Source organism: Eucyclogobius newberryi, unplaced genomic scaffold (assembly GCF_026437365.1).
Source record: "Eucyclogobius newberryi isolate DKJ021-1_F unplaced genomic scaffold, fEucNew1.0.hap1 SCAF_14, whole genome shotgun sequence".
NCBI lineage: Eukaryota > Metazoa > Chordata > Actinopteri > Gobiiformes > Gobiidae > Eucyclogobius > Eucyclogobius newberryi.
In genome coordinates, this window is record NW_027315768.1 from 4951620 (window position 1) to 5095798 (window position 144179).

A 144179-nucleotide genomic window follows, 5' to 3' on the forward strand; every position below is an offset into this window, starting at 1 on the left:
TTTTTTGCATTGTGGGATTTATAGAATTTTTAATGCCCTGAAGTTTGTCATTAAAGAATAATGCAAACTCATTACACTTGGATGTGGAAATGAGTTCTAACGGCAGCTGAGCTGGAGGGTTTGTTAATCTGTTTACTGTGGCAAACAGGACACGCGAGTTGTTACTGCAGCTTCCAATTATTTCAGAAAAATATCTTTCCCTAGTTCTACATAAGATTAGGTTGTACATGTTCAGCTTTTCTTTGTAAATCTCTTTTTGAACCTGGAGCTTTGACTTGCGCTATTTCCGTTCGGCCCTGCGGCACTCCCTTTTCTGTGCCCTGACCGAATCATCATTTCTCCACGGCGCCTTCTGCTTATTTTTAACCATTTTAGCCTTTATAGGGGCGATGGTGTCCAGAACATTCAAAACACTAGATGTAACAGAGTTCAACAAATCATTTACATTAGAACATGAGACATTTTCAAAGTTTATCATTTCCATAAACAGTGCACCTGTGCCATCACTTATGTGTCTCCTCTGAACAACTGCAGGACCAACCGGAGGTTGGGGAGAAACAGACAGGTCAAAGAAGACACAGAAATGATCAGACAGAGCAACATCGATCACATTAACATTTGAAATATTTACCCCCTTTGTAATTATGAGATCTAGAGTGTGTCCTTTGCTGTGGGTGGGGCCTCTCACATGCTGAGTAAGACTGAAGGTTTCAAGGACAGCATCAAGCTCTTTAGCGTTTCTGTCACAAACATTATCAACATGCACGTTGAAATCACCTGTAATGACCAAACCATCAAAGTCTGTGCATATGACTGAAAGCATCTCAGTAAAATCATCAATAAAACTTTGGCAGTGCTGGGGAGGCTTGTATAAAACAATGAAGAGAATGGATGGAGACCGTTTTAGCTCCATTTTAAAGGATACATACTCAAATGATGAAAACACCCCAAAAGACAACCTGCGGGTAATTATTTCATCTCTAAAGACAGCACAGACTCCACCCCCTTTTTTGTTTTCTCGTGTTTCAGATTCAAACTTAAAGTTGGGTGGAGCAGATTCTATCAGAACTACATTTCCTGTGTTTTTGTCAAGCCATGTTTCAGTTAAAAACATAAAATCAAGATTATAAGAAGAAATAAAATTATTAATTAAGAGAGATTTGTTACATAAGGATCTGACATTTAGCACAGCAAGTTTCAGACTAGTTTCAGTGGGACTGGGCTTTATCTTTTCACAGGGAATATGAATCACATTTCTCAGATTGGGCCTGATTCGCATTTTGTTTTTCCATCTGTGTGATGATGTGACTACAGAAATAGCACTAGGGGGGGCTCTTTTTACATAGGGCCCCAGGTTGGTTTGATTTTTAATGTGACAATAGGTTGTCGTCACTGGGTGGGCTCGAACCACCAACCTCCCAGTTAGCAGACGAGTGCGCTGGCCAATTGCGCCACAGAGACATCCAGCCCAGTCAATAAAATATTTGCGACTCGACAAGCCGCAACATCTTTTTTTTTTTTTAAGCGAGCCAGCAATATTCGAAAGTTCAGCCCCTGTCCAATCAACTGTGTTTAATGGAGAGCGAGGGCATCAATCTTTCTACCTTTGAGCTAAATCCCCTGTACCAATGTAGCTATAAAAAAAACTGGAAGTCTTTCAATCAATCGACTCTCACCAATTTATTGCGCACTCAATATACTGCAGTTAATCTGGATATTGAGGAAAAATTGCAAGATAATGTTATTTGACATAATGCCGATGTATTTGCTTACTTTTTCAAGCACACTTGGCAATAAACCTCGTTCAGCAGTGCCTTTTATCAGATAGTAAAGCGCGCAGACTTTCCATTGTAAAAAACAAAAATGTTCCCTCACCATTAGGGACTGGTAGGACTGCAACCCACAACCTTTGAAAGCCCTTGCAACTAACGCCTAGAAGTCCAATGCGCTATACATTGCGCCACAGAGCCCATACATCCTTGCGTGATGCTCATTTCCACAAACGCAAAACACAGTTTTCATCCAAAATGGGTCTACGTCAGTCATTCCTTGCCAACAAACTGAGAATCAAAAAGTGAAAAGAGTGCAGTTAATCTGTGTGTGCAGGGATACTTTTCCATCTCTTATTCCAATTTGTAACAGCAGCGCATTTTCTGTCATTGTAAATAATTTGCACGCCTGAATGGACAACTGTAACCCTCTCCATAGCCCAGTATACATTATATCTCAACAGGAACATCCATCTCCGTGACAATAAAACAGCAGAACCTTGGCCCATCTTCAAAGGACTCTTAGCCGCACACCTCCGACACCTCCACATGGCAGCAGAGCACCGGTTCATCACCCACCTCGTCCCCCACAACACCCTGATCCACCTTATACCCTCTGGAAACCTGGACATCATCTTCTGACCCCGGCATCACCCCCCCAACCACGGCATCACCCCCCATCACTGAAGAAAGTTTGAAGAATGATTGTGTGTTTGATTTTCTGTAATTTTTTGTCTCTTCTCCCCCTGCCCTTGTGTATCCCATTCCCTTGCACTTGTGTGTGATGTTTGTCTGTACAAGTATGTAAATATATGTAAATACTTGTAAGATGTTTTTGATAATAAAAGATAAAAAAAAATAAAATAATGGACAACTGAGTAGTAGTAGTAGGTTTGAGATGGGCCGGTAATTATTTAGCACTGTGGCATCAAGACTGCTCTTCTTTAAGAGAGGCTTAATGACCGCAGTTTTAAGGCTCTTGGGAATATTCCAGATCCAAGCAACATGTTGACTTTCTGAGTGATTGGAGCCAACAGACTGCTCACCGTAGACTTTAAAAATCTAGTAGGCAATGCATAAAGGCAGCATGTAGTGGAACTCAGACTTGTGGTGATCTCTTGGACAGTTTTGTCAGCCACAAATGCAAAATGGGTTAACCCTTTAAGCGCCAAAGTCGCAGAAATGCAACTTTACCGTACAAGGAAATTAATGAAATAATAGTAGAAAATGAATCACTTCAGTCAGTGGTCGGTTCGGTGCAACTTCCTCTTATTAGCCAGGTATGATCTAGGGCAGATCCGGTAAGGAAAAAAATGGCTGGAGGAAGTACATGTGGCATGCAATTTACAGCAGATTCTGACTCTGAAGGGTATTATCTCCCCGAGAGTGACGATGGATTTCCAAGTGGAGATGAAGGGACTTCGAAACAACGGACAGGTGCAAAGGACAGACGGAGGCGAGGAACCAGTGGAACCAGTGGCTGCAGTAAAACTTGCCCGGTGGATGAGAGCTGGGACATGCTGAGAGAGGTCGAGGTATTTGAGGCATGGATCAAACCTTTTGAAGACCCAGTTGGCTACACAGGAGAGATGGATCTGACGGATGCTAATCCATTTGATATTCTGTCACTCTTTCTGACCGATCAGTTTTGGACTTTCATTACTGATGAGACAAATAGATATGCACATCAGTGTATGGCACCTATGATTCTGAAGCCACATTCAAGATTTCTTGAGTGGTATGATGTATCAGTCACCGAAATGAAAGCTTTCTTCGCTTTGCATCTCTCCATGGGCCTTGTTGAGAAACCTGAAATCGAGGATTACTGGGGAACATTTTGGCTTACACAAACGCCTGGATTTGGAAATGTAATGTCAAGAAACAGATTTGAAATCATTCTTTCGTTCTTTCATTTTGTCAACAATAATGATTATGTGAGAACAGGCGAGCCCGGGCACGATAAACTGTTCAAAGTCCGCCCAATAATAGATTTGATTATTCCCAAATTTGCAGCAGTTTACAGTCCAATCAAGGAGCTTTCTTTAGATGAAATGACAATAGCTTTCAAGGGGAGATCTTCACTAAAATGTTACTCTCCGAATAAACCTGACAAATATGGCTATAGAGTGTATGCCCTGAGTGAAAGCTGTTCAGGGTATGTTTTGCGCTGGTCAATGCACACTGGACAGTACAAAAATAATGCAAGCAACATCAGTGCAACACACGCAGTTGTCCGTGAGTTGGTTTCTCCCTTTACGGGCAAAGGACACGAGATTTACATGGACAGTTACTATACCTCGCCTGTAATTGCAAATGAATTAGCAGATTTGGAAACTGGACTGTGTGGGACGGTAAGGATTACCAGGTTGGGGATGCCAAAATGCCTTGGTAAAAGTGTCTTACAGCTGAAAAAAGGAGATGACCCAGTTTTTTGCAGAAAGGGAAAACTCCTGGCTTGTGCTTGGCACGATACTAAACGTCTCACCATGTTGTCCACAGTCCATGGAAATGATTGTGTTCAGAGGAGGATCCGGTCCAAGACAGATGACACTGGCTTCCGTGACATCAAAAGACCTGTATGTGTCGACCAGTACAACGCCTACATGGGTGGAGTGGACACTGCTGACCAGAGGATGAAGACATACCTCTTTCCACACAGGTCCCGGAAATGGTATCATCGCATATTCAATGCCATTATAAGCATAAGTATTGTCAACTCACACATCATATACACCAAATCCACTCCAGGCACACACAAACCTTTAAAGGTTTACATTCAGAACATTATTGATGCATTACTGGCTGATCACTCCAAAAAACAAGAAAGGCGCTCAAGACCGGAGGGTGAAATGCCACAGAGACTCACAGAGCGTCATTGGCTTTGTCAAGCAGAGGGACGTCCAGACTGCGCCGTGTGCTCTGACCGCTCTCGTACCAAAGGCAGGCGGCAAACAAAGTACAGGTGCCGTCAGTGTGGCGTTGGCCTCTGTGCGGTTCCATGCAACGAGAGATACCATACGCTAAAAAACTTTAAATGCTGTCATTTGGATATGTAAAAGTGCAGGGTACCTTGACCCTGGATGGACATCTTTTCTGGGATGGCTCTCTCCTTTCTTCACTGCTTTCTCCACAACCTGCCTGGCACCAATGATGGATGTATAAGTTGGAAAAATAAAAAAAATGAAAAAAAATACATAATAAATACCGTGTTTGTCATCATTTGGTCAGAACTTGTAATCAGGGCCCGAGTTTGAAGATGTGAGCAAAAGGGGTGAAAATGGGTTAAAATGTGAAAAAACACCAAAATGAGCAAAATGAAATAATCCCCCATCATCAGTGCACTGTTTGCCCCCAGAAAAGCACTCCCCTGGGGCCTGGAGGTGATCTGACCACCAGAGTATAGTACCATATACCCCTGCTGTCCTTAGAAAAAAAAACGAAATAGTACACTATACCCGAGGGACTCTGTCGTTTTTCCGAGCCGTAGTATGAAGTTGTGAGCAAAAGGGGTGAAAATGGGTTAAAATGTGAAAAAACACCAAAATGAGCAAAATGAAATAATCCCCCATCATCAGTGCACTGTTTGCCCCCAGAAAAGCACTCCCCTGGGGCCTGGAGGTGATCTGACCACCAGAGTATAGTACCATATACCCCTGCTGTACTTAGAAAAAAAAACGAAATAGTACACTATGCCCGAAGGGACTCTGTCGTTTTTCGGCAATAGTACACTATACCCCGTTGGACTCTGTCGTTTTTTGGGCTCGTGGGAATAAGCGTTCAGCTCAAGAATCCCGGGCTAAATCACGCTGCTCCCGAGAAATTCTTACGCTGCTCTCACGCGGAATGTGCAAAATGGTAATGCTGGGAGGGAGGGGCGGGCGGTTTTTGAGAATGACGTTTTTCGCAATCGAAACAGGTACATTTCCTGGTTGTGCGGCTACCGGGCAAGGAGCTCGTTTGACGGGCACACGAGAACCGCGATCGATGGGCCCCGTTCTGGTTTTATCCAGCTTCCAAGGCTCCTTCACAGCCGTAATGTCAAGTCATGGTTCGGAGGTGCGGAGGTGAGCGTCGGATCACGGAGCCTCTGAATGGAGCACCGCGCTCCCGCGCTCCTCCGCGCTCTAAGTGCCGCTCAGACCCGGCATGAGAGGGTCTATTTTCGGCTTGATTTTACCAGACTCCCGGGCACTTCCAGAAGCTTCCTGTTTGCTCTGATTGCTCGGGGCAGAGCACAGTGTCACGCTGACCACGGGCTGTACGCGGAGGTGACCCGCTCCGTGATCTTAGCGCCGCCCAGACCCAGGGCCATCCACCCCGCACACGGCCAGACTTTGCCCGGCCAGGGAGCACCTTCTGCGGGTCGGAGGCTCCGGGTCGGAGCCCTTGGAGCCTGGAGCCCTCACCGGGCCCCGAACTCGGCTGCCGGAGGCAGTGCAGTGCCTCATGGATAAAGGGCACCCAGCCGGTCTCGGACTCGCGTGAGGCGGAGCAGGGATCATCCATGAATCAACCATGAAAATGGTACAAATCATGGTTCTATGTATACCAGACAAGGAGCTTGGTCTATTGGCACTCAAGACCCGCCATCGTAGGGCCCCGTTCTGGTTTTATCCAGCTTCGAAGGCTCCTGCGCACTGCGGGTTTGTTTACATTTTGCGGCTGTGGTTTGCTCCGGCTAACCTCACGCCGGACATGTTGGAAGCGAGGCCGAGACAGAGGTCCCACCAGGCGCGGGGCGTCAGTCTGACTGGCTTCCCCCGCGCCTGGCCCCTTGTCTCCGGAGATGGGACCGTCACTCACCCCCGCACTGAAGGACGCGCGGCTTGAAGGATGATGGCTGCGCTTAGCCCCTGTGCCAGGGGCTCTGAGCCAGTCCCCTTCAGCCTCAACGCGTCCGGTGGAAACACAGTCCGGGTCCATTGTCACTCACCCCTGCGCAGAAGGACGCGCGGCTTGGAGGATGATGGCTGCGCTTAGCCCCTGGCACAGGGGCTCTGCACCAGTCCCCTTCAGCCTCAACGCGTCCGGTGGAACAACAGTCCAGGCCCTCTGTCACTCACCCCCGCACTGAAGGACGCGCGGCTTGAAGGATGATGGCTGTGCTTAGCCCCTGTGCCAGGGGCTCTGAGCCAGTCCCCTTCAGCCTCAACGCGTCCGGTGGGAACACAGTCCGGGTCCACTGTCACTCACCCCTGCGCAGAAGGACGCGCGGCTTGGAGGATGATGGCTGCGCTTAGCCCCTGGCACAGGGGCTCTGCACCAGTCCCCTTCAGCCTCAACGCGTCCGGTGGAACAACAGTCCAGGCCCACTGTCACTCACCCCCGCACTGAAGGACGCGCGGCTTGAAGGATGATGGCTGTGCTTAGCCCCTGTGCCAGGGGCTCTGAGCCAGTCCCCGTCAGCCTCAACGCGTCCGGTGGGAACACAGTCCGGGTCCACTGTCACTCACCCCTGCGCAGAAGGACGCGCGGCTTGGAGGATGATGGCTGCGCTTAGCCCCTGGCACAGGGGCTCTGCACCAGTCCCCTTCAGCCTCAACGCGTCCGGTGGAACAACAGTCCAGGCCCACTGTCACTCACCCCCGCACTGAAGGACGCGCGGCTTGGAGGATGATGGCTGCGCTTAGCCCCTGTTACAGGGGCTCTGCGCCAGTCTCCTTTAGCCTCAACACGTCCGATGGAACCACAGTCCGGGCCCACTGTCACTCACCCCCGCGTAGCAGGAGGCGCGGCTTGAAGGATGATGGCTGCGCTTAGCCCCTGGGCCCAAGGGCTCTGCGCCAGTCCCCTTCAGCCTCAACGTGTCCGATGGCTCTGCGCGGGGCGGGGGGCAGGGCCGGCGCATATTTTTGGTCCGACTCCGGTCCCTTCCTCGTCTCTGAGTTTGTCAAATGCAGCGCCTGTCCAGGGCTCACTTTGCTATCAACTGGCTGGTCACCGCCATCGTAGGGCCCCGTTCTGGTTTCATCCAGCTTCGAAGGCTCCTGCGCACTGCAGGGTTGTAGGCATTTGTGGTCCTGATTTGCGCTGGCTCACCCTCACGCTGGACACAGCGCCAGATGATATATTTGGTCCGACTCCGGTCCCTTCCTCGTCTCTGAGTTTGTCAAATGCAGCGCCTGTCCAGGGCTCACTTTGCTATCAACTGGCTGGTCACCGCCATCGTAGGGCCCCGTTCTGGTTTCATCCAGCTTCGAAGGCTCCTGCGCACTGCGGGGTTGTAGGCATTTGTGGTCCTGATTTGCGCTGGCTCACCCTCACGCTGGACACAGCGCCAGATGATATATTTGGTCCGACTCCGGTCCCTTCCTCGTCTCTGAGTTTGTCAAATGCAGCGCCTGTCCAGGGCTCACTTTGCTATCAACTGGCTGGTCACCGCCATCGTAGGGCCCCGTTCTGGTTTCATCCAGCTTCGAAGGCTCCTGCGCACTGCGGGGTTGTAGGCATTTGTGGTCCTGATTTGCGCTGGCTCACCCTCACGCTGGACACAGCGCCAGATGATATATTTGGTCCGACTCCGGTCCCTTCCTCGTCTCTGAGTTTGTCAAATGCGGCGCCTGTCCAGGGCTCACTTTGCTATCAACTGGCTGGTCACCGCCATCGGAGGGCCCCGTTCTGGTTTCATCCAGCTTCGAAGGCTCCTGCGCACTGCGGGGTTGTAGGCATTTGTGGTCCAGAGGCCCGGCTCTAAATTAAACCTGTTACCCTAGTAGGCCGGCCTCCGGGTCCCCCTCTCTTCTTCGGTTATGGAGTACATTGGGCGCGGGGGCAGCCAGTGGAGGGCAAGGGCCCTGCCTCCAAGTGTGGTGTAGGGGACAGGGGAGCCAGGGCCTTGGGGTCCTGGTGCTTTTTATCTTTTAAAGTGGCTCAGAGTACCAAGGGCACGGACTTCAAGAGGGCTGCACCAAGGGTGTGTAGCTCGTGTGGGGGTGCTTAAGTGTGGGTACCCGGGGACGAAAGGTGGGCCGGGGCCGGCGCGAGCCTCTGTGGTGAGTGCTGGGCCGTTCCCTTGGTACTCCAGTCAGAGTACCAAGGGCACGGACTTCCATGGTATAGTACCAAGGGCACGGACCTCCAGGGGGCTGAACCAAGGGTGTGTAGCCGGTGTGGGGGTGCTTAAGTGTGGGTACCCGGGGACGAAGGGAGAGCCTGGTCCCCGGTGGTCATCCCCGGAGTCGCAGAGCCTGCAACCCGGGGAAGAGTGGCCCGTCCCCAGACTGAGTTTGGGGGAATGCTGGGTGGCTCTGGAGGTGCTCCGTGGGTTCCAGGGGGTGCTCAGCGGAGGCCATGCCCGGCCAGAGTGGCGCTTCCCCGGGCAGAGTCTGGGGAGAGTGGGGGGTGGCTCTGGAGGGTCTCCGGGGGCTCCAGGGGCTCCAGGGGGTGCTCGGCGGAGGCCATGCCCAGCCAGAGTGGCCCTTCCCCGGGGTGAGTCTGGAGGAGTGGGTGGTGGCTCTGGAGGGGCTCCAGGGGTTCCAGGGGTGCTCAGTGGGGGCCATGCCCAGCCAGAGTGGCCCTTCCCCGGGGTGAGTCTGGAGGAGTGGGGGGTGGCTCTGGAGGGGCTCCAGGGGTTCCAGGGGGTGCTCGGCGGAGGCCATGCCCAGCCAGAGTGGCCCTTCCCCGGGGTGAGTCTGGAGGAGTGGGGGGTGGCTCTGGAGGGGCTCCAGGGGTTCCAGGGGGTGCTCGGCGGAGGCCATGCCCAGCCAGAGTGGCCCTTCCCCGGGCAGAATGGGGGGTGGCTCTGGAGGTGCTCCGGGGGCTCCAGGGGTTCCAGGGGGTGCTCAGTGGGGGCCATGCCCAGCCAGAGTGGCCCTTCCCCGGGCAAAGTCTGGCCGTGTGCGGGGTGGATGATCCCTGCTCCGCCTCACGCGAGTTCGAGACCGGCTGGGTGCCCTTTTATCCATGAGGCACTGCACTGCCTCCGGCAGCCGAGTTCGGGGCCCGGTGAGGGCTCCAGGCTCCAGGGGCTCCGACCCGGAGCCTCCGACCCGCAGAAGGTGCTCCCTGGCCGGGCAAAGTCTGGCCGTGTGCGGGGTGGATGATCCCTGCTCCGCCGCACGTGAGTTCGAGACCGGCTGGGTGCCCTTTTATCCATGAGGCACTGCACTGCCTCCGGCAGCCGAGTTCGGGGCCCGGTGAGGGCTCCAGGCTCCAGGGGCTCCGACCCGGAGCCTCCGACCCGCAGAAGGTGCTCCCAGGCCGGGCAAAGTCTGGCCGTGTGCGGGGTGGATGATCCCTGCTCCGCCTCACGCGAGTTCGAGACCGGCTGGGTGCCCTTTTATCCATGAGGAACTGCACTGCACTACAAACCTACTCAATACCATACTATCACTGCATTATAATATGACAAGGTGACAGTTCGCAATGGATTTATTGAGTTTTTTAAGCTTGTGGATGCAATTTTGATTTTTGAATATCCATTAGCCAAAGAGTAGGAGATATCATTTATACTGCTCAAAGCCCAAAAACAACTTATGAATGTCACTGTAGTTGACAATGCTTTTCATACACCCCAGATGGGCCTTGAACCCACAATCCCTGGCTTAGGAGGCCAGTGCCTTATCCATTAGGCCACTGGGGCTCCAATTTAACAGATGTAACATATTTAAGCGAAGTTCTCTAAAAAATATCGCACTGCAATCTGGCAATTGTAAAGAAAACAGGATTGCCTGGAGATGCTGGGGATTAAACCCTGGACCTCATACATGCAAAGCATGCGCTCTACCACTGAGCTACATCCCCTTGATTACAGATGCCATAGTAGTCTGTATAGGATGGTCAAAAGCAATGTGCTACTAGATTCAAAGGTAATGTGGAAAGGGGAGCTTGCACTGAAGATCGGCTTCCATCATCCAACACATTACTGACTAGCTTGATAAATTCTGATTAAAATCCCCTTCAATGCAAGTAAAAATGTCCTAGCAGAGCATGGCTTCAGTCCATTGACCTCTGGGTTATGGGCCCAGCACGCTTCCGCTGCACCACTCTGCTGAATGCTTACAATGATGGGACTCGAAAGATAAAAATAAAAAAAATTGGACAACTGAGTAGTAGTAGTAGGTTTGAGATGGGCCGGTAATTATTTAGCACTGTGGCATCAAGACTGCTCTTCTTTAAGAGAGGCTTAATGACCGCAGTTTTAAGGCTCTTGGGAATATTCCAGATCCAAGCAACATGTTGACTTTTTGAGTGATTGGAGCCAACAGACTGCTCACCGTAGACTTTAAAAATCTAGTAGGCAATGCATAAAGGCAGCATGTAGTGGAACTCAGACTTGTGGTGATCTCTTGGACAGTTTTGTCAGCCACAAATGCAAAATGGGTTAACTCCAGTTGTCTAGCTGGCTGCGTGCTTGTTATCTGCAAATAATGGTATTTTTAATGTTCTGAACTGAGTCTTGCAAAGAAGACTGCAAACTCATTGCACCTGGAGAAATACAGAAACCATCAGACAAAGTAACATTTACCACACTGTAATTTGAAATGTTAACCCGCTTTGTCATTAGCAGGTCCAGAGTGTGCCCTTTACCCTTGGTGGGGCCACTCAGGTGCTGAGTAAGACCAAAGCTTCTGAGGACAGCGCCAAGCTCTTTAGAAGAAGACGAGGTTGAGCGGGGCGTGAAGGAAGGAAGGAACAGTCACTCACGTACGGGAAACTCCTACCAAGCAGTGGCCAGCCTATAGCACACTGGGATTCTGTGGTAATTGAACCAAGTTTAGCAGTTCCTTTCATCAGTTAATAACACAAGCAGGCTTTCCTATTTACCAATGTAGATAACAGGGGTTACAACAGTGACTCTGGTGGGTCTCGAACTCACAGCCTTTGAATGCCTTTGCAACTTTTGTCTGATTCCCCTTTTTCACAAAAGCAAAACAGTCATCTGAAAACGGTCTACATCAATCATTCCTTACCATCAAACTGAGAAACAAGGAGTGAAAAGAGTGCATTTACTCTGTTTATTCAGGGATACTGTTCAATCTATAATTGCAAAATAGCTCTTTCGGGTGATATGTTTTTCTGTACATGTAAACAACTGATTTGCTTGAAAGGCTATCATGAAGGCACTGCTGGGATTTACTAGACAGGCACTTTGACCAACTAAGCCACAGCGCCTCTAAAATGTTACTCCAACCTGTTTCAGGTAGATATTCAGCAAACAATGTTACCTCGTGGATTTTGCCTGCGATAGCTCTTCCAAAATAGCTTGTCGTCCCTGAGTAGGCTCTAACCACCAACCTCCCGGTTAATAGACGAGTGCGCTGGCCAATTGCGCCACAGAGACATCCAGCCCAGTTGACAAAATATTTGCGACTCGGGAAGCCGCAACATCTTTTTTTTTTTGAAAGCGAGCCAGCAACATTCGAAAGTTCAGCCCCTGTCCAATCAACTGTGTTTAATGGAGAGCGAGGGCATCAATCTTTCTACCTTTGAGCTAAATCCCCTGTACCAATGTAGCTACAAAAAAAACTGGAAGTCTTTCAATCAATCGACTCTCGCCAATTTATTGCGCACTCAATATATTGCAGTTAATCTGGATATTGAGGAAAAATTGCAAGATAATGTTATTTGACATAATGCCGATGTATTTGCTTACTTTTTCAAGCACACTTGGCAATAAACCTCGTTCAGCAGTGCCTTTTATCAGATAGTAAAGCGCGCAGACTTTCCATTGTAAAAAACAAAACTGTTCTCTCACTATTAGCGACTCTAACCCACAACCTTTGAAAGCCCTTGCAACTAATGCCTAGAAGTCCAATGCACTATCCATTGCGCCACAGAGCCCATACATCCTTGAGTGATGCTCATTTCCACAAACGCAAAACACGGTTTTCATCCAAAATGGGTCTACGTCAGTCATTCCTTGCCAACAAACTGAGAATCAAAAAGTGAAAAGAGTGCAGTTAATCTGTGTGTGCAGGGATACTTTTCCATCTCTTATTCCAATTTGTAACAGCAGCGCATTTTCTGTTATTGTAAATAATTTGCACGCCTGAATGGACAACTGTAACCCTCTCCATAGCCCGGTATACATTATATCTCAACAGGAACATCCATCTCCGTGACAATAAAGCAGCAGAACCTTGGCCCATCTTCAAAGGACTCTTGGCCGCACACCTCCGACACCTCCACATGGCAGCAGAGCACCGGTTCATCACCCACCTCGTCCCCCACAACACCCTGATCCACCTTATACCCTCTGGAAACCTGGACATCATCTTCTGATCCCGGCATCACCCCCCCAACCACGGCATCACCCCCCATCACTGAAGAAAGTTTGAAGAATGATTGTGTGTTTGATTTTCTGTAATTTTTTGTCTCTTCTCCCCCTGCCCTTGTGTATTACCATTCCCTTGCACTTGTGTGTGATGTTTGTCTGTACAATTATGTAAATATATGTAAATACTTGTAAGATGTTTTTGATAATAAAAGATAAAAAAAAAAAAATAATGGACAACTGAGTAGTAGTAGAAGGTTTGAGATGGGCCGGTAATTATTTAGCACTGTGGCATCAAGACTGCTCTTCTTTAAGAGAGGCTTAATGACCGCAGTTTTAAGGCTCTTGGGAATATTCCAGATCCAAGCAACATGTTGACTTTTTGAGTGATTGGAGCCAACAGACTGCTCACCGTAGACTTTAAAAATCTAGTAGGCAATGCATAAAGGCAGCATGTAGTGGAACTCAGACTTGTGGTGATCTCTTGGACAGTTTTGTCAGCCAAAAATGCAAAATGGGTTAACTCCAGTTGTCTAGCTGGCTGCGTGCTTGTTATCTGCAAATAATGGTATTTTTAATGTTCTGAACTGAGTCTTGCAAAGAAGACTGCAAACTCAATGCACCTAGAGAAATACAGAAACCATCAGACAAAGTAACATTTACCACACTGTAATTTGAAATATTAACCCGCTTTGTCATTAGCAGGTCCAGAGTGTGCCCTTTGCCCTTGGTGGGGCCACTCAGGTGCGGAGTAAGACCAAAGCTTCTGAGGACAGCGCCAAGCTCTTTAGAAGAAGACGAGGTTGAGCGGGGCGTGAAGGAAGGAAGGAACAGTCACTCACGTACGGGAAACTCCTACCAAGCAGTGGCCAGCCTATAGCACACTGGGATTCTGTGGTAATTGAACCAAGTTTAGCAGTTCCTTTCATCAGTTAATAACACAAGCAGGCTTTCCTATTTACCAATGTAGATAACAGGGGTTACAACAGTGACTCTGGTGGGTCTCGAACTCACAGCCTTTGAATGCCTTTGCAACTTTTGTCTGATTCCCCTTTTTCACAAAAGCAAAACAGTCATCCGAAAACGGTCTGCATCAATCATTCCTTACCAACAAACTGAGAAACAAGGAGTGAAAAGAGTGCATTTACTCTGTTTATTCAGGGATACTTTTTAATCTCTAATTGCAAAATAGCTCTTTCGGGTGATATGATTTTCTGTACATGTAAACAACTGATTTGCTTGAAAGGCTATCATGAAGACACTGCTGGGATTTACTAGACAGGCACTTTGACCAACTAAGCCACAGCGCCTCTAAAATGTTACTCCAACCTGTTTCAGGTAGATATTCAGCAAACAATGTTACCTCGTGGATTTTGCCTGCGATAGCTCTTCCAAAATAGCTTGTCGTCCCTGAGTAGGCTCTAACCACCAACCTCCCGGTCAACAGCCGAGCGCGCTGGCCAATTGCGCCACAGAGACATCCAGCCCAGTTGACAAAATATTTGCGACTCGGGAAGCCGCAACATCTTTTTTTTTTTTAAAGCGAGCCAGCAACATTCGAAAGTTCAGCCCCTGTCCAATCAACTGTGTTTAATGGAGAGCGAGGGCATCAATCTTTCTACCTTTGAGCTAAATCCCCTGTACCAATGTAGCTATAAAAAAAATGGAAGTCTTTCAATCAATCGACTCTCACCAATTTATTGCGCACTCAATATACTGCAGTTAACCTGGATATTGAGGAAAAATTGCAAGATAATGTTATTTGACATAATGCCGATGTATTTGCTTACTTTTTCAAGCACACTTGGCAATAAACCTCGTTCAGCAGTGCCTTTTATCAGATAGTAAAGCGCGCAGACTTTTCATTGTAAAAAACAAAACTGTTCTCTCACTATTAGCGACTCTAACCCACAACCTTTGAAAGCCCTTGCAACTAATGCCTAGAAGTCCAATGCGCTATCCATTGCGCCACAGAGCCCATACATCCTTGAGTGATGCTCATTTCCACAAACGCAAAACACGGTTTTCATCCAAAATGGGTGTACGTCAGTCATTCCTTGCCAACAAACTGAGAATCAAAAAGTGAAAAGAGTGCAGTTAATCTGTGTGTGCAGGGATACTTTTCCATCTCTTATTCCAATTTGTAACAGCAGCGCATTTTCTGTCATTGTAAATAATTTGCACGCCTGAATGGACAACTGTAACCCTCTCCATAGCCCGGTATACATTATATCTCAACAGGAACATCCATCTCCGTGACAATAAAACAGCAGAACCTTGGCCCATCTTCAAAGGACTCTTGGCCGCACACCTCCGACACCTCCACATGGCAGCAGAGCACCGGTTCATCACCCACCTCATCCCCCACAACACCCTGATCCACCTTATACCCTCTGGAAACCTGGACATCATCTTCTGACCCCGGCATCACCACGGCATCCACGGCATCACCCCCCATCACTGAAGAAAGTTTGAAGAATGATTGTGTGTTTGATTTTCTGTAATTTTTTGTCTCTTCTCCCCCTGCCCTTGTGTATCCCATTCCCTTGCACTTGTGTGTGATGTTTGTCTGTACAATTATGTAAATATATGTAAATACTTGTAAGATGTTTTTGATAATAAAAGATAAAAAAAATAAAATAATGGACAACTGAGTAGTAGTAGTAGGTTTGAGATGGGCCGGTAATTATTTAGCACTGTGGCATCAAGACTGCTCTTCTTTAAGAGAGGCTTAATGACCGCAGTTTTAAGGCTCTTGGGAATATTCCAGATCCAAGCAACATGTTGACTTTTTGAGTGATTGGAGCCAACAGACTGCTCACCGTAGACTTTAAAAATCTAGTAGGCAATGCATAAAGGCAGCATGTAGTGGAACTCAGACTTGTGGTGATCTCTTGGACAGTTTTGTCAGCCAAAAATGCAAAATGGGTTAACTCCAGTTGTCTAGCTGGCTGCGTGCTTGTTATCTGCAAATAATGGTATTTTTAATGTTCTGAACTGAGTCTTGCAAAGAAGACTGCAAACTCATTGCACCTGGAGAAATAAAGAAACCATCAGACAAAGTAACATTTACCACACTGTAATTTGAAATGTTAACCCACTTTGTCATTAGCAGGTCCAGAGTGTGCCCTTTGCCCTTGGTGGGGCCACTCAGGTGCTGAGTAAGACCAAAGCTTCTGAGGACAGCGCCAAGCTCTTTAGAAGAAGACGAGGTTGAGCGGGGCGTGAAGGAAGGAAGGAACAGTCACTCACGTACGGGAAACTCCTACCAAGCAGTGGCCAGCCTATAGCACACTGGGATTCTGTGGTAATTGAACCAAGTTTAGCAGTTCCTTTCATCAGTTAATAACACAAGCAGGCTTTCCTATTTACCAATGTAGATAACAGGGGTTACAACAGTGACTCTGGTGGGTCTCAAACTCACAGCCTTTGAATGCCTTTGCAACTTTTGTCTGATTCCCCTTTTTCACAAAAGCAAAACAGTCATCCGAAAACGGTCAACATCAATCATTCCTTACCATCAAACTGAGAAACAAGGAGTGAAAAGAGTGCATTTACTCTGTTTATTCAGGGATACTGTTCAATCTATAATTGCAAAATAGCTCTTTCGGGTGATATGTTTTTCTGTACATGTAAACAACTGATTTGCTTGAAAGGCTATCATGAAGGCACTGCTGGGATTTACTAGACAGGCACTTTGACCAACTAAGCCACAGCGCCTCTAAAATGTTACTCCAACCTGTTTCAGGTAGATATTCAGCAAACAATGTTACCTCGTGGATTTTGCCTGCGATAGCTCTTCCAAAATAGCTTGTCGTCCCTGGGTGGGCTCAAACCTCCAACCTCCCGGTCAACAGCCGAGCGCACTGGCCAATTGCGCCACAGAGACATCCAGCCCAGTTGACAAAATATTTGCGACTCGACAAGCCGCAACATCTTTTTTTTTTTGAAAGCGAGCCAGCAACATTCGAAAGTTCAGCCCCTGTCCAATCAACTGTGTTTAATGGAGAGCGAGGGCATCAATCTTTCTACCTTTGAGCTAAATCCCCTGTACCAATGTAGCTACAAAAAAAACTGGAAGTCTTTCAATCAATCGACTCTCGCCAATTTATTGCGCACTCAATATATTGCAGTTAATCTGGATATTGAGGAAAAATTGCAAGATAATGTTATTTGACATAATGCCGATGTATTTGCTTACTTTTTCAAGCACACTTGGCAATAAACCTCGTTCAGCAGTGCCTTTTATCAGATAGTAAAGCGCGCAGACTTTCCATTGTAAAAAACAAAACTGTTCTCTCACTATTAGCGACTCTAACCCACAACCTTTGAAAGCCCTTGCAACTAATGCCTAGAAGTCCAATGCACTATCCATTGCGCCACAGAGCCCATACATCCTTGAGTGATGCTCATTTCCACAAACGCAAAACACGGTTTTCATCCAAAATGGGTCTACGTCAGTCATTCCTTGCCAACAAACTGAGAATCAAAAAGTGAAAAGAGTGCAGTTAATCTGTGTGTGCAGGGATACTTTTCCATCTCTTATTCCAATTTGTAACAGCAGCGCATTTTCTGTTATTGTAAATAATTTGCACGCCTGAATGGACAACTGTAACCCTCTCCATAGCCCAGTATATATTATATCTCAACAGGAACATCCATCTCCGTGACAATAAAACAGCAGAACCTTGGCCCATCTTCAAAGGACTCTTGGCCGCACACCTCCGACACCTCCACATGGCAGCAGAGCACCGGTTCATCACCCACCTCGTCCCCCACAACACCCTGATCCACCTTATACCCTCTGGAAACCTGGACATCATCTTCTGATCCCGGCATCACCCCCCCAACCACGGCATCACCCCCCATCACTGAAGAAAGTTTGAAGAATGATTGTGTGTTTGATTTTCTGTAATTTTTTGTCTCTTCTCCCCCTGCCCTTGTGTATCCCATTCCCTTGCACTTGTGTGTGATGTTTGTCTGTACAATTATGTAAATATATGTAAATACTTGTAAGATGTTTTTGATAATAAAAGATAAAAAAAATAAAATAATGGACAACTGAGTAGTAGTAGAAGGTTTGAGATGGGCCGGTAATTATTTAGCACTGTGGCATCAAGACTGCTCTTCTTTAAGAGAGGCTTAATGACCGCAGTTTTAAGGCTCTTGGGAATATTCCAGATCCAAGCAACATGTTGACTTTTTGAGTGATTGGAGCCAACAGACTGCTCACCGTAGACTTTAAAAATCTAGTAGGCAATGCATAAAGGCAGCATGTAGTGGAACTCAGACTTGTGGTGATCTCTTGGACAGTTTTGTCAGCCAAAAATGCAAAATGGGTTAACTCCAGTTGTCTAGCTGGCTGCGTGCTTGTTATCTGCAAATAATGGTATTTTTAATGTTCTGAACTGAGTCTTGCAAAGAAGACTGCAAACTCAATGCACCTAGAGAAATACAGAAACCATCAGACAAAGTAACATTTACCACACTGTAATTTGAAATATTAACCCGCTTTGTCATTAGCAGGTCCAGAGTGTGCCCTTTGCCCTTGGTGGGGCCACTCAGGTGCGGAGTAAGACCAAAGCTTCTGAGGACAGCGCCAAGCTCTTTAGAAGAAGACGAGGTTGAGCGGGGCGTGAAGGAAGGAAGGAACAGTCACTCACGTACGGGAAACTCCTACCAAGCAGTGGCCAGCCTATAGCACACTGGGATTCTGTGGTAATTGAACCAAGTTTAGCAGTTCCTTTCATCAGTTAATAACACAAGCAGGCTTTCCTATTTACCAATGTAGATAACAGGGGTTACAACAGTGACTCTGGTGGGTCTCGAACTCACAGCCTTTGAATGCCTTTGCAACTTTTGTCTGATTCCCCTTTTTCACAAAAGCAAAACAGTCATCCGAAAACGGTCTGCATCAATCATTCCTTACCAACAAACTGAGAAACAAGGAGTGAAAAGAGTGCATTTACTCTGTTTATTCAGGGATACTTTTTAATCTCTAATTGCAAAATAGCTCTTTCGGGTGATATGATTTTCTGTACATGTAAACAACTGATTTGCTTGAAAGGCTATCATGAAGACACTGCTGGGATTTACTAGACAGGCACTTTGACCAACTAAGCCACAGCGCCTCTAAAATGTTACTCCAACCTGTTTCAGGTAGATATTCAGCAAACAATGTTACCTCGTGGATTTTGCCTGCGATAGCTCTTCCAAAATAGCTTGTCGTCCCTGAGTAGGCTCTAACCACCAACCTCCCGGTTAATAGACGAGTGCGCTGGCCAATTGCGCCACAGAGACATCCAGCCCAGTTGACAAAATATTTGCGACTCGGGAAGCCGCAACATCTTTTTTTTTTTTAAAGCGAGCCAGCAACATTCGAAAGTTCAGCCCCTGTCCAATCAACTGTGTTTAATGGAGAGCGAGGGCATCAATCTTTCTACCTTTGAGCTAAATCCCCTGTACCAATGTAGCTATAAAAAAAATGGAAGTCTTTCAATCAATCGACTCTCACCAATTTATTGCGCACTCAATATACTGCAGTTAATCTGGATATTGAGGAAAAATTGCAAGATAATGTTATTTGACATAATGCCGATGTATTTGCTTACTTTTTCAAGCACACTTGGCAATAAACCTCGTTCAGCAGTGCCTTTTATCAGATAGTAAAGCGCGCAGACTTTTCATTGTAAAAAACAAAACTGTTCTCTCACTATTAGCGACTCTAACCCACAACCTTTGAAAGCCCTTGCAACTAATGCCTAGAAGTCCAATGCGCTATCCATTGCGCCACAGAGCCCATACATCCTTGAGTGATGCTCATTTCCACAAACGCAAAACACGGTTTTCATCCAAAATGGGTGTACGTCAGTCATTCCTTGCCAACAAACTGAGAATCAAAAAGTGAAAAGAGTGCAGTTAATCTGTGTGTGCAGGGATACTTTTCCATCTCTTATTCCAATTTGTAACAGCAGCGCATTTTCTGTCATTGTAAATAATTTGCACGCCTGAATGGACAACTGTAACCCTCTCCATAGCCCGGTATACATTATATCTCAACAGGAACATCCATCTCCGTGACAATAAAACAGCAGAACCTTGGCCCATCTTCAAAGGACTCTTGGCCGCACACCTCCGACACCTCCACATGGCAGCAGAGCACCGGTTCATCACCCACCTCATCCCCCACAACACCCTGATCCACCTTATACCCTCTGGAAACCTGGACATCATCTTCTGACCCCGGCATCACCACGGCATCACCCCCCATCACTGAAGAAAGTTTGAAGAATGATTGTGTGTTTGATTTTCTGTAATTTTTTGTCTCTTCTCCCCCTGCCCTTGTGTATCCCATTCCCTTGCACTTGTGTGTGATGTTTGTCTGTACAATTATGTAAATATATGTAAATACTTGTAAGATGTTTTTGATAATAAAAGATAAAAAAAATAAAATAATGGACAACTGAGTAGTAGTAGTAGGTTTGAGATGGGCCGGTAATTATTTAGCACTGTGGCATCAAGACTGCTCTTCTTTAAGAGAGGCTTAATGACCGCAGTTTTAAGGCTCTTGGGAATATTCCAGATCCAAGCAACATGTTGACTTTTTGAGTGATTGGAGCCAACAGACTGCTCACCGTAGACTTTAAAAATCTAGTAGGCAATGCATAAAGGCAGCATGTAGTGGAACTCAGACTTGTGGTGATCTCTTGGACAGTTTTGTCAGCCACAAATGCAAAATGGGTTAACTCCAGTTGTCTAGCTGGCTGCGTGCTTGTTATCTGCAAATAATGGTATTTTTAATGTTCTGAACTGAGTCTTGCGAAGATGACTGCAAACTCATTGCACCTGGAGAAATACAGAAACCATCAGACAAAGTAACATTTACCACACTGTAATTTGAAATGTTAACCCGCTTTGTCATTAGCAGGTCCAGAGTGTGCCCTTTACCCTTGGTGGGACCACTCAGGTGCTGAGTAAGACCAAAGCTTCTGAGGACAGCGCCAAGCTCTTTAGAAGAAGACGAGGTTGAGCGGGGCGTGAAGGAAGGAAGGAACAGTCACTCACGTACGGGAAACTCCTACCAAGCAGTGGCCAGCCTATAGCACACTGGGATTCTGTGGTAATTGAACCAAGTTTAGCAGTTCCTTTCATCAGTTAATAACACAAGCAGGCTTTCCTATTTACCAATGTAGATAACAGGGGTTACAACAGTGACTCTGGTGGGTCTCAAACTCACAGCCTTTGAATGCCTTTGCAACTTTTGTCTGATTCCCCTTTTAAACAAAAGCAAAACAGTCATCCGAAAACGGTCAACATCAATCATTCCTTACCATCAAACTGAGAAACAAGGAGTGAAAAGAGTGCATTTACTCTGTTTATTCAGGGATACTGTTCAATCTATAATTGCAAAATAGCTCTTTCGGGTGATATGTTTTTCTGTACATGTAAACAACTGATTTGCTTGAAAGGCTATCATGAAGGCACTGCTGGGATTTACTAGACAGGCACTTTGACCAACTAAGCCACAGCGCCTCTAAAATGTTACTCCAACCTGTTTCAGGTAGATATTCAGCAAACAACGTTACCTCGTGGATTTTGCCTGCGATAGCTCTTCCAAAATAGCTTGTCGTCCCTGGGTGGGCTCAAACCTCCAACCTCCCGGTCAACAGCCGAGCGCACTGGCCAATTGCGCCACAGAGACATCCAGCCCAGTTGACAAAATATTTGCGACTCGACAAGCCGCAACATCTTTTTTTTTTTGAAAGCGAGCCAGCAACATTCGAAAGTTCAGCCCCTGTCCAATCAACTGTGTTTAATGGAGAGCGAGGGCATCAATCTTTCTACCTTTGAGCTAAATCCCCTGTACCAATGTAGCTACAAAAAAAACTGGAAGTCTTTCAATCAATCGACTCTCGCCAATTTATTGCGCACTCAATATATTGCAGTTAATCTGGATATTGAGGAAAAATTGCAAGATAATGTTATTTGACATAATGCCGATGTATTTGCTTACTTTTTCAAGCACACTTGGCAATAAACCTCGTTCAGCAGTGCCTTTTATCAGATAGTAAAGCGCGCAGACTTTCCATTGTAAAAAACAAAACTGTTCTCTCACTATTAGCGACTCTAACCCACAACCTTTGAAAGCCCTTGCAACTAATGCCTAGAAGTCCAATGCACTATCCATTGCGCCACAGAGCCCATACATCCTTGAGTGATGCTCATTTCCACAAACGCAAAACACGGTTTTCATCCAAAATGGGTCTACGTCAGTCATTCCTTGCCAACAAACTGAGAATCAAAAAGTGAAAAGAGTGCAGTTAATCTGTGTGTGCAGGGATACTTTTCCATCTCTTATTCCAATTTGTAACAGCAGCGCATTTTCTGTTATTGTAAATAATTTGCACGCCTGAATGGACAACTGTAACCCTCTCCATAGCCCGGTATACATTATATCTCAACAGGAACATCCATCTCCGTGACAATAAAGCAGCAGAACCTTGGCCCATCTTCAAAGGACTCTTAGCCGCACACCTCCGACACCTCCACATGGCAGCAGAGCACCGGTTCATCACCCACCTCGTCCCCCACAACACCCTGATCCACCTTATACCCTCTGGAAACCTGGACATCATCTTCTGACCCCGGCATCACCACGGCATCACCCCCCATCACTGAAGAAAGTTTGAAGAATGATTGTGTGTTTGATTTTCTGTAATTTTTTGTCTCTTCTCCCCCTGCCCTTGTGTATCCCATTCCCTTGCACTTGTGTGTGATGTTTGTCTGTACAATTATGTAAATATATGTAAATACTTGTAAGATGTTTTTGATAATAAAAGATAAAAAAAATAAAATAATGGACAACTGAGTAGTAGTAGTAGGTTTGAGATGGGCCGGTAATTATTTAGCACTGTGGCATCAAGACTGCTCTTCTTTAAGAGAGGCTTAATGACCGCAGTTTTAAGGCTCTTGGGAATATTCCAGATCCAAGCAACATGTTGACTTTTTGAGTGATTGGAGCCAACAGACTGCTCACCGTAGACTTTAAAAATCTAGTAGGCAATGCATAAAGGCAGCATGTAGTGGAACTCAGACTTGTGGTGATCTCTTGGACAGTTTTGTCAGCCAAAAATGCAAAATGGGTTAACTCCAGTTGTCTAGCTGGCTGCGTGCTTGTTATCTGCAAATAATGGTATTTTTAATGTTCTGAACTGAGTCTTGCAAAGAAGACTGCAAACTCATTGCACCTGGAGAAATAAAGAAACCATCAGACAAAGTAACATTTACCACACTGTAATTTGAAATGTTAACCCACTTTGTCATTAGCAGGTCCAGAGTGTGCCCTTTGCCCTTGGTGGGGCCACTCAGGTGCTGAGTAAGACCAAAGCTTCTGAGGACAGCGCCAAGCTCTTTAGAAGAAGACGAGGTTGAGCGGGGCGTGAAGGAAGGAAGGAACAGTCACTCACGTACGGGAAACTCCTACCAAGCAGTGGCCAGCCTATAGCACACTGGGATTCTGTGGTAATTGAACCAAGTTTAGCAGTTCCTTTCATCAGTTAATAACACAAGCAGGCTTTCCTATTTACCAATGTAGATAACAGGGGTTACAACAGTGACTCTGGTGGGTCTCAAACTCACAGCCTTTGAATGCCTTTGCAACTTTTGTCTGATTCCCCTTTTTCACAAAAGCAAAACAGTCATCCGAAAACGGTCAACATCAATCATTCCTTACCATCAAACTGAGAAACAAGGAGTGAAAAGAGTGCATTTACTCTGTTTATTCAGGGATACTGTTCAATCTATAATTGCAAAATAGCTCTTTCGGGTGATATGTTTTTCTGTACATGTAAACAACTGATTTGCTTGAAAGGCTATCATGAAGGCACTGCTGGGATTTACTAGACAGGCACTTTGACCAACTAAGCCACAGCGCCTCTAAAATGTTACTCCAACCTGTTTCAGGTAGATATTCAGCAAACAATGTTACCTCGTGGATTTTGCCTGCGATAGCTCTTCCAAAATAGCTTGTCGTCCCTGGGTGGGCTCAAACCTCCAACCTCCCGGTCAACAGCCGAGCGCACTGGCCAATTGCGCCACAGAGACATCCAGCCCAGTTGACAAAATATTTGCGACTCGGGAAGCCGCAACATCTTTTTTTTTTTTAAAGCGAGCCAGCAACATTCGAAAGTTCAGCCCCTGTCCAATCAACTGTGTTTAATGGAGAGCGAGGGCATCAATCTTTCTACCTTTGAGCTAAATCCCCTGTACCAATGTAGCTATAAAAAAAATGGAAGTCTTTCAATCAATCGACTCTCACCAATTTATTGCGCACTCAATATACTGCAGTTAATCTGGATATTGAGGAAAAATTGCAAGATAATGTTATTTGACATAATGCCGATGTATTTGCTTACTTTTTCAAGCACACTTGGCAATAAACCTCGTTCAGCAGTGCCTTTTATCAGATAGTAAAGCGCGCAGACTTTTCATTGTAAAAAACAAAACTGTTCTCTCACTATTAGCGACTCTAACCCACAACCTTTGAAAGCCCTTGCAACTAATGCCTAGAAGTCCAATGCGCTATCCATTGCGCCACAGAGCCCATACATCCTTGAGTGATGCTCATTTCCACAAACGCAAAACACGGTTTTCATCCAAAATGGGTGTACGTCAGTCATTCCTTGCCAACAAACTGAGAATCAAAAAGTGAAAAGAGTGCAGTTAATCTGTGTGTGCAGGGATACTTTTCCATCTCTTATTCCAATTTGTAACAGCAGCGCATTTTCTGTCATTGTAAATAATTTGCACGCCTGAATGGACAACTGTAACCCTCTCCATAGCCCGGTATACATTATATCTCAACAGGAACATCCATCTCCGTGACAATAAAACAGCAGAACCTTGGCCCATCTTCAAAGGACTCTTGGCCGCACACCTCCGACACCTCCACATGGCAGCAGAGCACCGGTTCATCACCCACCTCATCCCCCACAACACCCTGATCCACCTTATACCCTCTGGAAACCTGGACATCATCTTCTGACCCCGGCATCACCACGGCATCACCCCCCATCACTGAAGAAAGTTTGAAGAATGATTGTGTGTTTGATTTTCTGTAACTTTTTGTCTCTTCTCCCCCTGCCCTTGTGTATCCCATTCCCTTGCACTTGTGTGTGATGTTTGTCTGTACAATTATGTAAATATATGTAAATACTTGTAAGATGTTTTTGATAATAAAAGATAAAAAAAATAAAATAATGGACAACTGAGTAGTAGTAGTAGGTTTGAGATGGGCCGGTAATTATTTAGCACTGTGGCATCAAGACTGCTCTTCTTTAAGAGAGGCTTAATGACCGCAGTTTTAAGGCTCTTGGGAATATTCCAGATCCAAGCAACATGTTGACTTTTTGAGTGATTGGAGCCAACAGACTGCTCACCGTAGACTTTAAAAATCTAGTAGGCAATGCATAAAGGCAGCATGTAGTGGAACTCAGACTTGTGGTGATCTCTTGGACAGTTTTGTCAGCCACAAATGCAAAATGGGTTAACTCCAGTTGTCTAGCTGGCTGCGTGCTTGTTATCTGCAAATAATGGTATTTTTAATGTTCTGAACTGAGTCTTGCGAAGATGACTGCAAACTCATTGCACCTGGAGAAATACAGAAACCATCAGACAAAGTAACATTTACCACACTGTAATTTGAAATGTTAACCCGCTTTGTCATTAGCAGGTCCAGAGTGTGCCCTTTACCCTTGGTGGGGCCACTCAGGTGCTGAGTAAGACCAAAGCTTCTGAGGACAGCGCCAAGCTCTTTAGAAGAAGACGAGGTTGAGCGGGGCGTGAAGGAAGGAAGGAACAGTCACTCACGTACGGGAAACTCCTACCAAGCAGTGGCCAGCCTATAGCACACTGGGATTCTGTGGTAATTGAACCAAGTTTAGCAGTTCCTTTCATCAGTTAATAACACAAGCAGGCTTTCCTATTTACCAATGTAGATAACAGGGGTTACAACAGTGACTCTGGTGGGTCTCGAACTCACAGCCTTTGAATGCCTTTGCAACTTTTGTCTGATTCCCCTTTTTCACAAAAGCAAAACAGTCATCTGAAAACGGTCTACATCAATCATTCCTTACCATCAAACTGAGAAACAAGGAGTGAAAAGAGTGCATTTACTCTGTTTATTCAGGGATACTGTTCAATCTATAATTGCAAAATAGCTCTTTCGGGTGATATGTTTTTCTGTACATGTAAACAACTGATTTGCTTGAAAGGCTATCATGAAGGCACTGCTGGGATTTACTAGACAGGCACTTTGACCAACTAAGCCACAGCGCCTCTAAAATGTTACTCCAACCTGTTTCAGGTAGATATTCAGCAAACAATGTTACCTCGTGGATTTTGCCTGCGATAGCTCTTCCAAAATAGCTTGTCGTCCCTGAGTAGGCTCTAACCACCAACCTCCCGGTTAATAGACGAGTGCGCTGGCCAATTGCGCCACAGAGACATCCAGCCCAGTTGACAAAATATTTGCGACTCGGGAAGCCGCAACATCTTTTTTTTTTTTAAAGCGAGCCAGCAACATTCGAAAGTTCAGCCCCTGTCCAATCAACTGTGTTTAATGGAGAGCGAGGGCATCAATCTTTCTACCTTTGAGCTAAATCCCCTGTACCAATGTAGCTATAAAAAAAACTGGAAGTCTTTCAATCAATTGACTCTCACCAATTTATTGCGCACTCAATATACTGCAGTTAATCTGGATATTGAGGAAAAATTGCAAGATAATGTTATTTGACATAATGCCGATGTATTTGCTTACTTTTTCAAGCACACTTGGCAATAAACCTCGTTCAGCAGTGCCTTTTATCAGATAGTAAAGCGCGCAGACTTTTCATTGTAAAAAACAAAACTGTTCTCTCACTATTAGCGACTCTAACCCACAACCTTTGAAAGCCCTTGCAACTAATGCCTAGAAGTCCAATGCGCTATCCATTGCGCCACAGAGCCCATACATCCTTGAGTGATGCTCATTTCCACAAACGCAAAACACGGTTTTCATCCAAAATGGGTGTACGTCAGTCATTCCTTGCCAACAAACTGAGAATCAAAAAGTGAAAAGAGTGCAGTTAATCTGTGTGTGCAGGGATACTTTTCCATCTCTTATTCCAATTTGTAACAGCAGCGCATTTTCTGTCATTGTAAATAATTTGCACGCCTGAATGGACAACTGTAACCCTCTCCATAGCCCGGTATACATTATATCTCAACAGGAACATCCATCTCCGTGACAATAAAACAGCAGAACCTTGGCCCATCTTCAAAGGACTCTTGGCCGCACACCTCCGACACCTCCACATGGCAGCAGAGCACCGGTTCATCACCCACCTCATCCCCCACAACACCCTGATCCACCTTATACCCTCTGGAAACCTGGACATCATCTTCTGACCCCGGCATCACCACGGCATCACCCCCCATCACTGAAGAAAGTTTGAAGAACGATTGTGTGTTTGATTTTCTGTAATTTTTTGTCTCTTCTCCCCCTGCCCTTGTGTATCCCATTCCCTTGCACTTGTGTGTGATGTTTGTCTGTACAATTATGTAAATATATGTAAATACTTGTAAGATGTTTTTGATAATAAAAGATAAAAAAAATAAAATAATGGACAACTGAGTAGTAGTAGTAGGTTTGAGATGGGCCGGTAATTATTTAGCACTGTGGCATCAAGACTGCTCTTCTTTAAGAGAGGCTTAATGACCGCAGTTTTAAGGCTCTTGGGAATATTCCAGATCCAAGCAACATGTTGACTTTTTGAGTGATTGGAGCCAACAGACTGCTCACCGTAGACTTTAAAAATCTAGTAGGCAATGCATAAAGGCAGCATGTAGTGGAACTCAGACTTGTGGTGATCTCTTGGACAGTTTTGTCAGCCAAAAATGCAAAATGGGTTAACTCCAGTTGTCTAGCTGGCTGCGTGCTTGTTATCTGCAAATAATGGTATTTTTAATGTTCTGAACTGAGTCTTGCAAAGAAGACTGCAAACTCATTGCACCTGGAGAAATAAAGAAACCATCAGACAAAGTAACATTTACCACACTGTAATTTGAAATGTTAACCCACTTTGTCATTAGCAGGTCCAGAGTGTGCCCTTTGCCCTTGGTGGGGCCACTCAGGTGCTGAGTAAGACCAAAGCTTCTGAGGACAGCGCCAAGCTCTTTAGAAGAAGACGAGGTTGAGCGGGGCGTGAAGGAAGGAAGGAACAGTCACTCACGTACGGGAAACTCCTACCAAGCAGTGGCCAGCCTATAGCACACTGGGATTCTGTGGTAATTGAACCAAGTTTAGCAGTTCCTTTCATCAGTTAATAACACAAGCAGGCTTTCCTATTTACCAATGTAGATAACAGGGGTTACAACAGTGACTCTGGTGGGTCTCAAACTCACAGCCTTTGAATGCCTTTGCAACTTTTGTCTGATTCCCCTTTTAAACAAAAGCAAAACAGTCATCCGAAAACGGTCAACATCAATCATTCCTTACCATCAAACTGAGAAACAAGGAGTGAAAAGAGTGCATTTACTCTGTTTATTCAGGGATACTGTTCAATCTATAATTGCAAAATAGCTCTTTCGGGTGATATGTTTTTCTGTACATGTAAACAACTGATTTGCTTGAAAGGCTATCATGAAGGCACTGCTGGGATTTACTAGACAGGCACTTTGACCAACTAAGCCACAGCGCCTCTAAAATGTTACTCCAACCTGTTTCAGGTAGATATTCAGCAAACAACGTTACCTCGTGGATTTTGCCTGCGATAGCTCTTCCAAAATAGCTTGTCGTCCCTGGGTGGGCTCAAACCTCCAACCTCCCGGTCAACAGCCGAGCGCACTGGCCAATTGCGCCACAGAGACATCCAGCCCAGTTGACAAAATATTTGCGACTCGACAAGCCGCAACATCTTTTTTTTTTTGAAAGCGAGCCAGCAACATTCGAAAGTTCAGCCCCTGTCCAATCAACTGTGTTTAATGGAGAGCGAGGGCATCAATCTTTCTACCTTTGAGCTAAATCCCCTGTACCAATGTAGCTACAAAAAAAACTGGAAGTCTTTCAATCAATCGACTCTCGCCAATTTATTGCGCACTCAATATATTGCAGTTAATCTGGATATTGAGGAAAAATTGCAAGATAATGTTATTTGACATAATGCCGATGTATTTGCTTACTTTTTCAAGCACACTTGGCAATAAACCTCGTTCAGCAGTGCCTTTTATCAGATAGTAAAGCGCGCAGACTTTCCATTGTAAAAAACAAAACTGTTCTCTCACTATTAGCGACTCTAACCCACAACCTTTGAAAGCCCTTGCAACTAATGCCTAGAAGTCCAATGCACTATCCATTGCGCCACAGAGCCCATACATCCTTGAGTGATGCTCATTTCCACAAACGCAAAACACGGTTTTCATCCAAAATGGGTCTACGTCAGTCATTCCTTGCCAACAAACTGAGAATCAAAAAGTGAAAAGAGTGCAGTTAATCTGTGTGTGCAGGGATACTTTTCCATCTCTTATTCCAATTTGTAACAGCAGCGCATTTTCTGTTATTGTAAATAATTTGCACGCCTGAATGGACAACTGTAACCCTCTCCATAGCCCGGTATACATTATATCTCAACAGGAACATCCATCTCCGTGACAATAAAGCAGCAGAACCTTGGCCCATCTTCAAAGGACTCTTAGCCGCACACCTCCGACACCTCCACATGGCAGCAGAGCACCGGTTCATCACCCACCTCGTCCCCCACAACACCCTGATCCACCTTATACCCTCTGGAAACCTGGACATCATCTTCTGACCCCGGCATCACCACGGCATCACCCCCCATCACTGAAGAAAGTTTGAAGAATGATTGTGTGTTTGATTTTCTGTAATTTTTTGTCTCTTCTCCCCCTGCCCTTGTGTATCCCATTCCCTTGCACTTGTGTGTGATGTTTGTCTGTACAATTATGTAAATATATGTAAATACTTGTAAGATGTTTTTGATAATAAAAGATAAAAAAAATAAAATAATGGACAACTGAGTAGTAGTAGTAGGTTTGAGATGGGCCGGTAATTATTTAGCACTGTGGCATCAAGACTGCTCTTCTTTAAGAGAGGCTTAATGACCGCAGTTTTAAGGCTCTTGGGAATATTCCAGATCCAAGCAACATGTTGACTTTTTGAGTGATTGGAGCCAACAGACTGCTCACCGTAGACTTTAAAAATCTAGTAGGCAATGCATAAAGGCAGCATGTAGTGGAACTCAGACTTGTGGTGATCTCTTGGACAGTTTTGTCAGCCAAAAATGCAAAATGGGTTAACTCCAGTTGTCTAGCTGGCTGCGTGCTTGTTATCTGCAAATAATGGTATTTTTAATGTTCTGAACTGAGTCTTGCAAAGAAGACTGCAAACTCATTGCACCTGGAGAAATAAAGAAACCATCAGACAAAGTAACATTTACCACACTGTAATTTGAAATGTTAACCCACTTTGTCATTAGCAGGTCCAGAGTGTGCCCTTTGCCCTTGGTGGGGCCACTCAGGTGCTGAGTAAGACCAAAGCTTCTGAGGACAGCGCCAAGCTCTTTAGAAGAAGACGAGGTTGAGCGGGGCGTGAAGGAAGGAAGGAACAGTCACTCACGTACGGGAAACTCCTACCAAGCAGTGGCCAGCCTATAGCACACTGGGATTCTGTGGTAATTGAACCAAGTTTAGCAGTTCCTTTCATCAGTTAATAACACAAGCAGGCTTTCCTATTTACCAATGTAGATAACAGGGGTTACAACAGTGACTCTGGTGGGTCTCAAACTCACAGCCTTTGAATGCCTTTGCAACTTTTGTCTGATTCCCCTTTTTCACAAAAGCAAAACAGTCATCCGAAAACGGTCAACATCAATCATTCCTTACCATCAAACTGAGAAACAAGGAGTGAAAAGAGTGCATTTACTCTGTTTATTCAGGGATACTGTTCAATCTATAATTGCAAAATAGCTCTTTCGGGTGATATGTTTTTCTGTACATGTAAACAACTGATTTGCTTGAAAGGCTATCATGAAGGCACTGCTGGGATTTACTAGACAGGCACTTTGACCAACTAAGCCACAGCGCCTCTAAAATGTTACTCCAACCTGTTTCAGGTAGATATTCAGCAAACAATGTTACCTCGTGGATTTTGCCTGCGATAGCTCTTCCAAAATAGCTTGTCGTCCCTGGGTGGGCTCAAACCTCCAACCTCCCGGTCAACAGCCGAGCGCACTGGCCAATTGCGCCACAGAGACATCCAGCCCAGTTGACAAAATATTTGCGACTCGACAAGCCGCAACATCTTTTTTTTTTTGAAAGCGAGCCAGCAACATTCGAAAGTTCAGCCCCTGTCCAATCAACTGTGTTTAATGGAGAGCGAGGGCATCAATCTTTCTACCTTTGAGCTAAATCCCCTGTACCAATGTAGCTACAAAAAAAACTGGAAGTCTTTCAATCAATCGACTCTCGCCAATTTATTGCGCACTCAATATATTGCAGTTAATCTGGATATTGAGGAAAAATTGCAAGATAATGTTATTTGACATAATGCCGATGTATTTGCTTACTTTTTCAAGCACACTTGGCAATAAACCTCGTTCAGCAGTGCCTTTTATCAGATAGTAAAGCGCGCAGACTTTCCATTGTAAAAAACAAAACTGTTCTCTCACTATTAGCGACTCTAACCCACAACCTTTGAAAGCCCTTGCAACTAATGCCTAGAAGTCCAATGCACTATCCATTGCGCCACAGAGCCCATACATCCTTGAGTGATGCTCATTTCCACAAACGCAAAACACGGTTTTCATCCAAAATGGGTGTACGTCAGTCATTCCTTGCCAACAAACTGAGAATCAAAAAGTGAAAAGAGTGCAGTTAATCTGTGTGTGCAGGGATACTTTTCCATCTCTTATTCCAATTTGTAACAGCAGCGCATTTTCTGTCATTGTAAATAATTTGCACGCCTGAATGGACAACTGTAACCCTCTCCATAGCCCGGTATACATTATATCTCAACAGGAACATCCATCTCCGTGACAATAAAGCAGCAGAACCTTGGCCCATCTTCAAAGGACTCTTAGCCGCACACCTCCGACACCTCCACATGGCAGCAGAGCACCGGTTCATCACCCACCTCGTCCCCCACAACACCCTGATCCACCTTATACCCTCTGGAAACCTGGACATCATCTTCTGATCCCGGCATCACCCCCCCAACCACGGCATCACCCCCCATCACTGAAGAAAGTTTGAAGAATGATTGTGTGTTTGATTTTCTGTAATTTTTTGTCTCTTCTCCCCCTGCCCTTGTGTATCCCATTCCCTTGCACTTGTGTGTGATGTTTGTCTGTACAATTATGTAAATATATGTAAATACTTGTAAGATGTTTTTGATAATAAAAGATAAAAAAAATAAAATAATGGACGACTGAGTAGTAGTAGTAGGTTTGAGATGGGCCGGTAATTATTTAGCACTGTGGCATCAAGACTGCTCTTCTTTAAGAGAGGCTTAATGACCGCAGTTTTAAGGCTCTTGGGAATATTCCAGATCCAAGCAACATGTTGACTTTTTGAGTGATTGGAGCCAACAGACTGCTCACCGTAGACTTTAAAAATCTGGTAGACAATGCATAAAGGCAGCATGTAGTGGAACTCAGACTTGTGGTGATCTCTTGGACAGTTTTGTCAGCCAAAAATGCAAAATGGGTTAACTCCAGTTGTCTAGCTGGCTGCGTGCTTGTTATCTGCAAATAATGGTATTTTTAATGTTCTGAACTGAGTCTTGCAAAGAAGACTGCAAACTCATTGCACCTGGAGAAATACAGAAACCATCAGACAAAGTAACATTTACCACACTGTAATTTGAAATATTAACCCGCTTTGTCATTAGCAGGTCCAGAGTGTGCCCTTTGCCCTTGGTGGGGCCACTCAGGTGCGGAGTAAGACCAAAGCTTCTGAGGACAGCGCCAAGCTCTTTAGAAGAAGACGAGGTTGAGCGGGGCGTGAAGGAAGGAAGGAACAGTCACTCACGTACGGGAAACTCCTACCAAGCAGTGGCCAGCCTATAGCACACTGGGATTCTGTGGTAATTGAACCAAGTTTAGCAGTTCCTTTCATCAGTTAATAACACAAGCAGGCTTTCCTATTTACCAATGTAGATAACAGGGGTTACAACAGTGACTCTGGTGGGTCTCGAACTCACAGCCTTTGAATGCCTTTGCAACTTTTGTCTGATTCCCCTTTTTCACAAAAGCAAAACAGTCATCCGAAAACGGTCTGCATCAATCATTCCTTACCAACAAACTGAGAAACAAGGAGTGAAAAGAGTGCATTTACTCTGTTTATTCAGGGATACTTTTTAATCTCTAATTGCAAAATAGCTCTTTCGGGTGATATGATTTTCTGTACATGTAAACAACTGATTTGCTTGAAAGGCTATCATGAAGACACTGTTGCGATTTGAACCCAGGATCTCCTGTTTACTAGACAGGCACTTTGATCAACTAAGCCACAGGACCTGGAAAATAATGCCGATATTAAGATCAAAGTTGAAAAACTTTACTCAGCATCATGCCGCCCAAAAAGATGAAAAGTCAGTCTAAACCTGACGGAGAAGAGGAGGAAGTCGTGACTCAACACATGGAAGAGCGAGACGCGCTAAAGACCAAGGAATTGGCATCTTTGATAGGCGCTATCATCAAAGAGGAGATGAGTGTGGTGGTAAACCAACTTAATACCATCAAGGATGACATCTCTGCTCACACCCAAAAGATGACTGAAGTAGATAAAACTGTGCTGATCATGGATGAGCGCATTACAAAGTTGGAGACGGTGTGCGAGGAGTTGAGCAGAGCCAATTTGGAGCTGTGTGAAGCCAATGTGGAGTTAAAGGAGAAAACGGATGGACTAGAAATGCAGTCGTAAACACAATGTCCGCGTATTTGGCCTGCCGAAAGACAGTGAAAAGGGAAACCCAACAAGCTACATGTCCAAGATGTTCAAGGAACTATTTCATGAGAAACTGCAGTCGGAGCCAGATGTGGAAATAGCGCATCGGATCGGGCCTGCGGGAAAGTCGGACAGAGCGATGATTGTGCGCCTGAACAAGAGAACAACAAGAGAGGAGATCATAAACATCGCGAAGAAGGAGAAGGTGCTTCAAATTCGTGGACTGAAGCTGAAGATTTTCCCGGACCTGACCACAGAGATGGCGAAAAAACGTGCCAGCTTTCGGGAGATCAGGGCCAAATTGCGCGACGCTGATGTGAGACATGGATCATTCATCCAGCCACGCTGATCATTACATTCAAAGGTGAGACTAAAAAGTTCACAGATGTCTGTGAGGCTGACAAGTTTGTCAAGACTGTAATCCAGCCAGAGAAAAGTAACTCTGGGTGAGCGTGATGAGACATGAACTAAGTACAAATGGAAGGACATAATAATAAATGAGACAATTAAGCCTATGGAGGCAATATAACTTTCCGTTTTTGTTTTAGGAAGAACCCAAACGCTTATTGAAATGGAAAAGAGCAAGCGTATCTCAGCCATTTTTTGTTTGTTTTAATTCATTACATGGTGGAGATATTTGTGAGTGTGTGTGGGGTTGAACGTTGTTTGTTTTGGATGTCACGAAGGCCCAATGTACAATTAAAAGCAAAATTATGATAAAAACCTTTGATCAAATTGATGTTGGATAAAAGAGGATTTAAAATAGCTCATTTAAATGTGTGCAGTTTAAGAAATAAGGTTAATGATGTTTTGAATTTGATACAGGATTATAATTTACAGGTAGTAGCGTTATCAGAAACACATTTAGATTCAACAATAAATAGCAACGTAGTAGGTATAGATGGATATAATATGTATAGATTAGACAGAAATTTACATGGTGGAGGAGTAGCCTGTTATGTACAAAACCATATTCCGGTCAAAGTTAGAAATGATCTCAATATTGAGGGAGTAGAAGTCATGTGGTTACAGTTACTGTAGAGGCTAATCCTAGTTCTTTGTTCCTTCGTTTTAACCACTTCGGAAAATAATGACTGCATGAGCCTGTTTTACGCGTAGGACCACTGGTGTAGTCGCAGCACGGTAAAACGACCGTGTTGCTCCAGCCATCTCTCTTTATTAACAGTCTTACAACAAAACTTCTTCACCTGTTTTACATGACAGGTAACAGTAGTGCGCCCCCAAGCGTCCAGGACATGCACACACATGCAAACTTCTTTTAAATAAAACACAAATGAGTTATTATGAATAACATAAAATTAAGAATGTAAAATATCAAACCATATAAAATGGCGCTTACAGTTACAATGACCTCATTTGAAGCCTCTGCTGATTGGCTGTTGTTATAGACCACCTAATGCTACAATAATGTATCTAGATCAAATCTGTGAAATGCTAGATAAGGCATGGGATAATGAAAAGGAAATGTATTTCTTAGGAGATTTAAATATAGACTGGAAATCTAATGGTTGTGGCTTGAAAAGTAAATTATGTTCATGTGCCAATACTTGTAATTTATCACAACTAGTCAGTAAATACACCAGAGTAAATATGAAAGCAGATGGTACGTAATTCTGTGTCTCTAATTGATTTGATCTTCACAAATGTGCCAGAGTTATGCTCAGAGGCTGTTTCTGTTACAGTGGGTTGTAGTGACCACAACTTAACTGCAGTTATAAGAAAAACAAAGGTCCCTAAAGCGGGACAAACATTTAAATGTAAAAGATCGTTTAAAAACTTTAAGTGTAGTTGGAGATGTAATCGCTAACTTAGATTCGGGAGCAGGACCACGCCTCAACCTCTTACCTCCCCAGCAACCACACCTCCACTCTTTAACCACGCCTCTTATTACCCAGAAGGCCTATATATGCAAAGGCCAATCCCAGCATCTCTTGTTGTCTCTGCTCTCTCGACCCCACCCTCCCACCCCATGTCTCTATATCATCGTCACCTTAACACATAACCATCCATGGAGGGGGGGTTCTGAATCGGCTGGGCTGATTACCCGAGACAGAGCCCCCATCCTGAGTCTCTACCCAGCCATCTCATCGATCTCTCTCTCATCTCATCGATCCCCCTCTCATCTCATCGATCTCTCTCTCATCTCATCGATCTCTCTCTCATCTCATCGATCTCTCTCTCATCTCATCGATCTCTCTCTCATCTCATCGATCTCTCTCATCTCATCGATCTCTCTCATCTCATCGAGCTCTCTCATCGATCTCTCTCATCGAGCTCCCTCATCGATCCCCCTCATCGATCCCCCTCATATCGATCTCTCTCATATCGATCTCTCTCATATCGATCCCTCTCATATCGATCTCTCTCATATCGATCTCTCTCATATCGATCTCTCTTATATCGATCTCTCATCGACCCATCATGACTTATCAATAGACATTCTTTCGTATTTCATTGTTGTGGCGTGGTCCTTGCTAGTGAATGAGAACGATTATGTTGAAGATGTACGAAACATAGATTGGTCAGAAATAACACAAGAACAAGATCCTTGTAGAGCTGTGGGTGTTTTTAATACTTTAATGACACAGGTTATGGATAAACATGCCCCTATAAGAAAGCGAGCTGTAAGAAATATCTCCGCACCATGGGTTGACCAAGAACTCAAAGAATATATGAAGCAAAGGGACAAAGCCAAAAAGGAAGCAATTGATACTAATATCGTGGAATTATGGAACAAATATCGAAACTTAAGAAATTATGTGACCAAATTGAACAGAAGTAAAAGATGTTCATATTATAAAGGTAAAATTAAAGATGCAGCATGTGATAATGCTAAAGTTTGGGGAACATTAAATGTAATACTGGGAAAGAATAAAAAAAATCAACAAATACATTTTTGGAATCAAACTGGGTTTATTTAACCAAACCAGGTGAAATTGCCAACTATTTGAGTACATTTTTTAAAGATAAAATTCAAAAATTGAGAAATGCCATGGAAACTGGACCAAAGGTAAATATATCTTATGAATTAATAAGACAACATATCATGTGGACCAAAAAATGTAAATTCAAATTTGATACAGTCACGGAAAATAATGTCAAAAACTTATTACAGAAAAGCAAGGATAAACCAGCTGGTATCGATCATTTAGAAACAAAATTATTAAAGCTGGTGGCAGATTTAATCGCTTTACCGGTTTCTCACATCATTAATTTAAGTCTAACGGAATGTGTCTTTCCTTCTCAATGGAAGACCGCAAAAATAATTCCTCTCACAAAAAATAATAAAGAACCATTATCAGGTAAAAAACAGCAGACCAATTAGTTTGTTACCAGTATTAAGCAAAATTATGGAAAAAGTAGCACATGATCAAATTCAAAATTATTTCTCAGAAAATGGGTTAAATACCATCTATCAACATGCAGATCAAATGGGTCACTCCACAACAACTGCTCTTACTCAGATCACAGATCTGCAAGAAATTGATCAAACAAATCTAATAGGGACAATATTCCTAGATTTGAGTGCAGCCTTTGATGTTTTAGACCACAATATTTTATTTAACAAATTGACCTGTTATGGATTTGAGTCATCAGCTTTAAAGTGGACTGAAAGTTATTTAAATAATCGAGATTATAGAGTCTACTTTAATGGCAGCTATTCTGACGTTGAGGGGATGGGTTGTGGAGTTCCCCAGGGCAGTTGTCTTGGCCCGCTTTTATTTTCTATTTTCAGCAATGACTTTTCATCTATATTAAAACATGCAACCATGGCCATATATGCAGATGACACTACATTATACGCCTCTGCACCAACAGCAGACAAGCTTAGTAACATCTTACAGGAGGAGTTGAATGCAGTAGTTCAGTGGATCCAACATAATAAATTAGTAATCAATATTGAAAAAACTAAATGTATGTTAATTGGGTCACAACACATGTTAAAAACAATACCTACACTACACTTAACCGCTGGAGCGACTGTAGTTGAACAAGTGGAAGAAACTAAATTATTGGGTGTAACTTTAGATTCTAAATTAACATGGAACAGTCATATAAACAATGTATTGAGGAATATGGGGCGGAGTATGGGCATGATCAAACACTGTAGGAAATGTATTCCAAAATGGTTAATCAAACAATTAATTCAGTCCTTAACACTTTCTCAGTTAGATTATGCATCTGTTATTTGGTCAAACACATGTGAAAATAAATTATACAGGTTGCTAGTAGCACAGAACAAAGCGGCACGAATCGTCTTGCCCATACAGAACAAATGTAATAACAATGCACAACGAATTAGCCTGGTTGAAGGTCAAAAGCAGACTGAAGTACTGTTTATTAACATTTATTAGACATGTCATTATAACCAAAATTCCAGCAGTAATTTATGATAAACTGACTTTTTTCTCAGATACTCACAATTATGAAACTCGACAAAGTAGAAATATAAGCTGTGTGCTGCCAGTTTGCAGAACCATTAAAATGCAGTGCACTGTTGTTTATCGGGTCATGGTAACATGGTTGCATGGAATGCATTGCCTGTGTTTTTGTTGCTTGAATATAACAAAAAGTTATTTCAAAATAAGTTAAAGCTTTTGCTTTTTACACAATAATGCGCTTCAGGGATGGAGTTAAGATCTGATTACTAATTATGGGAATGATAGTGGTAGTATAACTAATAATAATATTATATAATTGTTATTTTTCTTGTTTTGTTTTAGTGAATGAGCTATTTACTGCTGTTTTCTTTTTCACTCTGTATGTATATGTATGTGTATGTATATGTTTCTGTGAGTGTATTTATATATATGTATATGCTGTATGTATGTAGGTAGATATATATAATACCTTTGGCTTTCGTGTGTGTGTGTGTGTGTGTGTGAGGTATGTGTGCGTTTGTTTAGAGGTGTGAGTGTGTGTGTGTGTGGGTGTGTGGTATATAAAGAAATGTATGTAATGAATTTGAGGATACCCCAGGAAGAATAGCAACTGGTTTGCAGGAGCTAATGGAGATCTTAATAAACTAAACTAAACTAAACTGAACCAATGTTACCTTGTGGATTTTGCCTGCGAAAGCTCTTCCAAAAAAGGCTGTCGTCCCTGGGTGGGCTCTAACCACCGAGCCGAGCGCACTGGCCAATTGCGCCACAGAGACATTGGCCCAGTCAATATATATATTTGCGACTCGACAAGCCGCAATATCTTTTCTTTTTTTTTAAAGCGAGTCAGCAACATTCGAAAGTTCAGCCCCTGTCCAATCAACTGTGTTTAATGGAGAGCGAGGGCATCAATCTTTCTACCTTTGAGCTAAATCCCCTGTACCAATGTAGCTATAAAAAAAACTGGAAGTCTTTCAATCAATCGACTCTCACCAATTTATTGCGGACTGAATATACTGCAGTTGATCTGGATATTGAGGAAAAATTGCAAGATAATGTTATTTGACATAATGCCGATGTATTTGCTTATTTTTTCAAGCACTCTTGGCAATTGAACCTCGTTCAGCAGTGCCTTTTATCAGATAGTAAAGCGCGCAGACTTTCCATTGTAAAAAACAAATAAGTTCTCTCAACATTAGAGACTCTGGTGGAACTCAAACCAACATTTTCAATGCCCTTGCAACTAATGCCTAGAAGTCCAATGCTCTATCCATTGCGCCACAGAGGCCATACATCCTTGCGTGATGCTCATTTCCACAAACGCAAAACACGGTTTTCATCCAAAATGGTCTACGTCAGTCATTCCTTGCCAACAAACTGAGAATCAAAAAGTGAAAAGAGTGCAGTTAATCTGTGTGTGCAGGGATACTTTTCCATCTCTTATTCCAATTTGTAACAGCAGCGCATTTTCTGTCATTGTAAATAATTTGCACGCCTGAATGGACAACTAAGTAGTAGTAGGTTTGAGATGGGCCGGTAATTATTTAGCACTGTGGCATCAAGACTGCTCTTCTTTAAGAGAGGCTTAATGACCGCAGTTTTAAGGCTCTTGGGAATATTCCAGATCCAAGCAACATGTTGACTTTTTGAGTGATTGGAGCCAACAGACTGCTCACCATAGACTTTAAAAATCTAGTAGGCAATGCATAAAGGCAGCATGTAGTGGAACTCAGACTTGAGTTATCCCTGTGGTAACTTTTCTGACACCTCCTGCTTGAAACCCAAAAAGTCAGAAGGATCTTGAGGCCCCCGTTTTGACGGTCTGTATTCATACTGAAAATCAAGATCAAGCGAGCTTTTGCCCTTCTGCTCCACGGGAGGTTTCTGTCCTCCCTGAGCTTGCCTTAGGACACTTGCGTTACTGTTTGACAGGTGTACCGCCCCAGTCAAACTCCCCACCTGCCACTGTCCCCGGAGAGGGTCACGCTGGGCGCGTCCAGAGTGGCCCTTCCCCGCCTCAGATCGGCAGAGTGCGGGGTGAGCAAAAGGGGAGAAAAAGGGTCAAAATGAGAAAAAAAAAAAAAATGAGCAAAATGAAATAATTCCCCATCATCACAGCACCTTTTACCCCCAGAAAAGCACTCCCCTGGGACCTGGAGGTGAAATGACTCCCTTTCCAGAGTACACTATACCTCTGTGGAACTTAGAGAAAAAAAATGGAGCTTGAAATCCAGAGTACCATATACCTCTGTTGGACTTGGAAAAAGTCCAGTGCCCAAGTTTGAACATGTGAGCAAAAGGGGAGAAAACGGGTTAAAATAAGAAAAAGCACATAAATGAGTAAAATGAAATAATTCCCCATCACCACAGCAACTTATACCCCCAGAAAAGCACTCCCCCGCATGTGGCCGCAGGTGTGTGGCCTCTCTTTATCAGGAGGTCCCGCCCGGTGGGCAGGTCCTACTCAGATTCGGATTCGGACTCAGAGTCGGATAAATATCTGAGTTCCCAGACTCAATTTGCAGATTGAGAATGACTCTTGGGAGTCAAAACGTTTTTTTTTCTTCTAAAAACCAAGTCCAGATGACTACAACTGAATGTTTTTCTACAATGGAACACTCCTGCACAAATGAGAGATTACACTGACATGTTTCTAAGATTTTTGGCAAAAATGGGAAGACTGTTCCAGATTTTAGCTGCATAAAACATGCAGATTCCCCAAGTTTAGTCCTGACTCTGGCACCAGCAGGAGGCCGGTCCATGTTTACTCCTGACTCTGGCACCAGCAGGAGGCCGGTCCATGTTTAGTCCTGACTCTGGGAGTTCGAGATGGTTCATATGGCACTAACATGTCTGAGATGTACTTTGGTGCTAGGTCATGGAGAGACTTGTACACAAGCAGAGCTGCTTTAAAGTCTCTTCTCTGAGCCACAGGGGGCAGTGCAGAGACCTGAGAACAGGACTAATGTGATGGTACTTCCTGGTTCTAGTCAGGACCCGAGCAGCAGCGTTCTGGATGTACTGCAGCTGTTTTACAGCTCGTTTGGAGAGACCAGTGAGCGGCCGTTACAGTCTAATCTACTGGAGACAAACACATGGATAAAGTCTCTCCAAGTCTGGTTTAGACATATAATATATATTTTAGATTTTGGCAATGTTTTTAAATGGTAAAAAGCTGTTGATGTTATTGATTATTACCCCCCAAATTTCTAACTTGATTTGTAGGATTTACAGCAAGACCACTAACACTTTCTCTTTGTTCAGTCTCTTCAGTCTTGTCTGAGCTCAGCTGGCAAAAGTTGTTTTGCATCCACACACTGATCTGTTTGATGCAGTGAATCAGCAACATGTAGAGGTTGAACAGAAGTGTTCCCAGGATTGACCACTGGGGCACCCCACAGGTCAGGGGCATGAGGCAGTTACCAATTTCAACAAAGTACTTCCTGTCTTCCAGATAAGATGTCTTTCCAAATTACTCTTTTTGTTATTTGACAACTTCTCATTCCAAAGCAAACATGCAGGCATCCTTCAATCCTTCAGTATTGACAATGAAAGCAAATTATTCGGTCCATTTTTCATTGAATCCTCTGTTCTCATCAATTTTCTGTCGTTCCGGTTTGTTCTCACGTGCGCCGCGCTGAAACGTGCGTCGCAGGCTATGACGCAAATCTTCGTTGACAGAAATGTTGAAATTTCATTTTTTTAATAAAATTATATATTATAATATTATACATTTTTAAAGCATTGGAAAACATTGTCATCCGGCATTCATAGAACCATAGTTAAATTTGTAGCTATCGGTTTAAGACATGGCACTGTAATATTGCAATCAGGTTGTCAAAAAAAACTAAAATGTATACTAAAATTTACAGACGCGTAAGCGCGTTCCAATGGTGCTTAAATCAGCCAGTATCACACAGTAACGTGATACTGAAGATAAAAACAATGAAAAGTCGGACTACGTCATTGCTACAGAAGAAAAAAAGCCCAAAAGTGGTAAAATTGACTCTAAATTAATCAAATATTGATACTGAAATCTGACACAGCTCTATTTGATAAAACATGCTATAAACCTGTAGCTTAGACCTTTGCTGGATTATTTTATTAGATTTAAGCTTTCTCTCAGATCTTTGTTTTGGGAAATTTGCAAATATAATAAAAAATCTTCCATGCAGGTCTCATTTACATTTACCATTAGTATGTCACATTGTTGAAGTTTGTGTGTCAATTCAATTTCAATTCAATTCAATTTATTTTTGTAACGCCCCAAATCACAACAGCAGTTTCCTCGGAGGGCGAAAAACGGATTAAACAATGTTCATAGGGACTTGGCGATGTCCCTTCCTTCTCGGCTAGGAAAAAGTACAAAACCTCCTTGGGAAAAAAGTAGAAACCTGGAGGAGTTCCACAGTGAAGGAGAGAACCGACTCCTTCAGACGGACGTGAGACAGACAGTGGAGCTGGAGCCACTCAGGGGGAGAACCAGTTCTTCCAGGCAGATGAAGAACCGTCCATATGTAGAATGTAGAAAATGACTCAATATTGTAGCGTTCTAACTTGCTTGTCGGGAAGTTTTTTGGGGGGGTGGTCTTGGTTGTATGACGGGGAACTTGAGTTGTTGGGAAAAACCCATTTTGCTGATTGGACTTGAGGTTGTTGTCGTTCCAAATTAAAGCCTAACACAAGCAAACCTGTTTCTCACAACTTTTTCACGCGCTACTCGTCACAATATTATCATTTTTTTATTAACTGTGCACAAGCCCTATTGAAATCTAATATCTTTGTAGTTTTTGTAGTTCAATCTTTTACCCGCTACAGTAATAGTAACTCTGACCCTAAGTTGATCAGTTAAAGAATACATAGTACAAAGATGACACAAGTCTTACATATATAAAATAGAGCTTTATATTTACACGTATGGTACAATATTTTCACAAATAATTGTAAAGCTGTGTAGGGCTGGTGTCTTCTAAGTGTCCTCAGGTTAGGCTGGCCTTAAGTCAAAAGACTTCCTACTCCCCAGACACTTCCTCCAACTGCTCCGGGGGGATCCCGAGGCATTCCCAGGCCAGCCGAGAGACAGCGTGTTCTGGGTCTTCCCCGGGGCCTCTTCCCAGTGGGACATGCCCGGAACACCTCCCCAGGAGGTACATTTTTTTATCATAAAGCCAATCTCAGCTATTCACAAAAAAAACTTTCCAAGTTTGTGTGGCCTTGGGACGTGGCAAAAGGTAAGGAAACTACTTTCGCTTTCTCTGCAACTTTTCCTGTTTCATTTAACTTTTCTTCTCCTACGCAGCGTTTTAACCTCTCTTCACATAATGTGTTGGGTTTGGACAATGTTAGATCAGTATTATCCACAGCAAAATATCAGACTTCAAACTAAATATGTGGTTTAGTTTCGATTTGCGTTTTGCAGTCTTGAGTCTGTGTTCACTCTTGTCCAATCATCTCACTCTGGTGTGTAGCTCCTCCTTTGCTTAAGCAATCCAGCGGCCAAAACAAACCTTTTAGAAGTTAGACCTCACAGGGTCCACTTCTGATCACTTAAATGGGTGGTTTCTGTTCAATTAAGACTGTGGAAGAACTTTTGGAACATACCAATCCGGTCCAAAGTGAAGCAGTTGAAACAAGCCTCTAGTCTGCTCCTAGTGGGATCAGACGGTTACACGCAGCAGGAACACGACTACACACTTCTCCACACGTCGTATTGGCATCTTTGAGGTTCCCACCAAGACGTCTCAATCATAATTCCCGGGTTTACATGCACTTTGGAAAATTGTGAGTATCCTGCTCAGAACGTCCTCCTGGGTAAGAAGTGTGCACAGGGCATGTTAGGGCCAACTCTCGTGCCCCTCTTGACCTCCCCTCGGTGGGACAGGCCCAAGTAAAGTCCAGGGAAGCGCTCGGAGGAGTACGTGTTGTAATGGTTCTCCTGCAGATTCTCTTTTAGGTGACACTCGTCCGTGAACCTCTCCTGGAGACGACACAAAAGTACATCAGCTAATTCATATATGCACACTCTCCTGTTTCTGTTGTTTACTGTTTTTCTTTGACTTTATTACATTGGGTTTCAGAATGGTGAGAAATTAGGACCATTTCCATAGTGATAAACAATTTCAAACTACATTTGACAAGTAGTAATGTAATTATGATTGAGGGCAGGATCGGTCCCCAAAAAGCATGTAAGAGAGGTCTCACCGCTGCGTAGACCTGCCCTGTCCCGTTCATGCACAGGTACAGTTTACTCTTCTCTCCCTGGATGCCCACCACGCCCTGCCTCAGGGAGAACACCTTTAGCCAGCCTGCAACTCAAGCACAACCACAGCGCAGGGTTAACACAATGCATTGTATGAGGATGGCCAAACGGGATACCCACACATTAATCAACAATCAAACTAGAATAGAAACTAAATAGTATTAGAATGGTGTCAATATTGTATCTCACTGATCCTCATTGCACTTACGTCATATGTATATGTCATATGTATATGTATACATATGTATATGTCATATGTATATGTCATATGTATATGTCATATGTATATGTCATATGTATATGTATATGTCATATGTATATGTCATATGTATATGTCATATGTATATGTCTACATATGTATATGTCATATGTATACATATGTATATGTCATATGTATATGTCATATGTATATGTCATATGTATATGTATACATATGTATATGTCATATGTATATGTCATATGTATATGTCATATGTATATGTCATATGTATATGTATACATATGTATATGTCATATGTATATGTCATATGTATACATATGTATATGTCATATGTATATGTATACATATGTATATGTCATATGTATATGTCATATGTATACATATGTATATGTCATATGTATATGTATACATATGTATATGTCATATGTATATGTCATATGTATATGTCATATGTATATGTCATATGTATATGTCATATGTATACATATGTATATGTCATATGTATATGTCATATGTATATGTCATATGTATATGTCATATGTATATGTCATATGTATACATATGTATATGTCATATGTATATGTATACATATGTATATGTTACATGTCCCGTTTTCTGTCTACATTAACCTGCCAATGGGACTACAGATGAACATGAGCCTAAATGGCTTATTCTGGCACATTTACATGTTGAACTAACACATGTTCATTCATTCGCACTGTCCCATATAAAGAAAATAAACATACACATAAACATTTAACACAAATATAAATGCAAGCCTTTTGTTTTTGCTCCCATTTGTCATGAGCTGATCTCAAAGACATAAAACAGTTTCTCTAGACATTAAAGATCAATTTTCTCTCAAATATTCTCACAAAACTGTCTAAATCAGTTAGTGAGCACCTCACAGCTGTGGCAGCATGAATATTGCACAGGTGAATACTGCCTCAGCTGCCCCCAACATTCAGTCTCCTTTTTGTAGCCAGCCTAAGGCACACCTGTGTAATATTCATGGTGTCTCATCAGCATCGTGTGTGTGTGAGTGTGTGCGTGTGTGAGTGTGTGTGTGCTGTGTGTTATAGCCTGAATTCGTTGGTGTCTCTTTGATCTGATGGGCCAGTTTCAGGTCTTTATCCTCCTGTTCTCTCTCATTTTGAAAAGGGACAACAGAGACTTTCTAATTGAACCTGAAATACGTTGTGTTATGGGAAGTAAAACATTTGAACTTTTAACCAAACCTTTGGTGAATCTGAGATTCTTCCGTGTTGATAGTCTTTTGTGCAATAGTTGCTTGTGTAATGCTGCTTACAGCCCAAACACTGAAGTAAAACATGAACACCTCCACCATCACAGACAATGTTTGTGTAACATTACAATTGTTATAAACAAAAGCAATATTTGATTTGAACATATATGTAGGTCAATATCAATAATCTTGAAAATAAATAGTACTTTACACTGAATGTTGCAGTACGCTTTGAGCTGGAGGGAGAGTCATGTATATATATATGTATATATGTATATGTATATGTATATGTATATGTAACGTGTCCAGAACATCTGCCATCACTGGAAACGTACGTTAGCTTTGAAAATAAGCTCAAGCATCAGTCCATCTGCAGCTCTGACGTGTAGAGTCTTGGATCACGGCTCCTGGACAGATATGACAGGTAGTTTTGTTCTGATTATGCTTGTTTTTGCACTTATCTCCTCCAAAACAGATCGAAGTGAGTGGCTTTAATAGGTTGTGTTCACTTCACACACACCATGCCCATTGTTTTAAATGGAGCTGGAGAATTCAACGGTAGGATTAGAATTTAACTGTGAAATTGCAGATTGTTGTCCTGGTTTATGGTTTATACATCTGTAATTACTGGGCCTGTCCATGTAACTGTAACCTACAATTTAAGGTGAAACTTACACTATCTACTCTATAAAAAGTGCTGCAATTATTAATATTAGGCTTTGTTGTGAGTTGAAACAAGAAATATGTTGTCCACGTCATTATTAATTGTAGCAGTGAGTGAAAAAATAGTGTGTAATTTTCTCCTTTGAACTCAAAATGCATCTAAAATGTGAAGGAGCTGCTACAGTCTAAAAAATAAAGTCTGCAACTCTGCTAAACATTTAGTTTGTATCTGACATCTAAAAATGAAAACAGACTAAACGATTATAGAAAACCAGGTAAACAACAAAACACTTTGAGTTGAAGTGTCCTTTATCTCCCCCAACCCTTAGTTTAGCTAAGATCTGCAGAAGTCGGAGTAAAAACAGAGAAACTACTTTCAATTTCCATTTCAGTGTATAAAGTTAATTTGAGCAAAACAAAAGCTTGCATTCCTCCTGAAATCCTGTCATCATCAGATCTGAATTTGAACGTAATCCTGGCTCACGAGTTGGACTCACAGGACGGGTCAGGACGGTGGACCCCACGGACCGCTCCTCCAGACAGGACCTGCAGGTGGAAGCCCATCCCCACGCGGCAGTACAGCAGCTTCCTGTGGAGGGCGCCACTGCTCCACAACAAGACCGGAGGATCTGAAAAAGCAAAGAACAGTGTGTGGTCAGATCAGTGGTGTGTGTGGTCAGATCAGTGGTGTGTGGTCAGATCAGTGGTGTGTGGTCAGATCAGTGGTGTGTGGTCAGATCAGTGGTGTGTGGTCAGATCAGTGCTGTGTGGTCAGATCAGTGGTGTGTGTGGTCAGATCAGTGGTGTGTGGTCAGATCAGTGGTGTGTGTGGTCAGATCAGTGGTGTGTGTGGTCAGATCAGTGGTGTGTGGTCAGATCAGTGGTGTGTGGTCAGATCAGTGGTGTGTGGTCAGATCAGTGGTGTGTGTGGTCAGATCAGTGGTGTGTGTGGTCAGATCAGTGGTGTGTGGTCAGATCAGTGGTGTGTGGTCAGATCAGTGGTGTGTGGTCAGATCAGTGGTGTGTGTGGTCAGATCAGTGGTGTGTGTGGTCAGATCAGTGGTGTGTGGTCAGATCAGTGGTGTGTGGTCAGATCAGTGGTGTGTGGTCAGATCAGTGGTGTGTGTGGTCAGATCAGTGGTGTGTGGTCAGATCAGTGGTGTGTGTGGTCAGATCAGTGCTGTGTGGTCAGATCAGTGGTGTGTGGTCAGATCAGTGCTGTGTGGTCAGATCAGTGGTGTGTGGTCAGATCAGTGCTGTGTGGTCAGATCAGTGGTGTGTGGTCAGGGCGATCAAGGCAAGCAGTGACTGACCAATCGAATCCAAATAAGCTAGCTTTGCTTTTCCTTCTGCTGCTGTGTTCAGAGGCCCGTTCATGCTCCGCTCTCTAACATGAGCTTTTAGAGCCTGAGCGGACAGCAGCTTCTGTTAGAGCTCTGCACATGTGTCCCAGCATCCCGTGTCCTCAGACACATGTCCCAGCATCCCGTGTCCTCAGACACATGTCCCAGCATCCCGTGTCCTCAGACACATGTCCCAGCATCCCGTGTCCTCAGACACATGTCCCAGCATCCCGTGTCCTCAGACACATGTCCCAGCATCCCGTGTCCTCAGACACATGTCCCAGCATCCCGTGTCCTCAGACAAATGTCCCAGCATCCCGTGTCCTCAGACAAATGTCCCAGCATCCCATGTCCTCAGAAAAATGTCCCAGCATCCCGTGTCCTCAGACAAATGTCCCAGCATCCCGTGTCCTCAGACACATGTCCCAGCATCCCGTGTCCTCAGACACATGTCCCAGCATCCCGTGTCCTCAGACACATGTCCCAGCATCCCGTGTCCTCAGACACATGTCCCAGCATCCCGTGTCCTCAGACACATGTCCCAGCATCCCGTGTCCTCAGACAAATGTCCCAGCATCCCGTGTCCTCAGACAAATGTCCCAGCATCCCATGTCCTCAGACAAATGTCCCAGCATCCTGTGTCCTCAGACAAATGTCCCAGCATCCCGTGTCCTCAGACACATGTCCCATTATCCCGTGTCCTTAGACAAATGTCCCATTATCCCATGTCCTTTGACAAATGTCCCAGCATCCCGTGTCCTCAGACAAATGTCCCAGCATCCCGTGTCCTCAGACAAATGTCCCAGCATCCCGTGTCCTCAGACAAATGTCCCAGCATCCCGTGTCCTCAGACAAATGTCCCAGCATCCCGTGTCCTCAGACAAATGTCCCAGCATCCCGTGTCCTCAGACAAATGTCCCAGCATCCCGTGTCCTCAGACAAATGTCCCAGCATCCTGTGTCCTCAGACAAATGTCCCAGCATCCTGTGTCCTTCCAGAGTGCAGATCCGTTCAAGTGAATTCACTGTTGCCGTAGTTTAAAACAAAAATTGCAAAATGGCTGAGGAATGAAAACCATAGGTCCCAGCTTTGTGAACAATTGTAAAAAAATGTTTATTCTCTTTTGGACTTTATATAAATGAACATGGTGAGTCAGTGAAGAAAGTTTATTTTCACCAGACAAGTCTAAACAATTTATTCAACATTTTTATTTAAATGTTTTTTGTCATTACCATTTCTACAAATGGTAGAATGGTTCTTCTGTACATTATCGATCTGATTAAACCGTACGCTCCCTCTCGCTCACTAAGGTCCTTAGACCAGGAACTGTTGGTTCCTCGCACCCGTTGTGGGACCAAAGGAGACAGATCCTTCCAGACTGTTCCAGACTCTGGAACGATCTTCCGTTCTCCCTACGGTCACTGGACTCAGTTACTGCTTTTAAGGGTCAGCTTAAAACCTTTTTATTGAGTCAAGCCTTTTAAATGCACTTGTTTTACGGACTGATTTTACTGTATATTGTTGTATATGTATTGTTCACTGTAAGTTTTTTGTGTTTTTATTGTTTTATTCTGTGTTTTGTGAAGCACTTTGTGACCTCTGTCTGTGAAAGGTGCTGTAGAAATAAAATGTACTTACTACTTACTTACTTACAAATGTCTATCTCAAAAAAGTAAAACCAATAGAAACTTCAAATATATTTCTCTCTGGTTTGTAAAGGTTTGAAATCTTTAGACAGTTTTTACAGTTTTGAAAGATAAAGCATTGGCATTTCAGCAGATGGGGAAATGGGTCAAAACAGAGCTCTTGCTCCTGCAGCTACAGTATAATCAGACTATCCCAGCATGCACCACCAGCATGCACCACCAGCACCGCCAGCATGCACCGCCAGCGTGCGCCGCCAGCATGCACCGCCAGCGTGCACCGCCAGCGTGCACCGCCAGCGTGCACCGCCAGCACCACCAGCATGCACCACCACCAGCGTGCACCACCAGCGCACACCACCAGCACCACCAGCGCGCACCACCAGCGCGCACCACCAGCCCCACCAGCGCGCACCACCAGCCCCACCAGCGCGCACCACCAGCACCACCAGCGTGCACCACCAGCGCGCACCACCAGCGCGCACCACCAGCACCACCAGCGTGCACCACCAGCGTGCACCACCAGCATGCACCACACACTGGTGCTGGTGGTGGAGGTGAAGGATTCACATCATTTGTAATGAACAAAATTGGGGATTTACATATGGCCGAGGGCAAAAGAAAGACAGAACATTTTATTATTAGTAGTATTAATTGTAGTATTAAGTATTATTTGGAGAATTATTCAACTTTGTCTCATATTGGAGATTGGCCTCTTACACTCAACAGGGTTTGAAGAGAAACGATCCCAATGCATTATTCACCGTCTAAAACGTTGACTATGAAACATTCAGATCACAAACAAACACGTTTTCACTATTTTATCAAAATCCAATTTTAACTGTCAATATCAGTAAACGTTATATGTACAAAGCTTTTATAATAACGTCTATTTCTCAGAAACATCTCCAGACACTTGATATTAGAGGCTGTATCTAATCTCTACAAATCAACACGGAAAGGGCAGTTAATGTTTTATCTGACTAGTTAGGTTTTTTCATATTAGGCATTTTAGTCATTTAAATGATTAAACAAGATCTTATTTTAAATACATTGTTAAAAGTTGTTGTTTGAAGTGTAAGGGTTGTATAAATTGTATAACATAACTTAACATAAATATTTTATAACGCCTAAGTGGCTTTTAGACTCTGGTTACTTTGAAGATATGCTAAATTAGTAATGAAAATATACAGTATATAAAAGAAAACAGTGAATAGAGATACAAAAAATAGAAAAATGTGCATCGTAATCTACAAAATAAAGGCATAAAGTTATATTTCTGTTCTTGTGCTTAATTTTACACTCTGTTCACGTTTTGTGTGACACTTGAACCTCAAAACAGACATTTACAGGCCCATTTCAGCACGTTTAATCATTTGAATGCTTCTCTACACAAAACTCTACCAGATCACTTTTGACAAAATACATTTTAAATATTTTCCACGCAGATTCTCAAATTGACTGAAATCTGTTAAAAATCATTCATTTACAATATTGCTCAGTCTTCTTTTAAAGGTGAATGATCTTTAAAGGTGAATGATCCTGAAAAGGCTTCCAATGTGTAACTGTTACCAAAAATGTTCATTCTATTCCAATATTTGTCAAAAAAAAAAAAAAAAAAATTGGGTGGTAGAGAAAAAGAAAAAATCTTACCTCTCCTGGCTAAAACCTCTCTTAGATGCTGGTCCAACAATCCTTTGAACTTCACCTCGAGTCTTGTATCAACTTCCTGTTTCCGGGCGCCCACTGACCAATCACACGCTCTCAATCCAGACAGCAGTAATAGCAGTATTCGAAACAAATCCATAATATCCCGAGTTTACACTGCACATCTCCTGCTTGTATGGGAATAATCCAGGTTTAAGAAACAGTTGATCTACACTTTATGTCAGGTAATGTGGCTCAATAATGTTTGTACTGCACAGCTCGGAGAAGACGAGCTTTTAAATATGTTATCGTGTGTGACGGCTGGTGCATACTGTCTGTTCACTCCCAATCAGAGCAGATACAAACTCTTATGATAAGAATTTAAAGACACAATATTTAGTTAAAAGTGCACTGTGTAACTCTTGTGGGGGTGGTTGTGTGTGTGTATTATTAACTATGATAATATTTGTTAAATATTTATCATAGTTTTATATGAAGTTGCAGATTTTTATCCCAGAAATAGGAAAAGAGAAAAAAAACCTCACTCCCAGAATTTTCTGACAGTTGATTTATTTTTGTTTGTTAAAAAATAACTATTATGTAAATTCGATGAGCTTTGGCCCTTGTTACAGTTGCAGTTATGTGGTCAAGAGTGATTTCAATAGGTGGCTCAATACTCAATACCAGAATAATAACAAAAGAAACAATCTTTCTTCAGACAATAGACTTTCATTTCCAACACTAAATAATATGACTTTCTTTGTGTTGCCATGTGGTTTAATACTGGTTCTGATAAAGCTCGAGAGCATTCTAAAACTCTTCAAGAAAGGTCACATTTTGTCTTTTTGTTGTTGTTTTAGTATCAATTTGAACATTAATTTCCTTTTTAAGGATTTTTTGACCTGTAGGTTTTATTAGTGTAGTGAGATATGGGGATGAGACTGGGGAATGACATGCAGAGTATGAAACTCACGATGCTGTGGCCTGTCCACATGGCCAGCATATGTGCTATCCACTCCACCACTGAGCAGCACTGGATATGATTTCCAACACTTTGACAATGTACAATTATAAACTTGACCAAAATGGTCAAACTTGGAAAAACGTTTTTTTTTATCTTAAAGAGCCTGTGGACTATTTCTGACGGAGGGTCCGTCACCAACTTGACTGGAAGAGCCTGGAATAACCCACCAGAATGGCATTAAATATCTCCATGAATACAAGCTGGTGGCACCACAAGTTACAAGTCAGATCTGTGGAGCGGTGAGCACGCTTAAAAACCCAGGCTAATGAGCATTAAAAACATTTGTAAATGATACATAAATGGATCATTTTAATGCCATGCTGTGAAACATTTCCAGTAAAGCAATAACATCTCCATGGAGACAAGCAGGTAGCTGACCCCTACCAGATACATGTCACAGTGTACCTTTAAATATAATCATGTATGTTGTAGAGAAGTGAGTAGTACTGATCATTTTTAATTGTAGGTTTTCTGCACATATATTCACTTTTGATCATTTCAAGTTGGAGTGGAGGAAACATCTGAATACAGCACAAAACATACTGGTATCACCCATGACGATGCTAGCCTGTCTTAAATAGGGAAGATTTTTCGTACCCAGACAACTAGTTATTACATACTGAGATCCTACAAAAGAAATTGACATTAGGAATTTGCTCAAGTATTTGTCATCTGGAGCGCTGAGCAAGCAGTTTGTCCTGGTGCATTTGAACACACCATTCTGTCTGCCTTTTATCATCTCTGACTGGACTTACTGTGGACTACTGTCAGTGACGTGCTCGGGCCCTGGAGGGACAAACACACCTGAACACATGTGCAACGGCAGATAAGATGATCAAATACAGCCATTATTAGGATAAAGTTTAAAGGACACATAGTCTGCATTATCTGTATTGTTCTTGTACCTTTTAGAACTTCAAATAATGTATCTATTGAAAATCACACATTACTTAGTCAGGCGGTGCCTCATTTCCTCATCCTTCTGGGGGTAGAGGATAGTGTGGTACTAAAAATTAGAATTTGCTTTCGATACTTGCAATTAACCTCAATAATATACCAATTTCAATACCACAATAATCATAATAAAAAACTCTTTAGACACGACACGACTGTAATTTTTCTGTAACTTTCATTATGTTTCCATTTTGTCTTTCTAATCCTGATCAAGCTCAAGATCCCTCTAAAACTGTCCAGGAAAAGTTGAATCTTGATTTTTGTGAAAATACTACTTATTTTCAGATTTTTAATACTTATAGCAATATGTCAATAAAACTAAAGCACAATTAAAATACAGGCACAGACGTCAATAATTCAGAGTTTTATTTTTCAGTAATAACATTTTAAAATATACTTTCTGTATTTGAACAGTTCTGGGAAGAGAGACGGCCTAAGCGCCCTTGAGTGGCTTAAAATGCTGTTCATGATTTTAAAATTTCAGTGATTATGAAATGTATGAGAGTCATTTTCCAAACCAAAGTATTTTGTTGTTTCTGCAGTGCTTAATTATGTGGATAAATGTAACATTCATGGGTATGATTTGTAATAATAAGACACATTCATTATAAAATACTACAAAAATTATAAAGTGCAAAACCCAAAAAATATTAATATTTAGTTAGTGAGAGTGGATTTTTTCCTCAGTGGGTTGTATGGGATTCCTGCAGAGTTGTGAATGGTAAACAATATAATTCCTAATCAAACCTTAACAGTGTGCTTCATTGTGCAAATCATAAAGCAGTTTTTCACATTTTATCAGATCTATACAACCCAGTGGGAAAAAACAAAAGTTGAATACAATTGTGTTCTATTGTCCTGACCAGAATTTCTTATTGAATTCTACCCAGAGAAAGTCCAGCTGGTATTGCTTTATTAAAAAGGCGTACCTGATTTTTACCACCATAAAAAATGTGGAAAAAACAAACTATTTAACTTCCAAAGATATCCCAAAGATATCCCTCTGAAGGACTCTTAGCCTCGTAATTATTCACAGTGATTCGTTTCATTCGGTTAGCACGTGTGTGGGTGAAAGCTAACCGAGTTTGTTGTTCAAATAGTCCATCAATCAATCAAACGTTCCATTATTAAGCAGCCCTATTTTAAAATAATGATTCAGCAGATTTAAGACACATCCGCGAGCATTAAAGTTTGAGAGAAGCCGTAAATCTGAGCTGCGTGTCAAGGTCTAAACTACAGGTGAGCAGCGTTTACACAGAGTAAGATCATATTAAACATATTTAGCCGTTTACAGTTTTTATCATGTGTTAACAGTGAGTAACAAAGTACAGAACATTTTACAGTGGTTTTACTTTTCCTTTTCTACATTTGAGAGCAGTTACTTTGACTTTCTCCACTGAAGATGGTCTGAGCCCACCTGAAATGACTGAGGGGATATTTTTAGTTTGAGTTAATGTATCGACTACGTATGAGCAAGCAAAAATATATCAATAAACTATTAACATTTGGTAATCAATTCATCACAAAATGAGTCACAATTATTTTTTTTTAGATGGATTGAGATCTATTAAAGTGTTATAATTCATATACTTTTTTTCCTTTAAAAGTACATTACTACAGAGGTAATTCAATACTTTTACTTAAGCAGGCTTCTCCGTGTGATACTTTGACTTCAGTAGTTTGCTGCTCCTGATCCGTTCCTGTATGTTTGGCTGTGCGGTTTGAAAGGACATGTAACTGAAGCAGTACCAGACTTCTGTGTAGAAGACAATGTGGTGACGTGTTCTAGTCGGGCTGTGGTTCTAAGGCCGCTCTCTGGGAGATTTGGCACGGTTGCTATAGTGTGGGCAGGAATGTTCAAGTAGACGGTACATTCTTCAGCGTGTGCGAGTGAGAGCGGCGTCAGGAGGCACCTTTACTCTGGAGCTTGGACAGCAGCATCTCGTTCTTACGGCACTCCTGGGGACACAGCACACAGAATACATTCAACAACACTGTTAGAGGAAACTAGACTCTTGACTCCCCATTTTGCTGAATGTTTCTCTCCATTCAAACTCTGTGTCCCACTAAAACTGGACTATCAAACTTTTATTGTCCTACCTCATAAAGCAACTAGCTCCTAATCCGTTTCCTTTTCATATTCTATTTGTTTTTTAACTCGAAAATGACCCCAGGGCTATTTCTTTTCCAACCCGAATATCAGGTCATTTATATCGGGAAATCCCCATTGAAAGGAACATTCATTTGTGTTTTGCTCATGTTCTATTCGCAATAGAACATGAACTACTGTAAATGCTACACAGCACCAGACTTCTGGAGCCCTGAGGAAAGCAATCACACACCTTCATCCTCAGTGTTCCAGGGGCTCCATCTCCTCTTTCTGCACGTTCTTGCCTTCCATGAATGAAGAATGTGAGGCAGAATAGTGTCATGTACTAGTGGTGGGTCAGTACTGGGGGTGGGTCAGTACTGGGGGTGGGTCAGTACTGGGGGTGGGTCAGTACTGGGGGTGGGTCAGTACTGGTGGTGGGTCAGTACTGGGGGTGGGTCAGTACTGGTGGTGGGTCAGTACTGGGGGTGGGTCAGTACTGGTGGTGGGTCAGTACTGGGGGTGGGTCAGTACTGGGGGTGGGTCAGTACTGGGGGTGGGTCAGTACTGGTACCAGCGCCGCAGCCCAAACGATCAACAGCTTTTCATTTTGTTGCCAAAAAACGGTCGATTGTGGTTTTGTGAAAGTGTTTGTTATGTTCCTGACTTCCTGCTTTGAGCACATGGATTACGTTGTGGATTACTGTGCTCCTGTGTGCTCCTCCTGTGCTCCTGTGTGCTCCTCCTGTGCTCCTGTGTGCTCCTCCTGTGCTCCTGTGTGCTCCTCCTGTATGCTCCTGTGTGCTCCTCCTGTATGCTCCTGTGTGCTCCTGTATCCTCCTCCTGTATGCTCCTGTGTGCTCCTGTATCCTCCTCCTGTATGCTCCTGTGTGCTCCTGTATCCTCCTCCTGTATGCTCCTGTATGCTCCTGTATCCTCCTCTTGTATGCTCCTGTGTGCTCCTGTATCCTCCTCCTGTATCCTCCTGTATGCTCCTCCTGTGTGCTCCTCCTGTGTGCTCCTCCTGTGTGCTCCTCCTGTGTGCTCCTGTATCCTCCTCCTGTGTGCTCCTGTATCCTCCTGTATGCTCCTCCTGTGTGCTCCTCCTGTGTGCTCCTCCTGTGTGCTCCTGTGTGCTCCTGTATGCTCCTCCAGTATGCTCCTCCTGTATGCTCCTCCTGTATGCTCCTCCTGTATGCTCCTCCTGTATGCTCCTCCTGTATGCTCCTGTATGCTCCTCCTGTATCCTCCTGTGGTGTGATGTTCGATCAGCATGTATCTGGCTTATTTCAAATGTTTCAGAGAGGAACATTGACTTTGCCTCGAATAATAAATAGGAATAGTTAGCAACAGCGTCAGATTTTCTTCTGGACGTCTTCCAAAAGAAGTTATGTCATGGTTATGTGCCCCTAACGTGTGAAAATATGTATCACCTCTTTAAAGTCCTTAACGGTCTTGAAGTAAAGGCGCTGTTTGTCCAGCAGCTCCAGGTACTCATCATTCAGCTGGTCTCTTCTCATCTTGTTCTCCTGCTTCTTCTTCTCCATCTAAACACCACACACATGTTAGATTGTCAGCCTCGATCACGGTCACACACACACACGCACACACACACACGCACACACACACACGCACACACACACACGCACACACACACACACGCTAGATTGTCAGTCTCGATCATAGTCACGCTCACGCACCACACGCACCAGACGCACCACACGCACCGCACGCACCACACGCACATGCACCACACCAACCGCACCACAGGCACCACAGGCACCACAGGCACCACACACACCGCACCACACCAACCGCACCAAACCGCACCACGGGCACCACAGGCACCACACACACCGCACCACACGGACACGCACCACACGGACACGCACCACACGGACACGCACCACACGGACACGCACCACACGCACACGCACCAGACGCACCACACGCAAACGCACCACACGCACCAGACGCACCACACGCACACGCACCAGACGCACCACACGCAAACGCACCACACGCACCGGCACCGCACGCACATGCACCACAGGCACCACACCACACGCACACGCACCACACGTACCGCACCACACGCACCGCACCACACGCACCACACCACACGCACCACACCCCACGCACATGCACCGCACGCACACACACAGTAACTCAAGCTCACACAAACATGCACACTCACATACACCACACCCACATGCACCACACACACGCTAGATTGTCAGTCTCGATCATAGTCACGCTCACGCACACGCACAACACGCACCGCACCACACGCACATGCACCACACCAACCGCACCACAGGCACCACAGGCACCACACGCACCGCACCACACGCACCACACGCATACGCACCGCACGCATACGCACCACACGCACCGCACCACACGCGCCACACCACACGCACTGCACGCACCACACGCACCGCACCACACGGACACGCACCACACGGACACGCACCACACGGACATGCACCACACGCACACGCACCAGACGCACCACACGCAAACGCACCACACGCACCACACGCACACGCACCAGACGCACCACACGCAAACGCACCACACGCACCACACGCAAACGCACCACACGCACCAGACGCACCACACGCACCGGCACCGCACGCACATGCACCACACCAACCGCACCACAGGCACCACAGGCACCACAGGCACCACACACACCGCACCACACCAACCGCACCAAACCGCACCACGGGCACCACAGGCACCACACACACCGCACCACACGGACACGCACCACACGGACACGCACCACACGGACACGCACCACACGGACACGCACCACACGCACACGCACCAGACGCACCACACGCAAACGCACCACACGCACCGGCACCGCACGCACATGCACCACAGGCACCACACCACACGCACACGCACCACACGCACCGCACCACACGCACCGCACCACACGCACCGCACCACACCACACGCACCACACCCCACGCACATGCACCGCACGCACACACACAGTAACTCAAGCTCACACAAACATGCACACTCACATACACCACACCCACATGCACCACACACACGCTAGATTGTCAGTCTCGATCATAGTCACGCTCACGCACACGCACAACACGCACCGCACCACACGCACATGCACCACACCAACCGCACCACAGGCACCACAGGCACCACACGCACCGCACCACACGCACCACACGCATACGCACCGCACGCATACGCACCACACGCACCGCACCACACGCGCCACACCACACGCACTGCACGCACCACACGCACCGCACCACACGGACACGCACCACACGGACACGCACCACACGGACATGCACCACACGCACACGCACCAGACGCACCACACGCAAACGCACCACACGCACCACACGCACACGCACCAGACGCACCACACGCAAACGCACCACACGCACCACACGCAAACGCACCACACGCACCAGACGCACCACACGCACCGGCACCGCACGCACATGCACCACAGGCACCACACCACACGCACACGCACCACACGCACCACACGCACCGCACCACACGCACCGCACCACACGCACCGCACCACACGCACCACACCACACGCACCACACCCCACGCACATGCACCGCACGCACACACACAGTAACTCAAGCTCACACAAACATGCACACTCACATACACCACACCCACATGCACCACACACACGCTAGATTGTCAGTCTCGATCATAGTCACGCTCACGCACACGCACAACACGCACAACACGCACAACACGCACCGCACCACACGCACATGCACCTCACCAACCGCACCACAGGCACCACAGGCACCACACGCACCGCACCACACGCACCGCACGCATACGCACCGCACGCATACGCACCGCACGCATACGCACCGCACGCATACGCACCACACGCGCCACACCACACGCACTGCACGCACCACACGCACCACACGCACCGCACGCACCGCACCACACGGACACGCACCACACGGACACGCACCACACGGACACGCACCACACGGACACGCACCACACGGACACGCACCACACGGACACGCACCACACGGACACGCACCACACGGACACGCACCACACGCAAACGCACCACACGGACATGCACCACACGCACCACACGCACCGGACGCACCACACGCACATGCACCACACCAACCGAACCACACGCACATGCACCACCACACGCACACGCACCGCACCACACGCACCGCACCACACGCACCGCACCACACGCACCGCACCACACGCACCGCACCACACGCACCGCATGCACACACACAGTAACTCAAGCTCACACAAACATGCACACTCACATACACCACACCCACATGCACCACACACACGCTAGATTGTCAGTCTCGATCATAGTCACGCTCACGCACACGCACCACACGCACCGGCACCGCACGCACCGCACGCACATGCACCACACCAACCGCACCACACGCACATGCACCACACCGCACCACAGGCACCACAGGCACCACACGCACCGCACACACCACACGGACCGCACCACACCACACGCACCGCACGCACCGCAGTCACCGCACCACACGCAAACGCACCACACGCACACGCACCACACGCACCACACGGACAAGCACCACACCACACGCACCAACCGCACGCACCACACGCATACGCACCACACGCACCGCACACACCGCACCACACGCACCACACGGACCGCACCACACCACACGCACCGCACGCACCGCAGTCACCGCACCACACGCAAACGCACCACACGCACACGCACCACACGGACACGCACCACACGGACACGCACCACACGGACAAGCACCACACCACACGCACCAACCGCACGCACCGCACCACACGCAAACGCACCACACGCACACGCACCACACGCACCGCACGCATCGCACGCACCGCACGCAACGCACCACACGGACCACACGGACACGCTGCACACGCAGCACACGCAGCACACGCATCGCACCACACGCATACGCACCACACGCACCGCACGCACCGCACGCACCGCACGCACCGCACGCACCGCACGCACCGCACGCACCGCACCACACACACACCGCACCACACGCACCACACGGACCGCACCACACGCACCGCACCACACGCAAACGCACCACACGCAAACGCACCACACGCACCACACGCAGCACACGCATCGCACCACATGCATACGCACCACACGCACCACACCACACGCACCGCACGCACCACACGCACCGCACGCACCGCACGCACCGCACGCACCGCACGCACCACACGCACCGCACCACACGCACCACACGGACCACACGGACCACACGGACCGCACCACACGCACCGCACCACACGCAAACGCACCACACGCAAACGCACCACACGCAAACGCACCACACGCAAACGCACCACACGCAAACGCACCACACGCAAACGCACCACACGCACCACACGCAGCACACGCACCCGCACACACACCACACGCACCACCACGCGCACATGCACCACCACACGCACCACACGCACCGCACCACACGCACCGCACGCATACGCACCACACGCACCGCACGCACCACACCACACGCACCGCACACACCACACGCACCGCACCACACGCACCGCACCACACGCACCGCACGCATACGCACCACACGCACCGCACGCACCACACCACACGCACCGCACACACCACACGCACCGCACCACACGCACCGCACCACACGCACATGCACCGCATGCACCCACACAGTAACTCAAGCTCACACAAACATGCACCTTTATCCTGCTCTGTTTGATCCCCTCCACGATCTGCTCCATCTGTCGGAGGAACTGCTCCTTTGCTCCGGCTGACGACATCGCTCTGAAAAGAATTGAAACATAATTTAAAATAAAACGGTGATCTGTAGTTGGAACACACCCTCTGGTCCCCCTTCTTGAACAGAGGGACCACCACCCCGGTCTGCCAGTCCAGAAGCACTGTCCCCGACCGCCACACGATGTTACAGAGACGTGTCAACCAAGACAGTCCTACAACATCCAGAGACTTTAGGTACTCAGAGCGGATCTCATCCACTCCCGGAGCCACCGAGGAGTCCGCCAACAACCTCAGTGACTTCAACTTGATATACGGCCCATTCCTAAATGCAATGTGAGGGAGCCCTAAAGGAGATTCAAGCCTGACTTAAAGTAAAAGATTTCTTGCACTGCTCCTAAATGGACCAAGTTCTCTCCCGCAGAGCCGTAGTGATTCACACATGAACAGTACGTTTGAAACCCTGGGCACATCATGTATGTAAAATGAACCATAAGCAGAAAGGGATTTCCCTGTTCATACATCAGTGTACACAAACAGACAATGTTGTCAGTGACAAATGTGAGTGTAGCTGCAGCGTTATTATCTGTTTTTCAACCGGTTGCTGTTTACCGGTACAGGTACAAACTAAATAATTAGCAGTTGGACACTTTTATATTTGTTATTATATTGTAGCAGCTCCTTCACGTTTCCGATGGGCTTTGAGCTCTTACAGGAGAAAATGTCACTACTCACCACTGACACCGCTCTGCCCAATACTGCTTAACCTCCACAGGGGGCACAGTAGTCTTAGTTCAGTGTTTTCCATAGAACATTTTATAATATTTTTTTCCCCTCATACAATTTGTGGAATAAAAGTCACATAATATCTATAGTAAGCAGTATTTTTTCCAACGGTATAATTCACTTTTTTATGTCACTAAATTACAGAACTAAGTGGGATTTTGTTTGCAAAGTTTTTAAACTGTTGGGGTAATTTAGACGGATATAGGGAGCCACTCTCTTCTATTCATACAACTCCCTGATGTTTGTTCAGTTTGATCTTTGGCTCTAGAGTGCTGTGTTCAGAGTATGTTCAGTTTCATCTTTGGCTCTTGAGTGCTGTGTTCAGAGTATGTTCAGTTTGATCTTTGGCTCTAGAGTGCTGTGATCAGAGTATGTTCAGTTTCATCTTTGGCTCTAGAGTGCTGTGTTCAGAGTATGTTCAGTTTCATCTTTGGCTCTTGAGTGCTGTGTTCAGAGTATGTTCAGTTTGATCTTTGGCTCTAGAGTGCTGTGATCAGAGTATGTTCAGTTTCATCTTTGGCTCTAGAGTGCTGTGTTCAGAGTAAGTTCAGTTTGATCTTTGGCTCTAGAGTGCTGTGATCAGAGTATGTTCAGTTTCATCTTTGGCTCTAGAGTGCTGTGTTCAGAGTAAGTTCAGTTTGATCTTTGGCTCTAGAGTGCTGTGATCAGAGTATGTTCAGTTTGATCTTTGGCTCTAGAGTGCTGTGATCAGAGTATGTTCAGTTTGATCTTTGGCTCTAGAGTGCTGTGTTCAGAGTAAGTTCAGTTTGATCTTTGGCTCTAGAGTGCTGTGATCAGAGTATGTTCAGTTTCATCTTTGGCTCTAGAGTGCTGTGTTCAGAGTATGTTCAGTTTCATCTTTGGCTCTTGAGTGCTGTGTTCAGAGTATGTTCAGTTTGATCTTTGGCTCTAGAGTGCTGTGATCAGAGTATGTTCAGTTTCATCTTTGGCTCTAGAGTGCTGTGTTCAGAGTAAGTTCAGTTTCATCTTGCTGTGTTCAGATACTCACTGCTGGAAGTTGTCGTGGATGGAGTTGAGCAGATTGGCCTCCTTCTCCAGGTACAGCTTCTTATCGTCCAGTGTGTTGTACAGAGTGAAGAACTGCTTGGTCTCCTTGTGAGTGGCAGACACTGAAAACATGCAAGATCTTAGGTATTATGGAGGAACAAAACATTTGAAAGAAAAATCTTCAAAATGCTGTGGACACAACTGCTATTATCATTCTAATAGTAGTAGTATTCTCTCAACTTTCTAACATTATTAATGTTATAAAATATATTTCAAGGGCTCAGTAACAAAACTGAATATTATCCTTGAGATTGACAGTTGGATGGGTGCAGCGGCTGCAGTGATGCAGTTACTGCATCGGGCTGTTGTGGTGAAGAAGGAGCTGAGTCGAAAGCCAAAGCTCCCGATTTAGTGGCCAATCTACATTCCTGCCCTCACCTATGGTCATGAGCTGGACAATGAGCGAAAGGATGAGATTGCTTGTACAAGAGGTCTAAAAAATAAAAAAATAAAGGGATGGGGCGAGAAGGTCAGTCACATGGGAGGAGCTCGGAGTAGAGCCGCTGCATCTGTTTCAAATGCCTCCTGTACTCCTCATGTCCCACTGGGAGGAGGCCCGGGGAAGACCCAGGACACGCTGGAGGGACTATGTCTCTCAGCTGGCCGAGGAACACCTCGGGATCCCCCGGAGGAGCTGGAGGAAGTGTCTGAGGTGAGGGAAGTATGGAAGTCTCTGCTCAGACTGATGCCTCTGTGACCCGCCAGAAAAAAATGGATGGAATTCAACGTTTATGATGAGGGCTCTGCCTAAATATAACCAAATTGTTAATTTATTAATGTAAATATTTATTATTGTGTAATCAAAGATAAGGATGTATATCACGTATAATTGCAACATCGTAAAAATATACAAAAACTGGACCTTTCTGCAATTTAGTGGTTCATTTTATCGTCCATTCATTGAAGTGACTCTTGAACCTCAACACTGACATTTAACGTTTGTAGAATGTTAGGGTTACTTTTGTACTGGTGACATTCATGGCATGGCATTATCTTGCAGTGTTAAAATACTGTATTTCGATGTAAATATATTTTTAGCATGTGACATTTGCAGCTGTGATTAGTTCCTGCGTTTGGTGCGTGCCAAGGTCTCACCTTGGCTGTAGAGCTCGATGAACCTCTTCTGGTACTGGGTGAGTTCAGCTCGACTGGGCACTTCGTCGATCTTCCTCTGGAGGATGGCGATCTCTCTGTTCCTGCGCGCCTGGACACACAAGGCAGTGGACTTTAAAGTTCATACGACGGATTAGACCGCTCTCTTCACGTAGTTCTACTAAAAACCTTGCCTACTTTTCCCCAGTCTGACAATTTGTCACGATTATTCTCATAATCGATTACAGTGATTATTCAGGTCAGAAAATAATCATGAAAACAAAATAAAAAGCAACAGTGAGTAACTTCAGTACAATCTTTTCTCCAAAAAGTCTAAATACATGTTAAGTACTTTTTTATCTGGTTGTTTGTGTCATATCATTACTTTTTCATTCAGAAAGTTAGATTTCATAAAGTTAGACTTGTGAATAAAAATAAATTAAGGATTTCGCGGCTGTTTGGTCAAAGTGCCAACAATTGTGAATAATAACACAATTCTGATGTTTCTTCTCACAATAATCATAACTATAACTATAATATATATTGTGACATCTTTAAGGAAACATTTACTGTTGTCAAATTCCAAAACTTTTACCTAACAACCAAACATGTAAATTAGACATGCTTTGGCTGTTGTTTAGATACAGGTATTAATTACAACACCTTGTTGTCAACACATTTTGTTCAATGAATGTTTAAGAAGTCAGAAAAAAAAGGAGGTCCTTGCACAAAAATAGTCTATTTTGTAAGTTGAGAGTGATTCCGCTTTAAAACGTAACACTACTTCCTGAGAATATCAGTGTCAGATTTACTCCTTACTCCGGAAGTTGGCTCGCGCACCTTCCAGTCGTATTAGTGAACACAGGGCTGCAACCTCCAGAAAAAAATAAGTTCTACACTGACTATAAAGCAGTTTTCAGGTCCAGGGAATCAGTGCATTGTGGACTTGTTGGTCACATGAACATTGGATATTTTACACAAATCTGTCTACTTTATAGCATGTTTTAGCGGCTAGACTTTTCCCTCGCTCTTCAGTCAAACCAACAGATCCATGGCAAAAAGAGCCAAAAGTGGGCGGGGCGGAATAAGGTGACAGTAATGATTACAGAAACAAGTTAAAGGCTAACCACTTTGCACCTTAACTCTATGAATTGCTTAATTCACTTCACAGTACAGCAGCAGTTTTTGCAGTATCTGTTGGCATTTTGTACATATACTGCTGAATTACTTTGTTTTTTTTCTTACAGTTATACAATTTTACAACAATGCAATATAGATTTTTTGAGCCGGACAAAGGGCCCCAGACCCCGGAGCACCCCCCAAAGGACACCCCGAGGGACACGGTCTCAAGCCTTCTCCAGATCCACAAAGCACATGTGGACTGGTTGGGCAAACTCCCATGAACCCTCGAGCACCCGATGGAGGGTATAGAGCTGGTCCAGTGTTCCACGACCGGGACGAAAACCACTCTGCTCCTCCTGATTCCGAGGTTCGACTATCGGTCGGATTCTCCTCTCCAGTTCTCCTGGAATAGACCTTACCCGGGAGGCTGAGGAGTGTGATCCCTCTGTAGTTGGAACACATCCTCTGGTCCCCCTTCTTGAACAGAGGGACCACCACCCCGGTCTGCCAGTCCAGAGGCAATGTCCCCGACCGCCACACGATGTTACAGAGACGTGTCAACCAAGACAGTCCTACAAAGGAGGTTCAAGCCTGACTTAAAGTTAAATATTTCTTGCACTGTTCCTAAATGGACCAAGTTCTCTCTCGCAGAGCCGTAGTGATTCACACATGAACAGTACGTTTGAAACCCTGGGCACATCATGTATGTAAAATGAACCATAAGCAGAGTCCATGTTGTGTCAGAGACGTGTTCTCACTGACACAGGACAAAACAAACCAGTGACAAAAGCCTTATGTGAGCAGCCTTCTTCTATCTAATCTAACTCTGACTCTTAGGAGATTGGGTTACCATGAGCAGACGGATCTTCTGCAGCTTCTCTCTTTCAGCAGTGTATTGTTGGTCTATCAGCTGGTTCCTCTCCTGGAGAAAAAATAAACAATAAAATCACACAATAATGTGAAACAATACAACAACAATAATATGGTTTAGAACAAATGTCAGGAAGAAGTCTGCACCTTCTCTTCTTCATTATCCAGGCCAGATTCTGTTTTTAACTTCTCTATGTCCTCCTGCAGACGGGTCATCTCCTCCTGCACAAATACAGTGTAACACAGACTAAACAAGGATTTTGTGAAAGTACGTTAAAAAACATGAATAATAAAACCTGTAATGAATAGCTGAATATGTCGTACAGTATATGTGCAGCACTGAGTCCAAGTCACGCTCAGGTGGACAAAATATTTAAATACTTTGAAGACATACTGCCCTAACAGCTGGCAGGCACTACATGATTTAGACTCTTCAATTATTTTTAACATGAGGCAAAACGTGTAAACTACATGAGGACAATCATATAAGCTTTAAATATTATGATCCACCAAGCAAAGACTGCGGAGACAAATGTTCAACAATCAATTTAGTTTTGAAAGTCAATACTATCTTTAAATGTGAATCAGAGAAATGTTTTGCACAGAAAACTGGAGAGAGAGCTAATCTGCAGCAGCTTCACCACCAATCTGTATGAAACACTGTACACAACCGTTTCTCCCTTTAATTTTCTTCAAACAATACTTCAAACTGGATTAATAGAGATGATTCGTGGACTGGGCGCCATGAATTTGTGGAGAAATGGATGAGAACACTACAGACCAACTCTACAAGTGAGTAAAAACTATTTCTAATATCTGAGGCCCAAAGTCACTGGGATAGACCCCAGTCACCCGCAAACTCGAACTGGAACAAGTGGTAGGAAATTAATGAATTAACATAATCTTCACTAATTCCAGAGTTAATGTCCTTCTGTCCTCCTTCAAGAGCACAGAGCTGGTCGAGGGCAACCATTTCAACTACCGTAGTCTAAATGAAGCTACAATTACATTCATAACCAAATTATATATTTGATATACAAGTGGGGCATCTTAAATTACATTTTAAACCAGGAAATGTTTGGATTTAACCTCTCCTCATGTGGCTGTTTAGACCTGGTCCAGTCCAGTGTGAGTCCTGGTTTGGGTTAGATTGCAGTATATTGCATTATATTTATGCATTCTTTTAATTCAATTCAATTCATTTTTGTAGCACCCAAAATCACAACAGCAGTTCCCCCGAAGAGCGACAATGAAAACAGATAAAACAATGTTCATAGGAATTTAGCAATGTCCCAAAGTACCCGGTCCTTAGACTCTCCTTCTCGGCCAGGAAAAACTACAAAACCTCTTTGGGAAAAGGGAGATGCTATTGCTAATAGTAGATGCTATTCTACAGCAACGGTCTTAGAACCTCTGAACTCAGTTTATCATTCAGCTCTAAGGTTCATGACAGAAGGAGACAGAACTCACTGTCAGTTATACTCTATAGTCAGATGGCAATCATTGGATGTGAGGATTTTGTCTGTATTTTGTTTTTAACTGAGTGCCCATGAGAAAGAGAGCTTTTTGAGTTTTGCCTGTATAAATAAATGATACGTGAAAATAAAATATCAATCGTTCTCCGTCAGCCCCCGCCTCAGAACTGTTATCTTTAAACGTCTTCAGATTCCTTTTTTTCCCACTTCTTCGATACCTTTTCTACCATAACAGTAAAATGTATGGATTTACATCTCAGTATCGCCACACTGAGATCATCAATACTGTGTGTCACATATTACAGAACAATTCCATTCCATTCCCTTTTGCACTCTAATAGTCCAAGTCCTTAGAAGCTGACAAGTCCGAGTCAAGTCCTCTGATGCACCTCTTTTACCACTACAGATTTTGATCAGGGCCGGCCCAAGCCTTCAGGGGGCCCTAAGCGAAAACATTTTTGGGGGCCCCTCACCACGTCATCAGAATCAGTTTTATTGCCATTGTCAGTTAACAATTCGCATATGGGAACTTTCTTCAACGCTAAAGCGCACCAAAACTCCAGGGCATCCGTTTGCCAGTTAGTTTATTCTCAACACCTCACAAGCTCAAATATTGATAACTTAAATCCCACAATGCAACTTGGTATTCCGCTGACATCACCTCTACTCCCTGTACAAATAACACACATCCCAGATATGTTTTCGGGCGTATTTGTGGGCGTTAAGGGTCGACAGCCACATTAGCACATTAGTTTAAATTAATGAACAGGGGGGGTCTGGGGGCCCTCCACCAGAGATTTTCAGACATTTTTTGGGTTTTCTGCTGCATTTTAATGTGGCCCAGCCGGCTAAAGTAAGAGTAAAATGTTGAGGTTGTAATGCTATAAAATGATGATGTGATGAAACTGTGCCAGGAGAAAATGACTAAAGCCAGTTATTAATACATTAGTGTACTTAATTACTCAATACAATATTGGCTATGAAAAATAATTATGGTCAAATTGATTCATTTTAACTGAAAATGTAAAAGCAATAGTTATCCTTACTAATTTATCTTTTACAGCTCCCAACTGTTCCTTCTTGCCAAAGTGACAAAACAAGTTATATTAAATTAAACAAATGGCATAAGCATTGCTTGATTAACAATTAACACTGATAAAACAGTGCAAACATGTTATTCCCAGAGAATGAACAGAACGAGAAGTGATGGTCCAAACCTAGCTATTGTGAAGCGACTGCGTTTCTGCAGCTTTGCCACTTTTGTATAAAAATATAAAAATATATAGTATTATTCTATAACAGACGTAATCATAATATGTCTGGTTATTTTTCACTATCAGTTTATTATAATTTATAACAAATAGTCTAATGATGCTTTTTAAATAAATTGAAATGTTTTATTGCTCTATTAAAAGTTAATTACAATATAAATGTTTGTTCTGATCAGAACATCACACACTGGACTCCTGCATGAAACAATGCTGCGATGTGATTGGCTGATGGACCTTACGTGCATAAACCTTTACGTTCCTCTCATTGCACTTTAAGAAGTCAAAGTAAAACAGACATCACGAGTCACGATTTATCTCACACATGGTGATGTGAGAGAGAGGGACGCAAACTCAAACCCGCTCATCTCTGACTGAGGCTGCACAGGGGCCCGGGACAGGGGCCCGGGACAGGGGCCGCACACTGTTCACTCCAAAGTCTCACGTCAGAGGTTCTGGACGAGACGGCGCTCGTCCAGACCGGATCTCCGCCTCTAGTGTCCTGGGGCATAGACGCCCCTCACCGGCCTCACCTGCAGCTAACACTACGGGGCTGGTGTAAATGTTAAACTTATTATCTTTCATTCAGACATATTATTATGCGCGGGGCAGAGCTCTCGTCTCCTCCAGCCTGAGCGAACTAACGTGACAGAATCGTGTTGTTTCAAACAGCAGCATTAACCGTCTCTTTGTAAGAGAAGTTCAATACCTGGAGAGTGTTGTTGAGTTTGCAGTTTCTTTACATCGTCAAGAAGTTTCTTATTTCGTTTTTCGGCATCGGGGGGATATATTCCTCTGGACATGAGGACCACGCAGGGACCACGTTCTGTTGTGTTTATGTTTTGCTCTCGTTCTACTCGCGCACATTGAAGTTGCCCAATCAGCGCAGGTTTGGTGTCTCGGTTGCCAGATTGTCATTACAAATAAATGCAGTTTGTGCGTTATGTGTTACCGCTGTGTGCGCTGCCGCGCCAGCAGCGCTACTACACTAGAGGCGCACGCTGCGCTTGCACTTCGCATAAAACGGGTTGCCAGATTGGGGGCTCTATTAAAGCCTCGGGGCCCTACACGGCTGCTTTATTTTAGTATTAGAGCTTCTGTTGTCCTCACCCTGCAGTGTGTCTTGAACTCCTGCTCCTGCTGTTTCAGACTTTCATTCATAGTGACCAGGGAGCGCAGCTTGTCCAGGACTCTGTAACAAGAACATCAGCAGTTAGATCGGACTCTTCCTGCTCATCTGAAGCCTGTACCATCAGTGGAATCATCCTCACGTAGTATCAGCGTTCTTCTCCATCTCCTCCAACGTCTGCAGCTCCTTCTCCAGGCGCTCTGACTCCTCTGCCACCTGCAGAACACAGCACGGGTTTAGCAGAAGCAGATTAACATACAGATTATCAAATGGAATAAAAACGCTGGGTACACGTTCACGCATGTTTTAAGGGTGCGTGTGAACAATATCTAATCAATTCTAAATAGATTGGGCTTTTACCTCCGTAAGTCTGGTCTTTGCCTCCTCACAGCTGGCTTTCACTTCATCATGTTTGACTTGAAGCTGTGAACACACATATTCCTTAACATCTCCACAGATCAGAATCAGTGGTGGTTGAGTGTGTACGTGTCCGGCCTGACCTCCTCCAGCGTCTTGCTCTTCTGTTGGATTTGCTTGTGTAGTGAGGCCACGGCCCGGCGCTGCTGCTGTAAAGGGCCGAACCGCTCGGACAGCTCCTCTGACGACAGCTCACTCTGCTGTGGGACAGGAACAACATTATAATTCATTATACAGTATGTGTGTGGACCATTGCAGTCAGAGGTAACTTTTAACATTTTAGTTTAGTTTTAGTCTCCGTAATTGAGTTAGAGCTTCATCTACTGGTTTCAGGTGGAATTACATAGGGGAGATGAACAAACCTAGCTTTTCCCTGACATGCTAATGCAGGCAAGCAGATGTAATAAACACAATTTGGGGGCAGAAACGCTCAGAACGAGTCTGGCGATGATTTTTGGACTTGAAACGGCACAGGACATCTCAGAGCTCGACTTACAATGTAACAAAACTGGTCATTTGAAACCAGTGCTTTGTGAGTAAAAAAGAGGAAATGTTGTAAATATGATAATTGAAACAAGCCTGTATGAAGCTAGATACATTTTTGATGAGAGAACATTCTTATCACATGGGTAAACGTACGTATTTTGCTAATTTTAGTCAAAACAAATCTTATTTAATTTTGCATACTGGTAGTTATGTGTATCTTTCACATTTGGAACTTGGATCTAGTCATAGTTTTTATTTTCTGCAATGAATTTAGTGTTCTAGAGTTAGCAAAATGATTAGTATGATTAGTCAACAAAATGAACCCTCATTTCAGTTTCCTGTACCTTCTCTTTGTACTCTGACGCAATCTGCTTGATCTCCTCAAACTGCAGTCCTACTATCTGACCCACTGCACTGGCCGTCAGCTTCCCCTGGAAAAGAGAACAGAATGACATGTAAAGAGTCCACCTTCAGACAGGGACGGAGTGCAGAGATACACACCTCCTCTGTTGCCATGGCAGCCATGTTGGTCATGAGGGTTTTAATCCGTAGCTAAACAAAACACATCACCACATTATTCAAAAACAAAAAGTATAATATAAAAGCATAACACCTATACATATTTAATGATGCTAATGTATTTGTTAATTCTCAAAGTATAATTTCTATATTTCGACTAGTCACGATTAGCCCTATTATAGACAATATTAGAACAACTGCAATATTGTCCATAGTCGACATGCCATTGCTGCCAACACAATGAGCATTAATTAATCTATTTTAAATTACATACACTATTTGAAATTGTGTATGTGTGGAACAATTCTTCATAATAACGGGATTTATTAACCCTAACCCTTAGCAGGCATGAACCAGGGTCAACTCAGTTCTAAACTAAACCAGGTCAAATAGATACTAATCCAGGTCTCTCAGGTACCAACAGAAAAGCACTCTGACCTCCTCCACCTCCTGTAGGTCCTCCTCCTCTGACACGTCTGCTCCTGAAGGAGAAACACCAGGCACAGTCCTCTGACCGTCCACCTGAGCAACACAGCCAGATACCACCAGGTTTAGAATACATTAAACAGTGAGACGATGAGAGCGTCAAAACAGTCCTCCTATCCACAGCAGAGGATTCCTCCTAGAAAAGCTACTTTTCCAAAATTTTAAATGGCGAGTTACTACTTTTAGCAGTTGCAAGAAATCTTTTTTTTTTTTTTTTTTAATGGCAACAACTGGTCTTAGATTGGGTACAGTTATATTAAAAAATAAAGCATTAACCGTTTATTAGTGCATTTACAAAGGTGCAGGTGGTGCTCAGGGGAGCTACTCGGAAGGGGTTGGAGAGCTGCAGTATGGAGACAGTAAAGAAATATTACATACTTCATCAGAAATAAAGCTAAAATAAAATGTTGAGGCTTGAACATAGCATTTTGTTTATCCTTTGTAATAGAAAAGCAAACTGAAATTTCTACCCTGGAAATTCTAATTTGTTGCCCATTTTTTGTGTTATAGAGGTTTACTTTTGTCTCCAATCGCCTTTTAAGTATTTTGAATTCTAATGACAGTATTTCATAGTAGTAATAGTTAATCTTATATATTAAAATGACAGCTGAATTATGAGCCTCGCACTGCATTTGAACTTACCTTATCTTGTTTAGCCTGTTTGCTGAATCCATACCTCCTGAAACAGGTACAAATATAAATGATTAAAGTTTAGTCAATGGTAAAAGTAGTCAGACAATGATGCCACGTCGTGCCACATAAAAGCAACATTGACCTCAAAGAAATCCAGTTTGCAGCCATCATCATGCCATTGCCATGTGTCCACACAAAAATGACACGCAGGAGGGGGTTACTTACACGATATCGATATGTGTCTGTCTACAAGGGATGGAAGCAATGGAGGGATGAAAATGATGAGAAAAATGAGGTTTTACAAATTGTTGGTGGAAAGCATGTAGAGTGCTTCAGGCCATAGTAAAAGTCTGCAGTGTGATGTTCCGCCCTCAGAAGCCTTCTCTCACTCTGTGCTTAGAGATTCTCATGGCTCAGCTTTCCGTCTGATTGAATGATGACTTTGTAGAATCAGGCAATTTCAGCCCAATGCTACAAGGTGTTTTTAAACATACACAACTCTTTTAAAGTCAATATGTTTTAGACATTAAAACATCTTTACAATAACCATCAATCATTTAGAATCAGGTGGTAGTGGATTTTGAATAATTTAAAGGATTTTATTGACCTGAAGGCTTTGTTAGACAGGACAGTTGTAGTGTGAATGGGGGAGAGAGGGGAAAGTGGGGAGAGACGTTCGACAAAGGTTGAGGGCTCGACCACACAGCACTGCGGTCACAGCAACTACAGATGTGCAACACTCTCGATTTACTCTCTACAAAAATGTTCATCCACTTAGATAGGGGTGCCAAGGAATGAGCAGCACAAAAAGAAGGATTGGGGCGTCAGGTTCATGAGAGTGTAGCTTCTGGGTTTGCACATTCACCTCCCTCGCTTCAGGGGGCAGTGCTGCTATTAACAAATGCAAATTAGGCCTCTTGATTGTTTGATTGGAGACTGATTGTTTGATGAAATACCTCAATCTTTTCGCTTTTCTGATTAAAACATGTTTTGCCTACATGTCACATAGTCATTTGTATCGTTTCAAATATTTTCTTTGGTGAGGCGAAGTGAAATGTATAGGCTTATTATATTGGAGCACAAATATATTTAAAGAGAACATACTTTTGTCAGCTAATATCTGGCTCTATAGGGTAATCATATAATGTATATACATATAGCATAAATATAGCATACATATAAACATACATGAATCACTCTTAATACAACTTTGAGCAAGTTACTGATGAGGGAAAAGCTTAACTATAACATGATTAAAAGCCTGACCTCAATTTTAGCTGAGAACAATTTGTTTTGCTCCAGTACAGACATATTGTAAAAAGCGCTCTTTACGGTAAAAACGAGACTGCTGTGTACGTTCTATATCGAAGTATATAGAGCGTTTTGTTCTCTGAAAACAAGGAAGTGCGCCGTTTGTTAGCTTTACCGTGACGGAAGATGCCACTCGAGGCTCTGAAACTTGTGACAAGTGCATATAATATGTGAGAAAGTGAGGAGTAACTTTGAGGTTCTGTTTTCCATTCTTTTAAAGACAGTAATTTGGCATTATAGCTCTCCTTTAAATCCATTATTGATGCAGCTTTACTTTATGTAGTGGTAGGTATAATAACAATTTACTAGCCAAAGTACAGAGTCGACCAATAAGTAGCCCAAGAATCAACAAACAAAGCTTTATTTCCCTGGACATATTCTATTGTGTGGGTACGACCAAGGTTAGAATGAGGTGAGCATCTGGGATTTTTGACGTACCACTGGATCTTGACAATGTTGGGATATTTGGATGCAGTTCTCAGGCTGTGTGCCCGTTGTACTGACCTGCCGTACTCCAGCAGAGTGGAGTAGACCCTGGACTCCTCGTCGGTCAGATCAGAAGCGTCTCTTTGCCTCCTGTACTTCCTCTGAGGTTTGTACACATCCTGCAAGGTCAAAGTGTAGTTCAAGTCTGAATCTGAAGTATTTTAGCAGTTTAAAAAAGAAAAAAAAATGGCATCTACAAGTGTTCTGTTGTGGTTTGGTAGAATATTTTAGTATTAGCGCTCACATGCAACCTTCAAGGAGTGGATAATATTCAAGTTGTCTCATCACAAATATCACAACAAGTTTTTCATAATAACACAAGATGAATAACTTGGTAATAATGTATTTGAGATTTGCATATTGTTACAGATAATAATATAATGATAAATACTCACCAAAACTTCCAGAACTGTCTTTACTGCTTTGCCTTTTCTCTGCTCAAACTCTACGTCCTACACACCACAAGGAAATGTATAAATATTTCTTTAAGAATTTTACACAATTGTTTTTTTTTGTCCTTCTTTACCTCTGGGAGTTTGTGAGTTTTGTTGAACTGCGAAATGGAGTAGGCTCTCACATAGTCGCCCATCTCCTCTCGGGTTTCTATGGCGCGTTTCACCAGCCACTGCAGAAAGGAAGGAAAGGCAAAAAAAAAGGTTCGCGTCAAATGGATTAAAAGCGTGCTCCTGGAGGACATTTTAAAAAACGTGTCTCACTTGTATGACAGGGTAAATGTGGATAAAGTCCAGTCCTTGGATTTGATGCGGTTCCAGACGGTGCGGACACTTCATTTTGGGCAAAACGGACACGATTTTCTCTGTGAGAGCTCTGGAATCACACAGTAAAACTACTTTTAGGACAAACCAGATAATATAGTCTGATTTCTAACTAGGCCTATTATGAAGGGCGGAGTATTACAAATGAAAATGTTGATAAACTAAAGTATTGGCGCTGTTTTAAGATACTGACAGAATAACACTTAAGCAGGAGAATCCCGGTTAACCCTTTTCTAAATGAACATACCATGAAAAACATGAGCGGCAATATCAAATGAAACAAAAAACATGAGTAGTTAAACTAATAGATACATTCAGCAACAAGTCGTAGTAAGGGGCATGGTCTGGTGGTGAAAATGCAATGGGAAATTAACTTTTTCCTATTTTAAGACATTTTCTGTAAAATTTTAGGCACAATTGATTCAAGTTGAGTCGCATTTGAGTCTTAACAGAGGTTGTCCCGAGCTCTCCGATCCTCCTCCTCTCTCACCCTGACTGCACCAACATCCCGACTCAAAACTTTTGGCGACAGAGCATTCTCCCGAACAGCACCCCGACTCTGGAACTCCCTCCCCCAACCTGTCCGCCACTCTCCCTCACTCACAACATTCAAATCCCGCCTAAAAACATACCTCTTCACCCAAGCCTATGACCTCCCCTACCCCTAGCCTCCTCTACCCCATTGCCTACTCTTCTACCCCCTGTTACATCCCCATCTTTTTCTCTCTACTTCTTCTGTCTTGTTCATTTTATCTGTATATTAATGTGTATTGTACGTGTTGTCCCCCCTGTCTGTAATCATCATTATCATAAGCATACTTGGATAACGAGGGTTGGACACCTTTATTCTTCTTATCTGTATAATGGCACAAATCGAACTCCCAAAGTCGGCATTTGCTTTTGTAGTTGTTGAAAAGTCAGTGATAAAGCAGCTCTTTTACATTAAAATTAATAGATTGCTTCCCCTACAGAGGTCCGCAAATTCTGACTGTACCTAAGAGTGATCCATATGTAAATTATTCAACCATATACAGCTTAAATGCTCAGGCAATACAAAAAATAAGACAAGTTCCCTTACAGTGCAATGAAAAGGTGCACTGTACAAAGAAATAATGTTCCATCTATCATATATTGAAGTTCAGCCCTGCGAAGGCAAATACTGTTGTGATTCTGGGCTTTACACAAATAGGCTGAATTGAATTGAATGTTGAATGATAAAGTGATATAGTAAAAAAGGCCTAATTCTAACTGTTAAACGCATAAGAGCACTCACATCTTTTGACCAATCGTTGAGTTTTCCTGAAAGAGCAAATCTACATCAACATCGAAGTTACATGTTGTGATGCACCAGGTCATTCCTCCAACCACCTGTAGAGAATCAGAGAGAGGGTTTACTCCAGAAGACGTCTACCCCAGGAGCCACGAACAACATCTTTTTGCATTGCTTATGGTGTCTTGTACTTTATGACGAATAAACTTGAACATTAACTAGAACTTGGATGCTTTTCTGATTGTCCCATCAGTTCATATTTCAATTTTCTCTCTAATGCTTCGGATGTAGATAATGTAGTTGAAATCACAATATTTGTCACAAAAACTGTGCGTGTGTTTACAAATGAAGCTTGAACCAAAGTGTGTTTCAGTAACAAGGAAGTCAGGAAGTGAATCAGGCCTTGGTTTGTGGGAAAAATCAAGAAATAATGTGTATATGCGAGGTTGGTGGAATCTTTTGTAGTTTAGCATAGTCAAATATATAAAACACACAGATTTTTAGATAAAGAAATAGGCAAAAACAAGTAAAGTCAATTCAAGGGTACAAATAACATGTAGGAAAGGTTTTATAACATTTGTTATTGAAGCGATACGAGGCTGCTGATTAAAGGTACTAATGGCACCTGAAAGTGTGATAATCTGTTTCCCCCTGTATCTGCACTGATGTTCTTCTTCATTCTCTATAATATTTACTATATTTTGTGAAGTTGATGGAGCAATACAAGAAAATGTGCTGTATCTTTTCCTCCATACCTTATCAAATGGTGACAACCCTTTAATTCTAGCTCGGAAATAGCCAGCAGCCAACAGCAACTCCAGGATCTCAGCCAGTTTGACGCTCTGCTCCTCATCCTCTCGCGTCTCCACCTGTCAGAAGAGTGAGCTGGATATGAGAGTGCTTTACTTCTCAAATTTAAAGTGTTGAGTGTTGATGGTTTGGATATGCTTTAGTCTCGCTTTAGATTCATTGTTAATGTAAAAATCCTTGTTGGAATTCTTGTCCTGGCCCAGTTCCTAGTTCCTAGTGTAGTTTTTCCATGCAATTTACCAAACCTACCTGCAATTTGGAACAAGTTTCTATTACTTTTATATATTTTAGCCTTGCACAAACCTTGATTGTATCAACGCTCTTAAAACTAGAAAACAATTTTATTTAGAATGACAGGTAGGAGTTTTAAGGCCCAAATATGAGCTACTGTCAGTTAGCTTGCTCTGTTGATTGCACGGACTGTTACACTCTTTAACAGCCATTTACGGTCCGCGTAAAACAATATTTAATCTTTTCGTGTATCGTTTGAATAATACAATTGCATATACGGACGCACCTGGATAATATTCCCATCCTGGTCGTACTGGGCGCCTATTTTGGAGCCTGTTCTGACTCTGTGAAAAACTGAAGACGCCGCCGCCATCTTGGCCTGGTGTTGTGAATGACAAGTCACATGACAAAAGCGGAACTACATTTTTAATTAAACGCATGCCTATTTTTCTATATTTTTTAACAGTATTTATGATTTCTTCTTCTTTAAGCCGGGTATATTTGCTTGAATATGTATCGTAAAATAAATAGAAGAAAAAATTAAATTAAAAAGGATTTGCGACATACCCTTTACGACGGCAAATCTGAGGTTTACGAGAGTTCTGCCTGTTTTGCGGCACACGTGTTTACAGTAGTCTGTCGGAGCGGCGTGTGTGTCGGTCTGCGGCAACATGGTCAAAAATATGAAGACAAAAGTTGGCAAAACGAAGGTTAAGAAGGACAAACCTGTTAAAAAGCGTGCTGAAACTGACGCGAACGTCTTGGGTTTGTCCGGTGAGATGCAAGAAGAGGAAACCAAGGAATGTACGTCTGTTCCCGAGGCAGTTCGCTTCGACGAGGACGAGGAGGAAGAGGAGGATTTGCACCCAGAGCTGAGCGCAGACGAAGAGGAGGCGGACGGGGAGGATGAACGGAAGAGAAACAAGCTGGTCCAGGCCATCGGCTCCATGGGACGGGAGCACCGGAATACGCGGCTGCAGGAGAGGTCCGAGGCCGCGCTCCTAGTGTCCGAGTTCGACGTGAACGCTGTGGGAGAGGGGTCAAAGGTCGAGCTGTCAGACCTCATTCCCAGCGCCACCAAAAAGGCCCAGAAGCAGATCGAGAGCCTCCAGCGAAGCCACAGGACGCTCGACACGCCACTCTCCAGGTGACAAGTTGTATTTGAAGCCACTAAATTCAAGAACTGATTTGAGCTGGACACTAAATGCACACATAGTACAAACTAACTTAATAGTACCCACCTTTATTGTCCTGAACTTTCCTCAATCGTAGAATAATAATAATATTGACTGTCTGTATTCATACTCGGTCTGTTAAAGATTGTGTTTGCCTGCTCAAATGTAGTATCCGGGTATAAATGTTTTGACAGCAGTAACAATATTGACAGCAAAATAGATAGAAATGTAAAATGGGCTATCCAAATCCCACATTTTGTAATAACTTTATTATTCACCTCAGTGCTACTAAAAGTATCACAATCAAAGCAATATATACACTTGTCATATTGCACACATGATGGTACTTTCTTTATTAAACATTTTATACTAGTTCTGAAAAAGCTCAAGAACATGTATAACTGTTTGTGAAAGGTCAAATTCTGTCCTGCTAATGGGATTTATTTTCTCTTTTTGCATCTATTCTGGCTTAAATGAGTATCTAGATTGGATACGTTTATATTTTGGTCTTTTCCTAAATGTATCTGCTCTTGGAACTGTTTGAATGTGCACTTTAGACATAATCATACTATTAAAACATAATGACAAAATGACTAAAAATTACATAATCATAGGCAGTATTTTTACCTGTCAGAAGTAATTCTACCACTCTAACCTCAATGATTAACATTACATTGTGATGCAGACGTAATTAACTATGTTGATTATGTTACAAGTCTTATTAAAGATGCAGCGGCTCTGTCAAAGCTAAGTTTAATGCATTCATGTTTCAGTATCTCATATTTTTATTTCTAGTGACATCTTGGATGCTGCAATAAGGATTGCTGACAAAGCATTTCTCTCACTCTTATTTACCATGTACTTCAACAAAACAATTTTAGACCCAAGAGGTTGTATTTTGTTGTATAAATTCATAATAATAAACCTTTAATGATGCACACTCAGACATGTGTTTGAGTAGGGCATTGAACTTATCAGATAAACATTATTAAAGTTTTGTTTTAATCAATTAATTTTCTTCCTTACAGACAGGAGACAGAGCGCATTCACCGGGACGTTGCCTTTCAAAAAGTGTCCGATGAGGTGTCCAAGTGGAAGGGCGTGATCAAGCAGAACCAGCGCTCCGAGCAGCTGGTTTTCCCCCTGAACCAGGAACCTTCCGGACCCAAACCCATCGAACAGGTGGTAACGGCATGGAATGCTCATACGCCACTGGAACAGGAGATCTTCACTCTACTCAACGCCAACAAACAACCCATACACAACCCGGTCCTCACTCCCGCTGAAGAGGACTCCATCAAAGCCATGAGTTTGGAGGAAGCAAAAATCCGCCGGGCTGAACTCCAGAAGGCAAGAGCGCTCCAGTCGTACTACGAAGCTAAAGCGCGTAGAGAGCGTAAAATCAAAAGTAAAAAGTACCACAAAGTCCACAATAAGGCAAAGCGTAAAGAAATGCTAAAGCAGTTTGACGAGATGGTAAAGACCAATCCAGAAGCGGCTCTAGAGGAGTTAAAAAAGTTGGGAATGGCGCGAATGCAAGAAAGAATGTCCCTCAAGCACCAGAACAGCGGGAAATGGGCCAAGTCAAAAGCAATAATGGCAAAGTACGATGAAGATGCGAGGAAGGCAATGCAGCAGCAGCTAGAAATTAACAAAGAGCTCACGCAAAAGATGGTCACGGCTTTGAACAATGATGAGGAGGAGGAGGACGACAAGGAAGAGGAAGGAGCAGAGGACGTTCTGCCGGATTTTGTGAATGACGCCGAAAAAGCAGGAGATGCCACAAATCCATGGATGAGAGGAAAACTTACAGAAGAAGAGCGAGACAAAGAGGAAATATCCAAGTTGGCAGATGAGGCTATTGTGATCGAGGAGGAGTCCGCTGAGGAAGAGGAGGTGAATGAAGAGGAGGTGTTGTTGAGGGAGTTTGAAAAAAGGCGTCAAAGGCGTAAAGAAGAGGTAAACACAGTGATCGACCTGGATGAAGAAGAGGATATCGTAGCTGAAGACGATTTGTCAGAGTTTACGTCAATAATACGGGGTTTGACGGAAAAGCCAGAGGTTGAAATAATTGTAGATAACTCCACACCGTTAGAAGAAGGTCTTTTAAGAATTCAGACTTTGGAGGATGCAGAAAATCTACACGATCCAGAAATGTTGGAAAATGTTGAAAATGATGTGGTTGAAATTGTACAGTCGAAAGAAGCTACAGACGAATCCGCTCCGAAAAAATCTAAAAAGAGAAAACGTGATATCGAATTGAAGGAAGTCCTGACCAAAGAGAGCAAAGTTGTAACCGTCCCACTAAAAGTTACAATGGAAGAAGTTGGAGAAGAGGACTTGGAGGAAGAAATTGACCAGCGAGGGCTTATTAAAGAGGCGTTCGCAGGGGATGACGTCGTTTCTGACTTCTTAAAAGAAAAACGAAAACTGGAAGAAGCAGGCAAACCCAAAACGGTTGATTTGACGCTGCCCGGCTGGGGCGAATGGGGCGGTCTGGGTTTGAAGCCGTCCAAAAGGAAACGCAGAAGGTTTAGGACCAAACCAGGGCCAGCGGTATATCGAAAAGATGCAAAACTTCCAGAGGTGATCATGTCGGAACAAAGGGACAAAAGTGTCACACCACACCAAGTAAACAGTCTACCATTTCCCTTCGATAACCACACGCAGTTTGAAAACACAATCCGCTGTCCGCTGGGAAGAACGTGGAATAGCGAAAAAACTGTCAAGAAGGTTACGCAGCCCAGAGTGGTGACTCAGTTAGGAGCCATCATCGAGCCAATGGGACGCGAGGAGCTCAAGAAGAGCCGGCAGAACGAGGCCAATCAGAAATCACACGCCCAGATGGCAACAAATCAGAAGAAAGCAAAGCCATATAAAAGGAAGAACCAAGCACAGAAACAAAAGAAACACAAGAAGTAGGGCACTGTTTTTGGAATGAGTTCAAATGTAAACTGTTGAGGATATTGAAAGGTGCATATGAGTGTATGTAAAGATCATGCTTATCAACAAATTTGTATCTTGTATATTTGTCTAAACATATCTCATCAAGGCAAATAAATTAATTTGAGTGGATTTACATCTATGTAATAAAAATCTATTCAAGAGTACTAGGTCTTGTTTTTTATATAGATAAAGGTAAAACAGATATTAGAGTGTACTATAAACGATGCATATTATATGTGTTTGAAGGTGGAGCGATATCCAAATCTCCAACCGTTCAAAGTAAAATATATTTTCAAAGTGCAAAGCAGAAATACAAATAGTAGTTAACTTGTGGTTTTTAGAACTGAATTAAAGGTACAGGTGATCGCCTATTCTCCATATATGTTGAATACTTTGAATAATATATTTATCCAGTGGCATCTAACATTTATCTGGTAGATGATAAAGGAATACATCACCTCCAGCAGCAGAACACTTAAGATTTCAGATGTAGAGGAGAAAAGGCAAATGATAATAATTTTTCTTTTTTCCCCCCAATAGGCCATGAAAACGTTATATGGAATATGCATATGAGCCGATAACAGAGTAAGACTCCAGATTCAACTGTTCTAGATCGAACGAGTTTTGTGTGTTAGAGTCAGTGTTGATTCTAAGATGATCTTATCAGCCGAAACTGAAATTACGTGTCATACAACCAGAATCAGGAGCTGTGATCCAGCCATGATGGGCCTGTGTTGAGGAGCTGACGCCTCCGGAGTTCAGCTCGGAATCACTCTCTGAAGCTCGGTCTGGAGCTGTGGCTCCGACAGTGTGAAGTGTGAAGAAGAATCACTGGATCAAGTCCTCTTGATCTGTCTTCTCTTTGGTTCTGAGGCGTTCCTCAGATAACAAAAGGTTGTTGCAATGATTCAACGATGAGGCTTGTCCTGTTTCGTTGTAGACTTGAAAAGCTGATAAAATGTCCTTAGCTTGAGTTTGCATGTTGCAGTTTAAAGCAAAAATCATGTCCCAAGACAGGCACAGAATTCTTTTGGGAGAGAAAAAAGTTAGTTTCCGTGGGTTTGTCTCTAGGCCAGAGATGAGGCCTTCTCTCCTCGAGATCCTTCCTCCTTGAAGACCTGTGATGGCACTGGGTTTGGTCTCCTTTCTCTCCCTCTGTTAGGCAGAATAATGCTATTTCAAACAATCTTATAAGTCTTCTTGCCTGATTTTGTTTCTTTTTTGCATGTTGTATTTATTTTATGTTAATATGATTTACATTAAACAACTCAAAACTCAAACTCTCTTCTTAACTTTAACCAGAGAATATTGTGCCTGACCGTAACCCGAGTCTACTGCATCACAAAGTACAATATAATTCCATGATATTTACGTCATTGTGTAGATTTTATGTTGTGAGAACATGTTTTGGACTATGTATTTGAAGCGCTTAGCTTTAATAAGTTGAGTTGAGTACTCTAACTACTCAACGAGCGAGTATGTCAGCCATCGTGTACGGACAACAACTATGTCATGAGTTCTTCTTTTTCAATCTCCTTGAATAGCCTTTAATAAGCAGCAGGATAATGAAAGCGATGATTAAAGTGTCTCTAAAAAGCTTTTGCAGGATGAAGGTCACACGAGGCTCCTCGGGGTGAAGGTCTGCGGGTCGGGGACACTGGGTGAAGACACTTCACCAGGGATCACTGGCCTGACAAGGGTAACATTTTACAAACAAGTTTGTTATTTGAATTTGTGTGACATAATAATGCAAATGAATTCGTAGTAACTGTTTACAAACACAAGTTAATTAGGCCTTTTTATTCTAATAGAATAGTTTGGACTGAAGTGAAATGTTGCTGTTTTGGGGACATGTGAAATTAAGTGGTATTTTAACCAGAAACTCCTGATTTGTTATTTCTTTATTACTATGAACTATAACATTCATTTAAAAATAATTGAATGTGCTTTTTAAAATGGTTTCAGAATGTAAAATAAATGATTGAAAACTGATACTTGATCGATCAAAGACAATAATCGATAAATTACTCAATTACTAAAATCAATAGCTGCAGCTCTAGTAGGAACCACAAGAGCCAAACACAATAGAACAAACAACCTGCACAAAAAAGAGCTCATTACAAGAAAGTGCACAGAGCTCCCAGGCTGATCTAAACAGAGATCAGAGAGCGGAGGAAAACCATTTTCTAGGTAAAAAAGGCCTAGGTACAGTTGATATAAGGTTTTCTCCTTGGCATTTACAAACCAAAGTTGGAACACACTGGTCCATATTGGGCAAATACATGTCTCCAGTAACGTCCACGTCCCTTTCATTGAAATAAAGAAATTAAAATGGAGAAAATAGCAGACCAGATCATAAATTGGATTGGCAAATGCTTACGCCTCTTCTGCTGAAGTAAATCTTTATATTTTTCCATTCACGTTGATCCTCAGCATTACAGAATAAAGCAGAGCATATTCCACCTTCTTCTCTCTCAGATGGAGTCTCCCGATTTGGGGCCTGTCTCCCGATCAACCTGATTGGGAAACTAAATCTCCCAATTTTAAGATATTTCAATCGAAAAATCAAAAATTGACCTTTTGTACGCCGTTATCCTTTATTTTGGTAGCAAAGGCAAGCGAGGGGAACAGGTGACATGGGCGCCCCCATGTTTGTTGTGATTACGCTGCTGGGTGTGTTTCTGTCCCAGAATGCAAAGCGCAAAGTTAAAGTGCGCAGGTCAATTTGAATATGAAATCGACACCATGATGTTGAACGACGTGAGCGGTGTCAGGAGTAGTGGCGCCGACAACGACTATCCAACGAAGAATAAAAAATACAGGTTCAATCCTGCATGGTCTGTTCAATACAGAAGTATGTAGAGGAGTGAAAATGAGGAAGGATGTGCAAGTCATGTGGATCGCATTTCAATGTTCTTGTTAGTTTACTTTGATTTGTCTTTTAAATTTGATGAAATTTAAAATCTCCCTCTTAGGGGGGCAATCTTTCACTTTTTTATGCCTTATCTCCCCCTTGGGATGATAGATAAGTTTGGAAGTATGCATATATTTGAAATATATACCAACAATCCGCAAATGACATCTGCGTTCACAGTTCTCCAGGTCGTCAAAACTCACACCTGGTTTGTCAATTCTGCCTCTTTGGTTTGTAAAGTAGAGACTGTAAAGCCGCCATAATCACCGGGTCGATCCCACTCTGAGTCTCCTCTGCAGAAGAATCTGATTTGGAGCTGGAGTGATGGCGTGACACAGGGCAACAGCGGAGCTTGATCCAGGGCCTGGGCGTGTGGTGGCTGGTGCAGATGCGGCTCAACCATGGATCTATTATAATATCTGGATAGGGTCTGGCTCGCTGCAGCATGTCGTTACAACCCCCAGTGGCCACTCCATTGGTACTGCAGCCAAAGAAATCGAGCGTCCCAGAAAGCTTTTTTTCCCTAGAGCGCAATGTAATGAAAAACTGCTCGTGTTCGGCTGAAAGAGCACCTAGAGCTTTCAAAAAATGTCGGATATAGCGACAATTCTTACCTATTTTTGGGTAATTTACTTTTTTTAATTAACACAACAGCATTAGACCATGAGCTGGACTTAAGGTGAAGCTCATATTTTAATAGATCCATGAGTGAAGACGGCTTGATTTTATGACGACGCAGTGGCAGCTGCTCTCTGCTCGCCTTGTCGACTTTTTACGGTTCAAAATCCTTAGTAGTTTGATATTTCGCTTTATCTCACACTGGGCTCTGCGCTGCTCTTGTAACTCTCTCTGATTGGTCAGCGCAATCAAATGGTACGGAAACCTGGGCCGCGTTGCTGGAGAGCTAAGGCTAACTGGCGACATGCGACACTGAGCAGCTCCCATTGACTTGAATGGGCGGCCATCTTGACTGCTGGGGGCTTGGTCTCAACCCATACCTGAGTGCGCAGAGGCTATTGCTGGAGCAGAGCTTGATTCTCTGTGATGTTTTTGTTGTTTTTCTTAGACATGTTCACAAAATAAGTGTCCAGTCTCTTCATATGTCTGCTCCCACATGTAAATATTGGGTCTTCCCAGGTGAACTCGTAATAAAGATGTTTTATTTTCGACCGCAGCCAGACAGACAATTCTAAATCAAATCAATTTATTTTTGTAAGGCCCAAATTCACAACAACAGCTGCCTCTGAGGGCAACAGTGAGAAATGAATCAACAATGTCTGTGGCGGCGATGGAGTCAGAGAATGTCTGTGGTGGCGATGGACAATGTCCCAGAGTCCTCTGTCCTTAGCTCCTCCTTCTCAGCCAGGAAAAACTACAAAGAAACCTCCTTGGGAAAAGTAGAAACCTGGAGGAGTTCCAGAGTGAAGGAGAGATCTGACTCTCACAGACGGACGCGAGGGAGACTGGAGCTGGACCCACTCCTCAGGCAGATGAGGGACCGTATGAATCGAGCTGGACCCACTCCTCAGGCAGATGAGGGACCGTCCACACAGGGCAGGGACCACTTCACCAGGGGAGGGGCATCTGGGTCCACAGGTCCTCAGGAGTGAGAGAAAGAAAAAGAAGGCGGTGAACAGTTTGCAAGTGGAATCAAGAAATAAATATGTTTTGATAGAATAAGTAGTCAGAAGAAGAGGATAGTGCTCAAGCTGCCACAGTTGCTCCTAGGGCAGCGTAGCTAAAGCTGTGGGTTTATATTTCTGTTCCTAACTAGTCTGACCATAAGCGATTTCAAAGAGGAACGTTTTAAGCCTGGACTTAAATGAAGAGACTGTGTCAGACTGTCTATGCAGCTATCATTCCGGAACGATCCATAACTCAGAACTTTCAAGGTTTTCAAGGTCACTTTCACCACTATCGAGTTCTGGGACTGTCCTGTTGCTCAGAAGTAAGGCCGTGGCTGCAGAGCCGCGGCGCGGTCAAATGGCCCAGCAGTTTCAGGAACCGCGGCACTGCCATATAACATATAGCCTCATGGCTAACCCTAACCTTAACCCTGACCCTAAACTTAACCCTAACCCTAACTCTAACCCTAACCTTAATCCGGCGCGGTCAAATAGGACGAGAGCAGCAGTTTCAGGAGCCGCAGCACAAAAAAAACATGCAGTTTCGGCCGCGCCGCGACTCTGTAGACACTCTCCAGAAGTATTGGACTAAGATCAGTAAAGCTTTAAAGACAATTGATGACATTGTCATTCCACTGGATTTCAGAACCATTTACTTGGAACTCAAAACTCCTGATATGGACACAATAAACAGTTAGCGCTGGAGCAGCGAAAAAGGCCCTCACAAAACACATCGTACTGGACATTTGCAAAATGGGTAAAAATCACATTCAAACTCAATTTGAAAATGGACAAATTTGAGGGACTGTGGGCAAAGTGGGACGATTGTTTTATTTTACATGTGCCTTGGTTTCTGTTTTTTCAGGATGTCTAAGACTGATTTTGATCAGTCAATTTTTTTCCGTGACAACACCACTCTCAACTAGGGCTGCAGCTATTGATTATTTTAGTAATCAAGGAATCTATTGATTGTTTTCTGCGATTAATCAAGTAATCGTTTTTTTTACATTCCATAATACATTTTGCATATTATTATTATTTTAAATAAACCATATAGTTCATATAATAAACAAATAACAAAGAAGGCCCAAAGTCACTGGGATAGGCTCCAGTCACCCGCGACCCCTAACGGGAAAAAGCGGTGGAAAATGAATGAATGAATGAGTTTCTGCTTAAAATAACAACAAATATAACATTTTATTCTTAATTTCACATATGTCCCTAGAATATGTATATAAATCTGCCGTCAAGTGGGGGACATCCGGTAGTTAGCACGCCTCTGCCCAGACCGCAGAGGACCCGGAGAGCACCCGACAAGTTTGGTGAGTAGTCTTTATCAGAGGATAGTGCTCAAGCTGCCATACTTCCCCCAGCATAGTTGCTCCTAGGGCAGCGTAGCTGAAACTGTTGTTTTATATTTCTGTTCCTAACTGGTCTGACCATAAGCCATTTCAAAGAGGAATGTTTTAACCCTGGTCTTGAATGAAGAGACTGTGTCAGCCACTTTAACATGGACAGGATCTGATTCCATAACACAGGAGCTTGGGAGCTAAACGCTCTACCTCCTACAGTACTTTTAGAGACTCTTGGCACCACCAGAAGGCCGGCATTCTGAGAGTGAAGAGCTCTGTTTGGATGATATGGTTCTATAGCATCTTTGAGGTAGGATGGGGCCATGTCATTTATGGCTTTGTAAGTCAAGAGGAGGAGTTTAAATTTGATTCTAAACTCGACAGGAGCCAGTGAAGAGACTCCAGCACCGGCGTAATGTGATCTCTTCTTTTTGTTCCTGTTAGTAATCTTGCTGCTGCATTTTGAACCAGTTGAAAGTTTTTTATGGAGCTTTATAGATGTTACAAATGCAGCATCGCTTTTAGGCCGGATTCTTCTGATTTTATCTATATTACGCAGATGGAAATAGGCTGTTTTACAGTCTTGATTTATATGAGCTTTAAATGAGAGCTCCTGGTCAAAAAAGACTCTGAGGTTTCTTACAGTAGAACTGGAGGCTACACTGACATTGTCCAGTGTGACTATCTGCTCAGATAGAGCGTCTCGTACATGTTTAGGACCAGCACACGTTTTTTTCAGGGTTAAGAAGCAAATAATTAAGTGTCATCCAGGTTTTTATCTCCTTCACACAAGCACTAAGTCTGTCTACTTGATCGCTCTGATCAGGTTTCATTGATAAATACAGCTGAGTGTCATCTGCATAGCAGTGGAAGTTAATGCCATGTGACCTGATCATGTGACCTAACGGCAGCATATAAAGAGTAAACAACTGGACCAAGTACTGACCCCTGAGGCACATCGTAAGTTACTTTAGACCAAGGTGAGGAGCTCGGGTTTAAATGAACAAACTGGAACTTATCAGTTAAATAGGATTTAAAGCAGCTGAGGGCTGTTCCTCCAACACCTACATCACATTCTAACCTCTGCAGTAGAATGTTGTTGTCAATGTGTCAAACGCTGAGGTCCAACAGAACCAGGATTGAGACCAGTCCATCGTCAGCGGCTAATAACAAATCATTTGTGACTTTAACTAGTGCAGTTTCAGTGCTGTGGTGGGCTCTGAACCCTGACTGGAAAACTTCACATAAGTTATTATCCTGTAGGTGGCGACAAAGCTATTTAACTACAACTTTTTCAAGGATTTTAGAGACAAAGGGAAGATTTGAAATAGGTCTGAAGTTTACCAATAGGTCAGGATCTAGGTTAGGCTTTTTCAGAAGAGGTTTAATGACGTCATGTTTGAAGGATGTGGAACATAAGCACTTTCGAGTGAAGTAGTTATTATATTAAGAATAGAGCAGGCCCGTAGCCAGGGGGGGTTCGGGGGGTTCGAACAAACCGACCATTTGGGCCGAAAAGGTTCGTCTATAGCAGTAACTTTCAATAGGTAGTGAGCCTCACCAACCAGGAAGACCAATCAGAACCCGGGGGGCCGACTCTGTGGAAAGGTGTGTCCATGCTCGTACAAAAAATCGCGGAAAAGGGGGGGGTTTCCGGCCGTTTCCGCGGATCCGCGCGGTCCTTTTTTTTATCTTTTTCTGCAAATAGGGTACTTTTTCAAGCAATCTTGGTGATTTTTTTGTTTGTTGACTGTGACGGTGTGCCCTAATCGCCCCGTCATCTCTTCTCGCCGGCGTGCGTGCCCGGCTCTCTCACTGCCCAAGAGTGCCGCGCACGGAGCGCGCACAGAGCGGCCAAGCGGAGCGCGCACGCGGCGCGCGCGGTGTGCTCTTCGTATTTGCGGAGCGCCCAGTTAGTTGAATCACGAACCTTCACTTCCCTGAACTGTTTCCCCACTGTCCGGACACTTTTCCCCGCTGTAAAGCGTTCGTGCACACTCTGCGCCTACGCACCACACTCACCTGCTGCTGCTGCTTCTGCTGCTCTGGGCCGAGGCTGATAATGTAAATACATTTTGCTTATAAATAGAGTGCTGAGTTTTGTGCTATGAAACTTGTGTACATTAAAAAACTGTTATATGTGCTAAATAACTGTACATAAAATGTCTGCCTTGCATATGTGAGTTATGTTCATGTGCTTGAACATACAGTGAGCTATCTTGATCTGAACCTGTTTTTTTAACAACTCATTGCTATAGTAAGGCTAGAAACAAATAAAAATTATTTAAGTACAGTCATATATGATCTACAATCATGCATGATTATAACTGTCTGTCCCCCCTGCAGGTACATCAGGATGCCAGAGACCCAGCGGCCCACCACTCCTGTGGCTGCCATCAAAGAGTATGACAAAGACCTCTATCCCAACCTATACATCCTTCTGCAGCTGGCCTGCACACTGCCAGTCACATCTTGTGAGTGTGAGCGCAGCAACAGCACCATACGCAGGCTCAACAATTACATGAGGGCCTCGATGGGCAAGGAGCGTCTCTCTGGCCTTGTTGCATATACACTACTCCTTCCAGTTTGACCTTGAGCATGTGGTGAACGTGTTCGCAAGGAAACACCCCAGGAGACTGGAGCTGGAAGAGTCCTTGCTCAGACCAGAACAGAAGTAAAGTGTTGGATGATCCGTGAAGTGTTAGCTTTGTTCAGATATTTGTTTAACCGGCTACTGTTGTAGTTTCTGTGTGAAATTACTGTATATGTGTATTTGTTGGGTCTTTTTTGTGATAACTTACATGTATACATATATAATGTTTTATCTACCTCATCATACTAAAAAGGTCCACCTTGACACAAAAAGAACCCCCCCATAGAAATCCTGGCTACGGGCCTGTAGAGTCTATAATTAGGGGGAGAATGTCTGAGGAGTCTGCTTGGAATCGGGTCTAGGACACAAGTTGAGCTTTTAGAGGACATAATGGCTGAAGTTATCTCTGCTTGATCAACAGCTGTGAACCTTTCTAAATTTACTGATGGATTTATATGGGACACTAGTTTTACAGCTTGGGTTAGTTCAGGGCTAATAATGAGAGTAATATCATCTAATTTATCTCTGATTGTTTTTATTTTTATTGTTAATAAAAACTACTTTATCCCAGGCTAACACTAAGTTTGATATAAAGTTAGAAAACTCTGTTATAAACTCTGAATAGGGACCAACCTTAAACATTTTATTGCATATTTACTGGCCGTACTTTCAAGAATGTCAAAAAAAAAAAAAAACTGTTTTGAGAATGTCAAATTGCGAGAGCAAATCCAAAAGCTGCGGGAAAAAATCATCTGTGGGGATCGTAAGATATGAAAATCGCTGTACTTTTCATAGGTTTCGTTTTACCTACGGGCGCATAGATGATCCATGTTTGCAGATGCTCTTTTTGGGCAGCGTGCAGACCGCAGCCATGATAATATAATGGATCCATGGACGATATGCACGGCCGGGGTTTCAGTGGTGAAGTTATTTGGCGTGACTGTCGAAAAGTGCTCACATCATCAAGTGACGATAAGAAAAATAGTGAACGTAGAGCTCACCGAACACACGCGCAGGGCGACAGCGCGGACCACAACAGAGCGGTAATTACGAAAAAGTTGTCTGCTAATGGCTCTTTTCCTGTGGTTGGACTAGTATAGATGTAGAGAACAATTTTATTCAATATCTGCACCAATACGGCCACACCAATGCGAAGCGCTCACTTCTGAGAAAAGAAAACTGTCTGCAAAACCTGTGCGAAGATTTTAAAATATATAAAAAAACAAATCCGACCTTGATTTTTTTTCAATGTTACCGGAAACACACCTTTTTTTTTTTTTTGGCCTTATTTGTGTCATTTTGAGTGTTATTTTTCTTCAGTTATTTGGTCTGAGCCTGAAATAGTTTTTCTGAGATGTGACTTTTGGGCATTATTTGCACGAGGGACACACAGTCTCTATCTGCCTTGAATCTGAACCCTTCATATGTGACAGAGCGGGCAGGAGCGTCTTACACTGCTGCTCTGCGCCCGGGGCTCATCCCTGGGTGGTCACTTTAGCCGACTAAGGCTATCGGTCAGATTCTGAACTAATAGGGATGAACCCTCCGAAGTCGGATGGATGCCATCCCTGCGTATGAGCCCGGGCTTTCCCCAAAACACACTCCAATTGTCAACAAAGGCTACGTTGTTTTGAGGGCACCATCTAGATAACCAGCTGTTGAATGCTGAAAAGCGGCTGTACAGTTCAGCATTGATCCAATTGGGCTTTGACTTTGCCAATTCACACACCGCACCTACTTGTAATTTGAGCACCTCGGATTGTCTCCGCCGGGCGTCGTTACCGTCGTTACATTCGACGGAATCTCTGTCTACTCTGCTTTAAGAGGCCCCTGGGTAACACCTGACGCTAGCAGCAGCTGGCAGTTTCACATCTCGAACTATAGAACTTCCGATTACTAGAGCGTCACGAGTCCATTCAGCGGGCGTGTGATCGCTGAGGGGAGCAAACCTATTGTAAACGGGAAGCTCATAGTGCACTACAGGCCGGCGTTTGGCGCCTCGTTCCCTCCGAACTCCCTAATTACATCCCCTTTTTACACCTTGACAAAAAGTCACGTTTTAGAAGGTTTGAGTCAAATTTCCATTCTTTCTTCGATATGGATGAACAGGAGAAAAAGTTAGTGGAGCTTGTGAACAATATTGACAGCTTATGAACACAATGAATAGCTTATGCTCGGCACATTTAAGGGTCCCATATCATGCAAAATTGACTTTTCAGAGCTTTTAACCTGACAGTGCTATTGGTGCCTCATATATGTGCCCAAAGTAATTTTTGATGTATTCCTTCAGTCTTTAGGCCAAATAAAATAAATGGTGTGTTTGCGGTAACATTGAAAAAACAATTCAGGCGGGCTACTACAGAGGTTTTTGTAGAAACTTTTCGTCTGTAGCATCTCCCCTGACGGACCTTCTTAGCCCGAAAGTCCAATTTGTCTGATCCGATGCGTGTCGATCTGCGTCCGATCAGACAAAATCGTAGTTAGTGGAGGCTCCCGTTCTAGCAGCACCACTTTTTGATGCTCCGTTTAAGCTGGCTGTGGATGCGTGCGACGCAGGGGTGGGCGCTGTCCTATTGCAGGATGGTGCTGATGGAGTAGAACATCCGGTGTCTTACTTCTCCAGAAAACTCGACAAACACCAGCGCTGGTATTCTACCATTTAAAAGGAAGCGCTTGTGTTGGGACTGGAACACTTTGAAGTTTATGTCGGTGACTCTAGTGTCCCAGTTGTTGTTTACACAGATCACAATCCGTTGTTTTTTTTGGACCGTGGGCGCAAAAGGAACCGGCGCATTATGCATTGGTCCCTGTTGTAGAACAGTTTAATGTCGCCATCAGGCACATCCGTGGCAGAGATAATGATTGCAGATGCACACGTTTGGGAAATTGAGGGATGGAACCTTGTTTTTGTTTTTTTGTGGCCTGAATAATTTGTTGGGTGTCTTTGTTTTTTTAGTCACCTTAACAAATGTATTCAATGACTTTGGGTGGGGGTGTTAGGTTTGAGCACTTTTCCTCCCTATTGTTTGTATTAATATGTTGTCTGTTCCGTTTCTTGTTTAATGATCTTTTCAGTCTTTTATTCGATTGGCTCCCGGTCCCGGGTGCGTGCCCTGGAGCCTTTAAAGGGAGGCCGGATGTGCTTCCTGGCTCTCTCTCAGCTCTGCTCTGCCCATCATGTTACGCTGCCCACTCCGCTCTCAAGCTCGGTTCGGCTGCTCCCAGCCGAACCGAGCTGCTAACGCTTAGCGTTAGTTTTTTCTTTGGCCTAGTGGGACCGGTGGTCCCATTTTCGTTTGTGTTTGGGCTGTAACTAGAGGGTTTTTGTACCTTTTTGTTTCCTACTTAGAGGTGTCGACACCGGCTTCTACGGCCCTATACGGGGCTGGCCCGGTGTCGCTCCTATTTGTTTATGTTTGGCTGGCCCTCCATCGTCTGTTGCAACTTTGGTTATATTTTTGGGCACGGGGTTGTTTGGCATTCCCGTGTGCCGCTGTGTCATGCGCTGTGTACCGGCCTCTGTTTACACCCCCACTTTCTCACGGGGTGGGCGGGGGAGGCGGATCGCTCTTGGCGAGGGTGGGGGCGAATCTCAAATCAAGCCGTTTGCATTTCCAGGTTTGTGAGTGGGTCCAAGATATGTGTGATATTTCATAACTATTATGTTATGAAATATCACCTAATTATTTAACCAGGAATCTTGTGTAGGAGCATTGCGACCCCTACTGACCAATTTGTGCCGTGACTAAAACTTATTTTGTCTCCCCAACGTTTTTCATCAGTGTTTTTGTTGTGTGTCTCTTGAAGAAGAAAACTATGTGCTTTTGTTTCAAACCCCTAGGGCGGGCTGCGGCGTCATGAGTTTGAGTCCGGCTTTCACCTGTTTGCTGCATGTCGTTCCCCAGTCCCATTCCCATTTCATGCTGCACTGTCCTGTCAAAGCCTACAGGCCAAAAAATCCTATAAAAAAAAGTACTCAGATTGTAAAATATGTTTGAATGACAAAGCTCTAGGTCAGACTGGTTTGATACTGTCGGTCCTCATCCAAAGCAACAACACCACTCTCAACGGTGATAAGGAACTGACAAAAGTATAAGTTCTTTATTTAACACTATTGTTACTTTACGTCTTCTTTTTCTGTGTTCATGGCAGATCTAAAAGTCCATCAGAAGAATGGGGCTCACCTGTGACCAGTGTGGAAAGACATGGAGCTTTGCTTCTGCACTCAAGAACCACTACAGAACCCACACAGGGGAAAAGCCATACGAGTGTGACCAGTGTGGAAACTGTTTTTCTCAAGCAGGTGCTCTCAAGAACCACTCCAGAATCCACACTGTAGAGAAACCTTACAGCTGTAATGTTTGTGAGAAGGTATTTTCAGAGCCAGGCAGCTTAATATCACACATGAGAATCCACACTGGAGAGAAACCTTTTAAGTGTGACCAGTGTGAAAAGGATTTTAGAACATCAACTGGCCTCTCCAGCCATCACCGAACCCGCACAGGAGAAAAAACATATGAGCGTGACCAGTGTGGAAAAAAATGTTCTACAGCAAGTAATCTCAAAAGACACATGTGAGTCCACACTGGAGAGAAACCTTACAGCTGTGATGTTTGTGAGAAGGCATTTTCCCAGTCAAGCCACTTAATATCACACATGAGAATCCACACTGGAGAGAAACCTTTTAAGTGTGACCGGTGTGAAAAGCATTTTAGAACATCAACTGGCCTCTCCAGCCATCACCGAACCCGCACAGGAGAAAAAACATATGAGTGTGACCAGTGTGGAAAAAAATGTTCTACAGCAAGTAATCTCAAAAGACACACCAGAATCCACACTGGAGAGAAACTTTACAGCTGTGATGTTTGTAAGAAGGTATTTTCCCAGTCAAGCCACTTAGTATCACATATGAGAAACCACACTGGAGAAAAACCTGTTAAGTGTGACCAGTGTGAAAATGCTTTTAGAACATCACATGGGCTCTCGCTTCACTACCAAACCCAAAAGCACTTTCAAGACCCACTCCAGAATCCACACTGGAGAGAAACCTTATAGCTGTGATGTTTGTGAGAAGGCATTTTCTCATTCAATCAGCTTAATAAAACACATGAGAGTCCACACTGTGGAAAAGCTTTAGCCTTATCAGATGCATTTGTTTTCATATCAAACACCTGCAAATGTTCATGTTTTACAATAAATGAGCTCGTCATCTGGACAGATCTGAGGATCTATTTTGAGAATGCAGATATGTATTCTACTATGAAGGGTGTTTACAGTTTCACTTGAGATTACTCTTCTTTGTATCCTAACTATAAAGCTATAAAGGGCTATCGAACCCTTTTGTTTGCTGACTTTAGCTCCCTCATCACTGAGTACCTGATTAGCATCAGAATGGCCAGGGCTTCTCCCGTCCCATGGCTTCAAGACACTATTGTTTACGACAGGTACGTTGAACCTTAAACTTCCATTCCTGTTCAAAGAGGGATTCTCTTTCTGAACAAAATGGCCTCTGTAGGACATATGTGTCCAAAGAGACCTGTAAAAGACATGACCTTTTCATAATTCAAGACACTGTTGCAGAAAGCCTTTGGGTCGACACCTCTGATAAAGAAACACAGAGGACACCAAATGGGTCCAAGTACCTGACCCCTGTGGAGAAGTAGAATCGTCCACTTTAACAAATCCTCTTGTTCTGCTGGATGGAAACTTTCTCAGGATGAAGTCCTTAATTACTTTTTTTCACAGTAGAAAAAGCTTCAGTTGTACTTTTTTTCACATTTAAACGGACTTAACGTTTACTGTGTGATCTAAACTTGTAACTAAATCATGCTTTAGTTTAGTTTGCCTTAAGAACTGTGTTTGAAATGTGTTTATGTCATATTGAATGTACTTCCTCATGACCTGCTAATGATGTGTGTTCATTGACATTGTTGCAGTATGTTGTTATGGTTACATGTCATTTTGCTGGTTTAAGTTATACTTGTCCATTAGGAATATGTTTCACCCCAAACCAATCCAAAATAGTTCCAATTAATGATTAGGATCGGGTTTGGCAATTTATTTTTTCTGAATTTTCATTGTAAATGTAATTTTTTTTTTTTTTATCTTCAATAACCTTTAGGCTTTGTCAACCGTTCACTCACCAATGCAAGTTCCTAATCTGCGATTTTTGTTCACTGACAATGGCAATAAAAGGTTTTCTGATTCTGTTTTCACACATGTAAATGGATTTTCAGGTTTGACTGAGCGTCCACGTCATCAGGAGTTAAGTTAGTCACATCTTCTTTGATATCAAAATGAAGTTCATGTACAAGCTCCTCCAAATTCCCAACAAGATGTGACAACTGCAATAAGAGATGCACATTTCTTGAATACTTTATAAACTAAGAGCTTTAATGTATCACATGTCCATTTATGTATGACTTTAGTGCATATATGTACTTGGGCCCCTGACGAAACATCATCCCTGTGGACAGCTGTTGCTTTATTCAGTCTACTTTATTTATTCAATTTTGTCCACATGTGATACAAGGAGCTCTCAAGCTGCTAGATATGTTGTACTTCAAAAGAAAGCTGTCACCCACCTATTTCCAGTTAAATCAATAATTCTGGAAAGAAGTCAGGTTGTAGCCACGCCTCCTCAACAGGCCAACTCTCCACACCTGTGACAGCTCTGGCTGCATTTAAGTCTGCTCCTGTCTCCGCTTCAGTTTGTCCAGATTGTTCTCGTGTCATGCCAGACTTTCCAGCGTTTTTCTCCGACATATTCCCTGTTGCCGACCTCGCCTGTCCCTGACCTGCCTGCCTTGTCTCTGCCCTGGATATTACCTCAGCCTTCTGTCTTCGACCACGATTTTCGCCTGTTCCCTCTTGGTAAAACGCCTGCTCGGCTCTGTGGCTAAACCACCTTCCACTGGACCTGCCTGACAGTTAAAGACCTCCGGAGTTTGTATAAATTGTTAAAATCTACTGTTGGTAAATAAAAGTCATTACCAAGTTTAGTCCATCTGCCTGTGCTGCTTTTGGGTCCTCACCATACCCGTTACAGAAATATGATCTAAAATAAACAAATCTGCTTTTGATAATCTTAATGTCGTTTTTGAATGTTGAAATGATCTTTTCTAAAACAGTAGCATCCATTTATGTGGATATGATGCAATTATAAATGCTTAGTTACCTTCTTCTGCTCAAGTGATTCAAACATTTCAAGATTTTCACTCCATCAAACAAAACTGTTATTTTAATATTGTTTATGAATTCAAATAAAACTGTTAGAGAGCGATGTGTTCCACTACATGTTAGCACTATATTGTTCGGCGTAGGGATACGCTCTGTTCAATTAATAAAGGCGGAACCTCCTGTTCACTTGACTCACGGGACCGGAGCAGTGAACAGTGCGGCTACCGATAAAACGACACACGAGTCTTCTGTCCTGCATTATATACCTGGTGTACCAAGACTGAGTATTCTGCAAAGATGTCACAGTCAGATGGCACGGGAGAGAGTGCACAAGCTGAGCGAAACGCTGCAATGAACCCAACAGGTTATGGGCCCAGGCAAACCCCAGGTACAGCAATGCACGGACGCGGACTGCCGCCGAGGTTCGACGGAGACGAAGCCCGCTATCACATCTGGGAGGCAAGATTTTTAGCGTACTTGAAAACAATTGGCCTAAAAGACGCTATCCTCGGAGGTCAGGAAGCTGCAGCGGCTAACCCACAAGAGGCGGTGGAGGCCGGTAGGAAAAATGAACTAGCATATGCAGAAATGTGTGGATGTTTGGATGATAAGACACTTTTGCTAATCCTATATGAGGCGCCAGACGATGGAAAGAAAAGTTTAGAAATACTGAGGCGCCATTTTGAGTCTGAAGAAAAGCCGCGGATCGTGGGGCTTTACACGGAGCTAACCAATGTGCTAATGGCTAATGGGGAAGAGCTAGCGGACTATCTAGCACGTGTTGAGAAGATAGTGGCCGCACTAAACAGAGCTAAAGAGACCCTCAGTGATGCACTCTTGGTATCTATGGTGTTAAAAGGACTCACAGACGAATACAATCCATTTTCTGTGCATGTCACTCAGACAAGAGAAGTTTTAACCTTCAACGAGTTCAAAGCCAGGCTGAGGAGCTTCGAGTGCTCGCTACGCTACCGCAGCAGACCACGGGCAGACGAGGTAATGACCGCAAACTACAGAGCTGTCAAACCAAAGTTTAAAGACTACAAGGAGAAGAAATACTTCAAAGGGGAATGCTTTATTTGTGATAAAGTTGGGCACAAAGCAAGAGACTGTAGATACAAAGAGAAGAAAGCACAACGTGACTTCAGGGCTCCTGCTACACCAAACAGCAAGGTGGCCGCCATAAAAGACACTGGGCAGTACAGTTCTCGCACTAGAGACAACCAGAGAACAGAGGAGGAAACCTTCTTACTCAAGGCGACGGAATGGCAACCTCACAACGCCCAGCCGGAGGGACTACTTGTGGACAGCGGTGCCTCTGCCCACATCATCACCAACGAAGGAGCTTTCACCAGATTCGACGAGACGTTCTGGCCAAAGAACCACGTCATGCAGCTGGCAGATGGATCGCGGATCACTGGCAGCGTGCTGAAGAAAGGCGACGCCCAGATCAAACTTGCTGACAGCAGCGGCGGAGTGGTCAGTGTCAAGCTTACCAACGCCCTTTTGATCCCTGGATACCCACAGAACATCCTTTCTGTGGAGGCAGCAGCTTCAAAAGGAGCTAAGTTCAACTTTGAGATGAACAATAACAAAATGATCCTTCCTGATGGTACCACATGTGACATGAAGGTAAAAGACAGACTATACTATTTGGACGTTGTGGAAGAGAGCTGTAATGATTCTTGTAATGCATGTTTTGATCTGAAAACTTGGCATGAGATAATGGGTCATTGCAACTATGGTGACATATTAAAACTTGAAACGGTTGTAGATGGCATGAAAATCAAAGATGGAAAGTGCAAACCAAATCAGTGTGAAACATGTCTTCAGGGAAAATTCATCCAGAGCAGAAACAGAGAGGCAGATGTAAGAGCCAAAGCCCCTTTAGAGCTCATACATACAGACCTTGGTGGGCCTATTGCCCCAGAGTCACCTGAAGGGTACAAATATGCGATCACTTTCACTGATGATTTTTCTGGTGCAATCTATGTGTATTTCCTTAAAAACAAAAACAAGGCAGTAGAAGCTACAAAACAGTTCTTGGCCGACACAGCACCTTACGGTAAAGTGAAACGCCTGAGATCCGACAATGGGACAGAGTTTGTTGCTGAGGAGTATCAGTCACTACTGTTGGACAATACTATTAAGCATGAGAGGTCAGCACCCTACTCTCCCCATCAGAATGGGACTGCAGAGCGGAACTGGCGTACACTGTTTGAAATGGTGCGCTGCATGTTGATAGAGTCAGGACTACCAAAAGAGCTATGGCCCTATGCGGCTAGAACTGCAGCCATCATAAGAAACAGGTGTTACTGTAAGAGAACAGGAGAGACACCGTATTACCTTTTCACTGGCAAAAGACCAGATTTGTCAAAAATGAAAAAGTTTGGTTCAGATTGTGTGGTGTATGAACAAAACCGGAAAAAGCTAGATCCAAAAGGCAAAAAGGGAATTTTTGTGAGTTTTGACCGTCATTCACCAGCTTATCTGATTTATTTTCCAGAGACGAACAAAGTTCAAAAACACAGATTGGTCCACTTCATAACAAAAGAAGTGACTGAGAGGCAGACACAGACTGACATGGACCAAGCAGAGGACCACTACGTTGAGTGGGTAACGGCACCAACTGAAGTGACTCTACCACAGACTGACTGGGAAGAAACAAACGAGCAGGTTTCTAACCCAGACAGTGACGCAAAGACTGATACACAGACGCCACTTATAGGTAGAATTAGAAAGAAACCAAAGTATTTGGATGACTATGAATGTACAGTGCAGAGCAGTGAGTTAACTATCGACTACTGTTACAGAGCTACAGTTGGGCTGCCACAAACCTTTAAAGAGGCTCTGGCATCACCAATGGCTGACAACTGGAAAAAGGCAATGAGAGATGAAATGGAGACGTTTAAAGAAAATGACACCTTCTCACTTGTACCGTTACCAGAGGGTAGACAGACAGTGGGGGGAAGGTGGGTTTATGCGCTCAAAGAAGATGACCGGGGAAATGAAACATACAAGGCCAGATATGTGGCAAAAGGATACAGTCAGGTGGAGGGACTGGACTATTCTGAGACATTCTCACCGACTGCTAATTTGACTTCCTTACGTGTGCTGATGCAGCTGGCAGCACAGCATGAGTTGAAATTACATCAAATGGACGTTAAAGCAGCTTACTTGCATGCACCTATTGACTGCGAAATATACATGGAACAACCAGAAGGTTTTCAGGCTAAACCAAAAAATGGTGCACAACTGGTGTGTAAATTGCATAAATCAATCTATGGGCTTAAACAGTCGGGCAGAAATTGGAACATTATGCTCCACAATTTCTTGCTTGAGAAGAATTTTTTGCAAAGTCAGGCAGACCACTGTATTTACACAAAACTGTCTGAAAATGAAAATGTAATTTTGTTAGTATGGGTTGATGATATTGTTGTGGCTGCAACCAATGAAAAGTGTTTAAAGGAGGTCAAAGAGGAACTAAAAAGTACATTTAAAATGAAAGACCTCGGACAACTTACTCATTTCTTAGGGATTGATTTCACACAAAAAGAGGGTTCTATCACAATGAACCAGACCAGATACATTGCCAAAATTTTGGAAAGATTTGGAATGTCTGATTGCAAATCCAGAGCAACTCCTAGTGAAATAAAGTGTGATTTGACTCCAGACGGGGATCAAACTGATCAAAGAAAATACAGGGGGATGTTGGGCAGCCTCATCTATATCATGACTTGTACTAGGCCTGATGTGAGTTGGATAGTGAGCAGATTGTCACAATGTCTGTCAGATCCCAGAGAGAAACACATGACAGCTTTAAAGCATGTGTACAGGTACCTACAAGGGACAAAGGACTATAAGTTGTGTTACCACAAATGTGACACTAAACTTCAACTAATGGGATATTCTGATGCAGACTGGGCCAACGACCCAGAGGACAGAAAGAGCATTACAGGCTACTGCTACAGTCTAAGCCAGAACGGTGCGATTGTTTCGTGGAAAACAAAGAAACAGCAAACTGTTGCACTATCAACGTGTGAAGCAGAATATGTGGCGCTAGCCGCTACTATTCAAGAAGCACTTTACCTCACACAACTTTTGACGGACATGGACCCTAACTTTGAACCAACAACAAAGGTCTTTGAGGACAACCAAGGGACTATACGTCTTGCGAGGAATCCTGTAAACCGCCAGCGGAGCAAACATGTAGACATTAAATACCACTTTATCAGGTCTAATGTGTTGCAGGGTAAAATACTCCTTGTGTACTGTCCTACTGAGAACATGGTCGCAGATGTGTTCACAAAATCTGCCACAAGGGTCAAAATTGAAAAGTTTTGTGATTATATGTTTGGTAACTAATGCTTATTGAAATGTGAGTGGCACCATCGAGTGGGGGTGTTAGAGAGCGATGTGTTCCACTACATGTTAGCACTATATTGTTCGGCGTAGGGATACGCTCTGTTCAATTAATAAAGGCGGAACCTCCTGTTCACTTGACTCACGGGACCGGAGCAGTGAACAGTGCGGCTACCGATAAAACGACACACGAGTCTTCTGTCCTGCATTATATACCTGGTGTACCAAGACTGAGTATTCTGCAAAGATGTCACAGTCAGATGGCACGGGAGAGAGTGCACAAGCTGAGCGAAACGCTGCAATGAACCCAACAAAAACCAAACATATGCTCTTCTCCAAAAGACGCTCTAGTGACCCAAGCATCTGGATCAATGATAAACTCTCCTTTAGCAAACACATACAGGAGCTGACAAATAATCTTAAACCAAATGGCCATTTTGCTTTAGAAATAAAATGTGTTTCCCCTAATTGTAGAAAACAGTTAATCCAGGCTACTTTTCTCTCCGTGTTGGATTTCGATGATATATACATATATGCATGCATTCTACAGTAACAGTCTTAAAACTCTGAAGTCAGTTTATCATTCAGCTCTAAGGTTAATTACAGAATACAAAACTCGTTACTATTATACTCTAGTATATAGTATAGTACAAGTAGGATCAAGAACATCACTGCCTTTTTTGTTTATAAGGCTTGATTATTTATCAAGTTTGTTGCACCTCAGATCTATAATTTTATCTCTTTTTATGTATTGGTTCATTTTATTGAATGTTTTTTGTGTTTTTTCTGTGTTGTGTTTTAACAGAGAACCGTGAAAAAGATAACTTTTCTCATTGGGTTTTCCCTGTATAAATAAATAATAAAATTTGCTTTTTGTGATAAAATGTGAATATATGATTATATTTCTGTGATGTATTTTATCTGCATAATAGTGATATTTTATCTGCATCATTAGTCTAAGAGAAGAACGGGTGTGTGACAAACTGCATTTGTTTGTGAAGGTACCGTAAAGATGGGCCAAAGAATGTTGCCCCAGGGGGGGAGTTGCACCCCCCCTTGCAGGCTTTATCTCTACGGAAAAATACCAATTGCCTTGATGTGAAGCTGACCAATGAGAAATGTGACCCGCCTATTCCAGGATATCTAATAAAACCAACCAGCATGGGAAAAAACGGGGTGAGACGCGGGAGGGTCAGCCAGGCTCCTTACAACGGCTTGGCTGACACAGCCCAGCGTTTTCTCCCAAGCTTGCCATACAAATGTCTGATATTTCTGTGTCGTTTCATATTCTAAGTTGAATTGTGTTCTCTATGTGTTACGGAATAGCATCGGTGTATGTCTCAATTCCATGACATTTTCGCAAATAAATAGATAATAAAAACGATGATATGAATTTTCAGGTTTATTAAAGTGCAGAGTATTATTTCAGTCACACTGTGGTCTGGCTGCTTTAGTCCACCTCTTCGATGGTGGGCCCCACGGAGTCTCCGTGGGCCTCACTGCAGGTGCTTGTGGGTGGGACTCCCTGGTAGAGCTTACTGATGATGGGGTTACACACTTTCTCCAGTTCCTTCTGCTTGTGCTGGTACTCCTCCACCTCAGCCAGCTTGTTGTTTTCCATCCAGCTCATGGTCTCCTCGCACTTGTCCAGCAGCTTCTTGCGGTCGTCCTGGCTCAGTTTGTTGCTCACGGTCTCGTCCTGCACGCTGTTCTTTACAGTGAACACATAGGCCTCCAGAGCATTCTTGGCACTTACCCTGTTCCTCTGGGCTTCATCCTCAGCTTTGAAGGTGTCAGCGTCCTGCACCATCTTCTCGATCTCCTCTTTGCTGAGCCGGCCCTTGTCGTTGGTGATTGTGATCTTGTTCTCTTTGCCCGTGCTCTTGTCCACCGCCGAAACATTCAAAATGCCGTTGGCATCAATGTCGAAAGTGACTTGGATTTCAGGGACTCCTCGGTTGGCAGGGGGGATGCCTGTGAGCTCGAAGCGGCCCAGCAGGTTGTTGTCCGTGGTCATGGCCCGTTCACTTTCATACACCTGGATGAGGACTCCGGGCTGGTTCTCGAAGTAGGTACTGAAGGTCTGGGTCTGCTTGGTCGGGATGGTGGTGTTGCGTGGGATGAGAGCTGTCATGACTCCTCCGGCTGTCTCGATGCCCAGGGACAGAGGGGCCACATCCAGCAGCAGCAGGTCTTGGACCTTCTCAGAGGTGTCCCCAGAGAGAATGGCAGCCTGAACAGCTGCACCGTATGCCACCGCCTCATCTGGGTTGATGCTTTTGTTCAGGTCGCGGCCGTTGAAGAATTCCTGCAGGAGTTTCTGGACTTTAGGGATCCTAGTGGAGCCTCCCACCAGGACAATGTCTTGGATCTGTCCTTTGTCTATCTTGGCATCCCTCAGGGCCTTCTCCACAGGCTCCAGTGTTCCCCTGAACAGGTCAGAGCACAGCTCCTCAAAGCGTGCCCTGGTGATGGAGGTGTAGAAGTCTTGACCCTCAAACAGAGAGTCGATCTCAATGCTGGCCTGGGAGCTGGAGGACAGGGTCCTTTTGGCCCCCTCACATGCAGTCCGCAGCCTCCTAAGGGCTCTCTTGTTCTGGCTAATGTCCTTCTTGTGTTTCCTCTTAAACTCCTGCACAAAGTGGTTGACCATGCGGTTATCAAAGTCTTCTCCTCCCAGATGTATGTGTCCGGCCGTAGCCTTGACCTCAAAGATGCCTTCATCGATGCTGAGGATGGACACATCAAAGGTGCCTCCTCCCAGGTCAAAGATGAGGACGTTGCACTCGCTGGACCGGCCTTTACCCAGGCCGTAGGCGATGGCGGCGGCCGTGGGCTCGTTGACTATCCTCAGGACGTTGAGGCTGGCGATCACACCTGCGTCTTTAGTGGCCTGTTTCTGGGAATCGTTGAAGTAGGCCGGGACAGTGATGACTGCATTGGACACTTTCTGGCCCAGATAGGTCTCTGCCACCTCCTTCATCTTCACCAGAACCATGGAGGAGATCTCCTCAGGGCTGAAGGTCTTATCCTCTCCCTTGTATTCCACTCCGATCTTGGGTTTGCCTGTGTCGTTCACCACTTTGAAGGGCCAGTGCTTCATGTCGGCCTGCACTGTGGAGTCATCAAACCTGCGGCCGATCAGCCTCTTGGCGTCAAACACTGTGTTGTTGGGGTTGAGGGCCACCTGGTTCTTGGCAGCATCTCCGATGAGGCGCTCAGTGTCGGTGAAGGCCACATAGCTGGGGGTGGTCCTGTTTCCCTGGTCATTGGCGATGATTTCCACCTTTCCATGTTGGAAGACCCCCACACACGAGTATGTGGTGCCCAGGTCAATGCCCAATGCCACTCCTTTTGCAGACATCTTGTTCTGTGTTTCTTCCCTATAAAAATGATGAATATAAATTTTAGTTTTTTTGAATTTTTTTTTTTTAAGTAACTACAACTGTTGTAAATAAATACCCTTCATAAAATTGCATGCTTTTTTGTAGTTTAAATATATTAATTTAAATAGTAAAAGTTTTTGATCGCTTTAAATGTGTTGTATAGTGAATAATATTTTCCTACTTCAAATGGATTTAAGAATAGACAAGGTACATCAATTTAATATCATAAAAAGCAGTGTAGTGTACTTACAATTCAATAGGTTAGTATTCTTCTGGCTCTGTAGTTTCAGAGTTCTTATGTCTCAGCTTTGTAATTCTCTCGGTAGTTCTTGTGCTCTCTGTAGTTCTCTATTGTTCTTGTCCTCTCTGTAGTTCTCTCAATAGTTCTTGTGGTCTCTGTGGTTCTCTCTTGTAAGGACTGTAATGACTTGATATATTACCGCTAATGTTGTTGTACGTCTTCTTTGGTTTTTATCATCTTCTTCCTTGTTGTTGTTGTTGTTGTTGCTGTTGTTTTATGGCGGTTGGCATCCAATTGTTGCATTACCGCCAGACTTTATTCCTCAGACTTTTCGTAGTTGTTGTTGTTGTTGTTTTATGGCGGTTGGCATCCAATTGTTGCATTACCGCCAGACTTTATTCCTCAGACTTTTCGTAGTTGTTGTTGTTGTTGTTGTTGTTGTTTTATGGCGGTCTTCTTCCTTGTTGTCTGGGGTTTTGTTGTTGTTGTTGTTGTTGTTGTTGTTGTTGTTGTTTTATGGCGGTTGGCATCCAATTGTTGCATTACCGCCAGACTTTATTCCTCAGACTTTTCGTAGTCCTCAGACTGTCGTAGTCCGTAAAAGAACTCCTTCCATTGCTTTGGTGTTACAAAGCCCATGAGGTCATGATATGTCTTTGTGACTAGAATAGTTGTTGTTGTTTCAGAGACCGACCGGCTTTATTCCAGGGAGACTCTTCTTCATCTTCCTCTCCTTCTTTGACGTTCGGCGCTTCCACCGTACAGCTTTATTCTTTAGGCTTCATTGTATAGGCTTTAATATTTCCACTGATGTCGCTGCTTGGTAGCCGTGCGTCTACGAGACTGGACGAGGACAGGAGACCACCCCCACCCCCATCTCGTCACTCTGATCACTCTGACTCCCCAAAAGCAGACCCCCATCACTCCGACTCCCATTTAGCGCCTTTAGCCTGTTTTCTATACCTGCCCAATCAAGCTCCTTTGTTCCAAGGAATCTCCCTGCAGCTTTAGCAATGATCCTGATCCTTTCAGTTCTGCTTTGAGTCTGAGCAGCACAGTTTACAACATCCACCATAAAGAGTACAAAATCCTCTCTATCCACAACCAGGGTATTCTCATTAATTCTGGAACCTGCACACTTGGGACCTCCACTCTTGAAACCTTCACACTTCTTGGGAGCCACGCTGGCCTTTCTCATTTCGCCCTGGCTGGGAGCAGCGCTGGCTCCTCTCTCTGTATTTACTCTAAACTCGTTACTTGAAACTTTCTTGACTGCATCTGCATAGGATATACCTTGAGAGACCTTTATTTTCTGCACCTCAGCAGCTCTTTTGCTAAACCTGCATCCCCCATAGGCAGAGCTATGTTCTTCCCCACAGTTACAGCACTTCAGTTTTGCTCCCACGTCACACTTCCCATACTCATGATCTCCTGCACATTTACCACATCTTTGCCTCTCTCTACAGACCGCTGCAATATGCCCAAAGCGCTGGCACTTAAAGCAACGCAGGGGCGGTGGAACATATGGCCTAACGTCATGGCACATGAACCCAATGAACACCTTACTAGGCAGGCACCTCCCTTCAAGTGTTACCATTACCGACAAGCTGTCACATCTTACCCCAGACCGGGTCACCTTCAACCGCCTAGCGTCCACCACCGTAGCTCCAGTCAAATTCTCCTTAACTTCATCCACAGACGTCGCCGTAGGGACACCTACGATAACTCCTCTGACCGTGTTTCTTTCAGCATCAGACACAAGAATGTCCTTTCCACCAAGACGTTTAGTTCCAATCGCCTTCCGTTGTTGAGCCGCGTCCTTGCACACGACCAGCAGCGAGCCATCTCTAAGGACACTCGCACTCTTGATCACTCCCACAGCTACAGTTAGGCTCTTTGACAATGCCACTGAATTCCACTCCTTAAAGGATGCACTATCCTGTGCAAGCTTTATGATCACCTTACAGTCTCTGCTCTCACTCCGGATATCAATTGCTTCAGCCTCATCCTGCTGTTCATTCCCAGAACCCTCGGACGAGCTAAGGGACTTTTTACGTTTCCGGGCACGTGCAGCCAGAAAAGGCTGCTCCTCCAAGCCGTCCAGAACGTCTTCGACCACCGATCCACTCTCCTCCGCCATCTCCCGTCTCTCCAGACCGGAGACTAAATTGTTGTTGTTGTTGTTGTTGTTGTTGTTGTTGTTGTTGTTGTTGTTTTATGGCGGTTGGCATCCGAGTGTTGCATTGTCTTCTTCCTTGTTGTCTGGGGTTTTGTCTGGGGTTTTATGGCGGCTGTTTATATTCCCTATCTTTAAAGCACATCAACTCGGGTATTTTTGACTCCCTGGGCCTCTGCCAATAACAACATCGCTGACGGTGGATTATTGAGCGTTGTTTGGATATTACGGCAACATAGAGGAACGCCTCGGTCCGTATGACGGGGAAGAGGAAGCGGAAGCGTGACCTGGTCGGTGACGATATGAACAGCGGGGAGGACTCCCCTGGAGCCACTGATCCTGTGCAGCGTAGGCCGTCTTCTTGCTCGTCTATGGAGGGCTCTCTCAGTGAGGAGCAGGGCGGGGGGGTTGCAGATATCGGGGATGTGAGTTCAGAGTGTAAGGTGTTCATAAAGCTCGCGCAGGATAATGCGTCCTTTAAGGGGTGGGATCCGATGGCGTTGACAAGGAGCCTGACTGTAGCTGTGGGAGTGGTCAAGCATGCGAGTGTCCTTAGGGATGGCTCGCTGCTGGTCGTGTGCAAGGACGTGGCTCAGCAAAGGAAGGCGATTGAAGCTAAGTGTCTGGGGGGGACGGACATTCTTGTGTCTGATGCTGTAAGAGGCACGGTCAGGGGAGTTATCGTAGGCGTCCCTACGACGACATCTGTGGATGACATAAAGGAGAATTTGACTGGAGCTAAGGTGGTGGATGCGAGGCGGTTGAAGATGACCCGGGATGGGGTAAGGTGTGACAGCCTGTCGATAATGATTAGATTTGAAGGTGGGATCCTGCCTCGTGTGGTGTGCGTTGGGTACATGCGCTATGGCGTACGCCCATATGTTCTGCCGCCCCTGCGTTGCTTCAAGTGCCAGCGCTTTGGGCATATTGCAGCGGTCTGTAGAGGGAAGCAGAAGTGTGGTAAATGTGCAGGAGACCACGAGTATGGGAAGTGTGACGACGGAGCAAAACTCAAGTGCTGTAACTGTGGGAGAGAGCATAGCTCTGCCTACGGGGGATGCGTGTTCAGCAAGAGGGCTGCTGAGGTGCAAAAAGTTAGAGCCTCTCAAGGCATATCCTACGCGGATGCGGTCAAGAAGGTGTCTGGTAGTCAGGTGAAGGTGGATGCAGTGGGGGCTGCCAGTGCTGCTGGTGTCCTAGGCGACAGGGGAGGGGGCAGCGTTGCCCGCGGCCAGGGGGAGGTCCCCACTGGGATGCCTGTGAGTGTGGCTTCCACGGGCAGAGGCCCTGTGGGTGCGGAGGATGTACTGGTTGTGAAGAGGAAAGATTTCTTCCTCTTTATGGTGGAAGTGATTAACTGTACTGGTCAAACCAAGAAGAGATCCGAAAAGACTAAGATCATCGCTAAGGCTGCAGGGAAAAACTTTGGAGCTGGGGGTCCCGAGTGGACGGAGATAGAGGATGCGCTGCGGGAAGGCACCCTGCCCCATTCTGGCAGTGGGAGTGGGGGGGCTCCCGATGCGCCGTCAGGTTCCGGGGGCTCATAATGGCGGTGGTTGTCTTGCAATGGAATGCGCGTAGTCTTCGTGCTAATGGCCAGGAATTTAAGCATTTTGTCTCTACCTTGTTGAACAAGCCTCACGTTATGTGCGTGCAGGAGACTTGGTTACGACCTAGGTGGGGTTTTGGGATACAAGGGTATGTGTGTGTTAGGAATGATAGGGAGCAGGGTAGAGGCGGAGGTGTGGCTGTGTTTGTCCGAGATGACCTAAATTACGTTGTTGTCAGTGTGAGTAAAGCGCCGGAGGCTCTGGCGGTGAGGGTCTGGCTGGGTGGTGAAGCTGTTACTGTGGTTAACCTTTATAATCCGTGTGGTGAGTTAACGTTAGAGTCCTTACATAGTGTCGGTAAGGATGTTCGGGGAAAGGCCGTGTGGTGTGGGGATTTTAATGCGCATAGCGCTTTGTGGGGCGGTAGTGGTACCGATAGGTATGGGCAGGTGGTAGAGGGTTTTATCAATCAAAGGGAGTTGGTTTGTCTGAATGATGGGAGTGGGACCCGCTATGATATGGGGACCGGTACGGAAAGTGCAATAGATCTTACGCTTGTGTCCAAGGAGTTAGCTGGTGTTTGTAGTTGGGGGGTTCTTGGTAATCTTTCTTTTGGTAGCGATCACTATCTAGTCCGCACCGAGATTGGCTTTGGGAGCTGTGTGGTCAGGGGGACGAGGATCCAGAGGTGGCAGTTGGCAAGGGCGAACTGGGGGGCTTTCCTGAGGAAAGCTGATGATGGTTCTAGGATTCTGCAGGAAGGAGGATTGACTCAGGTGGATGATCTCAATAGTGCAATTGTCTCGCTCATCACGCAGTCAGCGGTAGGCACGATTCCTAAGAGTGGTGGTAGTGGACATAGGAAGCGGGTGCCGTGGGCGGCAGTAGCTCAGTGGTAGAGTGCTCGTCTTCTGATCCAAAGGTCGGCGGTTCGACTCCCCGCTCAGTCAGAGCGGTCAGATCCACTGGCCCGCAGGTTGGCGGTGCGATCGCAGCTGCCTCATGTGAATACTGCCGTTGTGTCCTTGGGCAAGACACTTAACCCAACTTGCCCCCCAGTGTCTGCGTACATCTGGGGTGTGAATGTGTGTGTGAATGGGTGACTGGTTCCTTGATGTAAAGCGCTTTGAGTACCTTGACGGTAGAAAAGCGCTATATAAATGTGACCATTTACCATTTACCGTGGTGGAATGAAACATGTGGTCATGCTGTTAGGGCGAGAAATGCGGTGTTTCGCCGGCTAAGGGTTGCCCACACTGAGGGTGCCCTCATTGACTACAAGAGGGCCCGCGCTGTTGTGCGGAAAACTGTAAGAACGGCCAAGAGTGCCTATTGGAGGCGGTATTGTTCCAAAATTGGGAGAGAAACGCGTCTCGGGGATGTTTGGGGGATGATTAAGCGGATGCATGGGGTTGAGCGCCGTCATGGGACCCCGGTCCTAATACTGAATGGTGTTGAAGCAGTCAGCGACGTTGACAAAGCTGAACTGTTGGCCAGCACCTTTGTGTCGGTGCACAGCTCTGACAATCTCTCACCTGCGGAAAGGCACTACAGGGAGAGTACTCTGGCCCAGAATTCTGAGCTGATTGGGCACCAGCCTTCGACTCAAGATGACCTTGACCTTCCGTTTAGTTTGTTTGAGCTAAGGAGAGCACTTTCTAAGGCGAAACAGACAGCCCCGGGTAAAGATGAGGTGTGCTATGACATGCTCTCTCATTTGACTGATGACACGCTTGGGCTAGTCCTGGGTCTTTTCAACCGTGTTTGGGATTCAGGTTGTGTTCCATCTGCGTGGAAACAGTCTACGGTGATGCCGGTTCTGAAGCCGGGTAGGCCAGCGTCTGACCCTTCAAGTTATAGGCCGATTGCCTTGACGTCGCAGCTCGGGAAAACGATGGAGCGCATGGTTACCGAGCGGTTGGATTACTTCTTGGAGAGTCAGGGTTTGCTTCCCGCGCACCAGAGTGGTTTCCGTAGGGGCAGGAACACCATGGATTCCGTGTTGTGTTTGGAATCTGATATCCAGCTGGCCAGGGCTCAGAAAGAAAAGGTTATTGCGGTGCTCTTCGATGTGGAGAAGGCGTACGATATGGTTTGCAGGATGGGCTCCTCATTAAGCTGCGGAAGTGTGGTGTGAAGGGTAAACTGTTTAACTGGGTCCGGAGCTTTCTGTCTGGCCGGCGTATCCAAACCAGAGTGGGCGCTGCTTACTCTGGGGTCTATGGGGTGGAGAATGGGTTCCCGCAGGGGAGTGTGTTTGTTCAATATTATGATTAAGGACATCTTTGACGACGTGGATGGGTCTGTTGGGAGGAGCCTTTATGCTGACGATGGCGCTCTATGGGTGAGAGGGAGGAATTTCCGGTTTTACGAGGCGAAACTGCAAAGGGCAATACAGCAGGTGGAGCAGTGGACCCTGAAGTGGGGGTTTAAACTGTCCGTACGGAAGTCTCAAGTGATCTGTTTCTTCAATGGGCATAGGGACGTCTCCCTTCGACTGCATGGGCAGGTGCTCGAACAGGTCAGGGAGGTGAGGTTCTTGGGGGTCACCTTTGACGAGAGGCTTAGTTGGCGTCAGCACATTGATGAGGTCAGTGGTAAATGCAAAAGGGTGAATAACTTGCTTCGTTGTCTAGCCGGCCAGGACTGGGGGGCCAGCAGAAGGTCGCTCCTGGGTATTTATCGGGCCGTCATGAGGGCGGCTATTGATTATGGCTGTATAGCCTACATGTCTGCGGCTGAGACTAACTTAAAGAAGCTTGATGTGGAGCAAGCCCAGGCCTTGCGCATCTGCTGTAGGGCTTTTAGGACCTCCCCTGTCTCGGCGCTGCAGGTTGAGTTGGGGGAATTGCTGTTACGGCTCCGGAGGCTAGAACTTCTGTTGGCTTACTGGGTGAATGTGCAAGGTCATACGAGCTCTCACCCGGTGAGGGACTTTCTCAGGGTTGATGGGGGGCAGAGTGAGGCTGGCGGTATGGTTTTTAGCCAGGTAGGAAATGCGAAGGCGTGGCTTGCGGGTGTTGGTGATCTGCGTGTGAGCCCGTCGGTGGCTTTGTCTGCTATAGCTCCGTGGAAGTTTGTCCCGGCTCCTGTTGATGTTAGCTTGCATGGCAAGCTTAGAGGAGTCGCTGGGAGGGCACCGCAGTTTGCCGTTCAAGCGCTCATCGATAAGCACTCAGGTGATGTGTTTATTTATACCGACGGGTCTAGGGATCCTGAGAGTGGGCGTACTGGCGCCGCTTATTTTGTGCCTGACCTGGGGCTGGCGGTCAAGAAGAGGTTGACAGATCGCCTTTCTGTTTTCACGTCGGAACTCATAGCGATACGGTTGGCATTGGAATGGGCGGAATCTGCTTTGCAGTGTTGCGGCATTGTGGTGGCCTCTGACAGCCTTTCTGCATTGCAAAGCATTAAATCTGGGAAATCGGATTGCAGACAGGATGTGTTGAATGGCATCTTCTGTCTGATGCTCTCCCTGTCCAGGAAGGATGTGAGGGTTTCCTTCTTTTGGGTCCCTGCGCATGTGGGGGTGGATGGTAACGAAATGGCTGATGCACTGGCTAAACGTTCCCTTAGGCGGCCATCAATTGATGTGGCGGTTGAGTTAAGCAAATCTGAAATCAAGCCCGTTATCAAGAGTCATGTGGTTGGCCTTTGGCAGGAATTTTGGAGCCACTGTGTTACTGGACGGCATCTCTATCACGTACAGGGTAGTGTGGGTCCTTGCGGGTCTATGGGCAGGAACGCGTGGGAGGAAAGGGCCTTCGCCCGCATGAGGATTGGCCATACTGGACTCAATTGGTCACTGAGTAGGATAGGCAAACACCCGACCGGTCTGTGTGGTCACTGTCGGGTGACAGAGACTGTCGAGCATGTGCTGATTTGCTGTGAGGCTTATGATAGAGAAAGGGCCGGGTTGGCCTTGTGGTTTCGGAATAATGGGCGGGAGTTCAATCTGCGGAACGTTCTGGCGATTCAGTCACAGGGTTTGTGTCAGGCTGTGGTTGCTTACTTATGTAGCACAGGGCTGGGTAAACGTTTATAGAGGTGGGGGGTGTTGGAGACTGAGCCGAGGATGAGGAGCAAGAGGATGTTCTAACGCGCTTTGACTTCATGGGCCTAGAAACACCAAAGTGATGGAAGAAGGACTTCTAAAGGATAAAACGACAAAGACGTCCCATGACCTCATGGGCTTTGTAAAACAACAAAGACGTCCCATGACCTCATGGGCTTTGTACTTCCAAAGCACCGAACGTCAAAGAGGGAGAAGAAGATGAAGAAGAGTCTCCCTGGAATAAAGCCGGTTGGTCTCTGACACAACAACTATTCTAGTCACAAAGACATATCATGACCTCATGGGCTTTGTAACACCAAAGCAATGGGAGGAGTACTTTTACGGACTACGACAGAGTCTGAGGACTACGAAACGTCTGAGGAATAAAGTCTGGCGGTAATGCAACACTCGGATGCCAACCGCCATAAAACAACAACAACAACAACACATGACTTAAAAGTACTTGAGGTCATCAAAGCGGAATGGAATGCATGTGACATCATAGATACCAGCCGCATGTGACATCATAGATACGCAAAGTATCTAAGAATAGGAAGTCTAAGAATACCAACCACCAAGACCCCTGGAAAGTAGGGCCAACCTGGCGAAGAAGAAGAGTCGGTTCTGTGTGCAGTCTGGAGGGACAGGAGATGGCGGAGGGGAGTGGATCGATGGTCAGTGGCGTTCTGGACAGCAAGGAGGAACAACCTTTTCTGAATGTTGGTGCCCGGAAATATAAAATGTCCTTCGAGGGTTCTCTAAATGAGAAGCAGGATGAAGCTGCTTGCACAGGGTAAAGCGTCCTTTAAGGAGTGGAAACCGTTGGCATTGACGACGAGTCTAAATAAGGCTGTGGGCGAGGTCAAGAAGTCGAGAGTCCGTGGAGATGGCACGCTGCTGGTTGTGTGCAAAGGAAAGCGATTGGGATTAAAAGTCTGGATGGAAAGAACATTCTTGTTTCGGACGCTGAAAGAAACATTGCGTCCCTACAATGGTGACTGTGGATGACGTAAAGGAGAATTTAACTGGAGCTAAGGTAGGAAACAACCCGGTTTGGAGAAAGATGTGACAGCCTGTCGGTAATGATAAAACTTGAAGGGAAATGCCTGCCTTGGATACGTGAGCTATGGCGTAAGGCCATATGTTCTGCCCCCCCTGCGTTGCTTCAAGTGCTAGCGCTTTGGACAGCAGTCTGCAGAGGAAAGCAAAGATGTGATAAATGTGCAGGAGATCACGAGTATGGGAAATGTGACCAAGGAGCAAAACTGAAGTGCTGTAAATTAGGGAAGAGCATAGCTCTGCCTACGGGGGATGCGTGTTTAGCAAAAGAGCTGCTGAGGTGCAGAAAATTAAGGACTCTCAAGGTATATCCTATGCGGATGCAGTCAAGAAAGTGTCAAGTAAAGATTAGGTGAAAGTAAATTGGGGGAAGCCAGCGTTGCTCCGAAGTGTGAGGGTTCCAAGTCTGAAGGTTCAGAGGGTGGAGGTTCCAAGTATGGAGGTTCCAGAATTAATGAGAATACCTTGGTTTTGGATGGAGAGGATTTTGTACTCTTTATGGTGGATGTTATAAACTGTGCTGCTCAAACTCAAAAGAGAAATGAAAGGATCAGGATCTAATACTGAAGCTAAAGTGGCAGGAAGATTCCTGAGAATGAAAGAGCTTGAATGGGCTGAAATAGAAAACTAAATGGGAGTCAGACTAAATGGGAGTCTACTTTTGGGGAATCAGAGTGACCAGAGTAAAGAAATCTAGGTAAGGACGTCTTTGGTCTTCTGTCGTCGCCCAATCCAGTAGATACACGGCTGCCAAGAAACGACGGCTTGTGCTTTTCATCCGATTCTGAAGAGCTGCTGGAGGAGTCTGAAGAGGAGGAGTCAGACAATTTTCCCTGAGTTCATCTGTGAGTGTCCGATGGAGGTGAAGAAGTTGATGGAAAAGCGTGTGTTTCTGGGAATGTCCCGTGGAAAGAGACCTTGAAAGAATGGCTTAAGTGTTAGGTCTTTGAGCCGCTGGTTGAGTTTGGGAAGCCCCATGAATGCACACAGCTCCTGGAAGAGGATCTTCACAAAGACCCTGCTGGAGGATGTGGTGGTCTTCTCACTCATCTTAATGCACTCCAACACACTCCAGGGCACGGAGTCGGTGTAGAGTAGGTGGGAAAACAGGTGGGCCACGTTCCTCAGCCTGTTGGTCTCCAGGCGGTGGATGGTCTCATACTGCTTTGTGAAGATGGCTTCGAAGCTCTCCATGTAGTCTTCCTTTAGAAGACAGAACCTCCCGGCCTGCGGCCCAAAGAAACTCTCGTACGTCCTCTGTTGAGCGCAGCAGTCCAGGATCATGTTACAGAGCTCCTTCGTCTGACTGTCAGGGAAGTCCATCTTGATAAGTTTGTGGGCACACTCCTCAAAGTTCATCCTGAAGGCCACCAGGTTCACCTCTGTCAAAAATTGTCATCTTCTCTCCGTATGTGTTTTCCCCTTCCTCCCCCTCCTCCCACTCCTCATCTTCATTGCTTCCATCTGCCTCGTCCCCGGAGTCACTGCTGCCCTCGTCCAAAATGTCTCTCTTCGGGGTCTTGTACTTCTCTTCGTTTTCCAGGAAGTCTGGGTCCAACTTGAACGCGTTGAGCACGTTCTTGATGTTGTACTTGTCCTCCAGGGGCATCATGTGGGTGAACTTGTCCTCCTCGTCCACCAGGTCCAGCCCCTCAGGGATCACTGGCTGGTCATTGAAGCCGTCCTTCCTGATGGCGAACATGACCTTGATCATGTACTGCACACGCTTGTCTATGGCTGACTCGTGCAGGACGTTCCTCAGACGCTCAAAGATGGCGTTGATTCCTCTGGGCAACACCTCAGTGAGCTTGAGGCAGCATTTCTTGAGGAAGGCATTGGCCACCTCCACACTGTCGTCTATGGGCCCCTCTAGCAGAAGGGTCAGCACCTCCAGAGACAGCACCTCATGAGCCACGTTCTGGTTGATAAGATGGCGGGGGGGTTAGGGTTGCGTGGGGGATCTAAAAAACAAAGTTTAAAGAACAAAGTCTAAAGAATAAAGTCTAAAGAATAAAGTCTAAGATGTACAACTACAGTAGGTGGCGGTAATGTAACACTTGGATACCAACCACAGATTCGTGATTGTAGCGGACTCGTACCGTCGCTTATAATACATATCTTCAAAGCACAGGTGATGTCATAAAGCACAGGTGATGTCATAAAGCACAGGTGATGTCGCTATAAAATGCAAAGGCTGGAGTGCCCTCTACTGAACGCCCCGCTAACTACAAGTGCATGGAAACAAAGGAGTTACGGGGCTACCTCCACCTTCTGCAAGGTGGAGGTCATGGACGCAAAGGCGGTTCGGAGTTCCCTCTGCCCACCACGGAAGTTGGTGCCTTGATCCAAATACAGCTCAGCCGGGGTTCCTCTCCTGGTGATGAACCGTCTGAGCGCCATGAGGAAGGATTCGGTATCCAGGGAGGTTAGGACATCCAGGTGGACAGCTCTGACCGCAAGGCACTTGAATATTATACCCCACCTCTTCCCTACACAGCGCCCTATGTTGACCTTGAACGGTCCCAAGCAGTTCATGCCTGTTGAGTAAAAGGCAGGCTTGGAGAGGCGGAGGCGGGCGACTGGCAGATCCGCCATCTTGGGAACGGTCGGTTGTGATCTCCAGCGGCGACACTCAGTGCAGGTCCTCTGGAAATTTCGGACTGCTTCTCGGCCACTCAGGATCCAATAAGCCCGTCGGAGCTCTGCAAAGAGCCTCTCGGGCGTGGGTGGCGCAGGCGACGGTCGAAGTCTCGGATGAACAGGAGGGAGACAGGATGGGTTGTATCCAAGACCAACGAATGGAGATTGGTATTGGCCAGATCTTCAGAACGACAAAGACGCCCACCTACTGGTCGAACTCGGGAGAGAGTGCTATAAGGCAACTACTGCAGCTGATCGGTCTGCCGGACTGAAGATGGCAGACCGATTCCGAAGAGGATTCCCAGAATGAGCATCTCTGCCTGGATGTAGTCATCAGCGGATGTGTTTCGGTCCTCGGTGGCTGCCCCGTGCACCTGCGGGATAGTTGCTTCCAGCAACTGCAGCCAGGTGTCAGACATACCCACTGAAGCTCGAGGTAGCCTAGGATGTCTGCTCTGGTAGAAACTCTGCAGAAGGCTTCATTACGTAGTTCCAGAGGGTCTGGTGAAACATCCGCTTGGATGTGAGGGCCACTGGTCTGGGTTGAGGAGCAAGAAAGGGGGGCCTTAACTCCATCTGTTGAGCCTTGTCAGCTCCAGAAGTGTCTTTCCCGGGTTATAGCATAAGCAGGGTTTCGAGCTGAGTCCTTATAGCGCCAGGCGTTAAGGTGGGTCAGCTCCTGGATCTCGGCTATGCAGGTGCCGACAAAGACTTTGAAGCGGCATGACTCGGATGTCAGCCAGGTGAGTACGGTCGTGGAATCAGACCACAGCACCGTTCTCTTGATATTCAGGGTGAGCTCAGCTTCAAGGAGGCTGGAGAGACGAGCTCTTTACAGCTCGAGTTTAGGTATCGAGGTCACGCGTTTAGGGGCAACATGTGAATGAGCCATCAGGAAAGCTAGATGTGAATTGCCGTCACTCATGATTGTTCTCAAGTAGGCCACTGCTCCATAGGCTTGTTTTGACGCATCACAAAATACGTGAATCTCCCTCTCTGTAACGGACGCGGGGATGTGCTTTGGCAGGTAAGGGCACGGTAGCCAGATCTGTGGGAGGAACTGCAACTCTTCTTCCCAGGTTCCAGGTTCTCTGTTGTTGTAATAGTTCCGGCGGTAACTGAGGGTCGTCCCATCCTCTTGGTTGGTCCCAGAGGTGCCTCACCAGCATTTTGGCCTGTGTGGTGTAGGGTAGTATAAATCCCAGAGGGTCGTACTGGCTCGCGAGAACTTTATAGATGTTGCGCATTGTGGAGGCACCATAGCTGATTAGGCGCTGTTTGTAGCCCAGAGTGTCATTGGCGAAGGGCCAGCTAAGACCTAGAGTTGGTTCAGAGGAGTTTTCCCTGTCCTGAGCAAGCCAAAGTTCTGCGCTGGTGGAACTAAGGTCCTCGGTCAGGTGGCCAATAACATAGGGCTCATTACTAGCCCACTGTTGGAGGATGAATCCCGCAGAGGACAAGAGAGCTCTCAGCCCCTGCACCAAATCCCTGCTTCTTCAGAAGTCCGCAAACTCTGGAGAAGGTTATCGACGGAGAAGCACCGTCCGACAGAGTGTGCTCGGCTTGAGAGTTGTCTCTAGTATGGCGTTGTACGATGTAGGTCGCACAGCATGGACTGCAAGTGGTGCCAAAGGGGAGACTGCTGCAGGTTTGTCTGGGTGCAGGTCATGCCACACAAAGTACAGGAGGGAGCGGTCCTCTGGGAGGAGGCGAATCTGATGGAACATGTCCTTTATGTCTCCATTAACTGCCACCGGATGCCCTCGGAACCGGAGGAGGACCCTGAGGAGGGACGTCCCGAGGGTTGGACCTGGCACGGGGTGTTCGTTTAGGGTCTGGCCCTGAAATTTGAAGGAACAGTTAACACAAGGCGATGCTTGCCGTTGTAGCTGACAAGGTAGTATGGGATGTACCACAACTCTGGATCTTAGCTTTCTCTGGATCTCTCTGGAGCCTCCTCTCTACACCTCTCAAAATAGGCATAACGGCGTCAGATGCTGCCTGAAGGTGCGGAATGCTTTTGTGACGGAGGAGAGGGGTGGCATAGTGGAATACACCGGTGACTTCCTCGCAAACTGTCTTCAACTCGAGTAGGTCGATAGCATAATTATCTTCTCTTTAGCACGTGACCACCTTGCCTTCCTTCACTGGAATAACATCTACCTGCCATAGCTTTTCCACTTGGCAGCATCAGGCAGCAGCATTGGTCCTCTCTGACCCATTATCCAGTACCGCATGAGTCCTCAAGGTCTTACCCTCATGGTGGAGCATGACTGGAACCACCTTCAACAGAACGCGGCCGCTCTCGGTCGGACGGTCTAGGTAGAGTACTTCGGTAGGTCGCTCCCCCTCTTGTGCGGGGGCAGTAGCGGGGGCGGGCGCTGTTGAAGTCTAGGCATTGACCTGGTCTTGGTATTGACCTGGTGAAGGACCTGCAGGTGTCGCAACCAGGTACCCTGACACAGGTTGCAAAGCTTCTTGAGGGTGCACCATGCTTCCCTATGTGAGCGGGCACAGCGCCAGCACCATTTGTTAGTCCAGTTGGTCAGCTCTTCTTGACTGAACTTGGCGATGCCTGGACACTGACTCAGGTGGTGACTATGGTTGCTTAGCTTTGGGTGTTGCCCGGTGGGTTAGACGGACCTTCTGCCCCATGGAGAACGGTGATGGAGCGCCAGGCTGGTCTTCAGTGCTTCTTTGAGTTGGCCGTCCGATGGGATCCTGACACGAGGATTCATACTTCAACCATTCGGCCAGGTCCTCAAGGGTGCATGTCGGGTCAGAGCGGTTGTACATACAGCGGCGAAACTCGGCCTTATGCTCCGAAGGAAGCATGCTCAGGAGTCGATCCACATGGGAGCTGCACTGGAGTTCGCCCAGGCCGTCCGGGCCTAAGGGTCTTCAAGATACCCATGAGTGACTGGATTTGGAGGGCAAATCACGCAAAATCTGCAACGTCCCCGCGGGAAATGTCAGGTGTTTCCATCACGTCGGCGGGATATAGGAACTAAAGTTACTATTTTTTAACAGGAACATTATGTCAAGTTAAAAGAAAAATGATTTTTCCACCGTGAGTAAATTCAAGTGATAAAAGCGTTATGTAGACATCATGAAATTATTTGAACATTATGAAATTATATAACCCTTATACTTCTGTTTAAGAAATATTATTTGAAGTAAAAAAAGAAAAGTGGAATTTTCAGCTTCCCTTTCGAGTCAGAGCAAGTGTCTGGAATATGACAAAGAATAAAACCCTTGTACCGCATGTACATGATGTGTTCAAACGTCAGAATACATTTATTCTTTTCATTGTCGCTCTGACTTGTGTGAGGCGTTAGCACAAGGTTTGACCAACAGAGAGCGCTTCTTGCACACCCACAGCTCTGAGCTGTTCAAAGACAAGACGAGTGAGAGGGGAGGTGTAAGTAGGAGCTGTCGGAGGTGCTGAAGCCACACACAGACCACTCACCTGCCACAGAGTGCACAAATGAAGCTGAATATCTCCAGCGGTTTGTGATGAGGGAACAATGTTAGAAGATGGTTAAAAGAGATACAAATAACATTTTGTAGAATAAGTGTCTGAAGTATTTCATTTATGATATTGCTTTTAGACTATATACAATTTAAAACTATCGGTTGGCCCCACAGAAGTTCTGGCAAACCGTCCGGCGCCTCAGAAGGGGGAAGCAGTGCGGGTGGAGACCTGCTGACCTCGACTGGGGATGTTGTCGGACAGTGGAAGGAATACTTTGAGGATCTCCTTAATCCCACCGTCACGTCTTCCGACGAGAAAGGAGAGACCGGGGACTCAGAGGCTGGCTCATCCATCACCCAAGCTGAAGTCACTGAGGTTGTTCGCAAACTCCTCAGAGGCAGGGCTCCGGGGGTGGATGGGATCCGCCCTGAGTACCTAAAGTCTCTGGATGTTTTAGGACTTTCTTAGCTGACATGTCTCTGCAACATTGTGTGGTGGTCGGGGACAGTGCCTCTGGACTGGCAGACCGGGGTGGTGGTCCCTCTGTTCAAGAAGGGGGACCGGAGAGTGTGTTCCAACTACAGAGTGATCACATTCCTCAGCCTCCCCGATAAGGTCTATTCCAGGTACTGGAGAGGAGAATCTGACCGATAGTCGAACCTCGGATTCAGGAGGAGCAGAGTGGTTTTTGTCTTGGTCGTGGAACACTGGACCAGCTCTATACCCTCCATCGGGTGCTCGAGGGTTCATGGGATTTTGCCCAACCAGTCCACATGTGCTTTGTGGATCTGGAGAAGGCTTTCGACGGTGTCCCTCGGGGTGTCCTTTGGGGGGTGCTCCGGAAGTACGGGGTCCGGGACCCTTTGCTCAGGGCTGTCCGGTCCCTGTATGACCGGAGCAGGAGCTGTGTTCGCATTGCCGGCAGTAAGTCAGACCTGTTCCCAGTGCATGTTTGACTCGGCCAGTCTCCAGACTACCCGGAGACATTGAGAGTTATTCACAGATTCTGAAAGTGTGTCAAAGCTTTCCAATGATGTCTCACTCATGCACATCTGATAATATTTGAGTAAGTTGTGGTAATTTGAATGTAAACAACTCTCAAAACCTTTCACTGAGAAAACTGCCTCTAAAGATTCTCACCTGAGAGAGCTGAGTCACAGGGGGGCTCATTTGCATCTCATTGGGATAAGCCCTCCCCCCTGCCACACTGACTGTCACACTGGCAAACTTGATTCAGAATTAGAAGTTACTATATTAAAATGGAAATACTTAGATTACAAAAGGCCCCGAATAGCATCAATGAATCAGAATAGGGTTTATTGCCATTTGTCGATTAAACAGAATTCACAGGTGATTCAGTACATAATAAAAATGTATTAATCCAAGAATGTGAAAGTTATTTTCACGTTAACAAATCACATCTACCATCCAGAAGTCGGAGTTGAATTAAATATTTACTTTTGATTCAGCACCATAAAACACACACATAAAGCACAACCCACATGTAGCATGTGTGTCAATATGCCACTGGGCTGAATCAGAAGGTAGGTTTGACTCAGGGAGGTGCGTGTAAGCAATAATACAAACTAGTGAATCAAATTGTGGCTGTGCCTTATATATTTACAGTGAAGGTTTAACAACATACAATTAATCCAATATTTACAAAATGTACAATCTGCAGATGTTCAATGGTTTCATATACTGAAATACTGAAAGGTTCACAATCTATGGTTGTATAAATTGCAATCAAAGTTCAACACGAGATTCAGCATAAAACATCCAGTGTAGGAAGTGCACACACATATTAAATAACATTTGCACATCACAATGAAATAGCAATAAAGTGTCCATGAAAGAGCAAGCGACAGAGTTTTTGTATTGTCCAAAAGATAACGCTGTGACTGATTTGAGAGTTTGCAAAGTCTGTGGTGTCTTTTGGGTGGGATCGGACGGCTGAATCTGCCCCTACCATACCGCAGACGACTCATGTTGAAGGATTTGTAGGTTTGTAAAGTTCAGTGAATCAGTTCTGGTTCCGGGTCCAGGCTGGTCTCAGCTCGCCATCAATTCAATCTTTTGATCTGGTACCCCACTGGGCACACCTGGCCTGCGGTCAATAGACAGTACCATCAGTGAAATACCCAAACATTAGCTTGCTTCTATGTCATTTAGTTCATCTCTTTAAATTAACAAATAATGCAGTAAATACTTCAGTACATTCATCAATTCAATTGTATAAATACATTATATAAATACCTTTCGTTAAGATAAATAACCAGTTGGTACGGAGCTAACAGGTTAATAGCAAGTTTAGCTTCAAACTTAGCCCCACAGCCCCGAGCTAAACGCAGGTTTTGCCACGAAAACTTACGTAATGCATCATAAAAAAGACATAAAGCACAACCCACACAACATACGGGTCAAGAAATACTACATAAGTATATAATTTGTACCGACAAAACGCAGAAAAATAACCCGATTCAGTGCACTGAAGCAGCATGTTGTGCTTAGCATTGCTCCTGTCTGCTCCGGTGCGCACCGCCTTAAAACACAGCATTTTAAGCAATTAGAGTAAAAGTACCTCAGTTCCGTTGCAATGTAGTCCAAGTAATCATCTCTGGAGAAAGTCTGGAGAGTAAATAATGTCTCTGAGAGGAGAAAACAAGGTCTCTCCCCCAACCGCACGTGAAGAACACACGGAGGCACAGCCATGCGGTTCAGAGCACGCAGCTGTAGCCATGCGGTTTGCAGCTGATTGGTGGAAACATGTAAACAGTACGTGGCTGAAAAAAGGGTAACGCCCCCCGCGCGGCACACGAAAACTACCCATTTTTAACAGCTTAATGTGTACTTTTAAGGTAATGAATACTGATATCTGAAGCACGGAGGGGCTCCTTTATAACTTCAACTTTCACAAAATGCAAAAAAACGAAAATCACAAATTTGGGGGGAAAAAGTAAAAGGCTGTTTATCTCAGTTTCACCGAGGCCGACATGTACCGGAAATTAGGCTGCTCCGACACATTTCTGGGCACAGTCAGGGGTCGGAGGCTGTCCAGTTTGGGGACTAAAGGATCTCAACTCTGCTGTTTGCATACGATGTTGTCCTGATGGCTCCATCAAACCCGGACCTGCAGCATGCACTGGGACAGTTTGCAGCCAAGTTTGAAGCAGCTGGGACGAGAATCAGCACCTCCAAATACGAGGCCATTGTTCTCAACCAGAAAAAGGTGGCTTGCCCTCTCCGGGTGGGTGAGGAGTCCTTGCCCCAAGTGGAGGAGTTCAAGTGTCTCGAGGTCTTGTTCACGAGTGAGGGAAGGATGGAGCGTGAGATTAACAGGCGGATCGGTGCAGCGGCTGCAGTGATGGAGTCGCTACATCGAACCTTTGTGGAAAAGAAGGAGCTGAGTCGAAAGGCAAAGCTCTCGATTTACCGGTCAATCTACATTCCTACCCTCACCTATGGTCATGGGCTTTGGGTAAGATCGCGGATACAAGTGGTCGAAATGAGTTTCCTCCGCCGCGTGGCTGGGCGCTCCCTTAGAGATAGGTGAGGAGCTCGGCCACACGGGGGGAGCTCGGAGTGGAGCCGCTGCGCCTACAGGTCGAGAGGAGCCAGGATGGATGGATAGATGGACAATTTAAAATGGAAATGGTCTAATGGTGTAAGCTCAGAGGTGGGAAGAGAAGCCTGAAATGTATTCAAATAGGCAATGTCTATATAGGTTGTGAAAAGTATTGGAAATCAGATACTAATTGACACCAGAACTAGAAGCGAAACTAGATATTCATATGATGTATTTATTTATTTATTTTTTAAATCGAAGTAAAAGGACACAATTTGACCTTTCCTGAAGAGTTTTGTGTGTATTCTGGCTCCCTTGGTCTTTGATAAAGGGAGGAGTAAAGTAGCCCCCCAATGGCCCCTGCAGTCAGCTTTGGATCCACATCTTCAAGTATGGAGAATGTCCACTGGTCTACAATATAGTGCCACTTATCTTTAGTCACTGGACTGGAAGCTCATGATGACACTGGTGAGTAGAAATCCTGGTCTGGAGCTGGTGCAGGCCACTTTAAGATAAGATAGTCTTTATTTCTCCACACAATGAGGACATTTTGGACAAAACAGGTTAAGGTTTCATTCTAGACTGCACTGTACTAGTGCGACTAGCTTTGGTATAACTCACATCATAGTCATCAAGGTAGGAAGGAAGGAGGTGGGGCACTCCGTTTGGGTTGTGTAGATTCATCAGCTCTTTATGTTGCTAGCTCAGATACTGATATCCACCCTTGGGTGCCAGTCAGGACACATGAAACAAGTGATACTTTTACATATGTTGCTTTAATGCATATCAGACAGCAGCATGGGTACAGTGTTTGTGACAACAGGTTTATGATTGTATGTGTGTGGTCCCTAAAAAAAGAAAGTATGCTATAATGATTATCATTATAGAATAGGAACTAGATAATGTGGAATGGCTGAAGCCATTGCGAGTGTCTGCATTCTTGCGTAAACCTACTACATGTGTGTAGTAAAGACTTTGTTCTTGTTAGGCTCGAGCCATGGAATGGAATGTTCATTCCATGGAATGCTCGAGTCTATTGTTCTTACCCTGGTTTCTTATTCCTATTATTGTATATATATAATATATACAATATTATGACCTCCTGAACATCAATGAAAGTCACACATGGGGACATAGATGCGATCGGCTCAGCCCGAACTCGAATAAAATGGAGCTTGCCGCGTGGACCCACATGGCCCGCGCCCCCAAGAAGAACGATAGACTCGAGCATTCCATGGAATGAACATTCCATTCTACGGCTCGAGCCTAACAAGAATAAAGTCTTTACGACACACATGTACACACAGTACTTTAACGCAAGAATGCAGACACTCGCAATGGCTTCAGCCATTGCACATTATCTAGTTTTTGTTGAAATCTCTCAGATCCCACTTAGAATTGCGGTTCATGCAGTATTTACAAAATAAAATAATAATAATAATATCTTCAGAAATAGTCGTGTTACAGACATAAAACAACCTACATCACTGCAGTCGCTGCACCGGACTGTTGTGGTGAAGGAGCTAAGTCAAAAGGCAAAGCTCTCGATTTAACGGTCAAACCCTCACCTATGGTCATGAGCTTTGAGTAATGACCGAAAGGACAAGATCGAGGTCGAAATGAGTTTCCTCCGCCAATTGGTTGGGCACTCCCTTAGAGATAGAGTGAGGAGCTCAGTCACACTGGAGGAGCTCGGAGTAGAGCTGCTGCTCCTCTACGTCGAGAGGAGCCAGCTTAGGTGGTTCGGGCATCTGTAGAGGCGATGCTCCAGCACCACGAGGCGCTGCTGCTTTCTAACTCAGTAGATGTTCGACTGGTAGTAGCTAAGCAGGAGCAGCAGTTTACCTCGCTAGCCTCGCAGGTCCAATGGCTTATTGCAGTTTTTGCTCAAGCTGTCCCTCTGCCTCTGGAACCAGTCCAGCCTCCACCAACCCTGGCTGCCTCTGCCATCGCCTCGGAGCCTCGTGTTTGGATTTCTGAACGCCACCCCGGGGATGCGGAGGGCTGCCGCACGTTCCTCACAAACTGTTCCATCCTGTACAGCCCCATACTTTTGCTTCTGAGGACGCCAGGATGGTGTTCACTTGAATCATCGTGTTGAATCATCTTACGCTCGGTGCTGGGGAACAGCCGAGTGGGAGCGGTGCACTCCAGCATGCTCCTCCTTCCAAGCCTTCGCCGCCGAGCTCCGCAAATTATTCGGAGAAGCTTCTCGAGGTCTGGAAGCTTCTGGAGGGCTTCTGGATCTGAACCAAAAGTTCAGTAGTCAATTACTCCATCCACTTCTGCACCAAGGCTAGCTCCAGAGAGTGGAACCAGGCTGCCCAGTGCAACGCATTTCTGTGAAAGGATCGCCGACTACATTGAGGACGAACTAATTTCTTATGAACTTCCCACCACTCTAAACGGCATCATCGAACTGACGTCCCGCATAGATCGTCGCATTCAAGCGAGATGATTGGAGAATCATTAGGGGCTTGCGGGACAACTCCAGACTGCACCGTCACCAGTGGCTTCCGGGGAATTGGTGCCTTCTGGCAGTCGTCAGGGGAACCCGAACCCATGCAGGTTGGTTTAACCAGTCTAATCCCTGAAGAGAGAAGAAGGGGCCGCGAGGGGAACCTCTGCCTGTATTGTGGCCAAGCGGGACACTTTATTTCCGGGTGTCCGCTAAAAGATCTGGCTCACCAGGGAGGAAGGGGTTCCTGGTGAGTCATACATCTAGCTCCTTTCCCAGCCCACAATCCCTTTGCCAGGTCCGCCTGCTACTGCCTTGAGGATCCCAGACTCTCGCCACCCTCATTGACTCTGGTTCTGATGCCAACATTATGGATTATAACTTAGCCCTACAGCTGGGTGTCCGTCGGATTCCTCTGCCAGCTCCTGTCCCCACCAATGCTCTGGATGGCCGACTTCTGTGAACTGTGACTCTGACAGCACCCATACGGATGATAATTTCCGGGAACCATCATGAAACCATAAAGTTTCACGTCCTGCACTCTCCTCGTCACCCCCTCCTCCTGGGATTTCCTTGGCTCAAACAATCCACACCTTGATTGGACTACAGGCGCGATCCTGCGGGTGGAGTCCATCTTGTCTACTAGTTATTCTACCGATGTGTTGGGGGTCCCGACTGAGTATCTGGACTTCAGGGAGGTCTTTAGTAAGGCCAATGCAACCTCCCTTCCCCCACATTGGCCATATGACTGCGCCATCAACCTCCAGCGTCTAGAGGACGCCTGTATTCCCTGTCTGTTCCTGAGGGGTGGGCAATGGAGACATATATCAATGATAGCCTAGCGGCAGGCATCATCCGCCCCTCATTGTCTCCAGCTGGAGCTGTTTTTCTCTTTGTGGAGAAGAAAGACAAGACACTCCGTCATTGCATTGATTATCGTGGCTTAAATGACATCACCATCAAGAACCGGTAACCCTGCCTCTCATCTCCTCAGCTTTCGAACTCCAAGAGGGTGCCACAATTTTCACTAACCTTGACCTGCGCAACGCCTATCACCTGGTCCGGAATCGCGAGGGGGACGAGTGGAAAGCTGCTTTCAACACCCCTATTGGTCACTACGAGTACCTGGTGTTATTTTACGTGTAGAAATTGCCTCACCAACACTCCTGCTGTTTTCAAGGCCCTGGTCAACGACGTGGTCAGGGACATGCTCAACAGGTTCGTTTTCATTTATCTTGATGATTTTCTGATCTTCTCCCGTTCCAGAGGGTCCTCCAACGTCTCCTGGTAAACTCCGTGTTCGTCAAGGCCGATAAGTGTGAGTTTCACGCCTCTTCTGTTTCCTTCCTGGGGTACATTGTAGGGAGAGGGACCGTGGAGATGGACTCATCCAAGGTTTCTGCTGTCCCCTCTGGGCCTGTCCCTGATTACTGCAAGCAACTTCAATGTTTCCTGGGCTTTGCCAACTTCTACCGGAGGTTCATCAGGGGCGACAGTTCGGTGGCGGCCCCCCTCACAACTCTTACCTCCTCCAAGGTGCCCTTTCTCTGGTCTAAGGCCACCAATGACTCTTTTCAGGCCCTAAAGACACGATTCACCTCGGCCCCCATCCTGCAGATGCCGGACCCTGAACGACAGTTTGTGATCGAAGTCGATGCTCCCGACCTAGGAGTGGGGGCCATCAAATCCCAGAGAGGGGCCTCCAACCAGAAATTGCACCCCTGCGCTTTCTATTCCCGATGTTTGACCCCGGCAGAGAGGAATTATTCCATTGGGAACCAAGAGCTCTACGCCGTCAAATTGGCTTTGGAGGAGTGGCAGGACTGGCTCGAGGGGACTAAATTGCCATTTCTGATATGGACTGCCCATAAGAACCTTGAGTTTCTCCAGTCCGCTAAGAGACTGAACTCCCTCCAGGCCTGAGGAGCACTCTTCCTGACCTGACTCTTCCTTGGGGACAGCGCCGACCCATATACCATCCTGCCATCTTCCCGTCTGGTGGCCACTCTCTCCTGGGAGATCGAGGAGTCAGGGCCGACGCCCCAGACCAACCTGGACCCAGTGATTTCCTGCGGGACAAACCGTCTGACCGTCTGAAGTGTTTTTCGTCATGTCGTCGTGATGTACGCTAGTTCTGATCTAGACCCCACCCCCCCGCGCCCTCCGGCCGCAGCTGACGTACGGTGTTTATATAAAAGAGGAACTTCACGAACGATCGGGACACGCACTGGAATCGCTTTAATTCAACTTGTTTTGACTTTGTTCTGCTGGATTGAGTGTTTTCGTTGTGTCGTCGCGACGGCCCATCATGCCCCAGCTGGATTTCTACATCCTCTGCCTGTGCCTCATCGTCCCTGGTCGCACATTTCACTGGACTTCGTCACCGGTCTACCGCCGTCCAGAGACAAAACTACTATCCTGACGGTGGTAGATCGGTTCAGCAAGATAGCACATTTCGTGACCCTGCCAAAGCTTCCATCTGCAAAAGAGACTGCTAAATTACTTCTCCGCCATGTCATCCGTCTCCATGGTATCTCATTGGACGCGGTCTCTGATCTGGGCCCCCAGTTTGCCTCAGTATTCTGGAAAGAGTTTTGCTCCCTCCTGGGAGCCACCGTCAGCTTGTCTTCGGGGTACCACCTAGTCCAACGGCCAGACAGAAGGCAAGAATCAGGAGATGGAAATGGCGCTACGCTGCATGACGTCTCAAAACCCCACTTCCTGGTCCGAACAGCTCCTGTGGGAGGACAATACCTTGACCAGCTCTGCCACTGGTCTCTCCTCCTTTGAGTGCACCTATGGGTTCCAGCCACCCCTTTTTCCTGCACTAGAAAGGGAAGCATCCTGCTGCCCCTCACTCCAGGACTTCATCCGTCGTTGTCGCAGAATTTGGACCTGAGACAAGGCGGCTCTACGCCGGGCCTCTGATCGCCACACCACGGGCGCCATTCGCCTCCTCTCCAAGACCCCGGACTACCAGCCGGTTCAGAAGGTTTGGCTCTCCACACGTCTCCAGGTGGAATCCGCTTCATCGGGCCGTTTGAAATCCAGATCGTCAACCCGGTGGCGGTAAGTCTCAAACTCCCTAGATCCAGGTGGGTTCACCACACGTTTCATGGGACTTCCATTGACGCAACCTCACCCAGACGTCCAGAAGCAGGCCAACTCCCAGACCACTCCTCCATCGGAGTCCCCAAACAATAGTGATGATGCCGAGGATAGGGTAGGTCCCCTCTACTCTGAGGAAGACAACGACACTCCCCCCGGGACCATGGATGTGGAGATGGACACTAAACTCTCGGACGAGTACTAGCCCTCATCCAGACCCCCCGCCTCCCACCCGGCTTGGTCCATTAATCTTTGTATGTTGTTCCTTGAGGGGGGGGTCTGTCACAGTCTGCTCAGCTCCTGTCTGCTAGTGTCTTTCCACTCTGCCAGCCACGCCTCCTCATGAGAGCCACTTCCTACACCTGTCTCTGCTCCACTCAACCGGTTAGGCACGCCTCCTCATTAGGCCAACTCTCCACACCTGTGACAGCTCTGGCTGCATTTAAGCCTGCTCCTGTCTCTGCGCCAGTGCCACATTGTTCTTGCGTTTTTCTCCGACATATTCCCCGTTGCCAACCTCGCCTGTCCCTGACCTGCCTGCCTCATCTCTGCCCTGGATATTACCCTAGCCTTCTGTCTTCGACCACAATTTTCGCCTGTCACCTCGTGGTAAAACACCTGCTCGGCTCTGTGGCTAAACCACCTTCCACTGGACGGTTAAAAGATCTCCGGACTTTGTATAAACTGTTAATCTACTGTTGTAAATAAAATAAATGACCAAGTTACTGTCCATCTGCCTGTGCTGTTTTTGGGTCCTCACCATACCTGTTACAGAAATATGACCAAAAATAAACAAATCTGCTTTTGATAATCTCAATGTTGTTTTTGCATTTTGAAATTATCTTTTCTAAAACAGTAGCATCCATTTATGTGGATATGATGCAATTATAAATGCTTAGTTACCTTCTTCTGCTATAAATAATTCAAAGATATATAATAATGAAATGTGTTTTTGCAAATAAATAGACAATAGAAACGATGATATGAATTGTCAGGTTTATTAAGGTGCAGAGTATTATTTCAGTCACACTGTGGTCTGGCTGCTTTAGTCCACCTCTTCGATGGTGGGCCCCACGGAGTCTCCGTGGACCTCACTGCAGGTGCTTGTGGGTGGGACTCCCTGGTAGAGCTTACTGATGATGGGGTTACACACTTTCTCCAGTTCCTTCTGCTTGTGCTGGTACTCCTCCACCTCAGCCAGCTTGTTGTTTTCCATCCAGCTCATGGTCTCCTCGCACTTGTCCAGCAGCTTCTTGCGGTCGTCCTGGCTCAGTTTGTTGCTCACGGCCTCGTCCTGCACGCTGTTCTTTACAGTGAACACATAGGCCTCCAGAGCATTCTTGGCACTTACCCTGTTCCTCTGGGCTTCATCCTCAGCTTTGAAGGTGTCAGCGTCCTGCACCATCTTCTCGATCTCCTCTTTGCTGAGCCGGCCCTTGTCGTTGGTGATTGTGATCTTGTTCTCTTTGCCCGTGCTCTTGTCCACCGCCGAAACATTCAGAATGCCGTTGGCATCAATGTCGAAAGTGACTTGGATTTCAGGGACTCCTCGGTTGGCAGGGGGGATGCCTGTGAGCTCGAAGCGGCCCAGCAGGTTGTTGTCCGTGGTCATGGCCCGTTCACCTTCATACACCTGGATGAGGACTCCGGGCTGGTTATCGGAGTAGGTACTGAAGGTCTGGGTCTGCTTGGTCGGGATGGTGGTGTTGCGTGGAATGAGAGCTGTCATGACTCCTCCGGCTGTCTCGATGCCCAGGGACAGAGGGGCCACATCCAGCAGCAGCAGGTCTTGGACCTTCTCAGAGGTGTCCCCAGAGAGAATAGCAGCCTGAACAGCTGCACCGTACGCCACCGCCTCATCTGGGTTGATGCTTTTGTTCAGGTCGTGCCCGTTGAAGAATTCCTGCAGGAGTTTCTGGACTTTAGGGATCCTGGTGGAGCCTCCCACCAGGACAATGTCTTGGATCTGTTCTTTGTCTATCTTGGCATCCCTCAGGGCCTTCTCCACAGGCTCCAGTGTTCCCCTGAACAGGTCAGAGCACAGCTCCTCAAAGCGTGCCCTGGTGATGGAGGTGTAGAAGTCTTGACCCTCAAACAGAGAGTCGATCTCAATGCTGGCCTGGGAGCTGGAGGACAGGGTCCTCTTGGCCCTCTCACATGCAGTGCGCAGCCTCCTAAGGGCTCTCTTGTTCTGGCTAATGTCCTTCTTGTGTTTCCTCTTAAACTCCTGCACAAAGTGGTTGACCATGCGGTTGTCAAAGTCCTCTCCTCCCAGATGTGTGTGTCCGGCCGTAGCCTTGACCTCAAAGATGCCTTCATCGATGCTGAGGATGGACACATCAAAGGTGCCTCCTCCCAGGTCAAAGATGAGGACGTTGCACTCGCTGGACCGGCCTTTACCCAGGCCGTAGGCGATGGCGGCGGACGTGGGCTCGTTGACTATCCTTAGGACGTTGAGGCTGGCGATCACACCTGCGTCTTTAGTGGCCTGTCTCTGGGAATCGTTGAAGTAGGCCGGGACAGTGATGACTGCATTGGACACTTTCTGGCCCAGATAGGTCTCTGCCACCTCCTTCATCTTCACCAGAACCATGGAGGAGATCTCCTCAGGGCTGAAGGTCTTATCCTCTCCCTTGTATTCCACTCCGATCTTGGGTTTGCCTGTGTCGTTCACCACTTTGAAGGGCCAGTGCTTCATGTCGGCCTGCACTGTGGAGTCATCAAACCTGCGGCCGATCAGCCTCTTGGCGTCAAACACTGTGTTGTTGGGGTTGAGGGCCACCTGGTTCTTGGCAGCATCTCCGATGAGGCGCTCAGTGTCGGTGAAGGCCACATAGCTGGGGGTGGTCCTGTTTCCCTGGTCATTGGCGATGATTTCCACCTTTCCATGTTGGAAGACCCCCACACACGAGTATGTGGTGCCCAGGTCAATGCCCACTGCCACTCCTTTTGCAGACATCTTGTTCTGTGTTTGTCCCCATAAAATAATTTTAGATTTTTTTAAAGTTTAGTAACTGCAACTGTTGTAATTAAATACCCTTCATGCAAATGACATGCTTTTTTGTAGTTTAAATATATTTATTTAAATAGTAAATGTTTTTGATTGCTTTAAATGTGTTGTATAGTAAATAATATTTTCCTACTACAAAATGGATTTAAGAATACACAAGATACATCAATTTAATATCATAAAAAGCAGTGTAGTGTACTCACAATTCAATAGGTTAGTATTCTTCTGGCTTTGTGTTTGTGTTTTCAGTGTTCTTGTGTTTCAGCTTTGCAATTCTCTTGGTATTTCTTGTTCTCTCTGTAGTTCTCTATTGTTCTTGTCCTCTCTGTAGTTCTCTCAATAGTTCTTGTGCTCTCTGTAGTTCTCTCTTTTAAGGACTGTAATAACTTGATATATTACCGCTAATGTTGTTGTACATCTTCTTTGGTTTTTATCTTCTTCTTCTTTGTTGTCTGGTGTTTTATGTTGTTGTTGTTGTTTTATGGCAGTTGGCATCCGAGTGTTGCATTACCGCCAGACTTTATTCCTTAGACTTTGTGGTGTTTTATGTTGTTGTTGTTGTTGTTGTTTTATGGCGGTTGGCATCCGAGTGTTGCATTACCGCCAGACTTTATTCCTTAGACTGTTGTTGCTGTTGTTATTGTTTTATGGCAGTCACCAGCGGCTTTCCCGCTGTTTATATTCCCTATCTTCAAAGCACATGAATTCAAAGTACATGAGGTCATCAAAGCGGAATGGAATGCATGTGACATCATAGATACCAGCCGAATGTGACATCATAGATACGCAGTCTAAAGGAAGTCTAAGGATACCAACCGTGCTCGGAAACGTAAAATGAGATAAAACAATAACAACAGCAACAACAGTCTAAGGAATAAAGTCTGGCGGTAATGCAACACTCGGATGCCAACCGCCATAAAACAACAACAACAACAACAACAACAACAACAACAACGTAAAATGAGGGTTCTGTAAGTGAGAAGCAGGATGAAGCTGCTATTATTGGGGATGAGAGTAAAGTGTGTAAGGTGATCATAAAGCTTGCACAGGGTAATAAGATAAGATAAGATATTCCTTTATTGTCCCACATGGGGAAATTTCATTGGTTCAACGCAGGAAGATACAGAGGTAGATACAGAAGAAAAGAACAGACCACTTATAGGACGTTTGAAAAAACACTTTCAGTAGAAGATCTCCTATAAACAAAAACTCCCATAGACAAAACCCAACAAGGGATGGAGGGGAAAAAATAATGCGTCCTTTAAGGAGTGGAACCCGTTGGCATTGATGACGAGTCTAAATAAGGCTGTGGGAGAGGTCAAGGAGTCGAGAGTCCGTGGAGATGGCGCGCTGCTGGTTGTGTGCAAAGACGCGGGCGGGGCTCAGCAAAGGAAAGCGATTGGGATTAAAAGTCTGGATGGAAAGAACATTCTTGTTTTGGACGCTGAAAGAAACACGGTCAGAGGAGTCATCACAGGCGTCCCTACAATGGTGACTGTGGACGACGTAAAGGAGAATTTAACTGGAGCTAAGGTAGTGGACGCTAGGTGGTTGAAAACAACCCGGTTTGGAGAAAGGTGTGACAACCTGTCTGTAATGATAAAACTTGAAGAGAAATGCCTGCCTAGTAAGGGTTTCCTTGGATATGTAAGCTATGGCGTAAGGCCATATGTTCCGCTATCCCTGCGTTGCTTCAAGTGCCAGCGCTTTGGACATATAGCAGCAGTCTGCAGAGGAAAGCAAAGATGTGGTAAATGTGCAGGAGATCACGAGTATGGGAAATGTGACCAAGGAGCTAAACTGAAGTGCTGTAACTGTGGGGAAAGCATAGCCCTGCCTACGGGGGATGCGTGTTTAGCAAAAGAGGTATATCCTATGCGGATGAGGTCAAGAAAGTGTAAAGTAAAGAGGTGAAAGTAAATACAGTGAGAGAAGCCAGAGCTGCTCCCAGCCAGAGCGAAGTGAGGAAAGCCAGCGTTGCTCCCAAGTGTGGAGGTTCCAAGTGTGGAGGTTCCAAGTGTGGAGGTTCCAAGCGTGGAGGTTCCAGAATTAATGAGAATACCTTGGTTGTGGATAGAGAAGATTTTGTACTCTTTATGGTGGATGATATAATCTGTGCTGCTCAAACTCAAAAGAGAACTGAAAGGATCAGGATCTAACACTGAAGCTAAAGCTGCAGGAAGTATCCTGAGAACAAAAGAACTTGAATGGGCAAAAATAGAAAACCGCAGGGAGTCAGAGTGAAGGAAGTCTACCTTTGGGGAATCAGAGTGAACAGAGTAAAGAAATGGAGGTAGGGAAGATGAAGAAGAGTCAGCACTGGAATAAAGCCCGTCGGAATCTGAAAAATGTCCAAAAGAAAAGAATAAAGTCCAAAGAATAAAGTCTGGCGGTAATGTAACACTGAGGACTGTCGACTGCCATAAAACACGCATCTGGACCTGTCGGTGAAGATACACGCTGACGGTGGATTATTGAGCGTTGTTTGGATATTACGGCAACATAGAGGAACGCCTCGGTCCGTATGACGGGGAAGAGGAAGAGGAAGCGTGACCTGGTCGGTGACGATTTGAACAGCGGGGAGGACTCCCCTGTAGCCACTGATCCTGTGCAGCGTAGGGCGTCTTCTTGCTCGTCTATGGAGGGCTCTCTCAGTGAGGAGCAGGGCGGGGGGGTTGCAGATATTGGGGATGTGAGTTCAGAGTGTAAGGTGTTCATAAAGCTCGCGCAGGATAATGCGTCCTTTAAGGGGTGGGATCCGATGGCGTTGACAAGGAGCCTGACTGTAGCTGTGGGAGTGGTCAAGCATGCGAGTGTCCTTAGGGATGGCTCGCTGCTGGTCGTGTGCAAGGACGTGGCTCAGCAAAGGAAGGCGATTGAAGCTAAGTGTCTGGGGGGGAAGGACATTCTTGTGTCTGATGCTGTAAGAGGCACGGTCAGGGGAGTTATCGTAGGCGTCCCTACGACGACATCTGTGGATGACATAAAGGAGAATTTGACTGGAGCTAAGGTGGTGGATGCTAGGCGGTTGAAGGTGACCCGGGATGGGGTAAAGTGTGACAGCCTGTCGATAATGATTAGATTTGAAGGTGGGATCCTGCCTCGTGTGGTGTGCGTTGGGTACATGCGCTATGGCGTACGCCCATATGTTCCGCCGCCCCTGCGTTGCTTCAAGTGCCAGCGCTTTGGGCATATTGCAGCGGTCTGTAGAAGGAAGCAGAAGTGTGGTAAATGTGCAGGAGACCACGAGTATGGGAAGTGTGACGAAGGAGCAATACTCAAGTGCTGTAACTGTGGGGGAGAGCATAGCTCTGCCTACGGGGGATGCGTGTTCAGCAAGAGGGCTGCTGAGGTGCAAAAAGTTAGAGCCTCTCAAGGCATATCCTACGCGGATGCGGTCAAGAAGGTGTCTGGTAGTCAGGTGAAGGTGGATGCAGTGCTGGTGACCTAGGCGACAGGGGAGGGGGCAGCGTTGCCCGCGGCCAGGGGGAGGTGCCCAATGGGATGCCTGTGAGTGTGGCTTCCACGGGCAGAGGCCCTGTGGGTGCGGAGGATGTACTGGTTGTGAAGAGGAAAGATTTCTTCCTCTTTATGGTGGAAGTGATTAACTGTACTGGTCAAACCAAGAAGAGATCCGAAAAGACTAAGATCATCGCTAAGGCTGCGGGGAAGTACTTTGGAGCTTGGGGTCCCGAGTGGACGGAGATAGAGGATGCGCTGCGGGAAGGCACCCTGCCCCATTCTGGCAGTGGGAGTGGGGGGGCTCCCGATGCGCCGTCAGGTCCCGGGGGCTCATAATGGCGGTGGTTGTCTTACAATGGAATGCGCGTAGTCTTCGTGCTAATGGCCAGGAATTTAAGCATTTTGTCTCTACCTTGTTGAACAAGCCTCACGTTATGTGCGTGCAGGAGACTTGGTTACAACCTAGGTGGGGTTTTGGGATACAAGGGTATGTGTGTGTTAGGAATGATAGGGAGCAGGGTAGAGGCGGAGGTGTGGCTGTGTTTGTCCGAGATGACCTAAATTACGTTGTTGTCAGTGTGAGTAAAGCGCCGGAGGCTCTGGTGGTAAGGGTCTGGCTGGGTGGTGAAGCTGTTACTGTGGTTAACCTTTATAATCCGTGTGGTGAGTTAACGTTAGAGTCCTTACATAGTATCGGTAAGGATGTTCGGGGAAAGGCCGTGTGGTGTGGGGATTTTAATGCGCATAGCGCTTTGTGGGGCGGTAGTGGTACCGATAGGTATGGGCAGGTGGTAGAGGGTTTTATCAATCAAAGGGAGTTGGTTTGTCTGAATGATGGGAGTGGGACCTGCTATGATATGGGGACCGGTACGGAAAGTGCAATAGATCTTACGCTTGTGTCCAAGGAGTTAGCTGGTGTTTGTAGTTGGGAGGTTCTTGGTAATCTTTCTTTTGGTAGCGATCACTTTCTAGTCCGCACCGAGATTGGCTTTGGGAGCTGTGTGGTCAGGGGGACGAGGATCCAGAGGTGGCAGTTGGCAAGGGCGAACTGGGGGGCTTTCCTGAGGAAAGCTGATGATGGTTCTAGGGTTCTGCGGGAAGGAGGATTGACTCAGGTGGATGTTCTCAATAGTGCAATTGCCTCGCTCATCACGCAGTCAGCGGTAGGCACGATTCCTAAGAGTGGTGGTAGTGGACATAGGAAGCGGGTGCCGTGGTGGAATGAAGCATGTGGTTATGCTGTTAGGGCGAGAAATGCGGCGTTTCGCCGGCTAAGGGTTACCCACACTGAGGGTGCCCTCATTGACTACAAGAGGGCCCGCGCTGTTGTGCGGAAAACTGTAAGAACGGCCAAGAGTGCCTATTGGAGGCGGTATTGTTCCAAAATTGGGAGAGAAACGCGTCTCGGGGATGTTTGGGGGATGATTAAGCGGATGCATGGCGTTGAGCGCCGTCATGGGACCCCGGTCCTAATACTGAATGGTGTTGAAGCAGTCAGCGACGTTGACAAAGCTGAACTGTTGGCCAGCACCTTTGTGTCGGTGCACAGCTCTGACAATCTCTCACCTGCGGAAAGGCACTACAGGGAGAGTACTTTGGCCCAGAATTCTGAGCTGATTGGGCACCAGCCTTCGACTCAAGATGACCTTGACCTTCCGTTTAGTTTGTTTGAGCTAAGGAGAGCACTTTCTAAGGCGAAACAGACAGCCCCGGGTAAAGATGAGGTGTGCTATGACATGCTCTCTCATTTGACTGATGACACGCTTGGGCTAGTCCTGGGTCTTTTCAACCGTGTTTGGGATTCAGGTTGTGTTCCATCTGCGTGGAAACAGTCTACGGTGGTGCCGGTTCTGAAGCCGGGTAGGCCAGCGTCTGACCCTTCAAGTTATAGGCCGATTGCCTTGACGTCGCAGCTCGGGAAAACGATGGAGCGCATGGTTACCGAGCGGTTGGATTACTTCTTGGAGAGTCAGGGTTTGCTTCCCGCGCACCAGAGTGGTTTCCGTAGGGGCAGGAACACCATGGATTCCGTGTTGTGTTTGGAGTCTGATATCCAGCTGGCCAGGGCTCAGAAAGAAAAGGTTATTGCGGTGCTCTTTGATGTGGAGAAGGCGTACGATATGGTTTGGAAGGATGGGCTCCTCATTAAGCTGCGGAAGTGTGGTGTGAAGGGTAAACTGTTTAACTGGGTCCGGAGCTTTCTGTCTGGCCGGCGTATCCAAACCAGAGTGGGCGCTGCTTACTCTGGGGTCTATGAGGTAGAGAATGGGTTCCCGCAGGGGAGTGTGTGTAGCCCTATCTTGTTCAATGTTATGATTAAGGACATCTTTGACGACGTGGATGGGTCTGTTGGGAGGAGCCTTTATGCTGATGATGGCGCTCTATGGGTGAGAGGGAGGAATCTCCGGTTTTACGAGGCGAAACTGCAAAGGGCAATACAGCAGGTGGAGCAGTGGACCCTGAAGTGGGGGTTTAAACTGTCCGTACGGAAGTCTAAAGTGATCTGTTTCTTCAATGGGTATAGGGACGTCTCCCTTCGACTGCATGGGCAGGTGCTCGAACAGGTCAGGGAGGTGAGGTTCTTGGGGGTCACCTTTGACGAGAGGCTTAGTTGGCGTCAGCACATTGATGAGGTCAGTGGTAAATGCAAAAGGGTGAATAACTTGCTTCGTTGTCTATCCGGCCAAGACTGGAGGGCCAGCAGAAGGTCGCTCCTGGGTATTTATCGGGGCGGCTATTGATTATGGCTGTATAGCCTACATGTCTGCGGCTGAGACTAACTTAAAGAAGCTTGATGTGGAGCAAGCCCAGGCCTTGCGCATCTGCTGTAGGGCTTTTAGGACCTCCCCTGTCTCGGCGCTGCAGGTTGAGTTGGGGGAATTGCCGTTGCGGCTCCGGAGGCTAGAACTTCTGTTGGCTTACTGGGTGAATGTGCAAGGTCATACGAGCTCTCACCCGGTGAGGGACTTTCTCAGGGTTGATGGGGGGCAGAGTGAGGCTGGCGGTATGGTTCTTAGCCAGGTAGGAAATGCGAAGGCGCGGCTTGCGGGGGTTGGTGATCTGCGTGTGAGCCCGTCGGTGGCTTTGTCTGCTATAGCTCCGTGGAAGTTTGTCCCGGCTCCTGTTGATGTTAGCTTGCATGGCAAGCTTAGAGGATTCGCTGGGAGGGCGCCGCAGTTTGCCGTTCAAGCGCTCATCGATAAGCACTCCGGTGATGTGTTTATTTATACCGACGGGTCTAGGGATCCTGAGAGTGGGCGTACTGGCGCCGCTTATTTTGTGCCTGACCTGGGGCTGGCGGTCAAGAAGAGGTTGACAGATCGCCTTTCTGTTTTCACGTCGGTACTCATAGCGATACGGTTGGCATTGGAATGGGCGGAATCTGCTTTGCAGTGTTGCGGCATTGTGGTGGCCTCTGACAGCCTTTCTGCATTGCAAAGCATTAAATCTGGGAAATCGGGTTGCAGACAGGATGTGTTGAATGGCATCTTCTGTCTGCTGCTCTCCCTGTCCAGGAAGGATGTGAGGGTTTCCTTCATTTGGGTCCCTGCGCATGTGGGGGTGGATGGTAACGAAATGGCTGATGCACTGGCTAAGCGTTCCCTTAGGCGGCCATCAATTGATGTGGCGGTTGAGTTAAGCAAATCTGAAGTCAAGCCTGTTATCAAGAGTCATGTGGTCGGCCTTTGGCAGGAATTTTGGAGTGTTACTGGACGGCATCTCTATCACATACAGGGTAGTGTGGGTCCTTGCGGGTCTATGGGCAGGAACGCGTGGGAGGAAAGGGCCTTCGCCCGCATGAGGATTGGCCATGCTGGACTCAATTGGTCACTGAGTAGGATAGGCAAGCATCCGACCGGTCTGTGTGGTCGCTGTCGGGTGCCAGAGACTGTCGAGCATGTGCTGATTTGCTGTGAGGCTTATGATAGAGAAAGGGCCGGGTTGGCCTTGTGGTTTCGGAATAATGGGCGGGAGTTCAATCTGCGGAACGTTCTGGCGATCCAGTCACAGGGTTTGTGTCAGGCTGTGGTTGCTTACTTATGTAGCACAGGGCTGGGTAAACGTTTATAGAGGTGGGGGGTGTTGGAGACTGAGCCGAGGATGAGGAGCAAGAGGATGTTCTAACGCGCTTTGACTTCATGGGCCTAGAAACGCCAAAGTGATGGAAGAAGGACTTCTAAAGGATAAAACGACAAAGACGTCCCGTGACCTCATGGGCTTTGTAAAACAACAAAGACGTCCCATGACCTCATGGGCTTTGTACTTCCAAAGCACCGAACGTCAAAGAGGGAGAGGAAGATGAAGAAGAGTCTCCCTGGAATAAAGCCGGTTGGTCTCTGACACAACAACTATTCTAGTCACAAAGACATATCATGACCTCATGGGCTTTGTAACACCAAAGCAATGGAAGGAGTACTTTTACGGACTACGACAGTCTGAGGACTACGAAAAGTCTGAGGAATAAAGTCTGGCGGTAATGCAACAATTGGATGCCAACCCCCATAAAACAACAACAACAACAACAACAACAACAACAACAACTGCACTTGGATACCAACCGCCATAAAAGAACAAGAACAACAACAATAAAGTCGAATAAAGTCTAAGGGAAGAATGAAGTCTGAAGAATAAAGTCTAAAAGTCTAACTACAGTAGGTGGCGGTAATGTAACATTTGGATACCAACCGCCATAAAACACCAAAGAAGAAGAAGTCTAAGGAATGAAGTCTGGCGGTAATGTAACACTTGGTTACCAACCGCCATAAAACAACTTGCCTGACCCGCCAGCCCTGCCCACATTCTGTTCAAATGCGAAAGGGCTGGAACCCGAGTCAGAACCAATGAAGTCGTTGGACGATAATCCTCCGATCCAATCCCAGGCGGAGGTTTTAACGCGTCACACTGAAAAGATGAACTTGCTTTTCACCCCTGTACTAAAACATTCAAGATGGCGGACCCGGCTAGTGACCGAGATTACTTCTGCTCTCGCTTTGGTTTTGAACAATCAGGAAAGTATCAAATCCATAAAAATAGAGCAAAAATTGAGTTGAAGGCATTTTTATTGAAAAAGGACGTTTTTGCCACTCTTCCAACTGGATTTTGAAAGAGTTTAATCCATCAATTGGCTTCACTGCTAAAGAAATTAAGATGAATGAAAATCCCGTCATATCTCCGCTGTTAGCTCTCATGGAACAACACGAAACAGAGGCAAATAAACTTGGTGTCACAGCGATGCAACTCGGGGTTAATAGTGAGGAGGAAATCTGTAGTTGTTGTTTGGCAGCCCGGAGGCTTGGCTGCTAAATGAGAAATGGCGACACGTTGTTTTCTACCCTGACGGACCTTATTGGTTGACGAGGTTCATCACAAATTGTCAGTAAATCTTGAATAATGTTATTACAAGTAACTCTAGGAAGTTTTGAAGGAACGCCATCTTTCGTATTAAGCATTTTAAAATATGTACCGATAATGATAATACTATTAATAATATGTGACAACACCTTTCCGAGCTCTATTAAAGGCGCAATGGACGATTTGAGAACTCAGGCGGTAGGTGCGTTCTATGATTGATACGTGGCAGGACTAATTGGCAGTCCACGCCACGAGGAAATAAGACTCAGATTTGGGCCAAAAAAATCGTCCATTCAACCTTTAAGCGTCTTGCAGTTTCTGTCTGATCACAGTGTGCTAACTTTAACTGTTTCTAACTTTGCAGGAGACAAGCTGAGAAAGGTAGCAGTGCCTTCAGGGAGAGCTTTGCCAAGCAAGTAATTGCTAAGTAATTCCTATTAATCAATTAATATGATTAATCAACATAAACTATGCCAGAATTGTTTTTGTGTAGTTCAAGTACTATGTTCTATTTCCTTACTTAGGAACAAGCTGTAAAATCATTCAATAGTAAACAAAAACAAATACAACTAAAATGCAAAGCAATGTAAATACAAGAAAGTATGCCAACTGTATCAGTTTAAGATACAGTTTAAGTTTAGGATCATAACTGCTCTAAAGAGACTTGCAAAGCATAGAATTACAAGTAGAAAGTAGTCTACACATAGCCAGTTAAGTTATAGTGTTTATCTATAGAGTTGCAATATGATATGCAAGTTTAGATTAGTGTGTTTATTAATTATTCATTTCTCTGTTTTAGGCACAAACAGCTACTGCAGACATTGAATCAAGGGCAAGAGTGAAGAGATAGCTACACATGGAAGAGGCAACATTGCTCACAGCAAAACCGAAACAGGGAGAACATTAGACTTACTCTTTATCGGCAGGTAACAGGGAGCCGTCCCTCCTCCTGTGGTCAGGCGCATAGCGTTCACCACGACGATCTCGTCCATTGCGCGCTCTTTCAAAGTGCTCTCGATCCCTGTTCCTCTCTCTGGATCTGGAGCGCTCTCGTCTGCCTCTACCTCTGGACCTGGACCTAGATCTGTCCCTGGACCTGTCCCTAGATCTGTCCCTTCTGTCTCTCCTCCAATCTGCGTCTGTGGACCTGTCTCTCCTCCTGTTGCCCTCTCTAGATCTGGAGCGGTCTCTGGACTTGGACCTCGATCTGTCCCTGTTGGGCCAGTCTTCTATATATGGGATTTAGTCCAGGTCTTCGGATCTGGACTGGTCTCTGTGGTCGTAGGAACGGGTTTGGTCCTGGTTTGGGTCTGGATCTCTGGACCTTGATCTGGATTTTGAATGGTCTTTTTCTCCAGAACCAGTTCCATCCTGTCCTTGAGGCGTGGGTCTTTGTAACATGTGCCACGCTGCTTTGGAGCCTCCTCATAGTCCCTTGGTGCTCCTCATCCTCCCTGCTGCTGCTGCTGCTCTCGTTCTGGTCCTGGTCCTGGTCCTCCTCTGCACCAGTGGAGAAAGAGCTGGAGGGCGAGTGGGTGGGATGTTGGGGCGCTGCGGTCGGACCTTCTGTTACTTTGGCCTCAGCACTGGACTCCTCATCACTGTGGTCTGTGGACTGCTGTTGGGAGAATCCATTACGTTTTTCGTGGTTTTCTGCTCCGTCACTTCCGCCGGGGGGTTAGGGTTGGGTGGGGGGTCTAAAGAACAAAGTCTAAAGAATAAAGTCTAAAGAAAAAAGTCAAAAGAATAAAGGGTAAGATGTACAACTGCAGAAGGTGGGGCTAATGTAACACTTGGATACCAACCACTGATTCGCGATCGTAGCGGACTCATACTGCCGCTTATATCTATCTTCAAAGCACAGGTGATGTTATAAAGCATATATGATGTCACAAAGCACACTTGGTTGTTGGTTTGTGTTGTTGCTTTTAATGGCGGCTGGCAGCCATCTTTAAAAGGTGCATTTACTGCCAAGAAGAGTCTCCCTGGAATAAAGCCGGTTGGTCACTGACACAACAACTATTCTAGTCACAAAGACATATCATGACCTCATGGGCTTTGTAACACCAAAGCAATGGGAGGAGTACTTTTACGGACTACGACAGAGTCTGAGGACTACGAAACGTCTGAGGAATAAAGTCTGGCGGTAATGCAACACTCGGATGCCAACCGCCATAAAACAACAACAACAACAACAACATCTACTTTATTCTTAGACTATCATGCCATCCTGCCCCTCCAGGGCAGGATGGCGGGTCAGGATCTGGATCCCTGCTGGTGATGTATCCGTCTCTCTTCAGCCTCAAACGCCCTCTGCATAACTGCATCGGCATCTGATCCTGGGCTGGAGCGGGGGTCCGGTCCCTCCTGATGCGGTTCATTCTGGTAAACCAAAATTGGGCTGAAGTCCGGTTCCGCCTTGATCCCAACTAGCCCTGGAGAGGGTGTTGATCGGTTCTCTTCCTCTGCCGTAGGACCTGGGTGGGGGGAGGTGAGCCGCAGGCTCTCCTGGTGGTCGCGCCGTTGCAGCATTTAGGCGTCCCAGTCAGTCAATCTTGCATTCATGCGTTCCTGGGACTGCTGCAACCAGCACATTTCCCGCTGTAGCTCTTCTCGCTCCGCCTCCAACGTTGCATCGTAATCCTCATCGCAGGGTCAAAGTCCGGGACTCTTGAGTATGAAAGTTCCGGGTATCATCCATCTTGTAGGGCAGAGACGGCTTACATCCGGCTCGAAGGATCATTAATGTTGGAGAGATGACTCCGGACTGTGTTGACTGAGGTGCTGGTTCAGGTGTATAGCTGTCACTGCTCTGGAGTGCCAGCCAGAGCACTACTTAAGGCCAGGATGGATACTCAGATAGGTGGCTGCTGAAGTGCAAAAAATGTATTCTCTCAAGGTATATCTTATATATTATGCAAATGCAGTGAAGAAAGTGTCAAGTAAAGCGGTGAAGGTCGATGAAGTGAGAGATGCCAGCGCTG

The 144179-nt window shown here is 45.4% G+C and overlaps 5 protein-coding genes and 2 non-coding genes across 8 annotated transcripts; 1 reads left to right on the forward strand and 6 right to left on the reverse strand.

Annotated features, from left to right (window-relative positions):
• Nucleotides 1-10277: 10277 nt before the first annotated feature.
• On the reverse strand, nucleotides 10278-10350 carry trnar-ccu (transfer RNA arginine (anticodon CCU)). Its single transcript has one exon. It is a non-coding gene; the product is annotated as a tRNA-Arg (tRNA).
• Nucleotides 10351-10439: 89 nt separating this feature from the next.
• trnaa-ugc (transfer RNA alanine (anticodon UGC)) lies at nucleotides 10440-10511 on the reverse strand. The gene has a single exon. It is a non-coding gene; the product is annotated as a tRNA-Ala (tRNA).
• Nucleotides 10512-44003: 33492 nt separating this feature from the next.
• On the reverse strand, nucleotides 44004-47400 carry fgf9 (fibroblast growth factor 9). Its single transcript, XM_072444006.1, has 3 exons — nucleotides 47273-47400; nucleotides 44589-44692; nucleotides 44004-44364 (listed from the first exon to the last, which is right to left on the reverse strand). Exons 1-3 carry the CDS (start codon nucleotides 47337-47339, stop codon nucleotides 44182-44184), a joined length of 354 nt encoding a protein of 117 aa, XP_072300107.1. The 5' UTR covers nucleotides 47340-47400; the 3' UTR covers nucleotides 44004-44181.
• A 6334-nt stretch (nucleotides 47401-53734) lies between these two features.
• Nucleotides 53735-77922, reverse strand: ccdc93 (CCC complex scaffolding subunit CCDC93). Of its 2 annotated transcripts, XM_072444208.1 has the most exons (23): nucleotides 77800-77922; nucleotides 77228-77341; nucleotides 76476-76570; nucleotides 75143-75254; nucleotides 74953-75051; nucleotides 74822-74878; nucleotides 74445-74545; nucleotides 72855-72875; nucleotides 72639-72675; nucleotides 71949-72032; nucleotides 71493-71543; nucleotides 71336-71422; nucleotides 70589-70705; nucleotides 70449-70511; nucleotides 70231-70304; nucleotides 70070-70151; nucleotides 66364-66438; nucleotides 66197-66268; nucleotides 64228-64336; nucleotides 63074-63194; nucleotides 61242-61326; nucleotides 56909-57022; nucleotides 53735-55345 (listed from the first exon to the last, which is right to left on the reverse strand). In XM_072444208.1, the coding sequence occupies exons 1-23, from the start codon at nucleotides 77884-77886 to the stop codon at nucleotides 55289-55291; spliced, it is 1914 nt and encodes a 637-aa protein (XP_072300309.1). In that variant the 5' UTR covers nucleotides 77887-77922; the 3' UTR covers nucleotides 53735-55288. The 2 variants fall into 2 exon arrangements, with proteins under 2 accessions (XP_072300309.1, XP_072300310.1); XM_072444209.1 differs by lacking the exon at nucleotides 72855-72875.
• Nucleotides 77923-78108: 186 nt separating this feature from the next.
• LOC140359332 (U3 small nucleolar RNA-associated protein 14 homolog A) lies at nucleotides 78109-81725 on the forward strand. The gene is made up of 2 exons (XM_072444210.1): nucleotides 78109-78660; nucleotides 79717-81725. The coding sequence occupies exons 1-2, from the start codon at nucleotides 78185-78187 to the stop codon at nucleotides 81608-81610; spliced, it is 2370 nt and encodes a 789-aa protein (XP_072300311.1). The 5' UTR covers nucleotides 78109-78184; the 3' UTR covers nucleotides 81611-81725.
• Nucleotides 81726-103109: 21384 nt separating this feature from the next.
• On the reverse strand, nucleotides 103110-105033 carry LOC140359333 (heat shock 70 kDa protein 1-like). The gene has a single exon (XM_072444211.1). It carries the CDS (start codon nucleotides 105021-105023, stop codon nucleotides 103110-103112), a length of 1914 nt encoding a protein of 637 aa, XP_072300312.1. The 5' UTR covers nucleotides 105024-105033.
• A 25383-nt stretch (nucleotides 105034-130416) lies between these two features.
• LOC140359334 (heat shock 70 kDa protein 1-like) lies at nucleotides 130417-132341 on the reverse strand. The gene has a single exon (XM_072444213.1). It carries the CDS (start codon nucleotides 132328-132330, stop codon nucleotides 130417-130419), a length of 1914 nt encoding a protein of 637 aa, XP_072300314.1. The 5' UTR covers nucleotides 132331-132341.
• Between the last annotated feature and the right edge of the window lie 11838 nt (nucleotides 132342-144179).

Coding starts and splice junctions, on each gene's coding strand:
- LOC140359332 (XM_072444210.1), top strand. CDS start 78,185: ATGGTCAAAAATATGAAGACAAAAGTTGGCAAAACGAAGGTTAAGAAG. Junction 78,661..79,716: donor CTCGACACGCCACTCTCCAG/GTGACAAGTTGT, acceptor TCTTCCTTACAG/ACAGGAGACAGAGCGCATTC.
- LOC140359334 (XM_072444213.1), bottom strand. CDS start 132,330: ATGTCTGCAAAAGGAGTGGCAGTGGGCATTGACCTGGGCACCACATAC.
- LOC140359333 (XM_072444211.1), bottom strand. CDS start 105,023: ATGTCTGCAAAAGGAGTGGCATTGGGCATTGACCTGGGCACCACATAC.
- fgf9 (XM_072444006.1), bottom strand. CDS start 47,339: ATGGGCTTCCACCTGCAGGTCCTGTCTGGAGGAGCGGTCCGTGGGGTC. Junction 44,693..47,272: donor CCACCGTCCTGACCCGTCCT/GTGAGTCCAACT, acceptor CTTGAGTTGCAG/GCTGGCTAAAGGTGTTCTCC. Junction 44,365..44,588: donor CAGGGCAGGTCTACGCAGCG/GTGAGACCTCTC, acceptor TGTCGTCTCCAG/GAGAGGTTCACGGACGAGTG.
- ccdc93 (XM_072444208.1), bottom strand. CDS start 77,886: ATGGCGGCGGCGTCTTCAGTTTTTCACAGAGTCAGAACAGGCTCCAAA. Junction 70,706..71,335: donor CGTCAGAGTACAAAGAGAAG/GTACAGGAAACT, acceptor CCTGTCCCACAG/CAGAGTGAGCTGTCGTCAGA. Junction 55,346..56,908: donor CCGTTAAGGACTTTAAAGAG/GTGATACATATT, acceptor CTGTGTCCCCAG/GAGTGCCGTAAGAACGAGAT.